Source organism: Choloepus didactylus, chromosome 7, assembly GCF_015220235.1.
Source record: "Choloepus didactylus isolate mChoDid1 chromosome 7, mChoDid1.pri, whole genome shotgun sequence".
NCBI classification, from domain to species: Eukaryota; Metazoa; Chordata; class Mammalia; order Pilosa; family Megalonychidae; genus Choloepus; species Choloepus didactylus.
This window is the reverse complement of record NC_051313.1, coordinates 102,024,981-102,169,159: the sequence shown is the minus strand read 5'-3', so window position 1 is coordinate 102,169,159 and position 144,179 is coordinate 102,024,981. Positions and strand designations below refer to the sequence as shown.

General features: G+C 37.0%; 2 protein-coding genes across 3 annotated transcripts; one reads left to right on the top strand and one right to left on the bottom strand.

Annotated features, from left to right (window-relative positions):
* Positions 1-50,601: 50,601 nt before the first annotated feature.
* MMUT (methylmalonyl-CoA mutase) lies at positions 50,602-95,197 on the bottom strand. 2 transcript variants are annotated; one of them, XM_037843347.1, is made up of 13 exons: positions 95,049-95,197; positions 91,281-91,705; positions 89,917-90,284; positions 87,152-87,309; positions 84,533-84,704; positions 74,993-75,241; positions 72,703-72,850; positions 71,524-71,639; positions 64,525-64,640; positions 58,287-58,418; positions 56,982-57,129; positions 54,184-54,351; positions 50,602-50,874 (listed from the first exon to the last, which is right to left on the bottom strand). In XM_037843347.1, the coding sequence occupies exons 2-13, from the start codon at positions 91,663-91,665 to the stop codon at positions 50,746-50,748; spliced, it is 2,289 nt and encodes a 762-aa protein (XP_037699275.1). In that variant the 5' UTR covers positions 91,666-91,705; positions 95,049-95,197; the 3' UTR covers positions 50,602-50,745. The 2 variants fall into 2 exon arrangements, with proteins under 2 accessions (XP_037699275.1, XP_037699276.1); XM_037843348.1 differs by lacking the exon at positions 95,049-95,197 and having other exon boundaries at positions 72,739-72,850; positions 91,281-91,665.
* Positions 95,198-95,325: 128 nt separating this feature from the next.
* CENPQ (centromere protein Q) lies at positions 95,326-123,589 on the top strand. Its single transcript, XM_037844536.1, has 9 exons — positions 95,326-95,402; positions 99,403-99,545; positions 100,371-100,425; positions 101,511-101,637; positions 105,596-105,664; positions 108,475-108,604; positions 112,622-112,741; positions 120,929-121,006; positions 121,769-123,589. The coding sequence occupies exons 2-9, from the start codon at positions 99,444-99,446 to the stop codon at positions 121,898-121,900; spliced, it is 813 nt and encodes a 270-aa protein (XP_037700464.1). The 5' UTR covers positions 95,326-95,402; positions 99,403-99,443; the 3' UTR covers positions 121,901-123,589.
* Positions 123,590-144,179: the final 20,590 nt, after the last annotated feature.

Sequence of the window (144,179 nt, the reverse complement as noted above, 5' to 3'; positions counted from 1 at the left end):
AAGGGGCAATTCAACAAGAAGAAATAACAATCATAAATGTCTATGCACCCAATCAAGGTGCCACAAAATACATGAGAGAAACACTGGCAAAACTAAAGGAAGCAATTGATGTTTCCACAATAATTGTGGGAGACTTCAACATGTCACTCTCTCCTATAGATACATCAACCAGACAGAAGACCAATAAGGAAATTGAAAATCTAAACAATCTGATAAATGAATTAGATTTAACAGACATATACAGAACATTACATCCCAAATCACCAGGATACACATACTTTTCTAGTGCTCATGGAACTTTCTCCAGAATAGATCATATGCTGGGACATAAAACAAGCCTCAATTAATTTAAAAAGTTTGAAATTATTCAAAGCACATTCTCTGACCACAATGGAATACAATTAGAAGTCAATAACCATCAGAGACTTAGAAAATTCACAAATACCTGGGGGTTAAACAACACACTCCTAAACAATCAGTGGGTTAAAGAAGAAATAGCAAGAGAAATTGCTAAATATATAGAGACGAAAGAAAATGAGAACACAACATACCAAAACCTAAGGGATGCAGCAAAAGCGGTACTGAGGGGGAAATTTGTAGCACTAAACGCATATATTAAAAAGGAAGAAAGAGCCAAAATCAAAGAACTAATGGATGAACTGAAGAAGCTAGAAAACAAACAGCAAACCAATCCTAAACCAAGTAGAAGAAAAGAAATAACAAGGATTAAAGCAGAAATAAATGACATAGAGAACAAAAAAACAATAGAGAGGATAAATAACACCAAAAGTTGGTTCTTGGAGAAGATCAACAAGATTGACAAGCCCCTAGCTAGACTGACAAAGTCAAAAAGAGAGAAGACCCATATAAACAAAATAATGAATGAGAAAGGTGACATTACTGCAGATCCTGAGGAAATTAAAAAAATTATAAGAGGATACTATGAACAACTGTATGGCAACAAACTGGATAATGTAGAGGAAATGGACAATTTCCTGGAAACATATGAACAACCCAGACTGACCAGAGAAGAAACAGAAGACCTCAACCAACCAATCACAATCAAAGAGATCTAATCAGTCATCAAAAAGCTTCCCACAAATAAATGCCCAGGGCCAGATGGCTTCACAGGGGAATTCTACCAAACTTTCCAGAAAGAACTGACACCAATCTTACTCAAACTCTTTCAAAACATTGAAGAAAATGGAACACTACCTAACTCATTTTATGAAGCTAACATCAATCTAATACCAAAACCAGGCAAAGATGCTACAAAAAAGGAAAACTACTGGCCAATCTCCCTAATGAATATAGATGCAAAAATCCTCAACAAAATAGTTGCAAATTGAATCCAAAGACACATTAAAAAAATCATACACCATGACCAAGTGGGGTTCATTCCAGGCATGCAAGGATGGTTCAACATAAGAAAATCAATCAATGTATTACAACACATTAACAAGTCAAAAGGGAAAAATCAATTGATCATCTCAATAGATGCTGAAAAAGCATTTGACAAAATCCAACATCCGTTTTTGACAAAAACACTTCAAAAGGTAGGAATTGAAGGAAACTTCCTCAATATGATAATGAGCATATATGAGAAACCCACAGCCAGCATAGTACTCAATGGTGAGAGACTGAAAGCCTTCCCTCTAAGATCAGGAACAAGACAAGGATGCCCACTGTCACCACTGTTATTCAACATTGTGCTGGAAGTGCTAGCCAGGGCAATCCGGCAAGACAAACAAATAAAAGGCATCCAAATTGGAAAAGAAGAAGTAAAATTGTCATTGTTTGCAGATGATATGATCTTATATCTGGAAAACCCTGAGAAATTGACGATAGAGCTACTAGAGCTAATAAACAAATTTAGCAAAGTAGTGGGATACAAGATTAATGCACACAAGTCAGTAATGTTTCTACATGCTAGAAATGAACAAACTGAAGAGACACTCAAGAAAAAAATACCACTTTCAATAGCAACTAAAAAAATCAAGTACCTAGGAATAAACTTAACCAAAGATGTAAAAGACCTATACAAAGAAAACTACATAACTCTACTAAAAGAAATAGAAGGGGACCTTAAAAGATGGAAAATATTCCATGTTCATGGATAGGAAGGCTAAATGTCATTAAGATGTCAGTTCTACCCAAACTCATCTACAGATTCAATGCAATGCCAATCAAAATTCCAACAACCTACTTTGCAGACTTGGAAAAGCTAGTTATCAAATTTATTTGGAAAGGGAAGATGCCTCGAATTGCTAAAGACACTCTAAAAAAGAAAAACGAGGTGGGAGGACTTACACTACGTGACTTTGAAGCTTATTATAAAGCCACAGTAGTCAAAACAGCATGGTACTGGCACAAATATAGACATATAGATCAATGGAATCGGATTGAGAATTCGGAGATAGACCCCCAGATCTATGGCCGACTGATCTTTGATAAGGCCCCCAAAGTCACTGAACTGAGCCATAATGGTCTTTTCAACAAATGGGGCTGGGAGAGTTGGATATCCATATCCAAAAGAATGAAAGAGGATCCCTACCTCACACCCTACACAAAAATTAACTCAAAATGGATGAAAGATCTCAATATAAAAGAAAGTACCATAAAACTCCTAAAAGATAATGTAGGAACATATCTTCAAGACCTTATATTAGGCGGCCACTTCCTAGGCTTTATACCCAAAGCACAAGCAACAAAAGAAAAAATAGATAAATGGGAACCCCTCAAGCTTAGAAGTTTCTGCACCTCAAAGGAATTTCTCAAAAAGGTAAAGAGGCAGCCAACTCAATGGGAAAAAATTTTTGGAAACCATGTATCTGACAAAAGACTGATATCTTGCATATATAAAGAAATCCTACAACTCAATGATAATAGTACAGACAGGCCAATTATAAAATGGGTGAAAGATATGAAAAAACAGTTCTCTGAAGAGGAAATACAAATGGCCAAGAAACACATGAAAAAATGTTCAGCTTCACTAGCTATTAGAGAGATGCAAATTAAGACCACAATGAGATACCATCTCACACCGATTAGAGTGGCTGCCATTAAACAAACAGGAAACTACAAATGCTGGAGGGGATGTGGAGAAATTGGAACTCTTATTCATTGTTGGTGGGACTCTATAATGGTTCAGCCACTCTGGAAGTCAGTCTGGCAGTTCCTTAGAAAACTAGATATAGACCTACCATTCGATCCAGCGATTGCACGTCTCGGTATATACCCGGAAGATCGGAGAGCAGTGACACGAACAGATATCTGCACGCCAATGTTCATAGCAGCATTATTCACAATTGCCAAAAGATGGAAACAACCCAAATGTCCTTCAACAGATGAGTGGATAAATAAAATGTGGTATGTACACATGATGGAATACTACACGGCAGTAAGAAGGAACGATGTCCTGAAACATATGACAACATGGATGAACCTTGAAAGACATAATGCTGAGCGAAATAAGCCAGGCACAAAAAGAGAAATATTATATGCTACCACTAATGTGAACTTTGAAAAATGTAAAACAAATGGTTTATAATGTAGAATGTAGGGGAACTAGCGATAGAGAGCAATTAAGGAAGGGGGAACAATGATCCAAGAAGAACAGATTAGCTATAGTGGGTAAATTTAACGTTCTGGGGATGCCCAAGAATGACTATGGTGTGTTAATTTCTGATGGGTATAGTAGGAACAAGTTCACAGAAATGTTGCTATATTAGGTTACTTTCCTGGGGTAGAGTAGGAACATGTTGGAATTACAGTAGTTATCTTAGGTTAGTTGTCTTTTTCTTACTCCCTTGTTATGGTCTCTTTGAAATGTTCTTTTATTGTATTTTTTTTTAATTTTTTTTAATTTTTTATTTTTCATACAGTTGATTTAGGGAAAAAAAAAGTTTAAAAAAAAAAAAAAAACAAGGAAAAGGGATACAGGAGCGTCAACTGCAAACTGCTCTCAGAGTACAACATTGGCTATAATGTGTCTCTAACTTTGCTCTACTTTCTGAGTCTATTTTTGCAGCCCTCCCTTAACTTCACAGAGCTTTGTATTGTCCTCTCAATAAATTCTTTTTCATCAGAGTTGGTTTCTATTTTTTTTGTAATCAAGAACTCTGACTGGTACAGCTATTATGTCTGAGTTTTCCTCTTCTTCCTATTGATTTTGCTTATCTTGTTTTGCTAAAAAAGGAAAAGTTCTTATAATTCCCAAAATGCATTTTTAGTATTTTCTAAGTGCCCATTGCTTTCTCAGTGTTTAACTCATTTTCACAATAACCTTATAACCTAATAATAATTACCTTAGAAGGCATATATTACTGATCCTATATTTTTATGTGAGAAAACTAAGGTTAAAAGAGGTTATCTGATTGCCTGAGAAAGATATACTTAGGATGGAAATCCAGATCAGCTGAGGACAGGTCCCTGGCACTCTCTAAGGTACTAATAGCTGCTTCCTCAGTTTTCTGTCCTCAAAATACAGAAAGCCTTTTACCTCGCCTCTCCTTAAGCAAAATGGCATTAATGAGAAATAGACCTCTTACTAGATACCATAAAGGCTCAATAATAGGGGAATAGTTACATGAATTACTATAATCTGTCAATGGAATATGAGGCAGACATTAACAGGTTTTCAAAAAGTATTTAATGTCACAACAAAATAATGTAATATTAGTTGAAAAATTTAGGACAAACACTGTCAGGAACAAATCCAGTTTTGTTGTGTGTTTACATGTATTTGTTTTAGTGGGTATCTGCCTTGTGTGTGTGTATATCAGACAAATATTATGTAAAGTGACAAGCATTAATAACAAAGATAAAGAAAGATAAGTGAAAATACAGAGAAGGAGAAATGGGATAGCCGGGGGAAGGAGGGTGGTGGTAATGTGGATAGAAAATTATAAAGAAAATAAGTAGCTCCAGTCTTAGGCCATGAAGGAAAAGGCTAGGCACACGGCAATGCCTATCATACAATGCTCACCAAAAGCTTATTGCGTTCACATGTCCCTGAGAGAAAACTACACCTTTACTAGATTTCTAACTCAGCGATTCCTATCACTTCTGAATCGCTTGTGTTCTCAACCATCCCAAATAGCGGATTCCCTCCATATCTTCCCAAGGACTGACCTCTGCTGGCCATTTCTGGTATTGCAGCTCTTCCAACCTTGGTACAGTCTTAATATTGAGACTGCTGTCAACCTATGGTTCCCTTCACAGTTACAGATGAATTGACATGACCCTAGAGATGTCTGGGGGCTAATACTTCTGGAAACCCACTGCCAATAATCTTTAATCCCTTTTATAACATCCCAGCCATTTTCCAAATCCAACTTCACTGGGTGTGCCCTCATAAGAGCCTCCTCAACACCCAGTCCATAGCAACTGAAATCTTCTGCTATTGTGGGCACTTTGGGACTCAGACAGTTTTCCAAGACTAGGTTTCCATCACTAAGTATATAACCATGAGTCTCCACACTAGATGATAAAACTAATTAATATCAACTATGAGAGAAGAAAGGCTGGGCTCTTGAACATCTGTCTACTGTTATCTTTCAATGTAAGTAGCTCTCTCTCAATATTGGAAAGAGGGCTCAAGAAGTCTCCTGCTGTAAATGAAAACAGAGCCTTCAGTTTAGTCAGTTGCTTTGGACAATCTCTACACTACTAAACAATTTCATGGGTCATAAAACTGTAGTATCTGCTAATGAGAAGCCAGCTCTCCAGTCAGCAATGCAACCAGCCCAGTACAATCACTTGATAAGGACATTTGTCAGTCATTCAAGCAATATTTGCTGTCTAGGACAGAATTAGAAAGCAAAGCTTTAACAATGAAGATTATTCAACTGGTAAAATTTATTTGCAACAATTTATGTTATGACCACAGCTTGATAAACAATTTCAGACATGTTATTTTTGGTGACATCAGTTTTTTCAAAGTAGGTTTGGGATTTTCTATTGGCAATTCCCCTAGAAAGCATCACACATGATTTTCAGTGTTTCTGAGCATATTTGTGGTCAATCTTTCTGAATTTAAATTATAATATAGGCCATTGAATTACATAAATGTGATATGCTGACCCCAAGAATGAGAAAAAGCAGCAGGAAGAAGTAGAGAATAAACGAACAGCTACCGTACCAAAGGGAGGGCAGGAGCTATTTGAGCAAGAGGCTGTGGAGCTTTGCATTCCCAGTCTGTACAGCCACAGTTGGAAGTGTTGCTCTCCATCATATTTTTTTATTTTTTTACTGAATCTTTTTATCATGCCTACAGCATGTTTGCTTTCAATTTAAGTCTTGTTTATTTCAGGCCTTGGACCTTCAGAATCCCGCTAATGACATGGTCATGTAATCTAACCATCTGTCTTTGTTGTCCATTATGCAATTTCTTTGTCATTGCAAGGAGTCTAAAAATATGACTGCTCATTTCACAAAAGAAAACATGCAATGAATATAAGTATAATTATGATCAAGCAGTGACTATTTAAGAACCTAAAGTTGGTCTTGACATTGTGAGAGACATAGTAGGAGTATGTATCAGAATGCTTTGTGGGTGGAAGGAACAGCATATGTAGCTAAAAGTGGTTTAATGGGTAAGAACAGTTTTTCCCCACATAAAATTTCTGGAGGCAAGGCACTTCCAAAGTTTGTGTAGCAGCTCAAGCATAGAATCAGAAACCCATGCTCATCACCGCCTTCCACGCCTCCACCCTCATATAACTAGCACTTTTTTTGTTGCTGTTGTTTTTTATTTATCTCAATTTCCTTGGCAAGACAGCCATCATGACTCTGATTCTGCAACCACAGAAAACCACAGCAAAGCAGAAAACAGGGGCTTTTATTTTCATGTACTTTTTTTTTTAATCAGGGAATTAATAGTTCCGGAATTCCACAGTATACTTCCGTTCAGGTCTCACTGTCCACATTTGAGTCCACTGCCCAGGTCCTAGCTGACAGGGATGTGAGAAAGGGAGTGTAGGCATTTTCAGTCTCTACAGCAGGACAAGGGTGCTACCAGCAAGGAAGCACAAGGAAACAGATGGGGTGCAGAGAGCTGGCAGATGGGCAACCAACAAAATATGCTATACAGTATAAAGTACTTTTTACTTTCAAAGGGCTTACAATTTACTATTAATAACAACATCATTTTATGGAGATTGACAGTTTACCAAGCACTTTCAAATAAATAACCTTACATAATCCTCATAATTACCATGCAAAGTAGATTTTATTGCCATTTCCATATTTTTCTGAAGAAAGTAAATCTCAGTATGAAAAAAAACCTAGTAATTTAGCACAAATTAAACCTCCTTCAACTTCATAAATCTAGTAGCATACACACTTTGAGATGATTGACATCAGTTAGGACTTTAATGGAAATATTAAGACTAGAGACTGAGTCAGGGAAATCAGGAGCTACATAGCAGAATCACTATCAAAAGAACGATGTAGAGGAAGAGGAAATTGGCAAATTAGAAACAATTAGCACTGAACAAATGGCTGAATTTGCAGACAGACTGTGAAAGAAAGATCAGCTGAGAAATTTAGTTCCAACTTGATGGTGTTTTTGTGACTGATGACTTGGATCTATTTTTCTTCTCTATATGTACTGTTCACAAAGTTCCTACATATTGGTTCTTCTTTGAAAAACCATTCTGATTTTGGCCATTGTGTCCAGCTAGTTCCTATCTGACAGAGTGATTTCTGACCCTCTGTTTTCCCTGAACTGCCTTTTTATAAAAATATTTTTGACTTACCATCTTGCCTTTGCTCTGATCTTCATCTTGGATACTACCCTACTCTGGACTGCTCCAAGGGTCTCTGACTCTCTCGCACCCTTGACCACTACATTCAGGTCAAATCCAAGGCTTAAATCACAAACCCATGATTAAATCCTACCCAACTAGTTTTTAAATATTGGGATCCTGTTGTTGTTGTTACTCTTTCCATTGAGTGTTTCTAAGCATGTTTTGCAATAGAATAGTTTTTCAAACAATTATTAAGTAAAATCCCAAAATATGAAAGATTGAAGCAGTGCTGCTCTAACAATATGTCAATTCAAAAGAACCAAGGGCATTAGTGAGCCAATTTGTAAACTTATTCCCTACCAGAAACTCCCAACCAGTCCCTATATCTCCTAGAATATCCCCAGTCAACTCTGTTACGGACATAGTCAATACTGAATTATTATTCACTGTGCTACAAGTAGTGCAGAAAGGCAAAAGAAGTAGAAGATTTAATCCATTGCATTCAACAAGTCAATAGAGGGAAGTGAAAAGAGAAAGCAGTACATACAAGCCAGTATACTTAAACTAGCCACACACACAAAAAAAGAAAGTTAACAACCATCCTGCCTCTGTGGTATCTGAAGTATTCAGGTCCAAGGACACTCCACTCCACTGTGGTATCTGAACTCACCAGCTGTGTCAAAGGATACTCCACCCTGAGACCACTCCCAGCATCACCCAACCCCCCTTCCAAAGCAGCCCAGGTCCCAGGTAGCCCATATAAGTTGCTCCTTAATCCCAACCCTTGAACAGGTGCTACTTTATAGCTCTGCTACACATACATGTTTTATCTTGCTCAATAAAACTTCATTCTTGCCTTTGCAAAAAAAAAAAAAAGCCAGTATATGAAAACTGAAGTAAACTTTCCTTATTCAATTACAGAAGTATGACCATTTTCCATGTTTGCACTTAATTATGAGAGATAGGATTGATTCTACAAAAATGAGAAAAATAAGCATTTAGTTCTTATTTGAAGAAGTTAAAATAAAGGCATTTTATTGTCATTTATGTCTGCATAAAAAATGACCCAAATTTAGCAGTTTAAAACAACAAACGTTTATTATCACACAGTTTCTAAGGGTCATAAATCTGGTAGTGGCTTAGCTGGGTGGATTTGACTTGGGATCTTGCTTTAGGTTGCTATTAAGCTGTTAGCCAGGGCTACAATAATTTGAGACTGGAAGATCTGCTTCTGAGCTCTTTCATGCAGTTGTTAAATAGCTTTAGTTCCTTGCTGGCTGTTGTCTGGAGGATTCAATTTCTTGCCACATGGGCCTCTCCATGGGGCAGCTCACAACAGGGCACCTAGCTACACCCAGAGCAGGAGAGACAGAGAAAATGCATGTGTGAGCAAAGGAGAGTACCTAAAATGGAAGTTATAGTCTTTTATAACCTAACATAGGAAATGATACATCATCAATATGTCATTTTCTATTCATTAGAAGTGAATCAAAGTCAAGGGAGTAAATTACACAAGGTTGTGAATATCAGGAGGTGGAAATCAATGTGGGCCATCTTGAAGCCTGGTTGCCACAGATGCACACACCTCTGCAATAACTAATTCCTCTACCATTCGATGTCATCAATTCAAAATTGTCAAAGCCTAAATAACTCAATAATACCTTAAATATGTTATTACAGCAAAACATCTTTTAGGTGTTTTCATATATAGCCCCATGATGTATGAAGGACAGCTATAATTTTCTAGTATGACAGGTGTGAAATTAGGCCTTAGGGGTTAACTTATCCAAGTTCTCTTAGCTAATATGTAGCACAGCAGGCACTAGAAAAATAGGCCCCCTGATGCCATGTCCTCTGTTTTTTCTACAGTTCCATGCTACTTTTTCTAAGTCAGAGATAAAAACATTTGCATTTTTAAAAATTTTCTTTTCAAGTGTACTGACATTTCAATTACTTTTATCAATAACTTTGTAACGATAGAATTTGACAAATATAGAATAATGTAGTTTCTATAAATAGGCACACATTCTCATACAGGTTAGATAGCTGTAAAGACACATTACGAAACAAACAGTAACTAGAGGTTAGATATCAACAAATGGCTGCAACATAGAAGAACAATTTGCAAATCTATGGATTATCCTTCAATTTATATTTGAATCAAGAGAGTTAATTTTCTTTAAAACATTGTGTCTTAGTTATGTATCATTATTGCTTAAAACAATGCACAATTTCACAAATATGTTTGAATTTCTAAGTTTGTTTCATTACAAAACATAATAAGTTAACATTTTTATTCAATAGAGTTGCTGGTCAAGGTATGTGAATTTAATAAGCAGCTTTTTTTTAAAAAGAAAAATTTACTAAATAACTAATTATCCTTCCTTTTAGAATATTGGTTGGCTTTGTTTTATATCTAGAAAATTACTCATACAGAGGCTGACTTTTTAATATATCTTTCAAACTCAAAATATGGGCATTTCGTTCACTATAGAGGCTATTATAAAAATACAAGGCTATCTTTGAGGAAGGAACAGGCTGAGATGGCAAGATTAACTCAAGCTTGAAGAAAATTTGGGGCAAAGTTAATGATCTCATGTCAGTCAAGTCTTTAAATGGGCAAATAATAAGAGCAGAAGAAATACGTGACTAATAAATCTAATAAAATATTCTCATAATCACTAGTGAGGTTGAAAACACAAGTTTTAACAATAAAGTACAAAATGCCCCCGCAAAATTTTGACAAGTAAATTAAACATTTGAGAATAATCAGTGTTAGCAAGGAACTGTGTAAATTGCCACTCTTTTAAACTGTTAGTGAGAATGAAAATAATTATAATCATTTTGCACAACAATTTAGCAGCATTTTTCTGTAACAGTACTGTTCAGTAAAAATGTAATGCAAGCCACATATTTACTTCGTGATTTTCTAGTAGCAACATTTTAAAATGTAAAACAAACAAACAAACAAAAAAACTACTGGTATAACTAATTTCAATAATGTATTAAATATGTACAATGTATCCAAAATGTTAATTTTAGCATGTAATCAATTATAAAAATTATTGAGATTCTTTTTTTTTTTATGTCCTAAATCCATGAAATCTGGTGTGGATTTAACCCTTACAACTCATGTTAATTTGGGCTGGACACATTTCAAGTACTCAATAGCCACATGTGACTAGTGGCTACTATATTGGACAGCACAGATGAATGTTTATGCTCAAAAGCACTGAACCAACAATTATAATCCTGGGATCAATTTGAACTAAGCATTCATATAGGTGCACATGTTGAAATAACCCAAATAACACAAATAACCCAAATTCAATAGTGGAATCATTATATAACTATAGTTCTGAAATACCTTGGAGAATTTTTTTTAATAGTGTAAATCTGTACACACCAACTTAATAAGACAAGATGTACTAATCTTTTTTAAAAGCAATTCATAGAACCATACATATAGACTCATCCCATTTACACAAAAACAATATTAAAGCATTAAAAATACATAAATATTTGTATTGGAGGCTGCTCAAGTGAAACTTATGGTTGTTAAGGGGGGGGCTAAACCCACCTATAATTATGCCTAGGAATCACCTCCAGAGAACCTCTTTTGTTGCTCAAATGTGGCCTTTCTCTCTCTAAGCCTAACTCTGCAAATAAACACATCACCTTCCCCGTCCGACATGGGACAGGACCCCCCAGATGAATGAGTCTTCCTGGCGATGTGGAACACGGATTCTGGGAATGAGCCTGACCCTGGCATTGAGGGACTGAGAATGCCTTTTTGACCAAAAGGGGGAAAAGAGAGCCAACAAAATAAGGTTTCAGTGGCTAAGAGAATTCAAATAGAGTCAAGAGGCTGTCCTGGAGGTTACTCCTATGCAAGTTTCACCTAGATATGCCAAATGACCACAGTATGATAAGCCCAAGTCAACAGTAGTCCCCAAAACGTTAAATACCTGCATCGCTATCTGAGACTCTATAAAAATTTCACTTCAGAATCTTAAATCCTTCAGAGAACTCCTATGCCAGTTAAGTCCCAAAACCCAGAGGCAATATAGCCTCTTCAAGAACATCAACCAGATGCATCCCCTTTTCCCATAATGTTGATACCCCTTTTCAACATGAACAAGTTAGGGCGGTCATGCCTAGACATCCCTGAAGATCGGGAAAAATGATTAAACTAGAGCAAGGGGTAGCAACAGACAAGATGGAATTTAACAAAGGATTATGAATGCTGAATCTCTATATAATTTTCTTCTTAGTTGCTAGGGTATTAGAATAGCTAGAAGGAAAGGATTGAAATGGTGGAAACTAACACATAAGCATCCTTTGAAATTTTTTCTATAGCTACTTAACTTGTAATTTGAAATTTATCACCTTTTTGTATATATATTTCACAATAAGGAAATAACTGAAACTATGGTACTGTAACTCATAACAACTTTGGAAATTTCCTATATAACACTTGTTAAATTATACTTTGAAAGATACTACCTTTTTGCATATATGTTATATTTCACAATGGAGAAGTGACTGAAACTGTGGAACTGTGACCTATGATATTCTTTGAAATTTCTAACTGCTTGTTAAATTGCACTTGGAGAGTTATCATTTCTATATATATATGTTATATTCTACAATAAAAAATATGAAAAAAATACATAAATAATACACCTATATCATGTTATAGTGGATACCTCTGAGGACTGGGATGAAGAAGACTTCACATTTTCTCTATACACTTCTATATTGTTGGAAATGTTATAAAGCATGTAATCATGTGTCACATATATAATATGAGAAAAATGTTCTTGTGTTTGCACATAAGTGGTGACAATGCAGAACTGATCCAGAAGGGCCACATCCAGGAAACTGGCTCAACAGAACACAGATAGGAGAACCAGAACTAGAAGATTTAAAAGATATAAGGGAAGAAAGGGAGAATGTAGAGGCTGGATAGAAGACACCAAGGTGAGTTCTAGCTCCAGTGCAGTCTGGTGACTCTTTGCCCTGTTTTGCACTGTTAGCTTATTGGAAGTTGAGGCAATCACTGCTTTTCAACTTTCTGGGATTTACTTCACCCTTCTAAGTGTCAGTTTTCTCATCTGTTAGATGAGTTGGGAAAATGTTACACACCAATTAAAGTTGAATCCAGGAGAGCTGTATTAGCTCCATTTAAACTCCTTGGTTCCGTCTGACCTTGTAGCACCCAATCCATACCTTTTTGAATAAACAGCTAGAACTTCCTATCACCTAAGAATATTCAGAGTATCCTGGGCCTTCTTCACTGTGTTACAGTTGGTTCCTTCTGTCTTCTAGACTATCCTCCATTACCCTAACTCCTAAAGGACAAATCTCCAATTCTCTTTAGGCAATTGAGTCAGTGAACAAATGCTTAATTCTCTTTTTGCCTTTAAAAGGAAAATAATTTTTAGTTTAAGTAAAGAGGTATTTGGTCCAAAGGTCAGCTGGAGCAGGCAGCAAGAATGGCCAAATGGGAGACAAATCTCAATTGAATATAAATAGAAAACATGGCTAATGGGCCTATATATGTCTGGCTCTAGGTGAAATCACCTGGCAGATGTCCTTCATGGTTCTGTGAGCAGGAGAATGGGAGGAGCAAGAAGAATGAAGCAACAATCTAGTGGAAATCAAGCAGGCATTGGAGTTGTCACTGGTTTCTACTCTTGATTGCACCACTTGACAGAAATGCCATTTACACACTCTGGACCTCATTTCCTCATCTGTAATTAGGGATAATAACACATACTACTTAGAGTGATTATGAAAATTAAATGTAAAGTGGCCAGTACAGAGTTAGCAAATGTCACTTGTCCCACCTTTGCTTCAGTTCTTCCTCTCTGTCTCCTTGACAGCCTTTCACTTTGAGGACTTCAGCTTTACAGCCTCCCGCAGTCTTTTTTTCAGCTACCTTCTTTCTCCATGTGAGATTTTCACTGTTAAATGGAATTTATTTTCTTTTTTACATAACTATTTTGGTGCTCTAGACTGGGGTGAGATATTCAAAATATTCAACTATTGATATGAATACCAACCAATCAGAATAGATGTTGGCTAGTATGTCATATTCATAGTATTAATATTCCAAGTACTCTTGTTAAGAATGAGAGGGAGAGCATATCCCATGGTTTCATACAGGCCCCTTGGAAGAATGTAATTAGCTGGCTTCCATTTCAGTAGGTCCCTTGTTGATGATCTTTGAATATTTTTATTCAGGTCAAGGGATTATCACGACACTGCTCCAACATTCCTGCTAAACATGTAAATCAGCAAACTGTCAGGATCTAAGATCTATGTGAAATTTGTCCTAAAATATCTTTATTAAGCCCTGGGTATTCTTTCTCATGCTAGTCTTCTTATAAAGTCTTCAACTTTAGGAAACTCTGAATGAATTTGCTACTGGGCAGATTCTTTAAAAAGTGGTACAATTAGAAAAATAGAAAGGCACTGGCAAATGCTTGTGGAAAGTAAACAAATATTTTCTATAAGCTAACGTAAAACGAGGCTAAGAGTTTCCCCTATCTTCAGTATTAACTTGAACTGCCTTTTACAAAGGAATTTCTAGTCTTGAACAGTTGGGATGCACTCAGTTGAATGAACTTTCAAACAATTTCTTTTTTCCCTCTTAAAAATCTTCTGAGATATATTCCCCTCAGTAGAACTTTCATAAACAAGGTCAAAAGCAAAAAGGTACTCAATGACACTGGCTGACCCTCAAGTAAACAGAGCTTATTGTCTGACCTTCAAGTAAATAGAGCAAATTTGAATTTGTGGTCATGTGAACTATGACACGCCCCCGGGCATTTCCAAAACTATTTCAGGGACCAGTCCTCCAAGTGTTATTTAGCATCTCATGCAACAATGTTATCTTATTGCATAGAAAGGTGAAAATTGTTGCTGTGATATATGCAGTTGATGAAGAATAGAAGCAGCCTCCTCAGTAGGTAATAAAAGGCTATCTGGAGACACCCTTCAACACTAATGTTACATTTCATTTTTTTAATGCACCAGAGATTGCATGGAAAATTAGGTTTTGTGAAAGCTATCAAAGTGGAATGTTTGTTGCCTTTCCTTGGGACTTTGTCATTTATATTTATGATATTCTTTCTAAACTGACAAGGTGACTCAAATCAAATCCATTTGCAGAACTTACTTTGGATGTGTTCCTGTAGATTTCTATATACCACAATTCCATATCTTAGAAACAAATTGAATAAATATCATAAGTAATGCACTACTTCTATTCTCCATCAACTGCATAAGTAATGCACTAGTGTCCTTAGATATCTTTAGTATTCAAGGTAAAAAAAAAATCTGATTTTTTCCCTTCCATTTTTAAATGAATGAATAACTTAATCCATTATGTAGTTGGGAAAGCACCACATTTATTTTCTCTCTCCCTAAGGGAAATAAATCTAAGATTTCTTCAGTATGTATTATGTATGAGACATGTGTTCATTTAAATACATTCAAGGAGTGTATTAAAGTATTAAGAAAGCTGAGGTTCAGCAGGACAAGTAGATAGCTTGCCCATAATCCAACAGCTGGGAAGTGGCTCAGTTAGAACTAGAACCCAAGTCAGTCTAAAGCCCAAATCCATGCTTTTTCCACAATTCAGTACAACTCACTGAGACTGAGCTGAGGTGCTACGTCCTGGGTGGACAACCACGAAAACCCAGAGAAGAAGCTTGATCAGTAGGACAGAAAGCAGGAAAAGGAGAATTAGTTTCAAATTGGGGTTAGAAACTTAGAAACAGAAAGCACTGTACCCATCAATACTCATGACTAGGTTATTTCCACCTCACCAGCACAGCCTGGCTACCACTTAGTTGACCTTCAGCAAAGATATGAAGTAACCAAGGTTACTTTTAGCCCCTGCAAATTTGGAAACGAGTCTCAGATTGGCAGGAAGAGAACATAACACATACCTGCACACATTTACACACACAAAAACTCACATGCACACACATATACAAATACATATTTTATGAGAATAAACATTTGACAGAGGAAACGTGTCTATATAGAGGTGGTATTCATACAGCATGCTATTCCCTGCCCACTCTGGTTCCCTATGGAGCACACAGCTGCTGCTGACAGTCTCTTCAGGAAGTGTCCTATCATATATATATGAGGTTCTCCTGGTTCTTGAGCTAAATTCAGGTTCAGTAAACCATGTTTTCATTGAGGTGGATAATCGGGTGGGAAGGTGTACACAGATGACTCAAAAATAATACTGCTGCCAATTTTCTCTTGTTCAGAAAAACCCATTACAAGAAAGTGTCACAATCCTCCCTTTTTCTCTCAGTCCCTTTCCTCATTTTAATAGTCACAAAAATGCCCCTCTAATCTATTTTTAGAGAAATTGTAAGTTTACAGAAAAATCATGCATAAAATACTGATTTCCCATATACCACCCTATTATTAACACCTTGTTTTAATGTGGTAATTTGTTACAATTCATGAAAGAACATTCTTCTAATTTTACTATTAACTATAGTCCATCATTTACATTAGGGTTCACTTGTGTTGTGCAGTCCAACATTTTTTAAAGTTCTATCATAGTAACATATACACAATTGGACATCATTATACATGACCAATACATTCTAAAACCTTTCAGGAAGATGAAAATCGTGCATAATAGCAAATCATATTTAATAATTGTTAGATCCCAGAAGAAGAAACTAACATGTAGAAGGAGTTTCTAACTCAGGGGCCCCACAGCTTATCTCACAAGAAAACAGGTGCCCTATATACTAAAGAATAAAGGCTGTTCAAAGCTGTTCAAGGCCATTCCAGCCACAGTAGAGTCTCAAAGGCGAGTAAGGCAAGGTCAGATATGCCCATAAAATAAACAATAAACAACCAAAAAGGCCTGCTCTCCCTAGTTAGATAATGCAGCTGCTTTCCTAAAAAGAATATTGTCTCAGAATTCTACCAACCAATCAGCCCAAAACTAGATAGGCACTCACCCAATCGAGGCACAGAACATCACAGCAGACACCCTACCCAACGTGGCTTTCTTTTTTCGTTAAAGAATGCTGCTCTCAGATAGAGAGTGGGAGCCATTATCTTTTTCTTCTTTTCTGCTGGTTCCCACCTGCTTTCTTTCTCTAATAAATCCTAAACTTTATACTTAAACTTTGACTCACTGTGCTGTGTGGATTCTTGAATGGCTCCGAACCTAACATATGGTGCCAAGACCCGGGATGGAGGTTTGACTGGGATTTAAGTTTTCTGACACCCCGGCCCACCTCTGGGTGGTGCCTCGGCTCACTTTAACACGGCGCCTGGCTTCGTAAGCCTAGGAAAACCTGAGCACTCAGTCAAAACTCTCCGATGCTCTGGGAGCATCTTTCCCCATTGCAGCAGTCAAAGTAACCTGGGGGATGCCTTGGGTGAAAGACTGCATGCATTTCCTGACCCTCAATGACAAACTGGGGATGCCTGCTTTGTTGTTGTGGCGGTTGTGTGGATCTGGGCTGTTAGTCTCACTTGAGCAACATTTTGGGTGGCCTCTGTAAGCCTCTAAAGGAGCAGGGGGACTGTGGGGTTTCACAGGGGATCTCTGTAAGCCTCTGACGAGCAAAAGTCCCTACAGGGAAACCGTAAGTCTCTAAAGGAGCAGGGCGGGGGGGCGGGGAGGCTGTGAGTCTCCCACGGGCGATCTCTGTAAGCCTCTGACTGTTGGGGACAATTAAGGTAGCATATATAATATTCACCTTCAGCGATACCGGTGACATGCAACATGGCCACCAGGGCTGATGCAAGAACAGCCTAAGCTATAATTAGCCTTCTTCAAGGAAGTAACAGTAGTTCCCGCCTAAGCAGTAGCTAGTTCGTGCCTAAACAGTAGCCGCCCATTGGCCATCCACCCCAGCAACAGCTACCACCAATCCCAGACCCCCAGCAACAGCAACCGCCAATCTCCCTACATCTGCCTTCCACCCTAGCAACAGCAGCAGCCAATCCTAGATCGCCACCTGTCCTTACTAGCCACTCCCTCCACCCTTAGAGTATATATACCCTGCCTCTTCAATAAAATTTTGCAGCTTGATCAGAAACCTGTCTTGCTGTCGTTCTTCGTGTCTCTTGTCCCATACCATTCTTCCTTCGCAGGACTTGGAGCTTCCGTTGATTGTCCTGCGGGCTGGGACATCTGACGAGCAAAATTCCCTAACAAACCTCAAGCCTTTCAGATTTCTTAAATAATCATGGGTAATATACAGTCACTTTTCAGTGGCTCCAAAACTGAATTTCCTCCTAAATCTACTCCCCTCAGATATTTAATCTGCAATCTTAGTAAACTTCAATTAAAAGGGGAAATAAAAGCAAAAAACTCATCCACTTTTGTAATACAATTTGGCTGCAATATCCTTTAGAATAACAAAAACGTCAGCCAGAAAATGGCATTTTTGATTGGCAAATTCTGACTGAACTTTATAATTTTATTCGGCACAATGACAAGTCGTCTATAGCTTCTAATCTTAAACTGTTCCATCCTGGCTATCTTTATGCCACTCTGTTGCCCCCTACCAAATCCTCCTCCTTCACAAAAAAAGCCTTCTAAGTCTTCCGCTTTCCTTTCTACAAAGGTTAACCCTGAAAAGCCTTTAAACAGCTTCAGTTTCTTTAACCTTGCAAACTATCCCCCTCGTAACTATACTCCCCCTCCCAATTCCTCTCCAACCCCTTCCCCTCCCTTCTCATCCTGTCATGCCCCCCCCACCTCACCCTGCCCACACGCAGTCTGTTCGCCATCCGTGCACCTCTCCCCCCATTTCCCACTCAGCCCTCCTCTCCCAGGCAGGGGGGTACAATGCAAGCCTGGAGTGTGTGCCTGGCACAACCAGAAGATAAATGAATAAGGCAAAAACTCCTCAAGTTACTGTCTCCTGTTGGTTTACTATTAACCCCTTCCTTTCCCAAACCTACCCCCATCCCTAACAATGTTTAACCTCTGATTTACAAACACTAAATTTACATCCCAGTAAGCTGCTTCAATATGTAAATAACCTCCTACTAGGCAGCTCCCCTAAAACCAGACCGCAAAAATAGCCACTCTCCTTAATTACCTCCAACAGAAAGAATATAAAGTTTCCAAAAGTGAAAACAATTTTCTAAGCCACAAGTCACTTACTTAAAATTTCCCTCCCCCCTAACAAAAGGAAAACTTATTTCTCTATTTCATAAAACATCAGGTAAGCCTAACTATTTAAAACCGTGTTTTCAAATGCCCAAATCCACGTCTCGTGGGCTGTAAAGTTCCCCTCAGCTGTCCAGAAATTTTTCCTAGAGTACCGGGACTAGGAAGAACAGGTGCGAGCGCCCACTGCAGACAAACACCAAATGCATCTGAGTTAAGGTAGCGTAGCAATTAGGACTTTCCCTGTGCTGGGTAAGTGTATAATTTTTTGTTTATTGTCTTCACTTTACTTTCTTTTGCTTCAATTAGTCTACTGTGTACTAAGGCTAATTAAGTTAATCCAAAAGTTGTGCATACAAACTCAGTGGATTTAAGCCCCACTAAGTGTAACCCAAATTCGTAGTTCTCCTTTTAAATTTTGTGCAGTTTGCACAATTTGCATTTGTGTAAAAAACCAGTTACATTTAAACAGCTCTTACTCCTATATTTTGTCTTTATAATTTCTTTTGCTATTGCTCAGCTGTCGGAAACTCTTAAAATATGCCAGCTATATCTTTCTTAAAAACTATTCTTAATAATTAGTCTAAATTTACAAAGTGTCATTAAAATTGTTAATGAGCTACAGCAAACTACAAAGAAATCTTTAAGTTAAAAGAAAATTTACAGTTTAAAAAAATATGTGGACTTCCACCTCTGCTTTAATACCAAAACTTCCAAAGCAATTTAAAAAAAATAATAATGTAAATGTGCTAGCATATCAGTTTTTAAAATTAAAAAGTCAAGAGACCTAGTCAAAAGGGTCCTTGCAAAAACCTAAAATTGCCAGAAAGACATCAAAAGTAACTAATACAATTTAAAAAACAGCAAAAATGCAAATTGTCAAACCAGTGCCATAAAATAATATCTCTACTAAGGAATCTGATAATGAAAACTTTAACTTCCTCTCTCTATAAAGAATGTTTTGTTTTAAATATTTAGCATCATTCTAACAAGTTTGATTTTAGTGGTAATAGCATGTTGTATAGAAGGCATAAAGAATGTTTTTCTAATTAAGGGAAAAAGGCAAGTAGCTTTGTCCTAAATGACTGATTGTTTAAGGATAGGAATGTGGGATAAAGCTTAGATGGATACAGAAAATTGTAGTAGATTTGTAGAGTGGAAAATTTATTTCTGTAGTCAAGGTTAAAAGATAAATACAGAAGGCTGTAAAAAGTTTGTGAAAACAATTATTTCTGTGGTCAAAGTTAAAAAATGGTAAAAACTAGTAATTACATTGCTTAAAAATAGAGCCTCACAACTTAAACAAAAAAGTGGTTTTATAAAACAAAATAGCATTGAATATTTTGGCCACCACCCAAAGCAGTAATTAGTATCAATGTTGTATGTACCTAAAAAATTCATAAAATATAAAACATTCCTCCCTGTACTACAAGCTCCTCACGTTAAGGTCTCCTGCTGTTTTATTAAAGAATAAGTTTTCTTAACTTATTGAGGTGTTATTTTTTAATAAAAGGTTGTAGAAGTGTTTTTCTAAGTAATCAATATAGGACACAAAAAGTCTCTTTTATCAAAATAACTTCTTGCACTTCGTGTTAACATTCTTATGTCCTTGATTATTTATTTAACTTCTTGTACTAAGCATCTTTACGTTTAAATTATTGTCTGTCCCTATACTCTTATTTGAATGGGAGATTACTTAATAAAATCCAAACTGGCTAAATTTAATACCTGATAAGGCTCAGGCCTTTTCTAATAGAAACTGTAGGTTTAAAGTGTAACAAACAAACCTGTAACACAAGCACAAAGTCCCTTTAACAGCCTTGTTTAGCCAGTAAATAAAACTATGTTTACTCATTTTATATTAAATAAAACTTTGTAAATGTATAAAAATATTATTTGTTTTCTAAGTTATCCATGCCTCAAATAAATATATCCATCAATTACTTAGTAATCACTGTAATAAACCTGGAATATATAAAGGAAACTTAATATCTTCAACTTGTCATCAAACCTCAAATATTTAACAGTATTAAGTTAACACATTACCTTAAAAATAATAATAATAAGAGAATACTTTGCTAAATAATTAAATTAGAAAAACTTCTCCTTGTAATCACAAAGCAAAAGCTTTAACCCATGTCCTCCTAATATGTCCCAAACCTACCAAGGAAGCTACCTTAAAGCACATAAAAAGGTGGGCATAAAAAGCAGCCATAAAATGGCAAATAGCAAAACCTTCTCAAATACTCTAATTTAATAATTATTATACAAAATTATAAAGCTTATTCATAACTGCACCCTTGTTCAGTAATACAGTAATCAACATATTCATAAAACCAATATGCTATAAAAATTTAACAAAACTAAGAAAAAATACTTTCACAAATTTCAAAATTCATGCAAAGTTAAATCATTGTGTATATTTTTTTAAGAAAAACAATGTAACACTTATACATTCTGTTAATGCTTGCCAAAAATTGTTTATTACTATTTCAAGGAGCATTAACTAAAATGTTTTAATTATTTAGCAATATTCTAACAAGTTTAAACCTATATTATTTTTTTAGTAAAATATTATAAAATGTTGTCCTAAATAATCAATGTAAAAGGCAAAAAGTCTGTTCCATCAAAATAATTTATTACACTCTATGCTAACTCTGTCATGTCCTTGGTTGTTTAAAAATATTGTCTTCTCACTTTTAAAAGAGCTAAGTCTTTTCCTTAACTTTAATTAAAAATAATAAATAAATAAATAAATAAATAAATAAATAAATAAATACTGCTTCAAACCTAACAACTTTTAACATTTTACTTTCTCAAGGTCAACCCTTAAACAATATCTTTTTATTCCCAACAGTTACAAAGAATTTGCTCTTTCACCTTGGGAAAAAATATATATATAAATAAACTACTGAAAAATAATTAAATTCATATAATATGTTGTAAGTTGCACAAGAAATGTTTAGACAGTGTTATAAGAATTAAAAACTTCTAACTTCTTGTGGTTACTGATGTGCATAACATCAAACAATATAGTAATGCTAATTAAATTTCAGTTATTGTAAAGTGTTATCTGTCACAAAAAAAAACCAAATGTCCTTGTAAATTACATTGTTTTACTCTAATCCTTCTCTAAAAGCACTTGCATTAAGCTACAAGTCAAAGCTTCATCTTCAACTATAACAAAGAAAAACTTTTTAAAAAGACACAAGGCAAGTATATAAATTATGTTCTACCCATTACATAACATAACCCTAGGATGTAAAGAAAAACTAGACCTCTATTTTAATTAAAGTGCTTGCATGTTTAAACCAAGCTCCTAGTACTATGCCTGCATGCTCTCTCCCCACCAGAGTTATTGGTAAGACCCATTTCTGTGGTCCCTAAAGCTATAAGGTGTCAACCACATCACATGAATGTGCTCCCAAAGTAAATGAGAACCTGTTGTTACCACAAACACCTTTGCCTCTGCCTGCCAGAAAAGACTCGATCAGTTTGACTTTTCAGTGAACACTGCCTCCAGACCAACTCTGCTGCATAGTGTCAGAGGGCACTATGAAATAGCCCAATGGAACCCTAAAGCCCGCCATCTTGTTTCCCAGAAGACCAATGATGCTGTGCTACAACAACTGTACAAAGAAGATACCTCCTGGAGCTGTAATTGCCAATGTGATCTGGTTAAAACCTAAAAACAATTAATAATTAACACTAAAGCCTGCTCCTATGAGGGGACAGCATGTATGGTACCATAAACTTAACACCCAATGCGGCTCAGGAAAAACTTAAGCATTCATTAGCATTAAGTGCTATACATATATATCAAATAAATATAATAATGTGTCTTCAATATTAAATTATATGCAAAATAATAAAGTTAAAATTATAATAAACTAAATGCATTTTCTAAGTGGTTAATCAATTTACTATAAAAAAGAAAATAGCCCTGATTACCATAGTTTTTATTCTGCTTGTCATTTCCTTATCTTGTTACCTATATTGTATCTGTAAGTTTGTCTAAAACATCTTGAAATTAACATAAAAACCTCTTCACCCTTGCTCAGCAAAAAGCAGTTACAAGAAAAAAACCTCTGCCCACTTTCCCTTTTATAAGAGATGCTCACAAGATACCGTTTCTTAAAAATAAAGAAAATGTCTCATAAAAAAGGAAAATTTTAAAGCTAAATAAATACAAAATATTCAATATAATTCTTTACCTAAAAAATGGCTAATATAGTCCTCAATAGCCAATAGAGAAAAAGAAAAAAAACTGTTTATTAAAATTACTTCACTCAAGCAGCTTTATTATTCTAACCAGTTATTATAACCATAAAAGGCCCTTGTTAACATAACTTGCTGTTGCTCTAATCTCAACAACAAAAACTTATTCTCTACTCCCAAGAACTTTCCCAGCATTGCCAATGGTAAAATATTAGGGATGTAACCATATAGTCTCATAATCAAAACCTTAAAAAGCAAGCCTAAATAAGAAAAAACCTAAAAATAACAAGAAAATGCTAACCAAACAGCTTCTCTCTTCTACCTAGTTAAAAAACTTTCTATCAAATTTTCTTTCATTCTTCTTCACGCCTGTACGAGCTATTCTACTCCCCCTTATTGGGCCATTAATTATCCCTATATTAATTTTTCTTTCTGCTCCTTGCCTCTTACAATGTCTAATTTAATTTATCAATAGGTCAATAGCAGCCATAACTTACCAGCAAAATTCTGAAAACATGCTCCTGCTATAACCAAGAACTGAAGATCTGTTCCTGCCGCAAGAAGGGCCTCGCTACCAGCCGGTTCCAGCAGAAAATATCCAAACATCAATTTAATAATGCTAAAGCTTAGTTCAAGGCAGCTACCCCCAACTACGACCCCACCCAGCCAGAAACAGTCAAAGAGAAAAACGATGCCCCAATCCCCTGCAAAAATTTGCCTTGAGCTAAGTTAAAGCCTTAACCCTAATACAGCCCAGACTTGTGCCAATTTTATTAAAAACAAAAGGCAGCAATGTTAGATCCCAAAAGAAGAAACTAACATGTAGAAGGAGTTTCTAACTCAGGGGCCCCACAGCTTATCTCACAAGAAAACAGGTGCCCTATAAACTAAAGAATAAAGGCTGTTCAAAGCTGTTCAAGGCCATTCCAGCCACAGTAGTGTCTCAAAGGTGAGTAAGGCAAGGTCAGATATGCCCATAAAATAAACAACCAAAAAGGCCTGCTCTCTCTAGTTAGATAATGCAGCTGCTTTCCTAAAAAGAATATTGTCTCAGAATTCTACCAGCCAATCAGCCCAAAACTAGATAGGCACTCACCCAATCGAGGCACAGAACATCACAGCAGACACCCTACCCAATGTGGCTTCCTTTTTTTGTTAAAGAACGCTACTCAGATAGAGAGTGGGAGCCATTATCTTTTTCTTCTTTTCTGCTGGCTCCTACCTGCTCTCTTTCTCTAATAAATCCTAAACTTTAAACTTAAACTTTGACTCGCTGCATTGTGTGGATTCTTGAATGGCTCCAAACCTAACAATAAGTATTTCTGATATGAACATACTTATCATACTTTTTTTATAAATAAGGCAAACAAACATTGTAATAATAATAAGTAAACAAAATTAATCATAGAAATAATTTTTAAATTATCTCTCTGGCATGCTCCAGTGCTCCAGCCCAACTCAACCCCAAGACCAAAGAACACACCAGGCAAAAAGTTTCCCATGAATTTTAGTTAGGGACTTACTCACAGAAGGATTTTTCCCAATAGCAGCAAGTTGGGAAATGGAAGTCAATGATCTGCACAAACAAGATGAAGAGGAGTGCTTTCTATAGCTTACCAGAGCCTCACTAGATTTGGTTACAAAGAAACCTCAGCTGAGTCTCATGAAAGTTGATTACCAACAGCGATTAGGCTCATTGACCTTCAATGTCTGTGCTCTGGTCATGCGGCTGCTGCATGCTCAAGGCTCCACCCTTTTCCCTAAGGGAGGGGGTGGGTGCCGACCCCTGGGCTGCCATAGGTAGCAGCCTGAAATGCCCCAATTTCTCTCCATCCCCTCCCCAAGGGGAAAAAATTAATGGTGGCCAATGGGAAGCCAGGAAGGAGCCTGACATCCAAAGAGCTGGGGGTGGTGTTGCCTGGAGACCCTGGCTGGGTCAGCATTCTGCCCTGTCTCCCTTCCCACTGCCCCAGATCTATATAGGGCACACTGAATAGTGAACCCCATTATTTTAATAAGTATTTCTTATACGAACATAACTATCACAAAGTTTTAAATAAATAAGGCATGTAAACACTCAAATGACAATAAGTAAACAAAACTAATAGAAATAATTTTTTAAAATCTTAATTCTCTCTCTGCCTTTATTTTTTTCAATTGCCAATTGCATACAGCTGAATTCATGTGTGTTGAGTTTGTGTAAACAAGGTCCTTCTGTACAACCTAAAACTTCCCCTTTTAATAACATTCAAATATATAATTCAATGCTGTTAATTACATTCACAATATTGTTCTACTGTCACCACCATCCATCACCAAAACTTTTCCCTCAATCCAAACAGAAACCCTGTAGAATTTAAGCATTAACTCCACATTTCCCACTCCCACTCCTGCCCCCCTTTTCATATTCTCAGCTCCTTTATCATCTCTTTAAGATCAAATGCATAATCACAAAATGATCTAATATGAATTGTCAAGACCTTAGAATTGACTGATTCAATTAAGTCAATGTGAAACTTATCCAAGAGTTATTTACAGTTTACTCTCAGTTCTAACTGGAATTAAAAATGTGGTCTACCATTAAAGGAATTTCCAGCACAACTTAGCATACCAGGAAGTATACTTTTAGGTATCATCTTTGAAATTATAGTAGTTGTTTATTTCTTCTCTTGGTTCACAAATTTATTGTCCAACTGAATAGCAGCTTTGATGATGGTTAGAAATTTTCAATGAGTGAAGTGTAATTTTCTATCAGGATAAATTGTGGTAATCCTGATTAATTACATACCCAGAAGAACAATGAAAAACAGTTGTTTCACTGAAGAGAGATTCATTCATACCCACAGTTTGGCTGACAATTATATGCTTTAAAGGGCCACTTCAGAATCCAACTAAGCAAAGGGAAGTCTAGAATTACCTCAATGTCTGCTATAATAAGTTCTGACATACTGGAGGACAAAAAGGATACTTTAAATCTCAGGTCAAAAATGAAATCCTTTTCTACTCCTGGATCATCACCTCATGATCCAAATAAATCCCCTAGTTAAAAAGCCTAGTTTTGGGGGGAAATGTCTATTCAGGTAAACCAAAATAGAAAACAATTAAATTCCCTGGAAAGAAAAGGAAGTGAATACTGATTGTCTTGATTCTTTGGTCTTTGGCAAATACCATCCTCCTGGACTATTTCACATAATATGATGCTGCCATCCAAAGTATATGTAAGGCACATATATGAATAGTTTGTTTTCTTCCCCCAAAATGGAATGATTTGCTGGTGATGTAGTATCAGATTCCTTTGTGAGAAATAACACACATTTAATACTAATAAGGCTGGTTTTGAATGTGGGGTAACAAATTGGATTGAAACTAAGAAGTCTATAACAAGCTAAACTGCATTTTTAATAAGAATTCAAAGTAGGTGGATCATATGCCACAATCTGATAAATATCTCTCTAAGCAGAGAGGCCTTGGCCAATCCTAGGCAAAAAGGAATCGTAAAATGCCTCCCTCTCCCCTACTTCTTTGGCATCTCAGAAAACTATCATTGATCACAAAGGCCTAGTTAAAGAAAGGATATTAGAGAAAAAGTCAGATACCTTGACAAAAAAATATATATATGTAATTATTTGGCTACCTCAATGATAATACACATATCTTCTACTCAAAATCAGCTAGCTACCTGGAGAAAATCAATTTTTTAAAAAGAATTCACAAAGTTAATAAATGACAAAATACCGTTGTTCAACCTTATCTCCTATCATGTATTCCATGCTTCAGCCATATCTACTCCTCTTTCCCTGAACATGTCCTGCTTCCTAGTTATTCCGTTATACATTCACATGTGGATCCACTTAATTCCTCTCATTCTTTAGGATCCAGATGTTTTGTCTTTGAAGTTTTTATTTCTCCCACAGGAGAAAATTAGCAACTCCTTTTGTGTTTTCATAGCACTGTGGAGATCTTCTTTATGACATGTAGTCACAATCTTTTTATAAGCTCATCTTCTAGCAAATTGGCTACCACCTCCTCAAGGAGAAGATCCACATCATAGGTGTATATAAATATATATATATATATATATATATATATATATATACACGTGTGTGTGTGTATGTATATATTAATTTCCAAGGGTTAGAAGTGAGGCTAGCATAAAGTATAATAATTACTATAGCAAACATTCGTTGTTATCTTATTGTATGTTGCACTGTTTCATTTAATCCTTAAAACAAATATTCGAATTGGACTCTATTACTATCCTTCTTTTAACACAGAAAATTGCAGCACAATGTATGCTGGGCTACAACACTGTGTGACTACTAAGTAAATGGATCTCCCTGGATTTGGACAGTGAACACCTGTGCACAATTAGCAGTTGCCCTCTCAGTCAGTGCTTCTAAAATTAAATTAAAATGTTCAACTTAATATTATGCCTTCTGCAGTTTCGAAGAATATTTTGAGACACTGATGCCTTAAACCAAACAGAACATGTTAGAGGCAGAGAGTCATCTGCCTAATGCCCTTCAAAACTTATTATCTAGATAACCACAATATTCTGCCTGGCAGAAAATTATCACTAACATTGCTCTGTTGACCATATGGCCTGATGAGAATGACAGAAGGGAGAAAACAGGCCAATAGGACAAAAGTTTAAAGTCAAGTAAAGGACGGTTCAGAGATCTGAGAATACCATCACTATTCTTATATTGCTCTATAGAATGTCATTATCTATTATTCTACTCCCTTAAGCTTTCCACTCACAAAAAGAATTGAACAGCAAAAATGTCTCTTTGTTATCAGGATAAGTGGTGCTTATGGGTTATGTGTAGCTCTGTGAAAACACAGTAACATCTTTGTTATTTTTTCCAAAAGTTATAGTATATTAATATTTAACAAATGATACTCAACCAGTGAAAGCATATATTATCATGAATTCATGAAAATTAATATTTGCCAATAATCACAGAATCAAAAGGATATTAGAGTAATCCCAAAGGGAGTTACTAAATTCTGCATTTCCCTTTTTTCAAGGATCTGAGGGGAATTTGTGTGTTGTGTTTTCTGTGTGTAAATCCCCTTACTGTCATATCCAAATCTTATGGTAAAGGGTGAGAGGAGGTCAGTATAACAATAAGAGGTTTGGATGAAGAGGCAGGAAACAGGCCATGAAGAATTAGTAATTTAAAGTGAATCAATACGAATTAGGGATGGATTTACTGAGTAGAATTCAATATTAATATCACACCCAAGGTCATATTTTAGCTTCACTGCTAATGAACATGCAGCACAATTAATGAAAATTATCAACATTTAGTTTTATAAACCATAGATCATAATCACAAATCAAAATGGATGACATTAGGAGAACCTAAGTAGTTTATTAAACAGACATGCCTTTTCTGAAAGTTCATATACACATACAGGTCTCTAGGCAGGGCATCATTTCTAATATTGTTTCAGAGAAATAGAAAAATCCTAAACTTAGGGAGACTGCTACAGGTAGAGTTAAAAAAAAAAAAAAGAAAGGGCAGATCTGAGAACCAGAAAACAATAGCATTATGTTTAGTCAGGAAAACCAATTTTTTTTCCCTTGGAAATAATTTTGAATACTGAGAGCATCTTTCATTACGATAAGTACAAATTAGACAAGAATAGTTTAAGAACAAAAAAAATAGAAATATATATTTCTTTAAAATTTTATCTTTGAACTAAAATCAATTTTTGACTAATGGCCTACAGGATGGTCCATAATTCTTTGGTAATATTTGGATTTACCAATTGGTAGAAATAGCATTAGATGTAGTGTCATCATCTTTTACTGAGTGTCTGCCAAGCAAGAACAAGTGTATTTATATATTCCTCCATTTGATAAGGTTTTCCTTCAGGTAAAAAAAAAAAAAAAATAGCCCTGAGAGAATAAACATATTTCACATTAGCAGATATTTCTACCTTATCATAAATAGTTTTATCAAATCTTTTTTTCAAGGATAGATTTTTCACCAGTATGAAGTAGATGGGAATTTAAGGATACCAGTGAAGGGTGGTGGTGACATTTGGCATGGATCAATGGAGCTAGAGCTATTTAAAAGCCAAACCCTTCATTAGATGAATTCCCACTTCCTGAAACAGAAATCAGAGGAAAGAGTGGTCACCCTGGTTTTTTGTTTTGTTTTCTGATGCTTTAATTTATCTCTCTACCTCCATGAAGCTTTTGCTCAGAAAGGATACCTCTCCAAGCCTCTCCTCCATTTCCTATATTGTAATTATAATATCTATATAATACATTTCCATTAACTTGTAAGGAAGGAAAAGACGATAATGTGTTTAGTATTCCCTAAAGACATAATTCTAGTATATTTCCAAAGCCAGAGAAGCCTACAAAGTCCTAGAATTAACAAAAAGATCACTAGAAAACAAATTGCATAATTTACCTTTTTCTGATTTTAGACATTATGCCAGGATATCCAGCCACAAAATCACTGAGCATCAATAAATGTTCCACAGAAGAACAACCAAAATAGGTGAGGGGATGTAGCCGAGTCCACACAGAAATACGTAAATATTAATAACTTATGTTTTAATATAAATTAATAACCTATGTTTAATAACTTATGTTTTAAGAGTTAGGTTATGTCAATTCAATTTTCCAAAAACGACCAAATCCTCTTCACAGCAATCTCTGAGAAGCACCTAAGCAGATAAGCTTGGGTTCTTAGAATTTCTCTACTGCATTACTCTAACAACCTCTTAACTCTGCTCATCTCCAGTTTCGTCCCTGTAAAAAGGTATCTTCCACACAGCAGCTGGGTTGTTTTCTAAAATACAAATCTTTGAATATGTTCCTGATTAAAACCCTTATATGGCTTTCTGTAACCTTCAAGATAAAATCCAAACCCTTTAACCCTACAACCCTCTACATGATCTGGTCTTGCCTACCTTCCTGGTTTCACACCTTACCATTCATTCTTATTCTCCTTTGTGTGAATGTGCTTTCATATATTTAACCAATCCATGTAAACTGGATAATTATGTTAGTGAGAATCTAAACCTTTCTTCTAAAGTTCCCAAGAGAAAACTTCCACTCAAAAGAGAATTTCGGAGAAATACTTCCAACACATTTTCACCTCTTGCTCATGCCACCCCAAAGGCTAAAATGAAAGGGAATAGGAAAGGTTCCTGCACATATACGGCCTAAATAATTTCCTTCTTTTTCAGAGGAGCCTGTACTAACATATATTTGCCTTCTTCTCCAGTGTTACGCTGTTTTGTTTTAGTTTTCTTGTTGCTAAAGCAAATACTTTACAATGGTTTGGATTAAACAATGAGAATTTATTGGCTCACAATTTTGAGGCCAGGAGAAGTCCAAATCAAGGCATCATCAAGGCAATGGTTTCTTCCCAAAGACTGGCTTTTGGGGCTGGCTAACAGTGAGACCTGGTCCTTGGCTCCTCTGTCACATAACAATGCACATGGCAGCCTCTCCTGGCCTCTTTGTTCTCATCCAGATTCTGTTGACTTCCAGATTCTTGCTTCTCCTGGCTATCTGAATTTCTGAATTCAGAATTTCTTTAAGCTTCTGAATTTCATTAAGCTTATAAAGGACTCCAGTTATATGATTAAGCCCATCCTGATCAAGTTGGGCTACACCCTAATTGAAGTAACCTCATCAAAAGGTCATACTTATAATGTTCACAACACCAGGAATACATTAAATTTAAGAATATGTTTGTCTGGGGAACATAGATCCAAACCCCAAAAGTGCTTTTGACATTTCTGCTTCCACCCATGAAAGGATAACTGCTATAAGAATTGCCTTCCTGCCATAAGCAACTAGTAAACCAGACAAATTACATTAGGTAACAGGAAACGCAGGATTATAATCCCTAAGAAAACAGAACATGGCCACTCCCCACAAAATTACCAAATATACAAATAATATAACCCATAACTAGATGGAAAAAAAATCAATAAATAGATGCATAACCAAAATGACAGAAATAACAAAATTGCAATGTAAGGACCTTAATACAGCTATTATATATATTATAAATATGTTCAAAGATGAAAAAGAAAGCATGTAAGCCAACCCAGGAGGTAAACTCACTGCCCCCCCAACACACGTGGGACCTGACTCCCAGTGGTGTAAATCTCTGGCAACACAAGGTATGTCTCCCAGGGATGAATCTGGACCCGACATTGTGGGACTGAGAACATCTTCTTGATCAAAAAGGGGTTGCAAAATGAAATGAAATAAAGTTTCAGCTGCTGAGAGATTCCAAATGGTGTCAAGAGGTCACTCTCGTGGGCATTCTTATGCATTATATAGATAACCCTTTTTAGGTGTTAATGCATTGGAATAGCTAGAACTAAATACCTGAAACTATCAAACTCCAACCCAGCAGCCTTGACTATTAAAGATGATTGTATAGCAATGTAGCTTACAAGAGGTGACAGGGTGATTGTGAAAGCCTTGTGGATCACACTCCCTTTATCCAGTGTGTGGATGGATGAGCAGAAAAATGGGGACAAAAAACTAAATGAAAAATAGGGTGGGGGGGACAAGTTGGGTGTTTTTACTTTTATTTTTTATTCTTATTTTTACTTTTTCTGGTACAAGGAAAATGTTCAAAAAATAGATTGGGGTGATGAATGCACAACTATATGATGGTAATGTGAACAACTGATTGTACACTTTGGATGACTGTATGGTACGTGAATATATCTCAATAAAATTGAATTAAAAAAAGAAGAAAGCATGACTAAGAGAAATGAAAGAAACAAAAAAAGGATGCAAATGGAACTTTTAGAGATAAGAAAAAAAATAAGGTGAAATCATCAACATTGTGACATAAGACATCCCCTGAAAAAAACCTCCCCAGAGATTCAGCAAATCAAAAGACAAATCTCACTTGGTTAGAACTCTGGAGGACAATAGAGACAGGAGAAAAGACTCTAGAAACACTGAATCAAAGAAAAAGAAAACCATTAGGTAGAAAATTTCCATTTTGGACCAGCTGGTCCTCTTCCTTCCCCTCACTCAGTCCCATGCAACTTGGAAGTTGCTCTGAAGCAGCAGCCTGGTCCCTCTCAGCCAAGCTCTCCACAATCCCCCAGGCATCTGAGAACCCTGGGGTGGTAACTCTGTTCCTTAACAACGTGCAAGGCCTGCCCTCTGCAAGCTCCAGGTCATACTCGCCCTTTCCACATACATGGGTGGGTCTGCTCTCTTGGCCGAGAATATTTCTTTGCTCCAGATTCAGCTTCCATGATTCTGCCTTTGAGTCACTTTTCCTTCAGTCTATTCCTTTTCTGCCCTTTTAGTCCAGGCTGGTAGTCATTTCATTCATACAGATCTCATTAAAAAACTCATCAGTTTCACATGCAGTACACAGGATTGAAACCATCAGACAGTAGGACCTTCGACAAATCCTTTTTGGATAACTGCAGTTCCAATTCTGATTTGTACTGAAATGGCTGACTGGCTCCAAGTTCAGTTAAATCATCACATGGAGCACTATTCTCTAGGGACTCACTTTCTGGAAACTCAGGATTTTCTAAACCATCAATTTCTGATTTCTTTGTGCACAGGAGTTCAGTTCTCAGCTTATCCTTTTCCTCTTTCATTTTACTCTAAGCTGCAAGGAAAAGCCAGGCTGCACTTTCCAAATTCAGTTTGGAAATATGCTCAGAAAAATATCCAAGCTCATCAATTTCAAATTCTGCCTTCCATCTGACATCAGGACTTAATTTTGCCAAATTCTCTGCCACTTTAAAAGGATTGAGGTGAGAGATATCAATTGGAGTCAAGAGGTCATTCTGGAGGTTATTCTTGTGCATTATATAGATACCCTTTTTAGATTTTGGTGTATTAGAAAAGCTAGAAGGAAATACCTGAATCTACTGAACTGCAACCCACTAGCCTTGATTCTTGAAGATGTGTATATTATATAAGGTGACTGTATGACTGTGAAAACCTTGTGGCTCACATTCCCTTTATCCAGTATATGGACAGATGAGTAGAAAAACAGGGAAAAAAAGCAAATGAATAATGGGGGTGGGGTGTGGTGAGGTGGGGGGGATGGGTTGTTTTGGGTGTTCTTTTTTACTTTTATTCTTATTCTTATTTTTATTATTTTTTGGAGTAATGAAAATGTTCAAAAATTGATTGTGGTGATGAATGCACAACTATATGATAATACTGTGAACAGTTGTACACTTTGGATGACTGTATGGTATATGACTATATCTCAATAAAATTGCAAGACAAAAAAAAAACAAGGGTTGTCTCTCTTCCAGTTTGAAATGATACATTCATCATTTCTGTCAAGGGACTACTGGGAAGTACTTTAGCATCTGTATGTCTACCAATAGTCTCTTTGAAGCAATCTATGCCTTTTCTATCAAGCACCTCACAATTCTTCCAGGATCATCCCCTCACCCATTTATAAAACTGTTTCAGCATTTTTGGTATTTGCAAATAGCAGCACCCCACTTCTCAGTACCAAAACCTGTTTTAGTTCACTAAAGCTGCTGAAATGCAATATTCCAGAAAAGGGCTGGCTTTTAACAAGGAATTTATTAGTTTACAAGTGTACAGTTCTGAGGCCAAGAAAATGTCCAAATCAAGGCATCATCAAGATAATATCTGACTCTTCTGTCAAATGGCAATGCACATGGAAGCATCTGCTGATTTCTCCCTTTTCTTCTGGGTTTCGTTGTTTCCAGTTTCTGGTTTTAGTGGCTTCCTCTCCTTTTCTGTGGCTTTCTCTCTCAGCTTCTTTGTCTTTCTCTTTGTCTTGTGTGTCTTCCTCTCTGTGATCTCTGAATTTCATCCAGTAAGAGGATTAAGACCCACCTGGGGCATGCCTCAACTGAAATAACCTAATCAAAACATCCTACCACAAAAGGTTCACACCCACAGGAATGAATTAGCTATAAGAATATGATCTTTTGGGGTCCATAAAGCCTCCAAATCATCGCAGATGTAAACGACTTGTACTCAGAAAACTGCAAAACATTGCTAAAAAACGAAATCGAAGATCTAAGCAAATGGAAGGGCATTCTCTGTTCATGGTTTGGAAGTCTAAATATTTTTATGATGTCAATTTTACACAAAATGGTTTACAGGTTTGGTGCAATCTCAATCAAAATTTCAACAATGTACTTGGCAGAATTGGAAAAGCCAATTGTCAAATTTATTTGGAAGGGTAAGTGTGGCCCAAATACCCAATAACATCTTGAAAAGAATGAAGCTGGAGGACACACTTTTCCTGACTTTAAAGCATACTGGAAAACCACAGTGGTCAAAAAACAACATGGTACTGGCACAAGGATTGATATATTGACCAATGGAATCAACTTGAGAGTTCATAAATAGACCCTCACATCTATGGCCAATCGATTTTTGACAAGACTGCCAAGTCTACTCAATTAGGAAAGAATAGTCTCTTCAACAAATGGTGTTGGGAGAACTGAATATCCATATGCAAAAGAATGAAAGAGGACCCCTGTCTCACACCACATACAAAAATTAACTCAAAATGAATCAAAGACCTAAATATAAGAACGAAAGCTATACAACTCCTAGAAGCAAATGTAGGAAAGTATCTTCACGATCTGTGTTATGAAACGGTTTCTTATATTTTACCCCCAAAGCACTAGCAATGAAAGAAAAAATAGATGAGACCTTCTCAAAATTAAAAACTTTGGTGCAACAAAGGACTTTGTCATGAAAGTGAACTGACAACCCACTCAATGGGAGAATATATTTGGGAATCACATACTTGATAAGGGTTTAATTTCCAGAATATAGAAAGAAATCCTACAACTCAACAGTAAGAAGACCACCAAACCACTTAAAAAATGGGCAACTCCCCCTATATGGGATCTGACTCCCGGGGGTATAAATCTCCCTGGCAATGCAGGATATGACTCCAGGGGTTGAATCTGGAACAAACATCGTGGGATTGAGAACATCTTCTTGACCAAAAGGGGGATGTGAAATGGAACAATATAAAGTTTCAGTGGCTGAGAGATTCCAAATGGAGTTAAGAGGTCACTCTGGTGGGCATTCTCATGCACTATATAGGTAAACCTTTTTAGGTTTTAATGCATTGGAATAGCTAGAACTAAATATCTGAAACTATCAAACTGCAATCCAGTAGCCTTGACTCTTGAAGACAATTATATAGCAATGTAGCTTACAAGAAGTGACAGTGTGATTGTGAAAGCCTTATGGATCACACTCCCTTTATCCAGTGTGTGGATGGATGAGTAGAAAAATGGGACAAAAAACTAAATGAAAAATGGGGGGGGGGGGTGAGTGTTCTTCTTTATTTTTTATTCTTATTTTTTTTCTGGTCCAAGGAAAATGTTCAAAAAATAGGTTGGGGTGATGAATGCACAACTATATGATGGTACAGTGAACAATTGATTGTACACTTTGGATGACTGTATGGTATGTGAATATATCTCAACAAAATTGAATTTAAAAAATGGGCAAAAGACTTGAAGAAATATTTTTCCAAAGAGGAAATACAAATGGCTAAAAAGCACATGAAAAGATGCTCAACATCACTAGCTATTAGACAATGTCCAAATCAAAACCATGAGATAGCATTTCATACCCACTGGAATGGCTACTATTAAAAAAAAACAAAACAAAAAAACAGAAAACTACAAAAGTTGGAGAGGATGTGGAGAAATAGGAACACTCATTGATGGTAGGAATGTTAAATGGTGCAGCCACTGTGAAAGACAGTTTGGCAGAGGAAGCTACGTACAGAATTACCATATGACTCAGCAATCTCACTACTAGGTTTATGCCCAGAATAGAAAGCAGGGATTTGAACAGACATTTGTATAATGATGTTCACAGTGACATTATTCACGATTGCCAGAAGATGGAAGCAACCAAGTGTCCATTCAGCCAATGAAAGGATAAACAAAATGCAGCATACAGATAAGATGGAATATTATTCAGCCATATAAAGGAACAAAGTCCCAATCCATGCAACAACAAGGATGAACCTTTAGGATATTATGCTGAGTGAAATTAGCCAAATAGAAAAGGAGAAATATTGTATGATTCCACTGGTATGAACCAATTATAACAAGCAAACTCAGAATTATAATCTAGAATATAAACTATCAAGGCACAGATTTGGCTTAGATAATGAGGAGTTGATGTTTAATTTGTACAGAATTTCTATTTAGGTTGTAAGGGTTTGGGAATGCATGGTGGTGATGGTAGCATATTATTGTGGGTGTAATTAACAGCACCAAACTATATAGGTGAATGTGGTTAAAAGAGGAAACTTTGGGTCATATATATTACTAGAATAAAAATTATAAGATTAAAACATAAGAGTTTATAACACAGTGGACCCTATTATAGATGAGGGACTATAATTAATAATAAAGTATAAGAATGTTCTTTCATGAATTATAACAAACGTGCAGCACTAATACAAGGTGCTGATAGTAGAGTGGTATATGAGAAAAAATACAACTAATATCAACTATGGATGATAATTAATAGTACTTGTCCCAGTTTGCTAATGCTGCCATTATGCAAAATACCGGAAATGGATTGGCTTTTATAAAGGGGGTTATTTGGTTACAAATTTACAATCTGGAGCAGAAACTAAGATGGTGGCTAGGTGAGACAGGGCAAAGGAACACCTCCGTGAAAAACACTAGATAAGGACCAGAGAGTGACCCAGAATACCGGTTATAGCGATGCGCCAGCTGGATGAGGTCTCCTAGTTCCCGAGGGGCCGTATACTTGGTGAAACCAGGAGTCTGCATTCTGAAACGAGTGAGTAAGCTGGCTGGAAGACCCACAGCCATGCGGCGATCTAGGGAAGCCAGGGTTTGGCGTTTGGAGACCGATGGGCTCTTCTGAAAAAAAAAAAAAAAAAAGGGAAAAACCCAGCAGCAGCTGCAGCTGCGATAGTGGGAACCATGCAGTAAAACACAGCAAGACGGGCATGGGCCGGCCTCTCGGTGTTTGGCCTGGAAGATAGCCCACTGCAAATACCCTTGGGGCTGGGGGAATGGAGGGGAGAGCCGGAAGCAGAAAGAAACCCCGTGGCTAGCAGCTGGCACCCCGGAGGGCTGGATAAACTCCTGCCTGGGGCCATGCCCACAGCCCAGAGCCCCGCCAGTTGTCCCAGAGCTGGGAAGGAGGAACTGTGCGAGGAGGGGGGTGTTGAGACGCCCCGTTTGGCTATTTTTGCATCAGGCTGAAAGCGCCCCGGCATGGCCCAGTGGCCCAGGGCTTCCCTTGAGGGACGGTGTACACTGGTGACGTAGCACGGCATTCCCTCGGCAGAAGTACTGGAGGATCGCGGCTGGGAGGGGGGACCCACTCGGAGAACCCAGGGACACCACGCCAAGTCCAGTGGTTTGTGGGACAGCGAGAGAGAGGGTCTGGGGCTGAAATGAAATGAAGGCTTGGACTCTTGCAGCAGCCTTGAAACTCCGGGAACCTGAGGGATTTGAATATTGAGGCTGTCCTTCCTCCCTGGCCACCCGTACACGCACCCCGCATTCAGGGCGGATGGCTCCCGCAACACACCCAGGCTGAGTTCTCCGGCTAGACCCCACAAGAATCATTTCCCCACACACCGCAGGGACAAGGTGGAGAACTGACTTGAGGGGTATAGGTGACTCACAGATGCCATCTGCTGGTTAGTCAGAGAAAGTGTATGCCACCAAACAGTGTTTCTGAAAAATTAGATAGGCATTTTTTTTACAACTTGAAAGAACCCTGTCGAGCAGAGCAAATGCCAAGAGGCCAAAAACAACAGAAAATCTCAATGCATATGATAAAACCAGACAATATGGAGAATCCAACTCCAAACACACAAATCCAGTTATCAGAAGAGATAAAGTACCTTGCACAATTAATCAAAGAACTACAATCAAGGAACGAAAACATGGCAAAGGATTTAATGGACATCAAGAAGACCATGGCCCAGGATATAAGCGACATAAAGAAGACCCTAGAAGAGCATAAAGAAGACATTGCAAGAGTAAATAAAAAAATAGAAGATCTTATGGAAATAAAAGAAACTGTTGGCCAAATTAAAAAGACTCTGGATATTCACAATACAAGCCTAGAGGAAGCTGAACAACATCTCAGTGTCCTAGAAGTCCACAGAACAGAAAATGAAAGAACAAAAGAAAGAATGGAGAAAAAAATCGAAAAAATCAAAATGGATCTCAGGGATATGATAGATAAAATAAAACGTCCAAACTTAAGACTCATTGGTGTCCCAGAAGGGGAAGAGAAGGGTAAAGGTCTAGAAAGAGTATTCAAAGAAATTGTTGAGGAAAACTTCCCCAACCTTCTACACAATATAAATACACAAAGCATAAATGCCCAGCAAACTCCAAATAGAATAAATCCAAATAAACCCACGCCGCGACACATTCTGATCAGACTCTCAAATACTGAAGAGAAGGAGCAAGCTCTGAAAGCAGCAAGAGAAAAGCAATTCACCACTTACAAAGGAAACAACATAAGATTAAGTTGTGACTACTCAGCAGTCACCATGGAGGCGAGAAGGCAGTGGCATGACATATTTAAAATTCTGAGAGAGAAAAATTTCCAATCAAGAATACTTTATCCAGCAAAACTCTCCTTCAAATTTGAGGGAGAGCTTAAATTTTTCACAAACAAATGCTGAGAGACTTTGCCAATAAAAGATCTGCCCTACTTCAGATTCTAAAGGGAACCCTACCAACAGAGAAACAAAGAAAGGAGAAAGAGATATAGAGAATTTTAACGTATATAGTACCTTACATCCCAAAGCACCAGGACACTCATTTTTCTCTAGTGATCACGGATCTTTCTCGAGAAGGGACCATAAGCTGGGACATAAAACAAGCCTCAAGAAATTTAAAAAAAAAAAAAAAAATTGAACATACTCAAAGCACATTCTCCAACCACAGTGGAATACAAATAGAAGTCAATAATTTTTGAACTGTAACTCCACTATTTACTTCCTACATGATATAAAATACACAAACTCTAGTGACAAATCAGTGGTTTTGAATTCAATGTAAAATATATAATTTTAGACAACTATATAAAGGTGGGGGAATGGAGGAGTATAGGAACATAGTTTATGTGACCTATTGAAGTGAAGGTGGTATCAAAGAAAAACAAGACTGATATGGATTCAAGAGGTTAATTTTAAGCCCCATGGTAAACACAAAGAAATTATTAGAGAATATAACCATAGAGATGAAATGTAGCATTTGGGTTAAGAGAAATGGGGGAAGGGGCAATGGGGAGTTAAGAAATGAGTGTGGAGTTACTGTTTGAGGTGAAGGCAAATTTCTAGTAATGGATGGTGGGAAAGAGCATTACAACATTCTAAATGTGATTAATCCCACTAATGGAAGGCTAGGGAGGGGGTGGAATGGGAAGATTTAGGCTGTACATATGTTTTCACAACTGAAAAAAAAAAAAAAAGACAGTCTAAATAGATGACAAATGAATGCCAAGGATGAACTTGGATGGGATTGGAGGATAGAGGACAGGTGGCTCAAAGGGACACAGTTGAGACATAAGGTAAAGGAAATAAAGAATGGAAGCTTTGTATCATTGTTGAATCTCTTGTACTTCTTAGCTGCGCTTAATGGGATTGCATAAAAGAATGTTCTTGTTCATGGGAAGTGTATAAGTGAGTTATAGTGTATGTTCAAGGATGTGTGCAGCTAGCTCTCATATGTTCAGAAGACAGAGCAATAGATGATGGATGATAGATAGGGAGGGACTGAGGGAGCGAGGGAAAGAAGTAGCGATGTGACAGGATGTTAAATTTGGTGGATTGAGCTATCGGGGGAGGGGGGTCAGGGTATGATGGAATTCTGTGTATGGGGTTAGTACTGTTTTTGCAACTGTTCCTATAACTTTGAATTTATTTCAAAATAAACAAAAAAAAATTTACAGTCTGAAGGCCACGAAAATGTCCAAATGAGTATACCTTCACCAAAGGAAGGCCAATGGCATCCGGAAAACGTTTGTTAGCTGGGAAGGCACGTGGCTGGCATCTGCTGATCCCAGGTTGTGTTCCAGCTCCTCTCGCAGTTCCTGTGCAGTCTTCAAAATGTTGCTCTTGGACTGTTTGTCCTCTGGAGCAAACTCTGGGCTAGCTTCAGTAAAAGTCTGCTTTCAGTGGCCATCTCCAAATTGTCTCTGTAAGCTGCAGCAGCTCTCCAAAATGTCACTCAGCTGCTCTGAGGTCCTTCTGTTTATGAGCCCTTTTACAGGACTCCAGTGATTAAATCAAGACCCACCCCAAATGGGCGGGGTCCATATCTAAATGGGAATAGTCCAATCAGACAGTTGATTGAGTCACATCTCCATGGAAACAATCAAAGGATTCCAACCTAATCAACACTAATACATCTGCACCCACAAGACTGCATTAAAGAACATGGTGTTTTGGGGGACATAATTCATTGAAACTGGCACAGTACTATTTTAATAATCTTTCGTCAACTTTAACAGAGGTATCTAATGGTAAATAAAAATAGTACAATTATAAAAGAGTGCTATCATCATTTTAACAATTGTTCTACACCAGTGCAAGGTGTTGGTGTTGGGGTGGTGTACTGGAATCCTGTATTGTATGCATGGTTGTTCTGTAAAGCTACAACTTCTGATTTAAAAAATTAACTAAAAAAAAAAAAAATCCTCACAACAACTGAATGAAAAATACTACTATTGTGGGGAAATAGCCTCCTCATTTTTAGTTAAGGAACATATGATCCAGAGAATTTGGATAACTTGACTAATACCCTACCATTTGAAAACTGTTAGTTGCAAACAAACCTCCTGGACCCTCTAGTCTTGAGCTCTTCTATATTTTTCCCCACAATTCTTTGGACAGGGAGTGAAACTTTGATAGAGTCTATGATTCAAAAAATGACTTTCCTTTAGAAAGAGTCTAAGGTTCAAAAGACTACAGACAGCTGAGGTAGTTAACTACCCTACTTTTAACATTGCTAGAAATCCTTTGCTGAAAGTAATAACTTTGGCTTTCCCTGTTGTTTTGGAACTCCATCTATTATAGCTACAAGCGTCTTCTAAGTCTATTTACCCCTGACCTATTCAGGAAGAAAAGCTCAATGAAATGCTAAGATCAAAGAAGTCTTTGAATGAAAGGAAAAGGCCTACCTGCTCAAGTCCAATAATGACTATTAGTTTTGACCATCCCAGGAAAACCTTTTGCATTTGCTAATTCCAGATGATGTAGGTTCATAAATGGAATACCAGAAACTCTGAGAATCATGGTATTTTTTAAAAGACTGGTTTTAGAAAGTATATCCCCAGATACCTTTGATGCAAATGCTTGAATAAATACAACAGCAATTCTTCAAATTTTCTGTCACTAACTATATCTGTTCTTGTTTCTAGAGTTCTGGCTGTTCCACTGAATGATGGATAACAGATATGCATATGTATAAATCTGATTAACACACCTTTCTTCACACATGAGTATGAAAATGTGCTGAGCTTTGAGCCAGCAGACCCAAACTCTGGATATGCTATAAATACTAATAAGTTTGACCTTAGTTATATTTTCCTTCTCTGCCTCAGTTCTATATCTATAAAGTAAGGAGTTATGTCGGTTTTGTGATATGTCAACTTAACTAGCCTGAACTATAGTTCACAAAATCCCCTTTTTAGCATATTTCCAGTTAGAGTGGGATACAAGGGATATTCTCTTGTGACAGATAGAGGATGGAAGGTAGACAACAACCATTCTGTAGCACACACATGCCTTCTATTAGTTAATCAATCAAACACTAATCTCTGCTATCAAGAAATTTTTTAGATGTAATTAAATTCCTTAATCAGTTGACTTTAAGTCAGTCAAAAGGGACATTATCCAGAGTGGGCCTGACTTAATCAAATGGAAGCTCTTTAAAAAACATCATAAACCTTCCCTGAGCCCAGAGACTCCAAATTGGAACTGGATCTACAATTGCTCTCCTTTCCTTCTGGATCTTCCCTCCTGACTACCTGCCCTGTGGACTTCGGGTTGCTTAGTGCTTAGCGAGCCTCTACAACTGCGTAAGCTATTTCCTCACAATAAGTCATATAAATATGCATGTATGCATTTATCCTACTGGTTTTGCTTCTCTGAACCCTGATGACTGACTTACACAGTGGGTTAAATTAGGTAATGCCAATCAGTTATGTGCTTACCCAGAGTTCAAATGTGTGTGGTTCTTTGATGAATTAAATAACGATTTGGGAACTAAGCAAAATTTAAACTTTCCTTGAACTTATATGGGGCAGGGGAACTAGAATGCAATGTATTTGAGCAGAGAACTGACATGAGGAAGTCACTGGGATTTTCAGTACCCTCACTTGTCCTTATTTCATCTCCTCCTCAAATGAGGAATCAAAATGAGGTATTGTGGAGAGCCGTCTCCCGGGACGGGCATAGCGCATGCGCTGTAAACCTGCTCCAAAGTCCCCCCGCCCATCGAATGAGCCAAGATGGCGCCCATATCCTGCTTCCGCTTATGACGTGCACACTCACTATTCCTATCTGCCAATTGAGTGCATATGCGCGGCGCTAGATCATTGGTTATGAGTAGAGTACTTAAGAGTTTGCCCAAGCGAACCTCGGAGAGACAGCCCACTAGGAGCCATACCTGACGGCCACATCGAGGCTGCTCTCCCGCGAGGCACTCTGCCCCGCGTGGAAACCTGTAACAGAGAATGCTTATCTAGCTTCAGTAAAAGACTTGCTCTCGCAACCGCCGTGTGGCTCGAGTCGTGACTTCCAGCCAGGTCAGTTTGCGTGGTCTGCATCTCTCTCTCTCTCTCATCCCTTGTTTCTCCCCTCGCCGGCCGGGGAACAGGGGTCGAGCGGGGCGGCGCCGGACAAGTGGTGGCCCGTACGGGGAACGCTCCTCCTCCTGCCTCGCTCTCGACGGTCCCTCTGTGAGGAGAGCAGCGCTGCGCATCGAGCTTACGGCGGACTTCCCGCGCCTGATCAACGCGAGAAGGTGAGTGCGTCTTATTACATGATAGTTAGGGCCCGTGGGTTTTCAGGTGACCCCGGGGGACTCGGAAGAGCTCTCCGAGTGACTGAAGTATAGTGCCGACTGCAATCATGGGGCAGTCCGGAAGTTCACCTCTCTTAGCTCCCTTAAAGAACCTTTTGAAACAACGGGGTATCTCGGTCAGGAAAAGCTCCCTTCAGCGTTTTCTTGATGATGTTGATACTTTTGCCCCTTGGTTTGCCTGCACCGGCAGCCTTAGCCTACCCTCTTGGATGAAGCTCGGTCGCGACATAGACCGAGCGCGCCAGACGGGCGTGTGTATGGACCCGATTCTAGTACCCATATGGGAGACCGTCCGTGCGGTCCTTGAACTAGAATCGGCTGCCGGCCTAAGCCCGTCCTCTGCCTTGCAAGAAGCACGGTGCGCGCTCCAAGAAACCCAGTCAGTTTCGTCAGCGGACGGCTCCTATAAGGGCAAACCGCCGGAGTCCAGTGACTCTGACTCAGAGTCAGATAGCGATACTGGCGAGGAGGCGGAAGCATCCCCGCTACTTGAGTGGGAGGAGCCTCCCGCCACACCCGTGCGGCCTTCCGCCCCGCCAATGTCTACCGCTGCACCCCCAGGGACACCCCAGCTCCCAACTGACGCCTTGGGCGGTCCCACCAAAGGACCTCGCCGAGAGCTCCCTCTAGTGGCCATGCCCAGTAAATGTAATTATCCTTTGCTGCCAGACCCGGAAACCTCGATGGGCCGGTCAGGGGAGGGGCAACCTTTGCCGTACCCCCCGCCCGAGTACACAGGCCCTCAGGACCCTTTGCCATTAGGTAGTGGTGGGAGACATTTCTGGAGATGGAACCCTTTCACACCTTTTGGCATGCTGGGTGGCTACCAGCCACTTGAGCCGCAGCCAGTCTCAGAAATGTACCCGGTTATTATCAATCCCCAAGGTGGCAATCAGCACGAATCATATGATTACAAACTATTGAGGGAATTGAGGCAGGCCGTCCATCAGTATGGCCCCAATGCCCCTTATACCTTGAACATGATCGAGAACCTCTCTGCTCTAAATCATACACCCGCAGATATTTTTCAGCTAGCCCGTGCTTGCTTGCCGTCAGGCCGATTCATAGATTGGAAAGCATGGTTTGAGGAGTTAGCTGAAGAGCAGGCCGCAAGGAATGCGGCGGGGAGACGTGGCGGGTGGAATGCTGACATGCTGTTGGGGAGAGGCGCCCATGCCCAGAACCAAACGGGTTTCCCACAAGAGGTCTACGCCCAGATCTTCCGCTGTTTTGTGGGTGCCTGGAAAAAGCTAACAGGTAAGGGAGAGGCTCAGGCCTCACTCAGCAATATACACCAAGGCCCCACAGAACCATTTGCGGATTTTGTAGCCAGGATGCAAACCGCAGCTGAGAGAATCTTCTCAGATCCAGGAGTAGCAGAGACTGTGGTTAAGCAAATGATTTTTGAGCAGTGCAACAAGGAGTGCAAAGTTATCCTGGCACAAAACAGAGCAAAAAATTTGACAGAGTGGGTCAGGCTCTGTAGAGATACTGGCAGCCCTTTAACTAATGCAGGTCTAGCTGCCATGCTAGCTAGCTCCCTACAGGTGGCTACAAAAGGCCCGAGAACCTTAGGGGCAAAGTCTAACGGGTGCTATGGCTGTGGCCAATCAGGGCACTTTAAGAGAGATTGTCCCAATAGACGTCAGCCCCCTGCCACTCAACGGTTTGGCGAACCAGGTGCAGTAACCAGGCCGTGTGGCCGTTGCCACAAAGGCCCTGACCCGGTGCTCAGCTGGGCCAGAGGCTCTGTTTGTGTTTTTCCCCAGGAACCAGGACGTCAACCAGTGTGGGTTCCGGAAAGACTGGTGAGAACCGTGACATCACCTGAAGAAGCCAAGGAACAGCTGTCAGAAACGCCAACGAATATACAACCTGAACCATTAGACCAAGCCTCCGACCCTGCTGATGATGGCGACGACCGACAAGACGATAATATGGAACTGTGGTAGCGCAGGAGAGTGGTCTTTGGGGCCTGTGGCATCATCCCCCGACCCTGGCCCCATTCTCTGCTGGGTCTCCCGCCTCTCCTGTGTTTTTCACTCGTACCCTGTCTCTAGGTCTCCACCACCTGCCTTCTGACAGAAATATTTCCTCCACAAGCTTCAACGAGTCCTTCCCCCTCACCAATGACACACTGATCCTCTCTTTTGCTAACCTCTCTGTCAAGGTTGTCAACACCACAGTTGCGGCGAATGCTACTTGTGAAACTGGTAATGGCGAGTTAAGTAAGGGAGTCTTGCTTGAATTTCTTAACGTTACAGGGAAGAGCCGCCAGTCTTGTGAAGGGATCTTGAGTAAAAATGAGACTCAAAGGTGCCTTTTCCTTCCGGGGTTTGCTCCTACAGTCTGCAACCGTTCCAAAGACCCGGATGCCTCGCCGCCCCGCTATCCTAGTGTATCGCCCAAGTTATGTCTGGCTCCCCGTCAAGGGAACCGACTGGGTTGGCCCTGTTTCTCAAGTTGTTTCACTTAACAATATCCCCTTCTCTAAGTCTAGGCGTCCAAGAGGCATACCTTACCCGAGACGTGCTACGCCGCCACAATCAGATGCTGAACTTAAATTTCCAGGCCATTCAGAAACTCCTAGCGGAGATAGATGAACTTGGACTAGAAATAGATGGACTCTGGAGAGTTCTCCAGCAGACGTGTGATACCCGATGGTTATTCGGGAGGCTTTGTGTCACCCCGGTTAGGGTGAACTTGACAGAGGAGCAGCAAGATGTCGCCGAGTGGCTCAAGGACACTTATCTCCCCAACTTCACCAATCTCTCCGACCAAGTGAAATCCGACCTTCAGGGACTTGAGAACATTAGGAAATTGAAGCCTGTTAGTTTCGACCTTTCCACACTGGGCGAGACTGTAAAAAATCTGTGGGACCAAGTCACCTCTTGGTTCTCTTGGCCCAATTTGACTAATTGGATTCTCTTGATGGTGGGACTATTGGTGGGATTAGTCATTGTTAAATCTTTGCTAGAACGCCTGTTTCAAGCGCGGCAGTACCGTGTTACCATTATGATGGCTATGTCCTCCACCTTTGATACCCCCAACAGCGACCATTCTGATGGCCATACCCCATCCTGGCCGCCTCGGGCGGGGCACTCGGGAGCGAGGTTTGTAGCTAAGCGCGCAGCTGTGTCCCGGGTATAACGGGCGACGCCAGCAGTCATAATTTTTGTCTCAGGTAGGTCCCTAAGGCAGAGTCATAGTTGTGGCCAGACTTGACTCTAGCCAATGCATAGGGACGCCTAGTGACGCCTCCGACTCTGGTTAATGCTATCCCTGCCCCCGCCTTTGTCCCCCAGTTGCAAGGCAAAGCACTGCAGGGAGAGTCATGTTGTTTCCAGCTCACGGACTCTCCTGTCTCCATATGAGGTGAGCATTCTGGTCGGTGCTAGAGGCTCCGCCGCTAAATGGCTGAGACCTAGTCCAGACTCCCCAAAGCACCGGAACAAATTGTGAGCCATCTGGGTTCACGGGAGCACACTCATCACTGGGGACACTGGGTCGATATAAATAATAAAGGGGGAGATGTGGAGAGCCGTCTCCCGGGACGGGCATAGCGCATGCGCTGTAAACCTGCTCCAAAGTCCCCCCGCCCATCGAATGAGCCAAGATGGCGCCCATATCCTGCTTCCGCTTATGACGTGCACACTCACTATTCCTATCTGCCAATTGAGTGCATATGCGCGGCGCTAGATCATTGGTTATGAGTAGAGTACTTAAGAGTTTGCCCAAGCGAACCTCGGAGAGACAGCCCACTAGGAGCCATACCTGACGGCCACATCGAGGCTGCTCTCCCGCGAGGCACTCTGCCCCGCGTGGAAACCTGTAACAGAGAATGCTTATCTAGCTTCAGTAAAAGACTTGCTCTCGCAACCGCCGTGTGGCTCGAGTCGTGACTTCCAGCCAGGTCAGTTTGCGTGGTCTGCATCTCTCTCTCTCTCTCATCCCTTGTTTCTCCCCTCGCCGGCCGGGGAACAGGGGTCGAGCGGGGCGGCGCCGGACAAGGTATTTAAAAGGTATAACTGCAACCATGAAAAGAATATTAGAAAGTCCATGAATAGACAAGAAATTTCTACCAATTTCAGGAAGATAGAAAGTAGGTGGATTGGTGACAGCTGCGGAAATAAGATGGAGAAACCACAACCTAGCCAATGGAAGAGCTGGTTTCCCTGAAGAATCCCAGAAAGCTTCAGGACTCAGAAAACCCAGAAGGCCAGGAATGAGACATTTAAACTGAAAACATACAGAATTATTTGAAATTTTGTATATCAACACCCTGGGAAGAAAAGGAAGCTACTGTGAGTGTTGTACCCTACAGCAAAGATTTCTGCTTTCTGACATTCCGTGTCCCCCAGCATACACCAGACCTCCAGCCATTCAATATAAAACATGGCCCACTAATTGAAAATACGCCATTCACAGAATTCTTACGTAGCTTTGTATTCTTTTTATTCTAAAATAACATTAGATAATCAAAGATTACTAGATTTTGAAGAAAGCCATCAACATGAAAGAGTAAGACCAAAGAGACAAATAGGGAAAAAAATTACACCGGAAGAATCAGAGACAGATCAAACAAAAGAGAGTTAAGTTTTTAAATTAAAAAAAAAAAATTGTTTTTAAATATTAGCATCCACTTAAAAGAATTATACACCATGATCAAGTGGGATTTATTCCATTTATGCAAGAATGTTTCAACACAAGAAAATCAATTAATGTAATATAACTACATCAGAATGAAGGAAAAAACACATATCATCTCAACTGACTCAGAAAAGACATTTGACAAAATCCAGCACCACTTCTTCATAAAAATACTTAGCAAACTAGGAATAGAAAGGACACTTTGCATCATGATAAAGGGAATATATGAAAAACCCACTGCTAACATCATATTCAATGGTGAAAGCCTGGAAGATTTCCCTCTACAATTAGGATCAAGACAAGGATGCCCACTCTCACTACTGATATTCAAAAATGTATTGGAAATTCTAGCCAAGGCAATTAGCAAGAAAAAGAAATAAAAGACTTCCAAATTGGGAAGGAAGAAGTAAAACTTTCCCTATTGCAGATGGCATGATTCTATAAACAGAAAATCCTGAAACATGCACAACAGAGTTATCAAAGCTAGTAAACAAATTCAGTAAAGTGGCAGGTACAAGATTAATACACAGAAATTGGTGGTGTTTCTAAACACTGGTAATGAACAATCTGAAAAGTGAATCAAGAAAGAAATTCAATTCACAATAACAGCTAAAAGAATAAAATATTAGGAATAAATTTAACCAAGGATGTAACGGATTTGGATTTATAAATAGAAAATTATAAAACCTTGCTAAAGAAATCAAAGAAGACGTAAAGAAGTGGAAGGACTTTCTCTCTTCATGGATTGGAAGACTAAATATTCTTAGGATGTCAATTCTACCCAAAGCAATTTACAGATTCAATGCAATCCCAATCAAAATTCCAACAGTTTTACTTGCAGAAATGGAAAAGTCAGTCAGTAAATTTATATGGAAGCATAAGGGGTCTCAAAGAGTCAAAAACATCTTGAAAAACACAAATAAAGTTGGAGGACAAACACTTCCCGGTTATACAACTTATTACAAAGCCACAGTTGTCAAAACAGCATCATACTGACACCAAGACAGACATAGAGACCAATGGAATCAAACTGAGAGTTCAGAAGTAAACCCTCACATCTATGGCCAGCTGATTTTTGACACATTTCCAGGTCCACTCAACTGGGAAAGAACAGTCTTCACAACAAATGGTGTTGCAAAAACTAGACATCCAAACGTTAAAGAAAGTGGACCCCTATCTCACAGCACATATAAAAATGCACTCAAAATGGATCAAAGACCTAAATATAAGAACCAAAACTAAAAAAGTCCTAGAAGAAAACATGTGGAAGCATCTTCAGGACCTTGTCTTAGGCAATGGTTTCTTAAGACTTTACACCCAAAGCATGAGCAACAAAAGAAAAAAATAGAAAAATGAGATCTCCTCAAAATTAAAAACTTTTGTCCACCAAAGGACTTCATCATGAAAGTAAATAGATAACCTACAGAACGGGAGAAAATATTCGGAAACTACATATCCAATAAGGGTTTAATATCTAGAATATATAAAGAAATCCTACAACTCAACAATAGAAAGACAAACAACCCAATTAAAAATAAGGCAAAAACTTCCTACCCATAATATGAAAGACAAGGAGGCTCACCTCCTAATGTTAACAAAAACAAATAAAAATTTTATCAAAATGGCCTTGTGAAAATTAAAAAAATAAATAATAAGCAAAACACTTGAATAGACATTTCTCCAAAGAAAATATACAGATAGACAAAAAGCACATGAAAAGATGCTCAACATCATTAGCCATAAGGGAAATGCAAATCAAAACCACAATGATATACCATTTCAATCCACTAAAATGGTTACTATTAAAAAAAATAATAACAAGTCTTGGAGAGGATGTGGAGAAACAGGAATACTCAATCACTGTCAGTGGTAATGTAAAGTGGTGTAGCTGCTGTGGAAAACAGTTTAGCAGTTCCTCAGAGAGTATAAAATTATCATGTGACCTAGCAATCCCACTTCTAGGCACATACCCAAAAGAATTGAAAGCAGGGATTCTAACAGATATTTGCACATCAATGTTCATAGTGGTAATATTCACAATAGTCAAAAGACAGAATCTATTCAACTGTCCATAAAATGAATGGATAAACAAAATATAGTATATCTGTACAATGGAATATTACTCAGCCATGAAAAGGCATGCAGTTCTGATCATGCAACAAAATGGATGAACCCTGAAGACACTGCTCTTCTGGATCTTGAATAAAGAAGCCCTGCAACAGCAAGACCTCATATTCACGCCCAGGAAGAAATATTCCGCTTCCCCACCCCGCCCCATTCCAGCATCTTGGGTCTGATTTTATACTCTTTTATCTAGGTAATTTTGGTAGACTTTACCCAAGAATCATAACACAAACCTATTTCCCCACCTAAATATTCTACTACTATTTTTTCCAAGATGGGTACCATAATTTCATTCATATATAGATTTTATATTCTGGTATTCAAGTCAATACAATGCTGAATTGAAGAATGGGACTAGTCATTTTCTTAGGTGAAGTTTAATTCTTAAAACAGAAAGTAAATGGATTCATAAGATATTTCTAATAAACATCACAATGATTTTCTTAAAGAATACCTCTCTCTAGAATTTCTGATAAAGTATTAAGTATATGTTGTAGAGGGTTTTTAAGGAAAATTTTTTTTTTAGTTTTAAAAGTGAAATTGTGCATACATACTTACAGCATGACAACATTCTTATAAGTAAGGTATTTTAATGTAAAACTTCCAAGGAAAGTATGTAATTGGTGTTAAATTAAATTAAAGACATGGCCTTTCCCTCTTCTTTGATCAGAATTGAAAGAATATGTTGAAAGAAAAAAAAAAAAAAAAAATAGGCTGTTATATCGATTGCTGCTTCTTCTCCAAACACTTCTCAATATCATCAATCACTTGAATGGCAGCGTTTGGAATTCGGGTCCCAGGACCAAAAATATTGACAACACCAACTTCAAACAGATATTCATAATCCTGTTGAAAGAATTTGTTTAATTAATAGAAAAGACAATATTTCCAATTTCAAGGAAATAAAACAAAAGAACAATGAACTCTATCCTTTCTTCTCTGTCCTCAGTGCTCAAAACTTTCTCAACTGGATACTATTGGCATTTGTGGCTGAAAAATTCTTCTAAGACTGGGACTGCTACTAACAGTCAGTAGCACCATCTTCCCAGCCCCAAGTAATTAAAAGAGCAAAAAACACTCTGCCCACTTTCTAAACACCCCAGTGTGCTGTTTGTGGTGGGGAATTATATAGCTCCCTGACTGAGAACTTCTGAGCCCTAAATCATAATTTTGTCTCTCACCTGAATTTTTGCTAGTTGTCATTATTTGTGTTAAATTTATTATTACGTTATGGCTTTGGGTTTCCTCCTAGGCATTTCGCCTGCAACTAGGGAATAGTAGTACTTTGAATTTGATCTTATGATGGAATGAGATTTCCTACAAATGAAAATTAGCTCGATTTTCCTTTCTCTTTTGTTGCTGCTGTGTTGTCAGTTTACTTTAAGCATAGCCAAAGTTTGAGTGAAGAGATTCCCAGGGCAAAAATACTGCTGCAGGCTTTAGGTTATTTTAACACCAGAATCTGTTGTAACAATATCAACTTTAGGACATGCTTTAAAGCCCTGATCCTCATAAACCAAGGCGATCATATATGCTAGCATGTCTAGTTTGTGCTTGTTGTCACAATACTCTTTTTAATAACACTCTTTTTTATTCTCAAAAGTGATCACACTTTGATGATAAATTATATGGTCATGCTGATTATCCCCCAACTACTTCTTTCTGTCTCTATATCCTTGTAAAACATTCTTTTAATAAGATAATTCTGCAATTATCTGTGAAAATCTTTAGGGCAGAGAACATGTCCAATTATCTTTGTATCCCCAGTACTTGACACACAAAGGCAATCAAAACACATCATTGTTCTTGGGTAGGTGCTATAGATTTCAACAGCCCTTAAGGAAATTGGATGAAACCTGAAATAATAATCTCCTAATTGGGCATGGTCAGATCAATAGCTTACTGCCTTCTATCTTTCCTGATAATGCTGTGTGCCATATGCCCTGACATTTGAGTTATGGATATGGAATGGGGGAAGGAAAGCACTGGGAAATGTTGCTACTAAAGGAAGAGTTCTTGACTTAACTTAAGCCTTACAAAAGTCTTACAAAATGCATTATATTATAAATGTTAGCAATAAGGTAAAAGGTCAGCAATAAATGAATCTGGGTAAAAGGTATACAGGTGTTCTTTGTACTGTTTTTATCTTCGCAATTTATTTGTAAGTATGAAATTATTTCAAAATAAAAGGTTATCAATTGAAAATGTCCTCCACTGAGCTGGGTTTGGGATATCACATTACGTCCTTCATGACAAAAGTAGGTATCATGAGCTTCTAAACTTTCCTAAAATACTTGGAGGCCACTGCTGCTAGTAGGATTAGAAGATTCTGATTGTACTAACAGGTACTAGTGAGGATAGACCATACTTTATTTAATCAGATTGCATAAATTGAAGCTCTGCAATGGCAGGGTTATATCTGTTTGATTAGACACCATATATTAGTGCCTTCTAATTTAAAAACTAAGTGATTTTCAACTGCATAACAGTATGACTTTACATATTCAGAGAAAATACATGGGTGTAACTACTATAATTATATTACAAAGGATACCCATTAATACAAAAGTGTGTCATTACAGAAAATGGTACTTAAAGTCTTTAAAATCTTGGGGTAAAAAGTCTGGCAAAACACAGATGTTCTAAGTAATTCAAATATTGAGAGGGTTAATAAAACTTGTTTGAAACATATTTCTTAAAAATGTCAGCTCACTTATATAATAAGCCTATTTTTTTTCTCAACTCATTCTATTTGGTACTAGCTAATTACTTTGCTTTTTAAATTTTAAGATCATGCTTAAGAGCTTAGGCATTATAGTCCCTAAAACTGCAATATAAATAGAAGTATTCCACAGATAAAGAATAAGAGCCCTTTATTTTTCCAAATATTTAACTATAAATATATATATATTAAAATAATAGGCAAGTATGTGAACACAGCACTTTTGTGTTGACTATATCATACAAACACTCCATTGGGAGAAAGATAAATATTACATAATTTGTTCTCTAGCCCCACATTATTACCAGTCTCACCACCTCATGCATATGTATTTTCTCATTTCATAAATACTGTATAAATTCACTGTAATGTATTCTGAATTGTAATATGGGAAAAAATTGTAGACCCTAGAAACAAGGTCACATTCCTGCTCTTGTAGCACTGACAAATCATTTTTAGCATCTATAAATTTATATATAAGTGGATATATAAATGTATAGGGCATTCTAGCATCTATAAATCATCTACCTAGAGCAGCCACATACACAGCTCTTCTAACTCAGGAAAACTTGAACTAACTGGATTAGAAATAGACACTATATCTTAGCTAATTATTTTAACTGACTAGGAAGGAAAAATGTGGAAGGAGTCCCTCCATCCCATGAATAAATTGACATCATTGATTGTTTATCCTCTATTTCACCTTTCCTAAAAGGACTCAAATTTTTGTTTAAATACCTGTAACTTCCCCATTCAGTCCATAACTTTCAGGATAAGCCAATTCCACTTATGTCTTAATTAGTTAGGATATGTTTAGTTCCAAGAAAAGTATACCCCAAAGAAGCTTAAATAAGAAATTGGTTTTATAGGCGTAACAGATACAGCTCTGAGGTAGGGTGACATTTAGGGATGGGAACATGGAGAAAATGGACAAGGTGGCTCCCCTAAAACAGCAGAAGCAAGCTGAATGGTTAACTGACAGACGCATTCTACCACCAGGACATGGAGTCCTTGCTATATCCCTGGTTAGGATGTGAATATTCACTGTGTGTTTACCATTCTTCTCTATTTCAATTGTTTTTATTTTATACTGTTCCTTCTCCATCACTGTCAACTGAATATGAAGAAAGTAGATAACTTATTTATCATAGGTTACTGGTTTGCAAAGAGGTAGTTCTCTCACAGAAGGTTTGGAAAGTGTTAAATTAAATTATACACAATAAATTATGATATAATTTGAGTAGAAAACAACAGCAGTACCCACTTTTGGGCTCTGTAGAATTTACTTAGTAAAATCACCAGAAAAAAATTAAGCTCTAAATCAACAACAAATTTATCTTTAATAAAAGTGTACAGTAAATTAAGGAATTACATGTAAGCCATCATTATTTAGGATTCCCTTTATAGTACCAGAAAAATATAGATAAAAATACCTGCGGTGGTATCACCCCTCCACACATGACAAGAATATCTGGGCGTCCAAGGGAGCTAAGTTCTTTGATGAGCTCAGGAACAAGGGTTTTATGACCAGCGGCTAGTGTGCTTACACCCACAGCATGTACATCTGCATCCACAGCCTGCTGGGCCACCTCCCGGGGAGTCTAAGCAACCGAAAGCAAAGAGACAAATCACCATTTATTCCCAGGTAAATAAAAAAATGGTTCAAAAGTGTTATACTATATAAATCAACATCCCAAGATTTCCCTCATTAAAAAATCTTGAAATGTATTATCACTTCAGAGTTCATCATTAAATCATAAACACCATTCATACTATTGATGCAATAAATACACAAAACTGCATTTTCATCTACCACTAGAATTCATTTGTTAGATTAAAGTTGAACCAATAAACAGATCCCCCAAAGAATCTTCAAAATGAAGTAACATAAGCTACATATATTCATTATAATTCTTTTAAAGTACGGGCATCTATTGTCTTTATTATTAACAACCATTTACTGAGTGCTTGTGCATATATACACATATATATATATATACATATATATATATAGGATTCTTAACAAAAACCTACCTTAAATGCAAAAAACTCTAAAAACATTTATATACTTACCTACCAAAACAGCTCAAGGACACATTTTCAGAAGTTAGGCCTAATTCTTTATTATAACAATTTCCACTAGATTCTCTAGAGTAATATTTAAAAATCCAATCAAAAGAGGAAAATCATCCCACAAAGGGTGAGCCTCTTCAATAAAGTTTACTTTTTTCAGGTGAAAATGCAGTGAAAACTCTTTAGTCCTCATTTTAGTTGACCTATCTATAGTATGCAAAAATAGTATTTCCTTCTCCTAGAAACTCTTCTTCCTTACTTTTTATCACTCTGCTCTTCCCATTTCCTTTCACTCCTCTATAGCTTCTTCCTCCTTTATTTCCCTTTCATGTTCCAGTTCTCTTCTCACCTCAATGTATACACTCTTCATGGGAAATAACACCCATTTTCATGGCTTTAAACACCATTTATATACTGATAAGCCTCAAAATTTTGTCTCTGAGGCCCCTCTCTCCTATGCTCCTGCTGTGTGCATCCAATTTATAGCCAGCTTCATCTGAATGTTCCACAAGCACCTACAAAATTCATCACATCCAAAATCAAATTCAGCATCTTTCTACACAAAACCATGTTCACATCTTCAAGTACTATCTTCATGAATGGCACCACCATTCCAAGCAGGAAATATGGACACTAGACTCATCTTCCCTCTCACACATCACATTCAGCCCTCCAAATGCTGTAAGTTATCTCCTAAATATCTTTTTAATTCATTTGCCCAGTAATACCTAAGATTCATCTCTGCTCTGTAAATTATTACACATACTTTATAACAGTAAAATTTATAAATGTGTATGTATGATTGTATGTTCATGGCAGTGCTTAAAAACTGACTTCTGAAATTCCTGAATGCCTCACTGTTCTTTGCCAGTTCTCTTAACTGCCTCCTTATATCTAAACAGTCCCTACATAACATTTTCTGCAAAATTCTACTGAGTTTTGGTTCCTGCAAAGATCCTGACATTGCCTTAGTTAAGGCCTTCATTTTTTCTCACCCAGATTATTGGACATCTTAACTGGATTCCTTGCAGCTAGTCGCAGCTCTCCTCAAGCCACTTTAGAAAATTACATTTTACTAAAAAGTAAGCTTTCTAAAGTATAAATTTCATGGTGTCACTCTACCTAATCACCTTTGGGATGAAGTTCAGACTCCTTAGAATGGCATATAAGGTTATTCATAATCTACATCCTACCCCAAGTACTGTATTCTAAATTTATCGATTGTCTTTCATTTACCTGAAGGCATCATGGCCTCTCATAGCTCTATACCTCTACTTGTGGCTTCTCTTCTTTTTAACAGACCCTTCTCTGCCTTGTTCTCAGGCTCCTGAAAGGTACAGCTCAAATACCAGTTCCTAGGAGACTTGAAACAAATGAACTACCCTCCCTGTCCAGACTTCAATTAGAAATTACCAACCTCTGTTGTGATTACTGGTAGGCAAATTTCTCTCTCTTTTATAGGAGCCTGTAAATCCCTGAGGACAAAATTATATATTACTCAACTCAGAGTGTAGCATCTTGTAGATGATCAATAAAAATATAGTGAATAAAGTTTTTAATATGAAAATTATTGAAATATACTTTTCAGCCAAGGATTTTTTTGTTGTTGTTGTTGAAATGATTAATGTACTATTACTCTATAAAGAATTTCAGCCTCATTTACACCCAACAAATTATTTTCTGGTTTTGGTCTAATACTCTGTGATTATACAAAATACTAATAGAATATAAAAAGAGGAACAACCTTTTTATGAACTGAGCTTACTCTGATGTTTGATTTCCCTTTCAAATTATGTTCCACCAATCCCATGTAGATTATCCTATGTGAAATCTCAGTTAGTAAAATAAGAGCTTTGACAGTAATCGTCACTGTTGCAGAAGGCTAATATAAGTTTTAGCTCTGAATTCACATTCTGAATGTAACAAGTACATTTAACATGAATTATATTTTATTTTTATTTTTGTCACAACTGATTGAATTGTACACATCCAAAACTAAATTAGGAGATTTGTTGAGTATGTTCGTCTTTCATAACTTTAAACATGTCTATCATTGTGGTCTTATCTTTTAGAGTTTTTTTTAAATGTAAATGAGAAATAATCACACAGGGTGATTTATGGCATGTTTTCTGAAGCTCCTCCCAACAACCTTTAGTACCTGAAAAAGAGGACCTATGTCCACATCAAAACCAAGATCAGCAAATCCTGTAGCGATAACTTTTGCTCCTCTGTCATGACCATCTTGTCCCATTTTTGCCACAAGGAAACGAGGTCTGCGACCTTCACGTTCCAAGAATTTATGGACCCTAAAGAACATTTTCAAACACAACAGCTAAATATTAATTGCTCAAAGGTAGGATACAAAGACTGAAATTTATTCACAGCAAATCTTTCAAATTTATTTTAAAATGTATAATCTATCTACCTCTATTTTGTTAATATCTCTATTTTAAACTGAGAACTGCATCAAAGCGTAAACATGTTTATCAGCTCCCCCTTAAAGGAAAGTTTACAAGATGGCAAAGCCTGTAGCCTGTAACACTGAGAATATTACAGTGAAACAAGATGAGAAAATGACAACTTTCCCTTAAGCCAGTCTCCAGAATACAATACACAGAAATATTTAAATACAAATAAAAATTAATTGAAAAGTGCCTTTTCAGAGTCATTCATAGTCATCATATATATGGCTCACTAGCTGTTGTAGACTGTCCATATCTCAACCACACTTCACAAGTGTGAACTCCTATAAGTTGAAAGCAATATGTCATTTTATAATGATGCATAATCACAATACTTGCTTGCTTAAATCAGCAAACTTTCATCCAAAATAAAAAAGCACTAAATGCTTTTAATTGATAAAAGAAAAAAAGAGTAATTCTGACTACTTTAACCTTGACTGATTTGATATTTATTTAGTACATAAATACTGACATAAAAATTTCAGTGGGAAGCTTACTACAAAGGGGGAGAAAAACAATCACCAAGAAGCTACTTTTTATATTTGAGAAACAGGATCACATTAATTTACATTTCCAAATCATGCTGTGGCAGTGTTATTTATTGTCAGTACAAATAAGATTGATTTTAATTTATGCATAAATGGCAATCAAATGATTTGTTTCAAATAGGAATATTAAGATTTTATAGTTATTTGAGCAACTGAACAATGTAAATTAACCTAAGACAATATTATAGCCTATCATAGTAAACAGATGGAAATCTAAGTACCTAGAGGATAGGAAGCAGTATCATTGTCAGTTAGATTAAATAAACATTTACTTGAAATAAGAAATTCCTAAACAAAGTTCAAAATATTACTTTAGTAAAAGTACAGACTATCAGAAAAGTCAATTCAAGTATTTTCTAAGTGGTATGTGAGAAAATCATGTCCCCAGTAGATTCATGGGGATTGAGTTAAAAGAAAAGATGAAATTCTGGTTTAAGAAATGTCACATATTACCTATCGATAGCAGATGATATCTCTTTACTTTCTCCAAATTCTTGGCGATATGCTCCACTCACCATCCGATCATTAGCTCTATGTTCCCCAAATACCTTTTTCATGGCATCTGTGATTTCTTCAACTGTACATCTAAAATTGTAAATGGAAATACTATCACTACTATGAAATAAAAATATTTATCTTAATATTTGATAAAATTATACATTTTATTAAAGTAAAAAATACGCTATCAAAAATCTAAATAAAAATATTTTAATACATTCTTGAAAGCATCTTTCCTCAGAATATGCACTCAAAAAATGATTCCTGATGCCTCTACATATAGTAACTCTTTTCAATGTTTGTCAACAACAAAAAAAATGACTGAGTATCCTAAAGACTATAAATAGATGAGCATTTAGAGGTTATATTAAAAATTTATCACTTAGCAAGTGATAGTTTTTGATAAAAATTAAGTCTTTTAGCATACTTCATCCAGTTGTTCATTAACTCATTCCACATTTATTGAGCATCTAATGAGTGTCAGGCAATGGTCTAGGTACTAGAGATAGAGTAATAGACGTAAGACTGAAAAAAAAAATGCCTGCTCTTATAGCACAGAGGAGGTAGATAATACACAAGCAAACAAATAAATTACTAAGATAATTTCATATGGTAATCAGTAGTGTATAGACAAGGGAGAGAGCTATTTTAAATAGGGTAGTCACTGAAAATATGACTTTTGAACTTAGATCTAAATGATGAAAAGAAGGAGGAATCTAAGGGAACATCGGGGAAAGAGTGTTTGAAAGGAAAAACTAAATGTAAAAGCATGAGAGACAGGAAAATATGCACTGTGTTTTAAGAATAAAAAGGACACTGAGAACACAGTGTAATGGGGAGAGAAGGATAAGATAAAATCAGAGAAGCAGACAAGAGTTACATCAAGCACAGTCTTGCAGGCCATGGTAAGGAGAACACATTTTAATTTGAAAGATATGAGAGACCACTGAAGGATTTTGAGCAGAGAAGTCCTCTAATTAATTGGAAAAAATTAAAACTGGAAAAAAAATCCCCACATACTATTCACCCCTTAAGCAATTAAAACATGCTAAACAATAAACCTGTAAAAAGCAAAAGTAATTTATTTAATGAAATTACCATATATTAGGAGACAATTTTTCCATGGGTCACTTGCATATCTGCATGTCCTGTGAAGCAAAGCACTAAATGTCCTTTATTCTGGACTATCTTTTCAAAGATGTTTACATAGTGAACAGCCTTAGAAGATAAAAGATATTCTTCTTCCAGAGTAAAGGGCAGGTTTATTTTCTGTCCAGTATAATAGAAATAATGTCTCAAAGAGCAGGCATGCTTACTGCCCATTAAAAAGATGCAGGTTCCCTGAACTCAGGTTCCCTAAGCTCCTGGAATGCAACCCAATCCGCTGTGTGTGAGTTCTCATCTGGCACTTTTGCATCACCCTGTAGGAACTAGAGCCCAGAAGGATCTAGTGCAAAAAATGCTGCTATTCTGGCTACTGCTATTGTTATAATAAATTGTCCTCTTGTTTCTGAGCTAAAGGTCTCATTTCTTCTATCAGCATCTATAACACAGTGGCAGACTAACTTAGCTTGCAAGAAGGGTGAAATCTTAGACCCTTTTCATTTTTTGATACTATAATAAATTTATTTATATATATTTAATACTTTTTTGTATTATATATAATGTAATAATATAATTCTAAAATAACATAACAAATATATAATCAATAACAGTTAACATTTATGAAGTGCCTTATTCTGTTTCAGGCGCTATTTTTTTTTTTATTGTGACTGTTCACATACCATACAACATACAATTATCCCCAAAATGTACATTCAATTGCCCCTGGCACCATCATACAGCTGCGCATCCATCACCACAATTAATTTTTGTTCAATTTTTAGAACATTTTCATTACTCCAGAAAAGAAACCAAGACCAAAAAAAAAAGGAAACTCAAATCCTCCCATATCCCTAACCACCCCCCCCATTGTTGACTCCTACTATTAGTATATTGGTATAGTACATTTGTTACTATTTATGAAAAGAAGGTTAAAATACTACTACTGTAAGTACATGGTTTGCAGCAGGTATATATTTTTTCCTATATGTCCCTCTATTATTAATTTCTAGTTGTAGTGTCATACATTTGTTCTGGTTCATGGAAGAGATTTCTAATATTTGTACAGGTAATCTTGGACATTGCCCACCACAAGATTCACTGTTTCATACATTCCCATCTTTTAACCTCCAACTTTCCTTCTGGTGACATACATTACTCTGAGCTTCCCCTTTCCACCACTTTCATGCACCACTCAGCCTGTTAGCTATTCTCACAATGTGCTAACCGTCACCTCTGTTCATTTCCAAACATTTAAGTTCAACCTAGTTGAACATTCTGCTCATACTAAGCAACAGCTCCCTGTTCTTTAGCCTCGTTCTGTATGTTGGTAACTTACATTTCATGTCTATGAGTTTATATATTATAATTAGTTCCTATCCGTGAGACCCTGCAATATTTGCCCTTATGTGTCTGGCTTATTTCACTCAGTATACTGCCCTCAAGGACTCATCACCAATACATTTTTTTTTTTAAGATGGTTTTGTTCACATCCCATACATTCCATCCTAAGTAAGCAATCGATGGTTCCCTGTATAGTCACATATTTATGTGTTCACTTCCCTCACCACTATCTACGTAAGGACATTTATATTTCTTCCACAAAGCAGGAGGAAGAGTCAAAGGTGGTAGAGAGGCAGAAGAAAAGGAAAAATGAAAGAGAAAAAAAAAATATACAACATGACAGCTAGGAAGCAGCAAAAAGAAAGATAACCTTAGATCAAAGTAGAAAAGAGAGACACCACCACCAATGCCAAGAGTCTCAAACCCCTTTCCTATACACCCCTCTTACGTGCATTTACCTTGGTATACTGCCTTTGTTACATTAAAGGAAGCATAATACAATGTTTCTGGTAATTACAGCCTCTAGTTTACGTTGATTGTATTTTCCCCCAATACCTCCCTATTTTTAACAACTTGCAAGGCTGACATTCAATTGTTCTCCCTCATGAAAAAACATATTTGTACATTTTATCACAATTGTTGAACACTCTAGGTTTCACTGAGTTATACAGTCCCAGTCTTTATCTTCTTCCTCTTTTCTTCTGGTATCCCACATGCTCCCACCCTTCTTCTTTCAACCATATTCACAGTTATCTTTGTTCAGTGCACTTACACTGCTGTGCTACCATCACCCAAAATTGTGTTCCAAACCTCTCACTCCTGTCTCTTCCTATCAGTCTGTAGTGCTCTCTTTAGTATTCCCTGTAGAGCAGGTATCTTGTTCAAAAACTCTGTCATTGTCTGTTTGTCAGAGGATATTTTGAACTCTCCCTCATATTTGGAGGACAGTTTTGAAAGATACAGGATTCTTGGTTGGCAGTTTTTCTCTTTCGGTATCTTAATATATATCACCACTTCTTGCCTCCATGGTTTTCTGCTGAGAAATCTGCACATAGTCTTATTAAGCTCCTTTGTATGTGATGGATTGCTTTTCTCTTGCTGCTTTCAGGATTCTTTGTCTTTGACATTGATAATCTGATTATTAAGTGCCTTGGCGTAGGCCTATTCAGATCTATTCTGTTTGGAGTATGCTGTGCTTCTTGGATCTGTAATTTTATGTCTTTCATAAGAGATGGGAAATCTTCATTGATTATTTCCTCTATTATTGCTTCTGCCCCTTTTCCTTTCTCTTCTCCTTCTGGGACACCAATGGTATGCACATTCTTGCATTTTGTTTTGTCCTTGAGTTCCTGGAAATGTTGCTTCATATTTTTATATTCTTTTCTCTATCTGTTCTTTCTTGTGTAGGCTTTCAGGTGTCTTGTTCTCCAGCTCCTAAGTGTTTTCTTCTGCCTCTTGAGATCTGCTGTTGTATGTTTCCATTGTGTCTTTTGTCTCTTGTGTTGTGCCTTTCATTTCCATAGATTCTGCCAGTTGGTTTTTTGAACTTTCGATTTCTGCCTTATGTATGCCCAGTGTTTTCTTTATAGCCTTTATATCTTTTGCCATATCTTCTCTAAACTTTTTGAATTGATTAAGCATTGTTTAAATTCCTGTATCTCAGCTGAAGTGTAAGTTTGTTCCTCTGACTGGGGCATAACTTTGTTTTTCTTAGTGTAGGTCGTAGTTTTCTGTTGTCTAGACATCTGACCTCCTTGACCACCCCTAACAGTTTTCCCAGATGAGAACAGGCTCAGGTCCCAGAAGGAAGAAATATTCAGTATCCAGTTTCCCTGAAGGTGTGTCTCAGAGGATTGACACACCCTGTGCTTTTCTGCCCAGCAGGTGGGGCCTGTCAGCCTGTCACTCCAGACTGGTGTAATGGGGTGTGGCTCATGGCTGTTTTCCCCCAGGCTCTGGGGTCTGGTTCTGAATGGAAGGCAGGTAGTAGAGCTGGGCCTCTCCTCTTTCCTCTTGGGAAGATATGCTCCCTAGAGAGAGGTCATTTGCATATAAACAGATTCTTTGTTTCTCTGACTGCTACCTCCACCGTTGTCTGGGTCAGAGTGCTGCAAGTTTAAAATGGCTGATGCTTTCTCTACTGCAGAGCACTGCATGCTGAAAATGGCTGATGCTTTCTCCACTGAGCTGCCCAGGTTGAGAGAGAGAGAAAGGAACAGAAAACCCCCGTCCACAGCCCCCAGATTCAGCCATCGGCCAGAGATAGCACCCGATCCCTTGGGCTCCCCCTCCTGAGACAGATACATCCCCTGGCTCTCCAAGGTCAGTCGTCACCAAAAGCCTCCATCTGCTTGTTGGGGACTCGTAGCCTGCATTAAGCGGTTAACATTAAAACCCCAGTTGGAGCTGGGCTGAGGTATATTCGCTTGTTCAGAGAGTGGTGCTGTGTAGCACCATGGGGTTTTGCAGTTCAGGCTGCCGTGAGGGTGGGAGCTCTTGGCATGGGTCCATGTGGAACGACACAAACAATTAAGAGAATAGTATACAACCAAGGCCTGATACTCCTTTGATTCATTCATTCATTCACTCACTCAATAAACCCATAGATTTTATGCTATGATCTCAGCATTTCTCCCAGTTCAGATTGTTGCATGATGCATGGACCGTAGCCCACCATCTCCCAGCAGTTATTCCAGATCTTCTACTAGTTGTACCTGTTTTTTTTTTTTTCTTTTAGTTGCTGTGGGGGGACTAACTAACTTCCACTCCTTTCTATGCCACCATCTTCTCTCTTTCAGGCACTATTTTTAATGCTTTAAGGTATCCTCACAACAATCCTATTATAAAGTCCTACCTCACTACATTGTGCCTTGTGAAAACACAAAAGGAGATAAAAACATGCAATTAGCTTCTGTCTTCTATACAGCTTCCTCTTCAGTGCAAGATAGGGGAGGTTAGGGGACAAGGGCAGGATGGGAAGGGTTATGTAAAGGCAAAAAAAGAATTTCAAGAAGGAAAAAGTGATCAATAATGTTAAATATTGTAGAGAATTCAAGATGTGGAATAAAAAATTTCTATGATATCTGGCAAAGAAGAGGTCAATAGTGAACTGAGTAGGAGCAATTATAATGAGGTAGAAAACAAAATGCAGTGGGCCAACATATGAAATGGAGGTAAAAGACAGAGCAACAAAAAAAGTATTCTACTCTTACAAGAGTTGATAGCTCTAACAGTTAAGGAAGGAGGACTGGAAAAGTGGTGAGGATATTGCTCTTCTGCTTACTTCATAAGAAGCAGAGTGGACATGACACAAAATTGACATGACATGGAATGACACAAAACTGACGTAACAATGGAATGACACAAAATTTTTCCTATCAACTGTCAGATAAATGCCCCCCCCGCCAAGGGCCATTTTAAATGGAGAAATATCAAGGAGGATAGGCAGAAGCTCAATAATATACTTGCGAGTACATCTATCTAACTTCAACTGCAAACCAATGAAATAGATTTATTTCAGTAGCTTCAAATATTCTAAAGGACAGTATTAATATAATCAATTCCAAATGTCTGCATATTTTCATTACAGAGATGCTTAAGGAAAACAAGAATAAAATTTATTTGGTTTCCCTTATTTTCTTTAGGCTCACATGGTTCATAGGATCAACCTTTTTATAAGTGTACTTGGAAACACTAAATCAGTCAACCTTAGAATCTGGAAATTCCCAAACTTACAACAGAACCTTACCTTGCACGGGCTGCATCCACTGCAAGAGCTAGAATATTCCCATCTCCACTGGCAGCACATTCGGTTAGTGCAACAAGACACCGTTCAGCCAGAGCTTGATCCCTACTGGATTTAACCTTATGGAAAAAATCAAGTAAACAGAAAATTTAGATGAACACAGAATAAAAGAGAAATCAGTAGGTTACATCCTGTACACATCATCTTGTTGATACATATCAATTGTTCCATAATCCTAATCTCAAAAACAACAGGAAAAAAACTAAGAGAATAGTATATAACCAAGGCCTGACATTCCTTTGATTCATTCATTTATTCACTCACTCAATAAACATCTAAGAACTTCCTAATAATACTAAATTACTGTGTAACCCTGATAAATCAAAAACTAGGGGGGCAATAATAAGTAATAGTGCTCACCCTCCTAGGTACTACTTAGGTTTTTCTCAAGTAGCAAGATATTAAAAACAAGTGGCAGGATCTAAGATGGTGGCATAGAGAGGAGTGGAAGCTAAGTAGTCCCCCTGCAACAACTAAAAAAACCAGAAACAACTAGTAAATAATTCGGAGTAACTGCAGGGGGACAAACGTAACCGTCCACTCATCATACACTAACTTGAATTGGGAGGAATGCCCGAGATCACAGCATAAAATCTGTAAGTAAAAACTGTGGATCCAAATCAGGAGACTCCTCCCCCACAGCCCAAGCTACAGAGCCTCGTGGTGCCAGAGAGAAGCTTTCTCCCAGCAGGTGAATATGGCTCAGCTGAGCTCCAACTGGGGTTTTAATTAGCAAGTATGAACTGCTCACTAGGAGGTGCAAGTCCCCAGCAGGCAGACGGAGGCTTTGGGTGGCAGCTGACCTTGGAGAGCCAGAGGGTCGCCTCAGACTGGCTCTGTTCCTTTTTCGACTCAGTGGGGAAAGCCTCAGCCATTTTCAGTTCCCAGTTCTGTGACCCAGACAAGGGAGTAGCGCAGGCGGAGAGACACCACTGAAATGTTAATGACCTCCAACTAAGGTTTCTATCTTCTCTGAGAGGGAAGAGGTGGGGCCCAGCTCTGCTACCTGCCTTTCATTCAGAACTTGTACTAGTCAAGAATTATAGGCTAATCTTTGCATCAGGCAGAGAGCGCCCCTACACGGCCCAGCGGCCCGGGGCATCCCTTGAGGGACGATGCGCACTAGTGACGTAGCACAGCCTTCCCTTGGCAGAGGTCCTGGAAGATCACAGCTGAGAAGGTGGGTCCGCTCGGAAAACCCAGGGACGCTATGTCAATGCCGGCGACTTTTGGGTCAGCAGCAGAGAGAGTCTGGGGCAGAACTGAAATGAAGGCTTAGACTCTTGCAGCAGCCTTGAACCTCCAGGAACACCTAGGGGGTTTGAATATTAAAGCTGCCCTGCCTCCCTGACCACCCAGACACACGCCCCACGTTCAGGGCAGACAGTTCCAACAACAAACCCAAACTGAGTTCACCAACTGAACCCCACAAAAATCATTTTCCCATACATCACAGAGACAGAGTTGGGGAGAACTGACTTGAGGAGTATAGGTGACTCATAGGCACCATCTGCTGGTTAGTTGGAGAAAGTGTACGCCACCAACTTGTATTTCCGAGAAATTAGATTGGTAATTTTTTTACAACTTGAAAGAACCCTATCAAGCAAAGCAAATGCCAAGAGACCAAAAACAACAGAAATTCTTAATGCATATGATAAAACCCGATGATATGGAGAACCCAATTCCAAACACCCAAATCAAAATATCAGAAGAGACACAGAACTTGGCACAATTTATCAAACAATTACAATCAAGGAACAAAAATATGGCACAGGATATAAAAGACATGAAGAAGACCATGGAACAGAATAAAAGGGACATAAAGAAGACCGTAGAAGGACATAAAGAAGAAATTGCACGATTAAATAAAAAAACAGAAGATCTTATGGAAATAAAAGAAATTGCTGGCCAAATTAAAAAGCCTCTGGATACTCATAATACAAGATTAGAGGAAGTTAAACAACAACTTAGTGTCCCAGAGGTCCACAAAACAGAAAATGAAGGAACAAAAGAAAGAATGGAGAAAAAAATCGAAAAAATCAAAATGGATCTCAGGGATATGATAGATAAAATAAAACGTCCAAATGTAAGACTCATTGGTGTCCCAGAAGGGGAAGAGAAGGGTAAAGGTCTAGAAAGTGTATTCAAAGAAATTGTTGGGGAAAACTTCCCAAACCTTCTACACAATATAAATACACAAAGCATAAATGCTCAGTGAACTCCAAATAGAATAAATCCAAATAAACCCACTCCAAGACATATTCTGATCAGACTCAAATACTGCAGAGAAGAAGCAAGTTCTGAAAGCAGCAAGAGAAAAGCAATTCACCACATACAAAGGAAACAACATAAGACTAAGTTGTGACTACTCAGCAGCCACCATGGAGGTGAGAAGGCAGTGGCACGACATATTTAAAACTCCGAGAAAGAAAAATTTCCAACCAAGAATACTTTATCCAGCAAAACTCTCCTTCAAATTTGAAGGAGAGCTTAAATTTTTCACAGACAAACAAATGCTGAGAGAGTTTGCCAATAAAAGACCTGCCCTACTTCAGATATTAAAAGGAGCCCTACTGACAGAGAAACAAAGAAAGGAGAAAGAGATACAGAGAATTTTAACAGATATATATAAAACCTTACATCCCAAATCACCAGGACACTCATTTTTCTCCAGTGATCATGGATCTTTCTCCAGAATGGACCATATGCTGGGACATAAAACAAGCCTCAATAAACTAAAAAAACAAACAAACAAACAAACAAAAAACAATTGAACATATTCAAAGGACAATCTTTGATCACAATGGAATACAAATAGAAGTCAATAATTTTTGAATTGTAACTCCACTATTTACTTCCTACATGATATAAAATACACAAAATCTAATGACAAATCAGTGGTTTTGAACTCAATGTAAAATAAGTAATTTTTGACAAGAACTATAAAAAGGTGGGGGAATGGAGGAGTATAGGTACATAGTTTATGTGTCCTATTGAAATTAAGTTGGTATCAAAGAAAAACAAGATTGTTATGGATTTAAAAGTTTAATTTTAAGCCCCACAGTAAACACAAAGAAATTATCAGAGATGAAAAGTAGAGTATGGGTTAAGAGAAGTGGGGGAAGGGGCAATGGGGAGTTAAGAAATGAGTGTAGGGTTGCTGTCTGAGGTGAAGGGAAATTTCTAGTAATGGGAGGTGGGAAGATGATAGCACTACAACATTCTAAATGTGATTAATCCCACTAATGGAAAGCTGCGGGGGGGGGGTGGAATGGGAAGATTTAGGCTGTATATATATTTCCACAATTGGGGAAAAAAAAAAAAAGACAGTCTAAATAGATGACAATTGAATGCCAAGGATGACCCTGGATGGGATCTGTGGATGGAGGACAGAAGGCTCAAAGGGACAGAGCTGAGACATAAGGAAAAGGAAATATAGAATGTAAGCTTTGTATCATTGTTGAATCTCTTGTACTTCTTAGCTGCGCTTAATGGGATTGCATAAAAGAATGTTCTTGTTCATGGGAATTGTATATGTGAATTATAGTGTTTGTTCAAAGGATGTGTGCAGCTAGCTCTCATCTGTTCAGAAGACAGAGCAATTGATGATGGGTAATAGATAGGGAGAGAGGGAGGGAAGGAGGGAGGGAAGGAAAGAAGTAGCGGTGTGACAACATGTTAAAGTTAGTGGATCGGGGTATTGGGGGAGGGGGGAATGCTGGAGTTCTGTGTATGGGGTTTGTATTGTTTTTGCAACTGTTCCTATAACTTTGAATTTATTTCAAAATAAAATTTAAAAAAAATAAAAATAAAAATAAAAACAAGTGGTCTTTTATAGGAAGAATTTTGAAGGCACACTAAAAATTAATAGTTACAAGGAAGAAAAACAAAGACAATTAGAATTTGGGGAATATTTCAGTTGAAAATGCACAAAATATATGGCATTTATAAGCCAAGGTAGGACATAAATTTTATATTAAGGGCAAGGAAAACCCACCTCCAAATTCCCCATGGAAGGTCCTATTTTTCTTTATTTTATACAGGTGCCTATGTTTTTTTGTGATCTAAATTTCTAATCTAAGGGAAGGCAATATAGGATAGCTTGGTGTTTTTGAATTATAAATCATAGTTCATTAATGGATGGTGACATTGATTTAGTGGATTAAACACCAGCATTTTTAAAGAATTGAAATAGAACAGAAAATATCCAAGTACCCTGTATATAATGTGGGTAAGCACTCTTGTGTGAACCTTTTATTTTAGTTCTGTGTATAAATATGTATGTCCATTACCATGGGCAGGTATGCAAAACACATTTCTTATTTCAGTCATGGTCAAGAAAGTTGGAACACCACTAGTATGGGCCCAGGAGTCAAGTTGGGGTTCAATTTCCAGCTCAACATTTGCTAGCTGTCTAGGTAAATTATTTAACATCTCTCCATTAACATCTGCCTTATTTGTCAAATGGGGAAGGTGAAAAGAATAATTAGATTATTATAAGGAAAAAATGCAAAAATGTGTGCCTTAAGCAATATCTGGCCTAAAAGAGACACTCAATAAATCTTAATTTATAAATTAACAGTAATAACAAGAATGTAGAAAATCATGGTTTTAAGTAACAAGAACTTTTGCAAATTCTATCTATATTTACAACCAGAATAACATTTATACACCTTAGTAATTCAATCCTTCACATGTATTTTTAGCTATACTTGTAAGACATAGGATTATTCCTTAATACACAGAATTCAAGGCTATGTAACTCAAACGATAGCTACCATTCACAAATTGCTATCTAATTAAAATAACATAGACGATAAATATTAATTAAGCACCTATAATGCCAGCATTGTTCTAGTTGTGGAAATATAGCAATAAGCAAAACAAAGCCCCTGTCCTCATGCTCCTTACATTTTATCAGGGTAAGAAAGATACACACACAATATACACATAAATATATTAAGTCTGTAAGAAAAATAAAGCAAAGTAAATAAGTAAGTGATCGGGGCAGTGGGGTTGAATGCTAGTATAGAGATTACTGTAGGATTCTTAGATAAGGTGACATTTGAGAAGAGACCTAGAAAGTACACCTTTTCAGATTTACTGAAATGTATTCATTTTTATATTATTTAGATTTATTATAATTCTCTGGACAGTAAACTATTAAAATTCATGGAGAAGAAAGAAATACATGCTAAAATTAACTGGGTCTGCAAGTTGGAGAAAAAAAATTTAATGTAAAAATATTGAGATGTTGCTGTTAGGAAAAACAAAAACAAGTTGTATAAACACTATAAGTAAAATATTGTTATAATCAGTTGTAAAAGGGAAGTATTGAGAAAATATAAACTTTAGTCCAATACTGAAAAGCACCCAGAATACCACAGCATAAATATTTTAATACTATAAAAACATGTCTGGCTTTATTTATAGTGAAAGTTAACTTTTATACTGGAAGAACTCTGATTTGTTCACAGTCCTAAGAAGTGATTCTAAGTTCAAATTTAGGGAAAAGTTACACTGGACCCTCAATTTTTGCTAAACTGACACTAGAGTCAAGGAAATCTGCATTTAAATCATAGCTCTCCCACTAATGGTATAACTTTGAACAACTAATTGAACCTCTCCAATCATCATTTCCCTCACCTATTAATGGGAATAAAAATAGTAATTTACCTTAAATAAAATAATGCACAAAAATGATTCAACAAAAGCACTTAGAACAGTGCATGCTCAATAAATATTAACTATTATTACTGTTTCTACATTACTATTATTGAATTTCTCTCTCTTTCTCAAATTATGGTTTACATCATTTATGGTAAATAGAATCCCTCAAGCTTATGAGGGCATAGAGTTAATGAGAACCTAAAGTAAGAACTTAAAAGTATAAAGGGGGTTTTCCAAATATAATAAAGACTAATACTTCTGTAATCACTGAAAATAAAATGCTACATCCTAAATAAGACCATAAAAAATGACAAACTAATACAGGGGTCATTATCTCCCGATTGGATTGAGGATAAAAGAAGAAATTATGTCAGTAAACATCTAGACATTAACTCTAATGAAAAAAATTTGAAGATCCTAGTTATATATTCCAACTAACTGGACAAAGTCAATCAGATTCTTAAAGAACATTTGATCTGAGGCAATAAAAAGTGTCATATCTTGAACAATCACAAAGAAACTGAAGAGAGAAAAGTCATTAAGGGATTCAAGTTTCCTGCCTTGGAAACAGCAGTAATTACAAAAGCCAGACATTAGGAGAACAAGGTAGTCTAATGCAACAGAAATATATAGGTTACAATAGGGAGAATTTATATGTCTTATCTAATATTTTAGTATTTTATATACTTTGTATCCTCTCAATGAGAAAGTGGAAATAAAAAGGAAACAGCACTCTAGTTTAAATAAAAATAAAGTTCATTACAAACTGTAGTCACTAAAGCACTACCAAATATATTTTTAATTTAAAAAAATAAGAAAGCAAAAGATTCTTTTATAATAGTATCAGAAACTGTGGTCTAATGGAAATAAATTACAATAAGATGCCCAGGATTCAAGTCCTAAATCTGAACTTTTTTGTCTTTTTAAAACTTTGAGTTATGTAATCATCTAAGTCTTAGCTCTAATTTGTAAATTATGAAGGGTATTATTATTATAGTGTGGATTTTAATGATAGCATATAAGTTGCATGGAAGCAGATATCAAGGTTAAAAATATGAGGTTTTGGTGTCAAAAGACCTACATTTGGGTCCTAGCTGTCCATTTACCTTGGGCAAATTTCTTAATAGCTTTTACCTTTAGTTTTCTTATCTTTAACATGATAGGAAATAATAGCCACATCATGTGGTTGCTGAGGGATTAAATAGAACCATGCAAGGGCTTGGCCAGGGCCCAAGACTCAGAGAATACAGAAAAAACTAAAGCTCTTAATACCTTCTTAAGTTTTTCAATCTGCCTGTTACGCACTGAAGTATTATCAATCGCCAGAACATCCACAGATTCTTCTTTTTCCAGCTGGTACTTATTTACTCCAACAATTACTTCAGATCCTGTTAATTTCCCAGGTGAAAATGAAAGATTATATTCACAAATAATTGTCTAACAGGAATATAATGATTATTATGTACTTCTCTTACAAGTTTAATATTTATATTAAATATTAGTTTTCATAATGAAAATTCAATATAGATCAGCAAATCTCAATCTGGGAGGGGGTGTGAAGGAAAAGGAAAAATATGTATCAGAATCTCTTTAAGAGGGTTCTTTTATCAATCTCCCAAACTACCCTCTTTCCTAGCTTCTGATAAACTCTCTCCTAACAGTTCAAAATAAAAGCAGTAATAGAAGCTACAACTTAGGTTCTATAAGGCATAGAATTAATTCTCAATCACTTTCCTAATTTATGTTCTTGATTTCTCTTCCAGTCAATTTCTTTTTAAACAAAAAACTCAAATACTTTAAAAAATTTGTGATAAAACATAATTATAAAGATAATTCCTAAACATTATAAGGAATTCATTTTGCCCCAAAGTAATAGTTTATTCCTCTAGCTAAAGAAATTCCGCTGCTCCTTCCCCAGGTTATACCCTTTCTTAATTCCTTCACAGCACTTATCACAATTTGTAATTATTTTGTTACTTAATTGTTTACTTGTTCATTTTCTGTCTCCCTCACAAGAATGTAACATCTGTGGGCATAGCTAAATATCCAAACTTATCATAGTGCTTCAAACATTGTAGGCTAAAAGAAATGTATTGACTGAATGAACGAACAAACAAATGAATAATAACTCTAATGTAGAGCACAATGACCATCAATATTGCCATCTTCAAAATGTTGGAGATACTGACCCACACACATGAACATATACATAATGTGTATACAGGCACATACACTTTGTATATATGTTTGCCCATGTACATGCATACATGCATGGAAAAATACAAACCTACACATTAATACACCAATGAAAAAAATTTTACCCAGGTCTCATTTTTCCATTATTTTTGTTTCTTTAACTATATATGTTATCTTCAAATAGAAGTGAATAATTCTGCTAAGTATCACTTTCACATAATATATATAAAATATAATAGATATATAAATACATACCTAAGTATATATATAAACTTTTCCACTTTCTCTTACCAGAATCTATTCTAGCTTGCCTTCGGGCAGCACATTCTTCAATTCGAAGTTTAGGTATTCCTTCAGCTACAGCTTTGGCCATTCCACCCATTTCTTCAATTTCTTTAATAAGCTAATAAAAAATATAGATTATAAAACTAGAAGAGAGTATTAAAATTTTGTATAAGCTATACGAAATTGCTGTGAGTTTTCTATAACTACTAATAACATTAATAAAATTATGAACTATTTTAGTGGTAAAATTAAAGCTCCCTAAGAAAATAATTAAGTTAAAATCAAGGACATTAATTAGAAAAACATGTAGATGTGAAATTCAAAAGACATTCAGGAAAAGAAACAAGTATATTCTGGAAAGCAAAATCCATCCCTTAAATCCTGGGAGAAACATCATTATTCTAGTCTTTATTTTTTAATAGATAAAGTTTTTATAAGTTACATAAAGTTTCTTAAAGAAAATATATTTCAAAATAAAATTTACCACCTTTAATGAAACCAGGAAATTTCTAAGCTTTTAATTTTATCTCATTTATAAAGACAGAAAATGAATGGTGGAATGGAATATGACTTAGCAGAAAGGAACAAAGTCAAGTTCTGCATGCAGAGAAGAATGAGAGATGTTACAGAGAGAGAAGCAGAATGCTCTCCCATGAAGAATTCAAGAAAGAAGAATTTGTATCAGGTTTTACAGAAGCTAACAAGTAAAATAGAAAGCTAAAAAAAAGATGGGGGTGGCTATTGATGTTTGCAACTGCCCTACTCTGGCAGGAGAATGAAAGTGTAATGTTTACAGAAAATGAACCAGAGATGCATTGGATTTCCAACATCAAGTACAGAGAAAGGCAAGGGTAAGATGAATTACTAAAATAAAATATTACTAAAAGTCTGCATTCTGAATGACAAAACTAAAGACAAAAGGCACACAGAGGAAACAGAGACAATGCAGAATGCAGACAGAAAATTCAAAAAATATAATTAATATCCTTGGAAAATAAGAAAAGATTGTGCACTAATAAAGCAAAAATAGTATGATACACAATACAAGGGGAACAATTAGAAAACAAGAAAGAGGTCTTGGAAATTAAAAAATATGACATATGAATTTCTAAACATTTAAGTAGAAAGATAAAGTCAAGGAATCTCCAAGAAAACAGAACAAAATCAAAGAGATGCATTACAGAAAAAGAACATCAGATCATTCAATGAGGTCCAACATCTGATGAGTTCTAGCAAGAAAAAACATAGAAAAGTGGAAGGAAGGAAATCATCAAAGAAACAATACAAGACAATTTTCTAGAGCTATAGGAACATGAATCTCCAAAGGAAAAAGGCCCACGAAAGGTCCAGAACAATGTAGAAAAAATACACACACCAATGTATTGAACATGAAAAATAAATAAGAAATCCTGAAGCTTTCAGAGAGAAAGGTCTTGACTGAGAATGGCATCAGATTTCTGAACAGCAATATTGGAAGCTTGAATAAAATGGATCATTGTTTACAAACTCCTGAATGAAAACAATTTTAAATGTAGTCAGAATATCAATGAAATACGAAAGCAGAATTTTCAAAAATGCAAAGTTTCAAATAATGTATCGCCAATGCACCATTTTCAGGAAGTTCTTATGAGATGTGCTTCAAAATAAGGGATAAATCTACAAAAGAAAGAAGGACACGGAATTCAGGAAAAGAATTCCTAGGACATCACAAAGTGAAGTCAAAAGACAGTAATGGTCAACAGACCTAGAAAGAAACCATTATAAATCAAATGAGAATATTAGAGGGCTTCAGGAAGGATCATATTGATATATTTATACTGATTGTATGGGAACAGGAAAAAGAATGTGAATTAGCTAAAATACTACACTACCATACTAAAATATTACATATCATACACTACCGTACTAAGATAATGTCTAAAAATTGACACAGTGAGTGAAAAGGAATAGCATACATGCATGATTTTAAAATATGGAGATAATAAAAACAAGAAAATACAATAAAAAGAACATGTAGCTGACTACAGGAAGCAGAATAAAAGCAAGTGGAATACAAAGGACTAGTGTTTTTGTTAAGTCTTTTAATACTAGTTGGCTTTATAAACTCTGAAAAAAAAAGCCTTAAAACAAATACAAATATAGTTTTAAATTAAGTTTCAGTTTAGAATACTATAAAATCAAATCTGAAATTCCCCTTTTCTCTCAACCATTTTCTATTCTGCATGTCTTAAAAGCAAAGTTTCAAGGAGAAAAAACTGACCTTCAAGGCAGCCTCATACACATCATTTGTGAGCGATTCCATCATATATGAACCTCCCCATGGATCAGCCACTTTGGGAATCCCAGATTCTTCCTGAATGATGATTTGGGTGTTCCTGGCAATTCGTGCACTTTTCACAGTTGGCAAACCCAACGCTTCATCAAAAGAATTTGTGTGCAAAGACTGAGTCCCTCCAAATACTGCTGCCATTGCTTCTATTGCAGTACGAACAATATTATTGTAAGGATCCTAAAATATTTGGTAAAAAAAAAAAAACAAAAATGAGGAAACACATATATGTTACAACTATAAAAGACAGTATGATTAAGCAGTGATTGCTGTATACTTCTTCAATCAATGTCCATATGAGGCCTCAGAATATCAAATACACTTTAGACAAATTAGTGAATGAGTCAGACTTAGAATTAAGAGCCAAAGAGTCTAGTCTGTATTAGCACTAAAATATTTTCTCTTATAATTCACTAAAATTTCAAATTATTTGTTGTGCTTAAGTTTGTATTATCTAAATAATGTTTTATAAGTACATAATGAATGTATACCTTGTCTACTCAGATTATAAGTCCTTTATCTCAAAATTTATTATCTCCTAAATATTCTGTATACCTCAAGGCATCTACCACAACAATGTGCACAATACTAGGTACTCAATAAATGATTAATAAAACAGCTAAACAAAATAAAATAAAATAAAATAAAATAAAATAAAATAAAACAGCTGAACAATGTACTGTAAAATAAGAAATCTGGGTTTCACTTCATTTGTTCCTAATTGTGATTTGGGCAAGTCATTGGGCCTCTCTGACTTCAGTTTTTAGCTGTAAAATTAAGGAGATAAGACAAAAAGTGATTATTAAAGTTCATTCTAACCATGAAGACCTATGTTTCTCAACTGATAAGGTCCCAAAGTTATATTTCATACTGATTATTTATTATGTATAATATTTTTAAAAAATTTTAAATGTGTAAAATCAACATTACTTTAATGTTATAAATTACTTTTAATGTGTCAAAATAATTTAACATGTAAAGAAAACATGCCAAAAGATCACCATACAATTTTTTAATGGAATGAAAGTAAATTAGCATAAATTACCAAAATTATAATAGTTTTTAAAAACTCTGTTTGCATGCTTATTTAAATATATAAATATACTTTATACATATCAACCATGTATATACTTTTATCAGATTTTAATTGGGAAGTTTTACATTAAAAACTCTAATACTTCAAATTACTTAGGATGGCATTAATTAAATTATGATTTTGTTACTTCTTCCCATAATCACATATTTTTTACCTTTTAAAACACACAAGATAACATGTAAGCTAAGATCTAAATTATTTTATATTGTTAACCACTCGAGTGAGCCAATTTCATTTGTGAAAATGAGTGAATAATAGTAAAAAAGCAGGTTTAAATAAATAAAGAGAAGAATTATTCTTAAACTTTATTTTGTAACTTAAAACCAACTTATTCCAGTACTTTCATTTATAACTAAAAGAAAAACTCACCCTGAATTTACAAAATATGGTATTCTTTGACTAAAATGACATTCCAGTGTTTTACTGATATACTTGAATCAATTTCTGCAAAAATTATAGGTATGATAAATTTTCAAAACACTTATATTTTAAATACTCAATTTATCAATCATTTATAAAAGCATACACAACACAAAGCGGGACACTAAATTAGATATCAAAGCAATGTCTTAGGCCCCAATCAAGCTGGCAGAAGAGAGAAGTTTCAGGGTACCATGCCCCCAAAGGAGCTTTGAACCACCAGCAAGAAATGGCAGAAACATCTTTCTGAAAGCTAAACCAAGAAAAAGACATCTTAAAAGCAATAGGATGTCATGGCACCTTGGCTGACCCCCTCCCACATCCACTCACTGGCTCAGTGAAAAGCCAGCCCACATTTCCAGGACAGGTCCCTGGTTCTGGTTCTGGAGGTCAAATCTCTCAGCCCTAAGGGACTGAACCAAGCCACTTGTCACAAGCTCACTTGCCCTGCATGTAGAAGGTAGCTTACAGAGCTCTCCTATACAACAGTGTGGAAGAGCAGTCAAGCTGTGGCTGCCTGGGGTAAAAGATTGCTGGCTGTAGGACATACAGGAAAATATCGGGGATCATGAGGCAACTCTTTTCCATGGAAGAGGGGACATTCATAATGGTGTAAATGGAACAATTCCTGGGGCTACATGTGCATGCCCAAGACGAGATGCAACTACACAAAGGAACAGGAACACCCCACACTTTGATATTGAGCTTTTCTCCAAACTCACTATATGGAGAAGGACTGAAGGAGAGATTGGGAGAAATGCTTGTTTTTAATTTCTTTCTTTTTCTTCTCTTCTGTTTTTGTTGTTGCTGTTTGTTTGTTTATTTGTTTGTTTCTGTTACCTTCTGGCATTCAAAGAAAGCTCTGTCATAATGCTCCAAGTCTAAATTCCAGCGTAACTCAAAACAGTGGGATATACATTCTTCTCAACTGCACATGGATAATTCTCCAGGACAGATCACATTTTGGGTCTCAAAATAAGTCTCAATAAATTTAAAAAGACTGAAATTATACAAAGCATCTTCTCCAACCACAATGGAAAGAAGCTGGAAATGAATAACAGGTGGAGAAATGGAAAATCCACAACTATATGGAAGTTAAATAACATACTCTTAAACAGTCAGTGCATCAATGAAGTAATTGCAAGGGAAATCAGTAAATGTCTTGAGACAAATGAAACCAAGAACAAAATATATCAACACTAATGGAAAGAGGGAGGCTAAGGGCATGTAAGACACCAGAAAGAAAGAGGATAAAAATTGGGACTGTATAACTTAACGAAAGCTAAAGTGGACAATTACGGTGGTTAGTTGTACAAATATAAGAAAGTTTTTACATGAATGAAAACAAATGTATGTCACTATTATGGTGTTAAAAATGGGATGGCATATAGGAAAAATACAATTAACGCAAACTAGAGTCTATAGTTAACAGTAACAGTGTAACAGTCTTTCATTAACTGTAACAAAGGCAATATACCAAAGCTAAATGTCCATTAAAGAGGGCATAAGGGAAGGGTATGGGATTTTTTTTCTTGTCTTCTTTCTCTTCAGAAGAAATGGAAACGTTCCCATGTGGATTGTGATGGTGAATGCATGCATGACTATGTGTGATTGTATTAGGAGACACCACTGATTGCACACTTAGGAAGAATTCTATGGTGTGTGAATAAAACTTTTAAAAAAATAAACAGAAAACTGCATGTGCTAAGAAGATGTGGAGAAAGAGGTATACCTATTCACTGTTGGTAGGGAAGTAGAATTCTGGAGCCCCTCTTGAGAACAGTGTGGCGGTTCCAAAGGAAGTTAAGTATAGAATTGCCATATGATCCCTCAATCCTGTTACTCAGAAGAACTGAAAGCAGGGGCATGAGTAAACAGTTGCACACTGATGTCCATGGAGGTATTATTCATGATTGCCAATGGTGGAGGTGGCCCAAGGGTTCATCAACTGATGGGCAGAAGGGCGAACTGTGATGTATACATATGATGGAATATTGTGCAGTTACAGAAAGGAATGAAGTCATGAGGTATGCAACAAGGTGAATGAACCCTGAAGACATTATGTTGAGTGAAGTAAGCCAGAAATAAAAGGGGAAATATTGTATGGTCTCACTAATATGAACTAATTATAATGAGCAACTTCTGAGAATTAAATTCAAGAGCAGAAGTTACCAGGAGATAGAAAGTGGACAGAGATTGGGCAATTGATGATTAAGGAGTACAGAATGTTCAATAAGGTTAATTGTAATGGTTTGGAAATAAATAGCACAGTACTGTGTAATGGTAGCACAATACTGTACATGTAATTAACAAAGCAGAGTGTGAGTACTTTGAAAGAGGAAGTCTAGAGTTGTATATGTCACCAGAAGGAAAGCTAGAGGATAAAAACTGGGACTGTGTAACTTAGCAAAACCCAAAATGGACAATGATGGTGGCTAATTATATAAATATAAGCGAGTTCTTACATGAATTAGAACAAATGTATGTCACTATTATAAAGTGTTAATAATGGGTGTTATATAGGAAAAAATAAAATTAATGTAAACTAATATCTATAGTTAACAGTAATATTGTAATATTCCTTAACTACTTGTAACAAAGACACTATACCAAAGCTAAATGCCAGAATAGGGGGATATAAGGGAGGGGTACAGGATTTTTTTCCTCAGAAGAAATGAGAATGTTCTCATGTTGACAGCAGTGATGGATGCATAGCTATGTGATTATATCAAGAGCCACTGATTGTACACTTAGGATGGATTGTATGGTGTGAATAAAACTGTTAAAAAAAAAAACAGACAACTTAGGGGATGGAGCAAAGGCAATGCTGAGAGGGAAATTCACAGCCTTAAATACTTACGTTAAAAAAAAGAAGAAAGCTCTAAAACCAAAGACTTAATTGCACACCTGAAGGAACTAGAAAAAGAACAGCAAACCAATCACAACGCAAGTAGAAGAAATAACAAAGATTACAGCAGAAATAAATGAAATTGAGAATTTAAAAAAATGGAGAGAATTAACAAAACCAAAAGTTGGTTCTTTGAAAAGATCAATAAAACTGACAAACCCTTGGCTAGATTGACAAAGGAAAAACAAGAGAAAACACAAATAAATAAAATCAGAAATGGGAAGAAAGACATTACTGCTGACCCTGAAGAAATCAAAGGGATCAAAAGAGGATAGGTACTATGAACAACTGTATGCCAACAAATTAGACAACGTAGATGAAATGGACAAATTCCTAAAAACACACAAACAACCTACACTGACTTTAGAAGAAATAGGAAACCTCAACAGACTAATTTCAAGTAAAGACATTGAGTTAGTCATCAAAAACCTCCCAACGCAAGGCTGCATTGTTTGTACCATTTTTACTGAATCTAAAGTGCATCATTCACTAAGAGAAAACACTATCAAATAAAATATTACACCATCAAAAAAAACAAAACAAAACAAAAAAAAAACCTCCCAATGGCTCAAGATCAACATGGCGACACACAACAACATCTACTGAAAACCTCTCCCCAGAGATTCAGCAAAAAAAAAGAACAAATCTTACTTGCTCAGAACTCTGGAGAAAGGTAAAGACAAGAAAGATGACCCAAATGCTGAATTCAAAAAAGAGAAAAATATCGGGTAGGAAACTTCCATCCCAGACCAACGAGTCCTCTTCTCTCCCCTCACTCAGTCCCACACAGCTTGGGAAGTACCCAGAAGCAATGGCCAGTATCCCTCCCACCTCCCACTGGGGATAAAGACTATAAAATCTCTCACAGTAGTGAGAGAGATCCCCACCTATATCCAGACATAGAGACCCAAGTCCACAGGGAACCACAGCTGGACTCAAGCCGCTAGGAGTGTGGAATACAAAAGAGCACCAAGGAGGAGCATCCAATATGGAGGATCAGGGAGGAAATGGCAAAATCCACTACTTTCCCAGAAGGAGCAAGGAGCCAGGCAGAAACTGTCTGAATCAACTGTTTGGGGACCTGGGAGACAGGGAAGGACATTTCAAGGCCCAGGTCAGTGTGGGAGGAAGGGATTGAGAAAATGGGGGCAGAGACTTAATTCCAGCTGTGGCTCCTGGTGCCCATCCCCCACCCTTAATGGAAACAAAAGCAGGAGGCTGCAGACAGGGGCAGCTTTGGGAGTCTTCCACCCCAAGTACAGAGTGGGACAAAGCCCAACACTAGGCTAGATACTGGCCAACAAAGAAAGATCCCCACAGTTTCAGATGCTGACCTGTCAGATGCTCACAAGTGCCACAAGTTAGCGTCTGAGGAAAAATAAGTAACCAAGGAGCTCCATCTGCTGGGCAGGCCCGAAAGTGCAGGGAAAAAAGCAGGGCTTTACAGAGCCTCTCCAGACCCTAATGCTGGTCTATACGCCATGCACAGGTACCCGGCCCTGTTCTGCTGGGAAATACTGATGATCCAACTGTCAAAGCAGTGCCCTAATACAAATGCAGGTAACACCTAAATCCTAGACAAGAGAGAGAAACTGACCTTCAGAATAGAGTGATCAAGATAATCAGAGGACCAGCTAGCAGCAAAAAATCACAAGGCATAGTAAAACACAGGGAGAAATGGCCCAGTCAAAGGTACAAATTAAAAAGTCACAGAAGACCCAGAATCTGGAACTAATCAAGGATGTGCAAACGAATCTCCTAAATCAATTCAAACAAATGAAAGAAAATATGCAAACAGACAGGATATTAAGAAGACACTAAGAGGTATAAAGAAGAATTTGAAAGAATACATAGAAAGAATACCCAATTCATTCTATGAGGCCAACTTTACCCTAATATCAAAGCCAGATAAAGATACTGCAAGAAAAGAAAATTACAGATCAATTTGTCGTATTCATATAGATGCAAAAATCCTCAACAAAATACTAGAAAATCAAACCCAACAGCACATTAAAAGAATTCTACGCCATGATCAACTGCCTTTTATCCAAGATATGCAAGGGTGGTTTAACAAAAGAAAATCAATTAATGCAATCCATCATATTAACAAAATGAAGGGGAAAAAAATCACATGATCCTCTCAAAATGACACAAGAAGGCATTTGAGAAAATCAGCACCCTTTCTTGATAAAAACACTTAGAAAAACAGGGAGAAGGAAATCTCAATATGATAAAGGGTATATACGGAATAAGAAAAGGATGCCTACTGTCACCACTGTTATTCAGCATTGTATGGGAAGTTCTAGCCAGAACAATTAGGCAAGAAAAAGAAATAAAAGGCATTCAAATTGGACAGGAAGAAGTAAAACTTTCACTATTTGCAGATGGCATGATCCTATATAAAGGAAGTCCAGAACAATCTACAACAAGGCTACTAGAGCTATTAAATGAATTCAGTGAAGTGGTGGGGTACACAAACAACACGCAAAAATCAAAAGTGTTTCTATATATAATAATAATGAGCAATCTGTGGAGGAAATCAAGAAGAAAATTCTATTTATGAAAGCAACTAAAAGAATCAAATACCTAGGAATAAATTTAATCAAGGATGAAAAGGACATTCCCAGATAAACAAAAACTGAACAAGTTTGTCATCACTAGACCAGCCCTACAAGAGACACTAAAGAGCCCTGAAGGTTGAAAGGAAAGGACAGTAGACAATAGATCAAAGCTCCATGAAGAAATAAAGATCTCCTATAAGGGTAACAACAGGGGTAAATATAAATACCAGAACTATTTATTTTTGGTTTATAACTCCACTTTTTACTTCCTACAGGATCTAAAAGGCAAATGCATAAAATGCAATGATATATCAGTGGTATTAGACTTATAATGTATAAACATGTAATTTGCGACAAGAACTAAGTAAGAGTGGGGGAACAGAGGGGAATAGGAACATAGTTTGTGTATACTATTGAGGTGAAGTTGTTACCAAAGCAAATGAGATTTTTATAGATTTAGGATGTTAAATTTAAGTCCCATGATAACTACAAAGAAAATATTAGAGAATATACAAGTTCACAGAGACAGAAATTAGAGTAGAAGCTGCCATGGGTAGTCAGTAGGGCAAGGGGAGTGGGGAGCATTGCATAAAGAGTATAGGGTTTCCGTTTGGGGAGATGGTAAAGTTTTAATAATGGAAGGTGGTGAGGGTATGCAACATTGTGAATGTGATGAATCCCACTGAAAGATATGCCTGAAGTGTTGAGATGGGAAAGTTTATGTTGTATATCTGTTACCCCAATTTTAAAAAAGAGCAAATAAAGAGACAATGACAATTAAATGCAATGCATGGCCCTGGATGGGATCTAACAAGGGAGGAGAAGAGGCTGAAAAGGACATTATTGGGATATATGGAAAAAAAAAAAAAAAAAAAAGAAATAGACTGTAAGCTTTATATCAAAATTAAACTTTTTGAACTTGATAACTGCACTTAAGGTGGTTATATAAGTGAATATCTTTGTTCTTAGGAAATGTACATGGCAGTATTAAGAGTCCAAGAAGCATGATCTATACAACCTCCACTCAAGCGTTCAGAAAATGGACTGATAAATAGAGACACAGATGGATGGATAGATAGAATGATATAGCAAATGTGGCAAAATGTTAAACTGATGGATTAGGGTATCTGTGCAGTAGGGCTATGCCAGAATTCTCTGTAAGTGGCTTATATAATCTTTATAACTATCCTGTAAGTTTGAAAGTATTTCAAAACAAAAAGTTAAGAAAAAACAAGAAATAAAAAACAAACAATGTGTTATAATCTAGAACACATCCACGTGACTTTAGGTAAGCAAATTACTCTGACCTGTTCTTTTCATTTAGACAATGAGGACACTAATACACACACAGATTAACTTTAAGTTAGTCATGAGGATTACATATGATGCTAGTGAAAACGCTTGCAAACTACCCAAATGTTGGTGATTATTAATATAATTACATTAAGACAAACTCCATCTCAAGAATTACTTTCAATTTTAATTAATTTGTTCTACAATTAAAAATAAATATCTCTAAGTTATAATAACATATGTTGTAATATCTAAAGCATTAAATTTCTGGATACATGTATATTAAATTTATTTGCAAAAAAGATACTACCCAATATTCATTTCTCCCATTTCCTTCCTAATGCTGATTGTGTTTGGAGTGGCAATGTGCCTAGCCCCCACTGAAGTACTCACTTTCCCAGTCTCCCTGGTAAGCTAAGGTGGCCATGAAATGAAATGGAAGCTCTCAGAAACCTTCATTTTCTCTGGTAAAAAGGAAAGGTGCAGCTGGTGCCACATCTTCCCCCATCTTCCCGCTTTGAACCTGATGGCTGTTGCTCTGCATCCATGTTGCAACCAATAGGAAAAGTAGAGCAGTGATTTCAGCTGTGACATCATTAGGTCATTGAAACAATGCCAGAATCAACCTATCTTCAAATTTATATTAAGTGATTAAAAAAAACAACAACAACATAATAACTAGCTCTTATTTGTTAAATCTACTTAGGATTTCTCTTACTTAAGGCCAAACATTCAGATACAACCTAAATGAAATTCCATATTTTAAAGTACCTAGCATATTAAATGCTTAATAAAAGTCTGCCAAAGGAAAATAATTATATTCTTATATTAACTTGATGTAATATCCTACAGAAAAATTGGAAATGATGAAAGCTATGTAGCAAAATAAAAAAAATGATCAAGTGAAAAAACAAAATACAAAATTCTCCCTTGATATTTGCAACTACGAAAAATTATGCACATATTGAGAAAAGTGATAGCTAGTAATAAGATTGTGGAAAAACTTTTTTCTTTTTAAATTCCAACGTTATTATAGTATATATAAATAGAACATATAAATATTCATTATACTTATGAATACATATGATTTTCAAATAGTAGCTGACATTCTTAAATTCTTAAATCCACCTTCTGACTGCCATGTTGCTTAAAAAAAATTTATTAAAATTCTTTACTTAAAATTATATACCCACTTGTTCTGTAAGTGACCATCCTGATGTCTGACAATGTGCTCTTAGAAGAAGAGATTTAGAGTTTTTAGGCTGAAACATCTGCTCTATTAAGTGAGCCCACAGTCTTCTCCCAGCTCTCATCTTCGCTATTTCCATATAAAAGTTCATTCCAATTCCCCAGAAGAAAGACAACCTAAAATATTAATGTAAGCCCAGAATTTGATATAAAATGGAAAATAAAACTAATGGTTACCATGCACTAGAAAATCAATACCTAGATTTTAATTTCAAACAACTTAATCTGAATTAAAATCAATACACATCTACTCAAGTAACTTTAAACTTAACATAAGAAAGTTAGATTTTATGCATGCAGAAGAAATAGTTGTAATTATTTGCTTCTGGTAAGAATTCTTCATTTACAATTGGTTTTTCTTAGAAAGAAACTCTTCTTGTTTCTGTAATTAAAGAATGATTTACTTTCCAAAAATAATATTTTAGAAGGACCCAATATGTAAGGCAAAGTCACCTATGAAAGGAATAAAACCCACAAACTTGCTTTGTTTGGAAAGCAAGAAGTTTCTTAAAGAATGACAGAGCATTTAGTCTAGGCATATATTTATCCACTTTGTCTTGGATCCCACTACTCCCTTTTATCTTATATCCTGTAGTTGATTAACATGTTTAGGTCACTTGCCTGCTTCTACAGGCATTAAGGTTATGATTCCTTACATAAAACAAGGTGAGCCCTCAAGTATAGAAAATAAAACAATAAAAATCCTTGACATAGACTTGGGAGAGATTCTTAAAACAGAAGTTCTCAAACATTTAGGACTCAGGACCTCTTTTTAAAAATTACTGAAGATCCCAAACAACTTTCATGGTGTGCCGGTTTGAATGTATTATGTCCCCCAGAAAAAGCCATATTCTTTGATGCAGTCTTGTGGGGCAGACGTTTTGGTGCTGATTAGATTTCCAAGGAGATGTGACCCACCCAACTGTAGGTGATAACTCTGATGAGGGATTTCCATGGAGGCGTGGCCCCACCCATTCAGGATGGGCCTTGATCAGTGGAGCCATATAAATGACCTGAAGGGCAGAGGGAACTCAGTGCAGCTGAGAGTGACATTTTGTAGAGGAGCTACAGCCAAGAGGGACACTGAAGAATGCACAGGAACTGAGAGAGGAGCGGCAAGTGATGGGACAGTTTGAAGACAGCCGTTGAAAGCAGACTTTTGCTCTGGAGAAGCTGTGAGAGGAAAAACACCCAATAGCAACTAAGAGTGACATTTTTAAGGAACTGAAGCCTAGAGAGGAACGTCCTGGGAGAAAGCCATTTTGAAACCATAACTTTGGAGCAGACGCCAGCCACATGCCTTCCCAGCTAACAGAGGTTTTCCAGACGCCATTGGCCATCCTCCAGTGAAGGTACCCAATTGTTGATGTGTTACCTTGGACACTTTATGGCCTTAAGACTGTAACTGTGTAACCAAATAAACCCCCTTTATAAAAGCCAGTCCATTTCTGGTGTTTTGCATTCTGGCAGCATTAGCAAACTAGAACACAAGGGTTATATCTATCAACACGCTATTTATTAGTTCATTTAAAAATAAAAAAAAACCCACTACATGTTAGCATAAGAAACATGTTCTATGAGAAACAATTAAATTTTCTAAAAATCAAACAAAAAAAAAATCAAAGAAAAGAGGCATTGTTTTACATTTTTGCAACTCTCTTTGATGTCTGTCTTAAGACAGCTGGACTCATACCTACTTCTGCATTCATTATATTGCAATATCACACATCATGCAGTCTGTATGTATATACCCTTGACAGAATGAGAGCAGAAAAGGCAAATAATGTCTTAATATAATTGTGAAAATAGTTTTGACCTCACGGACCCCACCAAGAGTCTTAGGGACCCCCAGGAGTCCTTGGACCATAGTTTGAGAACCACTGTCTTAATAAATATACAACAATCCCTGGTATAAAGGAGCATTCACTGGTCTACAAACTCTCTTGAGGGCAGAGGACATGCTTTTCATGCTGTATTCCCAGTATGGCTTGTGCTTGGCCCAGAGTAGAAGCATAAGTGATTGCCAAACTGACTTAACTATTGATTGATTGGTTTTTGACCCCAAATCTAAATGCTTCATAAATTTCATTTAACTTTTTCCATATTTTCATGCAATTTATTAACAAGCTGTTTTGAAACAAAATGTTTTTAATCGCATTGTTTCCAAAACACCGACATTAAACAGATACAACTAAAAAAAAATAAAACATAATGGACAAGTTCCATATCTTAAAATGGAAAAGAATTAAAGAATAAAATTAAATCTGTCCTAAACATTATATTTGCATTTTAATATAATTTGCCAAAATGTGCAAGTTATGTTCTCTAAATAGCTGGAGACAAGATTCCTCTAATTCACCAAGGAGTATGGCCAAATGTAATTCTAACTTTTAATTTAAAATAGTAATGGCTTGATCTCTCATTCCCACGCAGATAAAATGAAGAGAATCTAGTATGTCATTTATATTTACAAATGTATTTTATCAATGTATTTTGATGTACATTCATAAACATCCCTATTCATTTTCTTAATGCTGAGACAATATCTGATTTAATATACCTACCTTGGTGCAAATTCATCGATAGTCAGGCCAGCTTGGAGTCCAGTTCTACAGTACTCCAATCCATCTGCTATAGTATAGGCCAGTTCCAGAATGGCATCAGCCCCTGCTTCCTGCATATGGTACCCACTAATTGAAATGGAATTAAACTTTGGCATGTGCTATATATATATAAAAAAAAAGGTGAATAAAAATATTAAAAGGTTTATTAAAACCATTTTCTAAAATCAAATATTTTTAAATGTCTGTTCAACTCAGAAATGCTAAGTAGTTTACAATGCTAACTGGAAATATTTAAAGTAGACTTTGCTGCATTTAATCCACACCCCAATTTAAATGGCTATTCAGTGACCCACCATCAGGACTGTACCTGTTTTTGTTTTTCTAGTGGAAAAGAATTTGCTTAACCACCCTTTAGGGCCAAAAATGTAAACTCTGAAATTAGCTGACTGATGTTAGGAATGCAACCTTTGACCTGAGAACTGAATGAAGACATCTTTAATTCCAAACCAGTGACTTTGACCTCATAATCATGACTTCCTATCTTTGGGTTTGTTGCTAAAGATAGAGAAATTTAATTATTATTTACTGGGTATTAATTTTCTGCTTTGATGAAGACATAGAACATGAAGTGAAAAGTGAAATGCATGGCTTAAAAATGAAAGATTTCACTTGTATTTATTCTGACATTTAATGCTAAGCAAATCTCATAGATCAATTCTTTCTACAACAATGACTAAGAAAAACTGCTATATCCAATATTCCCGCACAATTTCATGTTAGGAAGGGTACATTATCATGCATATCCTGGAAAGTCATAAAACTATTATCCTTTCCAAGAGTTAACCAAAAATGAAATATTAAAAACTAAATTATTGGAGATCAATGCAGTGGTTAAGAAGCTGGACACTGGAATCTGAGTGTCTGTGCTCAAATTCTAGCTGTCACGTAACTACCTATGTGCCTACAGTTACGTTACTTAACTGCTATTGCTTGATTTCCTAAACCATAAAGTGGAGATAATAGTATCTTCTTCATGAGGTAGTTATAGAATTATATGAAATGATTAATCTAATTTGTACATATAGTAAGTACTCAAAAAATATTAGCTATTTTTTAATGTATGTATAGATTATCTAACCAAAAGCTCTTGGAAAATGTTCTATGATAAAAGCTTGAATCACATGGAATTTGAGACTACTGAGCATGTTTGGAGTTCACAAATAGGAAACAAGGAAACCAAAAACACTTTTTACAGAGTTCAGTTGGAGAAACTGTTTGCACTTTATAGTTAGCAAAGTACTTCTATATAACATTTGATTAGTATGTGAAACTGACATTTTTATCCTTTATAAGGAGTATATAAACCGATTTTGAATCTCTGGATGACATTAGGATCTTTCACAAGGTGAAATGTACAAGTACCTAACAGCACAGACTGTTACTGTCTACCCCAACAACCATTCTCCACCCACTTCCTATAATACTTGAACCACACATTCAGAGTGTCAGGGTACATTAGACTACATTTCCAACGTTCTCTTACTACTTACGTGTTGCCACTGAGATACAAACAGAAGTTCTAAGTTTTCCTTCTGGAAGTACACCTTAATTAAACCAGAGGAGCTGGACATCTCCTCCTCCTTCCCCTCATACACACCACCTCCCTTCTTAACCTGATATGGCACACTAACAATGAAGGAGCCGTGCCCCCAGATTACTGTGGAGCTGCCATACAAGCAAGCCCTTGAGAGTGTACTTCCCAACTTCTTTCAGATGAAAGAGAAATGACTCCTATCTAGTTTAAGGTACTACTACTATTTTTGATTTGGGTTTTTTTGTTTGTTTGTTTATTGTTCTTTTTTTTTTTTTAGTCATATGCTTCTAAGTGCAACCCTCCTGTGTATATGCTCTTGAAATTAAAAAAAAAAGGTGATACAAATATGCACTACCGACTAGAGATTATAATTCATTTGAGGAGATGGAATACATCTATGAAAAGAAATAAAATTTCAAAGCGCAAAGGCTAAATATCAAATAAGCAGTGTAGACAATACTTGCAAGAGTCTGAGATAATCAAGACAAGAGGTGAAAGAAATTAAAAAAAAGTGTGACGGAGGACAGATTTAAACTGTGTCATGAAATAATGGTCTAACTTTAAGGTAGGGGAGGAGTAGAAGAGCAACTGCCAGCAAGAAGCAGAATATGAATGATGGGAGGAAACAAATATGAATTGCTCAAAGGAAAATGAGGAAGTTTTGTGTTTCCCTGTAGAGGGAGAGCTATGACTATAGAACACTTACCTTCTTTTCTCACTGCTCTGATCCAGGAAGCTAAATCTAGTTCAGGGGTGAAATATTAGGGACTCCACTGCAGTTACAAATAGTATTAATCTCCAATACAGCCTTTAGAAGAAATAAAGCTGATAATATGACCTCCATCTGTCTGACACTAGTGTCTACTACACAACTAGGTCTGAATTCTGAAGATAAATAAATAAGTACAAATTATGTGCCTTCTGTCATTCCAACAATTATCAGAGAATATAAACTTAACAATAAAGAGAAATATGTTAAATGTCTATTGTCTAGATTCCTATAGGTAATGGCAGACCATAAAATTAGTACATTAAAAATAAAAAAACAAAGACAAACCAAAGATACTACAACTATTACACAGACTCAGTTACTATATTCAATTAGGTTATTTTGTAAAGATTACTACATTCAAAACAGTACAGCAGAACCTCTAATAACCACAGAGGATACCTTTGCTGTGTATTGGAAGATGTCGGCAATAATTCTCATAGATGGTTCTGGTGGAAAAATGTAAGTATTTCTGACCATGAACTCCTTTAGTATATCATTTTGGATTGTACCAGTAAGTTTCTCTTTGGGTACACCTTGCTCTTCTCCAGTTACTATAAAAGTTGCAAGAACTGGAATAACTGCTCCATTCATGGTCATGGAAACTGACATTTTTTCTAAAGGAATGCCATCAAAAAGAATTTTGGTATCTTCCACAGTGTCAATAGCAACTCCAGCCATTCCAACATCACCACGAACTCGGGGGTTGTCTGAATCATAGCCACGATGGGTTGCCAGATCAAAAGCAACTGATAATCCTTGCTGCCCAGCTAAATATATAAAGAAAAATAATGTAGGATTAAAGAGTCTGTCATCAAAGTAAACTTATTAGCTTTACACTGCTAAAATTAGTGATTCATCTCATCCTAGTATACTTTTATACCAATATTATTTTTATGATCATGTAGGTCAAAACAAATTTAATTAATGTGCTAAAATGCACAAATTGAGTTCCAAACCACATTAGAAAGAATGGAAGGAACAAAACAAAAGATGTCCATCTTCCTTTTTTTATCTTAACAGTATTTAATAGAAGTATTTCTAAAACTCATGAAAATAGTTGGCTGTTTATAGAAAGTAACGTATTTATAGTTACATTCTCATAATCACTTATTTATTTCGGTTCTTTTATCTAATTTGGTCATAACGGGATGTCTTGGCTACCCAAATATTCCAAGAACCAATTATGAAACCCACACAGAATTTTTAAATAACTAAAATATTCTACACTAAATATAAGTTCAGCCTTCCATGGACAGTGCAAACTTACAGATCCTCAAGTATAGCCTTCAGGCATTATTTTATTATAAATAATAAAGAAGAAATAGTAATTAATATAATTTTCAAAGACCAAATGCCAGAATGCACTGCATATATTGTAACCACATTATCATGTTTATTACTTTCTTTGTGGCATCATTTAAACCACTTTCCCCTCTAATCACTATCTTGACAATTTTAATTAAAAGCTTTTTAAAGGTAAAGTCAACGTCTCTTTTTATTCATCTGATTTCACCTTACTTCATTTTTTTTTAATACAATGGGCATGTAACAGCTATTTACTTTCAAGAATTTAGTAATTTATTCTGGGTCACCTATCTTTTTGACCATGGAAGTTGAAAAATATACATTTTTTTTTCAGTCAAGTCTTAACTACAGAAAATTACAAAGTGGATATCATCTTCACAAAGATTAACCACCCTCCTTTAAAAAAGATTAAGAGATGTACACTTGATAATAAATACTGTCTCACATTCAAATCTCACCCTTAATATTGTCCTTATAGAACTTATTGCTCTCTTCCACAGTACTAAAACCAGCATACTGGCGGATGGTCCAGGGCCTAAAGGTATACATGGTGGGATGTGGTCCACGTGTGAACGGCTTCAATCCTGGAAGTTCTTCAGGGAAGTCTTTCGTATCCCTAGTGGAATATAAGGGCTTCACAGAGATCCCTTCTGGGGTGTGCCATATTAGGTCTTCTGGGTTTTTGCCTTTCAGCTGCTTTTTAGCCAGAGCAGCCCATTCTGGATGAAGGGGTTGTTGCTGGTGTAGAAGTCGCTGCCATACTAGCCTGGGGCCTGGCAATTCTTTTAGCTGCTTCAGGTGATAGGGTGAAAGCAAAAAAAGCCAAGTCTTAGCCCTCAACATGATGGAACATGGAAAACACACAACAGGAGCAAGAAGTGACCTAGAAAAACAAATAGTGGATACACATTTAGAAGAGGGAGGAAAAATGGGGTTATATGAAAAGGGAAAAGAAAAGATTTCATTTTCTTCCTTTTCTGCTTCCCACATCTGATATTTTATAACTTTGGCCCCTCCTCTCCATATCTACCATCACTATTCTAATTCCAATCCTCTTCATCAGTAGCCTCTTAGCTGTCTTATGACAGCTGTTAGGCCCCTTAAATTCACTCTATACACGGTCACCAATGCCAACCTGAACATGTCATATAGTCCCCCTCCTTAAAATTCTTCAAATTAGTATAGCCTCCTAATTTTTTCATTCAAAAGGCTTTTATTGAATATCTACTTCATGACAGGCACTATGCTGTGCTGGAGAAAAAGTAGTGAACAAAATACAAAGGAATTCAAAGCCTCCATGACCCAGTCTCTGCTTACCTCTCAGACTCATTTCTGCCTTTGTCCACTACACATTTTGTGTTCTAGAAATACTGGATAACTTACAGTTCCTTGCAAATGCCAAACTTCTGTGGGTTTGCTCTTGCTGTTTCATCCACCTAGAACTTTCTTTAGCTAATTCAGCACAGGTATCATCTCCAATACACAGGAGATGCCAGCAATTGAACCTAGGCAGCCTGGTTTCAAACTCCTTGCAATTAACTAATATCTTCCCAGCTAAACCCACAAACTGGGATAAATGGCCTCTTCAATAATCCACAGAACTGTTTCCATGTGTGCTGGTTTGAATGTATTATGTCCCCCAGAAAAAGCCATATTCTTTGATGCAGTCTTGTGGGGCAGACATTTTGGTGCTGATTAGATTTGCATGGAAATGTGCCCCACCCAACTGTAGGTGATAACTCTGATATTTCCATGGAGGCGTGGCCTCACCCATTCAGGGTGGGCCTTGATCAGTGGAGCCATATAAATGAGCTGACAGACAGAGGGAACTCAGTGCAGCTGAGAGTGACATTTTGTAGAGGAGCTATAGCCAAGAGGGACACTTTGAAGAATGCACTGAAACTGAGAGAGGTGCTTCAGCTTACAGAGACATTTTGGGGACGGCCTTTGAAAACAGACTTTTGCTCCGGAGAAGCTAAGAGAGGACAAACACCCCAAGAGCAACTAAGAGTGACATTTTTGAGGAGCTGAAGCCTACAGAGGAACATCCTGGGAGAAAGCCATTCTGAACCCAGAACTTTGGAGGAGACGCCAGCCACGTGCCTTTCCAGCTAACAGAGGTTTCCAGGACACTGTTGGCTATCCTCCCGTGAAGGTACCTGATTGCTGATGTGTTACCTTGGACACTTTATGGCCTTAAGACTGTAACTGTGTAACCAAATAAACCCCCTTTTATAAAAGCCAATCCATCTCTGGTGTTTTGCATTCTGGCAACATTAGCAAACTAGAACACCATGTTTATATAACTATCATTCCTCATATTACAATGTTAGAGCAACACATTTTTATATTTACATTACAATACATAAATTTACGTTATAAAATATGCATATAGTCATGTATACGATACATATGCCTTCTCTACTAGTCTATAATCTGCTCCAACATTAGAGCCATACATCCCTGATAACTAGTACACAGTTGTACACTAGGTGACCAAGATCAATTTCACCATTCCACAGATGCAGAAACTGAGGTCCATAGAAATGAAGTGGCTTGATCAAAATCTCACACAGCAAAGCAGCAACCTGTTCACCTGAATTACCAAATACTTGTCGGAAGCAAAAGCCACAAAATATAGAGCCTTGTGTTTTAAAGGAATATTAGATGTAAATTTATTAATAAAGTTATCATGCCATTTGTTTTATATTGGATAGGGCAACAAGTAAAGGGTATTGAAACTATTTTCCACACCATTCTCTTCTATCAATTTGATGAAGCATAAAAGAAAATAATACTCAATATTTGTTAAGGTGTTGTGAAACAAAAGATACAAACTGCTGGTGGAATTATAAACTATTTTAACTACTTTGGAAAGCAAACTGCAATATGTATGAAGAGTTTCAGAAATTTTTATGCTATTTCAACTCAGTAACATCACTCCCCAGGGAGTTGTAGTAACACATAAAATAAAATGCTCACTATAGACTTATTTATAATAGAGAAGATTTAGAAACATCATAAATGTCTAATGACATAAATGAATAAGCAAATTACAGCATACAATAGTTGGCTATTAAAATATGTTTAAGAAATAGGCAAAACTAATCTTCAATATTTTAGAAGTTGGAAGAGTGGCTATTTAAGATGGCTAGTGCTGGAAGGGAACATGAAGGGGGCTTCTGAGGTGATGGTTTTGATCTGAAAACTGATTACACAAGATGCAAGCAATTTGTGAAAATTCATCAAATTGTACACTTATGTGTACTTACGTGTAAGTGTATTACACATAAATAAAAATTTAAATATGTTATGGATACTATTTAAAAAGAGAGAAGGCTCAAAAAGTGTTAACTGAAAGAATCAGGACCCAAAACACCAAGAATTCTGAACCAAATACCTGCCAAGTTGGGGCTGTTTACATATGGATCCACAGAAATATTTCAAGAAAAGCTAGACACCTCCGATGTTTAGCCAATTTGGGTTAGGGATGGCAAAATAGGACATGCAAATTGAATTTAATAGCAGCATAAATAAAGCGTTATACATAGGAATATATTGGGAGAAAATCATCAAGTAGTTAAAACTTCACATATACCCACATGCACGGTTGTTATCCAAGGTTTAGAACTTTCAAAAGACTGCTCGCCTTTTGTATAAAACTGAGAACAAGTCAGTAACTTACACGTTTATGTCAATTTAGACCTATCTTTCCTATTCCACATTTATCTTTACCCCCACCTAAATGCATAAAGTCAAGTTCGGTCCAGCCATTTCTTACAAACACCGTAATAGAAAACACGCGCCGCGTCCTAGAAGGGAAGCAGCATGGAGCCAGAGCACCCCTCTGTAGTTGTACAAGATTTCTTGCAATCAGACAAGACACTTCCACGAAAGTGGCCCCCGTCGAGGACACTTTGAGGTGTTTGGGTAGCCAGGGAAGATGGCAACATGGCTCCTGAGGAGGAAAAGGCACCTTCTTTCAAAGAACACCTCCGAACTCCCGAGGGGCTCGACCAATATCAGAGTGGGTCTGGGCGAGAACCTAAATCTAAGTTTAAGGCAGAGGAGAGCAGGATCGGGTCACAGAAGGAAGGTAAGAGAAGAAAGCTAGGGGTAAGGAAAAGGGCAGAAGCTGAGATGACAGACATGAGAGGGAGAGGGGAGCCGGAAGAACGGAGGGATCCGAAAGCGTGACATGCCCCAAGGTACAGAGTTCTACTCACTGGACTGCCTGTCTCGGACCTTCGCTAAAAGGAAGGGCAGACGGACTTCGGAGCCCACCGCCCCACTGGCCAACGCATTACGCAATTGCAATCTCACTGCTTAAGTCCAAACGCCAGCCCAGGAGCGAATCAGAGGGCGTAGGCCAACACCTCCCTCCTCCTAGCCAATCTAATCGCGCGCTCTCCGGCGCGCTCCTGATGACGGCACGCTCCTGATGACGGTAAGAAGTATGGCCACATGCCCCGCCTCCGGAGGCGGGCATTTCCGTTTTCTCCACAACCACTTCCGGGTCCCTTGGCTTTCGACTGTTTGGGCGCCAGTTACTCTAAGCGGTGTTCCAAGTGGAGTTAATGGTGAGTCGTAGAAATGGTTAAACTGCCAACTGCAGGTTAGGGGATGGGTTTTGTGGCCACATCGTTGGGATCAAACCTTGCGATATATACTTGAGGAGTATGAGGTGATTTTCCAAGGGGAGGGGAGGGAAATCCGACCAGGTGTGCCTTCGGGGTCGCGAGGAGGGCGTAAAGCCATACATACTTAACATTCTTCCTTCACTCCTTTCCACTTCCCCCAATCATCCTCATCCTCCGTCTTTAAACTCTCCTGCAGCTAATAGTGGAGCGAAGTGCTGCTTAGAGATTTGCCTAAATTGAGATATTTGATTTACACGAGTTTCAGCAAGCGTTAGGGAAAACAAGACAGCCACGGGTGCGTCCCTGTTTCCTACAAGGTAAATGATAAATTATTTATCGTAGTGTAGAGTCTGGGTGCACACTACCTTTCTGGCCTTATTTCTGTCCACTTCTTTCGTACACATTAGGAGCCTTGTTGAACTTTTCCTGTCTCTCAAAACACCAGTTTCTTTCAAGCTGTCCTGCTACTGGGTTTGCCGTTTTCTTTTGAATACGTCATTCCTCTTTTGGCTAAATATTTTAAAACCTAATTCAAATTTAACTTTTTCTTTGAATACTGTTTATCCACCCACCCCCAACACAAGCCAGTTTGAGATAGTCATTCATCTGTCTCTTTTATTGCATTTATCACATTGTGTATAATTGTGTATAGTAACTGTTTTCATGTCTGGCTCACTGTCTGTCCATTTAGGACCAGGACAAAATTTCTGTCGTTTTTATATACATTTTAGCTAGCCCAATAAGCAATGGAAATGATAGCTGTTATTGACTGATTTCTTGCTATGTCCCAAGCACTGTTCTAAGTACTTTGTATATTATGTACTAAATCATTTTAGCTTCACAAAAGCCTTTGATGTTGGTATTCTTATTAGCCCATTTTACAGATGGGGAAACTGGGTTAGTTTTCTTGCCCAAGGCTATACAACCAATAAGTGACAGAGACAGGATCTGAAGCTGGGAATTTATCCTCAACCCTGGCTCACTCTAAATCAAGATAGCAGTGGTTCTCAATTGAAAGTGATTTTACTCGTAGGCAACAATTGACAGTGTCAGGAGACTTATTTTATTTGTCAGACAGGGGGTGGGGGATATTGATATCTAGTGGGTACAAACTAGAGATACTACTAAACATACCACTGTTAAAAAAACTGAAAAAGAGTTCAGACTTCAATTAGATATATGAATATGATAGGTATTGGGGATGGATGGGTTTTTTTAACAAGTAGGGGAAGTAAAAGGGCATGGATGGCAAGTTGAGAAAGTAAGGGATTTCAAGAATGGGGCACAGAATTGAGACCAAGGTAGAGTAAGGAGCTTTACTGCCACATTGCTCAAAAGCAGGGTAAAGTGATGTTTTAGCTTCCATTGCTTTTTGTGACTGACCTAGCACATTTAGTTCCTAAATGTGGTTGGTGTTCTCTCAACTAATTCTTTCCCATTTTCTCAGTCTTACTGAAACAAATAAAAACCTGAAACTTTTCCTTTTAAAGTTTGAGGGAATAGTTTATCTAAAGCATCTCCTTTAGATGCTTTATAAACTATTGGCTATCTCTAAATCTGCATATATATTTAAACTGTATTAATAGAATTAGTTTTGAATGTTAGAAAAGGAATGGTGAGTGATTTCAGTATAGAGCTAGATATATATGCCTAGAAATACGTATACATCTTTAGCTATATATGCCGAGAAGTACACACAGACACATATGTACATATGTGTATATATACTAGATACTGTATAACTATATATAGATAGATATAGATAGATAGATATCCTTGCATTATTTTACCCAACCTGCAAACTGTGTACTCATTGTGATTTAAAGCAAGTGTATTTCTCTGCTCTGGAAAGAACTATTAGAAGGGAGAGAGGAGTTACTCTAAATTTAGTCATTGACATCCCTACTCCCATGCCTCGTAGTTTATGGTAGGATCTAATAATCAGAACACATCTGTACTCTTACAAAAAGTGCCCATTAAAGTACGTAGCCCGGATGGGGTTACAGTTTAAATCCTTAGGAGCAACAAATTATTACATGAATCTCCACAACATAGATTGATAGTATAATCATAAAAATTATCTCCAGCTACCTTTGGTGTAAATTGAATAATGATAAACCCATTGGGTTTCAAATAAGACCTGGGTACTACTCTTAACCTTGATATTATCTTTTCCAACTCAAAACTTTACAGTTCTATTTTCTTGGATTTATAACTAGAGATAATATAATTGTAATGGGGAGTAAGATACAAAAACATTTTAAATGATTTTTTAAAGCTATATCAAATAGAAGAATTCCATAGATATGAAATTGAACTAGATATCCATACTCAAATGAGAGCCAAAGTTATATATCTAAATATTTTTAAAACACAGTATTATCCTAGAACATTTATTATAATTATTTAAAAAGTGAGTTTGAATGGTACGTCAACTAATGAAAAGAATGGTGTACTGTGGTGTATGCATACAATGGAACATTGAGCAACTGCAAGAAAGAATGAAGTTCTGAGGCATACAACTAGGTGAATGGATCTTGTGGACAGCATTTTGAATGAAATAAGTCAGAATGAAAAGATAAACATTATAATGGCTCACTAATACAGAATAACTAATGTGCAAACTCTGAGAATTGAATCTTAGAGCACAGGTTATCAGGGGAAGGCTTATTGTAAAGGTCCCTACTGTAAGCTCTTAGAGCAGTCACATCTATTCCTGAGTTGTAATAGTTATCTCTAAACTCTGTGATGCTGAGCTCTTTGTGTATAACCTGGTCGGTCCCTGGAACTTCAAGTATCTTTGTGACAACTGAGACTCAGAGCTAGGTTTCGGCAGCTATGATATTAAATATTACCCCATTCGGCAACTGTTAAAAAAAACTGAAAAAGAGTTCAGACTTCAGTTAGAGATACGAATGAAGCAGATGTGGTTAGGGCTAAGGCAAATCAGACTAAAGGGTAAAGGATGATATTGACTGTGTTTTAAAACTTTAACTTCTGTATGAGACCAAAGGAAGAGGTGTTTATTTGATGCAAAAATCTATATTTTCTGTAGCACACTAAATAATTTAGTACGGTCAGTTTATTCAAACACCATAATAACATGGAACTTTGAATAGGGCATGAGATCTGGTAGATTTCTACAGGTCACTGTGAAACCCTGATATATCCCAAAATAATTTCGGCAGAGAATAAAAGTATATTTGCAAAGTCCCCCTGAGGGACTGGGAAAAAATGTAGAAATATTAAACTTCCCCACCTGGGGAATTACTGATATTCTCACAGGCATTAGGGACTACCAATTTAGAAGGCCAAGCCCTTGATATTAGAGCTTGTCCTTGCTGAGAGATTTCAAATGGAGTCAAGAGTTCCATTCTGGAGGTTATTCTTATGCATTAAATAATATCCCTTTTTAGTTTTTATTGTTGGAATAGCTAAAAGGAAATACCTGGAACTATTGAACTGCAACCCAGTCACCTTGATTCTTGAAGCTAACTACGTAGCTTACACGGTGTGACTGTGTGATTGTGAAAACCTTGTGGCTCACGTTCCCTTTATCCAGTGTGTGGATAGATAAGTAGAAAAAAGGGAACAAAAATTAAATGAATAATGGGAGGGTAGGGGAATGGGATATTTTGATTTTGGGTGTTCTTTACTTGTATTTATTTTTATTCTTGTTTTAATTTTTTTTTTTTTTTTTTTTTTTTTTTTTTTGGAGTAACGAAAATGTTCAGAAATTGATTTTGGTGATGAATGCACAACTATACGATGGTACTGTGAACTAGTGATTGTACACTGGATGATTGTAGGGTATATGACTATATCTCAATAAAACTGAATTGAAAGAAATAAAGTGAATTTGGTGCATTTATAGGTAGTCTTTTTAACAAAATATTGTGCAAGTCTTTAGCATGTTTCCATGTCCTTTTCATCTCTACAGATTTTTGAAGCCATGTTATAATTGTTCCCACTAATATCAGGATGCCTGACAAAGCAAATGCCTCCAAGAAAAAATCTCAAAAGTTAAAAAGAAATCCAAAAAGAAAAATTGATGATGAAGAAAAGGAGTTGGCAGAGAAAGAGGTAATGAAAATACAAAATTTATCATTTAGCTCTCTTTGGTTAGAAAGACCTGACTATTCTACCTAAAGAAAAGTGTATAAAGACTAAGGATCAGAAGGGTCAGTTGCTAGAAACCTTGAAAAGTAAAAGCTATGTTTCTTTTTAGTAAAAATTAGAGTATTTCATACCATTATATAGGAGTTTTTGCAACATGATTTGTAAAGCTCTCTGGTAAAAATTGTCATTTACTTAAATTTTTAAAAATAAACCTTGACCATAGCATTTTTTGGGGGGGAGGCGGGGGGAGTCATAGCACATTGCTAAGTTATTTAAATGGGATGACTAGGAATAAAGTATACAAATTCTCTCAGCATTCAAATAGTAAAAGACAGAAAAATCCATCAGTTAGTTGAGTAGGTTTTTATTAATATAGAAAAAATGTAGTTTGGGAGGAATTAGCTTCTTTCTACTATCATTTTGCCCTTATAAAAGAAGAATAAAGAAGTCACAACGTACTCTGTTTCACCCTGCTCATTAGGCAAAGCTATACTTATTTTGCATGCAAAGTATGCAAAATACAGGCAAAGTGAGTGATGATTGATTTAAAGAATTCTTTGACACTGTGTAAAATTCTGTTGTACTTTATCACTATTGTCCAGGAATTCCTTTAGTATATTCTCTGCTGTGATAAATACATACCTTCTTCTGTAGAAGTGGCAATGTACTTTTTTTCTCTCTAACCAGAAGGTGCATGAATATCCTTCAACAGACTTAACAAATCTATTGGAAAAGCAATATATTTTTATCTGATGTTAATTCTCTGAGTGTGTATGTTTTTCCCTCTAGGTTAGAAACACAATGAAAAAAATTAAAAAACATCCAAAGCATCTGTCTTCTGAAGGTATTTCTTTTCTATATCTTCAACCTGCAATTTTTCTCAAGATATGTATATTCATGAACAAATTCTTAATTTTGTTTATGAGTTCCACTATAGCAGAAGATGGTAATAAACATCTGCACCCAAATTTTTGCAGGAAAAGGTAGTACTGTTGAGTCAGGTATTTTGGTCAAGTGAAATTTTACTTACTACTCTAGCAAAATACTGTGGAAGAATCTATGCCACTATGCCTCTAAGTTGAGAGGAACTAGAGTAAATAAAAGTGTCTCAGTCTGAATTATGATAAAAAGATATACCTTCTGATTTCTAGTCCAAGACAAATAGTTTTTCTGTTCTGCCACCACTACATGGATTAGTTTGGAGTTACTATCTAATTTTGTTTGAATAAATTAGTTTGAAATAGTTCTTTGCTTAAACATCACTTCTTTATGGAAGGATTCCCTATCCCTTCTCACCCAAGACTAGGTTAGGTTTTCTGGTTATATACTTGGAAAGTACACAGTACTTTTTCTTTTGTAATGATTTAAGAATCTTTAATTATAGCTAATTTATATAATCTCTCTTCTCACTAAAACTAACCTTCACATTAGGTGATAGTATATCTGTTTTGTTTTACACTATATTCCTGATAATAAAACATTAGCAACAAAACAGTAGACTGAAAATCTATTTGTGCTTTGGTTGGTCTGTTTTATACCAGTTGCCATCCCTTATTTGGTAGAACTAGTTTTTTAGTCTTCTCAGTGAAACTTTTTCAAGAATTCACATCATTTCCTAGAACAAAATTTTATGAAGATTCCTAATAATTGTAGCTTGATTCTTCACTTAGCTTTACTTGTTTTGGGTTTGTGTTTGCATTATCAGTTATAGTATTTCAGTTAACAAAGGACAGCATAGTCATATTCAATACCTGGCATGTTATGGTTGTATAATAAAAAGGAAATTAAACAGTTTGTACAGCTGTATAATATTTTGAGTCCCATAATTCCTTAAGCTTCTTTAGATAAATTTATATTTGAATCACTTTTTATGTAAAAATATACAGCTTCCACATTTTTATGTGTTTTTCCTGTCACTTTTATCACCAGTGACAGGAAAAACAAAGCATGCTAATCTGAAACAGCTAAAGATAGCATCCAACAAGAGAAAAACCTGGCAACCTCTTTCAAAGAGTAGCAGAGAGTATTTGCAATCTATGATGGAATCAGTAATAATGTGAGTATAAATTTTTTCCATTTTACCCTTTTGGTTTCTACTGATGTGTTTCCTATGAACATTATCATTCTATCTATTTTTTTTTAATTTAATTTTACTAAGATTGTTCACATACCAATTATCCAAAGATCCAAAGTGCACAATCAATTGCCCACAGTACCATCTATCACCACAGTTAATTTTTTTTTCCAATCTTTAGAACATTTTCATTACTCCAAAAAAGATATAAAGACAACAAAGAAAACTCAATTCCTCCCCTACCCCTAACCACCGCCCCCCCCCATTACTGACTCATAGTATTGATATAGTCCATTTGTTACTGTTAATGAAAGGATGTTAAAATACTGCTAACTGTAGTACATATTTCCAATAGGCATTATTTTTTTCTCTATGTACCTCTCTATTATTTACTTCTAGTTATAGTGTCATACATTTGTTCTACTTCATGAAAGAGATTTCTAATATTTGTACAATTAATCATGGACATTGTCCACCACAAGATTCACTGTTTTATACATTCCCATCTTTGAATCTCCAACTTTCCTTTTGGTTACATATGTGACTCTAAGCTTCCCATTTCCACCTCATTCACACACCATTCAGCATTGCTAGTAATTCTTAAAATAATGTGCTACCGTCACCTCTGTCCACTTCCAAACACTTAGGTTCAACCACGTTGAACATTCTGCTCATAATAAGCAACTGCCCCCCATTCTTGAGCCTCATTCTATATCCTGTTAACTTATATTTCATGTCTATGAGTTTACATATTATAATTGGTTCATATCAGGGAGACCATGCAATATTTGTCCTTACGTGTCTGACTTATTTCACTCAGTGTGGTGCCCTCAAGTTTTCTTCATCAACCCGTTTTGTGTTTTTTATTTTAGACGGTTTTGTTCCCCCCACCATACTTTATGTCCTAAGTAAACAATTAGTGGTTCCCTGTACAGTTACGTTTTCATGAATTCGCCATCATCACCACTATCTATATAAGGACTTCTCCATTTCTTCCACAAAGAAGGAGGAAGAGTCAAAGAAGGGGAGAGAAAAAAGAAGAAGAAAAAGGAAAAAAAAAAAAAACATGACAGCTAAAAAGCAACAAAAGGAAAGATAGAATTAAACTGAAGTGGAATAAAAGAATCAGGCAACGTCACCAATGCCAAGAGTCCCATACCCCTCCCTTATGTCCCCCTCTTATAGGCATATAGCTTTGGTATATTGCCTTTGTTACATTAAAGGAAGCATAATACAAAGTTTCTGTTAACTATAGTCTCTAGTTTGTGTTGATTGTATTTTTTCCCCAATACCACCCTATTTGTAACACCTGGCAAGGTTGACAATTCATTTGTTCTCCCTCATGTAAAAACATATTTGTACATTTTATCACAATTGTTGAGCACTCTAGGTTTCACTAAGTTATACAGTCCCAGTCTTTATCTTTCCTCTTTCCTTCTGGTGTCCCACATGCTCCTAACCTTCCTCTTTCAAACATAGTCAGAGTCATCTTTGTTCAGTGTACTTACATTGCTGTGCTACCATCACCCAAGTTTGTGTTCCAAACCTCTCACTCCTGTCTTTTCCTATCTGTCTGTAGTGCTCCCTTTAGTATTTCCCGTAGCACAGGTTTCTTGTACACAAACTCTCTCATTGTCAGAGAATATTTTAAACTCTCCCTCATATTTGAAGGATAGTTTTGCCGGATATAGGGTTCTTGGATGGGGGTTTTTCTCTTTCAGTATCTTAAATATATCACCCCACTTCCTTCTTGCCTCCATGGTTTCTAGCGAGAAATCCACACACAGTCTTATTAAGCTTCCTTTGTTTGTGATGGATTGCTTTTTTCTTGCTGTTTTCAGATTTCTCTGTCTTTGACGTTTGATAATCTGATTAAGTATCTTGGTGTGGGTCTATTCAGATCTATTCTGTTTGGGGTATGCTGGCTTCTTGGGTCTGTAATTTTATGTCTTTCATAAGAGATGGGAACTTGTCATTGATTATTTCCTCTATTATTGCTTTTGCATCTTTTCCCTTTTCTTCTCCTTCTGGGACACCTATGACATGTACATTCATGCACCTCATGTTGTCATTTAATTCTCTGAGACGTTGCTCATATTTTTCCCTTCTTTTCCCTATCTGTTCTTTTGTCTTGTTCTCCAGTTCATGAGTGTTTTCTTCTGCCTCTTGAGATCTGCTGTTGCATGTCTCCATTGTGTTTTTCATCTCTTGTATTGTGCCTTTCATTTCCATAATTCTTCCAGGTGTTTTTTCAAACGTTTGATTTCTACCTTATGTTCACCCAGTGTTTTCTTTATAGCCTTCATCTCTTTTGTTATATCTTCCCTAAACTCGTTGATTTGGTTTTTGATTTGATTTAGCATATTTCTTTGAAAATCTTTAATAGATTGTTTCATTAAAGTGAAACAATATCTCAACTGTATCTTGATTGAGGTGTAAATCTGTTCCTTTAATTGGGCTGTATCTTCATTTTTCTTAGTATAGATTGTAGTTTTCTGTTGTCTAGGCATCTGGTATCCTTGGTTACCCTGGTCACATTTTCCCAGACCAGTACCGGTTCAGGTCTCAGAATGGGGTTCTATTCAGGGTGTATCTTAGAGGAATGACAGACTTTCCTGTGAAGTTTCCAGTCACTTTGCTTTTCCTAACCTATCCAGCCTTTTGCTACTGACTGGTGTAAGGAGGTGTGGCCTCTTTAGTTTCTGTTTTGGCTGTTTTTCCCCAGTCTCTGGGGTCTGGTTCTGAAGAGAAAGCTGGGTCCCACCTCCTTACTCTTACGGAAGATATACCACCTAGGGAATTATCGTCTTCATTTGAATAGTCTCTCTGACTCTGTTATCTCTACCCCTGTCTGGGTCAGAGTGCTGCGAGCTGAAAATGGCCACAGCTTTCTCTTCTGAGCCTCTCAGGTTGAGAGAGAGAAAAAGGGACAGAAAGCCCCCTTTTGGAGCCAGTACGCAGCCCCCCAGTTTCACTCATTGGCCAGAGGTAACACCCAGTCTCTGGGCTCCCCCTCCCAGGACCGATAGTTCTTTAAGATCAGTCATCACTAAAAGTCTCTGTCTGCTTTTGGGGGTTTGTAGCTTGTATTCAGCAGTCCACATTTGTTAATTAAAACCCCAGTTGGAGCTCAGCTGATGTATATTCACTTGCTCAGAGAGTGCTGCTAGTTTCTACCATAGCGAGGTTTTGCTGTTCAGCCTACCATGGGGGAATGGGACTCTTGGTGCAATTCCACAGCTTTTACTTACAGATTCTAGGCTGTGATCTCAGGCATTCCTCCCAATCCAGGTTGATGTATGATGTGTGAACAGTCATGGTTGTCCCCCAGCAGTTACTCCAAATTATTTATTAGTTGTTCCAGGGAACTGACTAAATTCCACTCCTCTCTATGCTGCCATCTTGCCCCTCCCTCCAGTATTATTTATTTAAGATAATAGTTGTTTTTCTGTTTCAGAAAGATATATTAAGTGTCTTGTGATGGCATTAGCCTTCAGCAAAGAAAAAACTTCATTAACTTGAGAAACTTGAGTTCTATCAGTAAAACAAAAATCAAGTCTATCTGGTCCAATCTTCTGTTATCTGTAAAATTTCAACTTCCTTTAAGAAGAAGCTGAGTGAGGGTGCTTTAGGAAGATGCTGAGCTCAAACTGACACTTTTATGAAAGCTCCCTTGCTAGAGGTAGTACAAAGAAAATGAGAAATGATTCTGCCATGAAGGAGCTGAAATCTACTAAAAAAGTCAGACACATAATAGCTATAACACAATGTTTTAAAAGATTTATTATACCTCTTTTGGAAATGTATTTAACATAAAAGGAAAAGTGATTTTGCCTATTAGTGAGGAGATGCATGTAATGGGAATCAGAGAAAAGTACATAGATTATACTATTTATGTTTCAAACTAATGTGTATCCAATCCCTTTTTTCCCTTTTCTAGAGCAATTTTAAGTAAAAGTATTAAAGAAAATGAACAAATTCAATATCATCTCAACTGCCTGAACAAAAGGTAATATAATTTGCAATTGAAAATGGCTGAAACATAATTTAAAAAAATCTAACCTGTTCCTGTGTTGCCAAAACACATTTGTGGAATATGAAAGTTTTTTTTAAAGAGGATGAACAATTTGAATATATGTATTCTACTCCAAACTGTCCTGCATGCATTTCTGAAGTAAGTTAATAAGTTTCAGAAAATTTGAAAAGAAGAATTTGAAAATCACAAAATACCTACTTCCACAGTTCACTCTTCTGTATCAGGATTTGAAAAATACTTTGTCAACTTTAATTCTCTTCAACTTTATTTTGAACAATTTGAAGTTAACAGTTCACCACTATTACCTATGTGGCATGTATTCTGTTTTGTTTTTCTTTCACTTCAATATTGTGTTACATTATATGCACAAGCAGTAAGTATAATTTTTCAACGTATTATTCCTCTTCATCTTATGGCAGATATCAAATGGAACTTTCTTTTCATGTGTTTTTAAAAGTCACACCTCTGCCAATGATTTTCAGTGATAAAGTCTCCCTAATAATTATACAGTTTTTTCTTTTCATAAAAGAATGTTCTACATCTCAGTTTGAGGTTTGACTATAACTGTGTATGACTTCCCTTCTTGGGAAGTCCTTTGAGCTTTCAGAAATAATCTGTTTATTGTTTCCTTAAGCATAATTTTCAACCCATGGAAGCAAAATAGAAAGGGTGGAATGAGGTGAGTGGTTGTTGAGAGAGACTGAAGAAAGTCTGTCAGAAGAAGGCTTGTAGATTGTTAAAAGAAATGGCAACCTAATACTAAAGAAGAGTGATTAAACATCTAATAAATACACTAATACAAACATACAAAGATAACTATTCAAAGTCTTTTTAATATAGGAAAAATAGTCATGTTTAGTGTATGAGTGAGAGTATTACAGTACATAGTAGATGCTGTTCACAATGATCACCGTGGGTCATCAAGAAAGGAGTTAAATTTTGTCAATATATAGGCAGTCTCTTCACTGTGTAGCAGCATGGGGATATATATTTCAAGGACTGCCAGTTGAATACTCCTTTTTACTTTCAAAACTAGTTTTCTTTAGTTTTTAAAGGAACAATATCCGAGATAATTTCCCTTCTGAGATAGCAGAGTATAGCATTAGCAAATTGAATCTAATTGTAATTCGGAATGTATTTTCTTACAGCAACATTTCTAGAAGTAAATTTGGACCACTTGTTCTTAAAGATACACCATGAATAAAAATGGCCCATAATGAGTTATATTTGGGTGCAATAGCATATTACAAGCCCTGCTTTTAATAACCTTATTTTATTTTGTTTAACCTAGCATCTGTCAAATTGATTTTTACCACAAAATCTCTTTCATACAGTGATTTCATCTCTACTTCTACCTGCATGTTGGCTTCATTCTTTTAAATCAGTTGTCCTCACTAGGTTAGAGCTGTAATCATAGGCAGTTCCACATTTATATCTTTTCAGCCTTGTGAAAAAGAAAAAAAAACGTTCTTTCCCTCAGCTTCATTTAGAAAATTCTAAGATATGAACTCTGATCAGCCCAACTCAGATGATGCACTTATCCTTAGATTGATTTTGTGGCAAAAGCTACCATGATTGATATAAACTGAATCATATCGCTATCCCCATGACTAGATAGACAGGATGATAGAAAATTGTTTGCCACTGTAGTTTCTGGAGGAATTTGCCTTGGGAAAGTCTCCCTTATAGAAACATTGTTATAAATGGTGATTAAGTTTTGCTTATACAGTAGGATTATTCAGGGTACATTTTGAGTTTAGTAAGGTTTTATAAGGCTCCTAGAAATCTAGCCACTATTTAGAAATTGGGAAAAGGAAATAACCCTTCAACAGAGCTGACTTACATTACAAGAAACTGTTCATCAATAGAATCTTTACTTATTTTAGTTAAGTCAAAAGTTGCCCCTAGTAGGAAGACTTAGTTTACTCAGGCTTAAATGTGATAACCTAATGATGAGTTTCTGTATAAATGAAGTTTATCTTAATGGTTTAATGAGAATTGTGATTTGTAAGGTTTGTTCTGCCCACTTTTTCCCTTTATAAAAATTAAAATACTGAATAAGATTCCGGAAAGAAATCTTTAGTTCTGCTATTGTTCATATTATCTGTAAATCTTAAGTAGTAGAACTTTTTAGAATCCAAAGCTGCTGCTATTAGGTATAAGCAACCAAATTTAGTTTTTCCTCCTTGATTTCTTCCTTGCAGAATCTTTGAAAGCTATTTCTAAAAGGTTACTTTCTACTAGTGATGTAATCAACCCAAATTTGAAGGAGAATTTTTTTAAATTTAGTACTGAATATCATATATGTTGATATTACTTTAGAGGCATGCACTTTAATTTAATCTTAGTGTTTTACCTGCCTTAAACTCTATAGCTTTCTTGGAAAGAATTAAGTTAGAATAACTGATGTCAAAGTTCCCTTATATTGGTTGCATTTCCTAAAGCAACTGAGATTTATGATCCAGGGTCACAGTTAAATGTCAAAACTGAGACTTCTAGACTAGTGCTCCATCTCATCCATCAATTCACAATAAATGATAGACTTGTATACTGTAATATTCTAGGAAATTTTGATTTTAAAATGTGTATAAATAAACGAATTTGTTGTCAAATGTGTAAAATAGAAAATTTTCTTTTAATGATGCATTATAAGTGCTCCATGAGTTAGTCCTTGTTAATAGAAGAGTGTTGTAGCACTTAGGTTTGTGAAGGCAGAAAAAAGATGAGAATACTGTTTCAAAACAAAACTAATACTATAATCATGTGTTTACTTTATCCTTAAGATTGCTGCAGCTGTGTGAAACGCTAAACGTCCCTCCCAAAAAGCAGAAAGATTTAACTAATGTGTCAAGTCTACTGAAAATGGAAAGGACACAGCACAGAGCTAATGAAGAAGGTCTGGCATTATTGCAGGTATGAAATCTTGGGCCAGATTGTTCATAAAATTCTTTTTTTCTTTTCTTTTTTTGGTCAAAACACAAACTTTGGCTGAACTGAGCCTCTAAAGTTTGAAGATATTATTTCTAATATATTAGTGCTCAAGTAAATCCTTTTCTATATCAGACTGACTACTTTAACTGAACTTCTAGTATTTTTGATGATCAAATTATGGGAAGCCACCAATAAGAGCTACAGAATTTCAAAATTTAATAGTTTTTCTGTCCTATATGCTACTCTATTGGCAAGAATAACATAATCATAATTGTTATTGTTGCTATTATCATTGTAGCTAACCTGCATTGAGGTTCTATGTTCCAGGCACTGTTCTAAGAACTTTACAGTTATATCCCTTAATTCTCACAACAAAGAGGTCTGTACTAAATTATCTTCATTTTACAAATGTGAAAAAGAGATATACTGATATTTCTAGCTATGTAGCCTTTGACAAACTACTTAAAGTTGTTATGCAAACACAGCCTGACTTCAGAGACTGATTCTAAATCATTATGCTGAATTACATCCTGTAGAAGATAATGGGGAATAACATGATTTTACCTCAAGCTTTTAATTAGTGAATACCTCAACAATTGGAAAAAAAGCAACCTTCAGGGGCTTATTAAATAATTATAAAAACTTAAACAGATTGAACTATAACCTTTAGACATTTTGAAATAGTTTGTAGATGTGGTGCTTAGGCCTTTGTTAGCAATTCGGTAAGTACAGCATAGTAGTATTTTATGCAAGGAATGCATCCCCAAGGATTTATAATAATTCAGAATTCACAAATAATTCATTCCAGTTGTCCCAAAGGATAGAGAATAAAGTTGGAGGGATAGGTGTTCTAAGCAACAAATCTACATGTATTGTAAATTAATGCTGTGGTATTTTGGATGGTTGTCTTCCTTTCTTAAAGCATTATATATATATATTATTTCTATCCCAATATTATTACTTTTCACGGGCATATTTTCAGTACTGGCACTAGCGTCACTACTTAATGAACACTTTGATGACTTCCATACAGGTTATTTTTAAAAGATTTAAAGTATAAAAATGGTAAATGTTATCTTAACATTTAATATTTCGATAAATCACTTAAAGGTATTTTGAAGTATTGAACAGTAGTAGTGTGATTCTTGTAATTCTGGGGGACTTTTCTGTTTTACAGGTAAAATTGGACCTCCAAGTGACCAAAGCATAAAAACAGTCTGTGGTTTGCTTGGCAGTCAGTTTCTTGATGTAAACCCTTGGCATCAGAGGATCATTGAAGTAGTGGTTTGTAAACTATGTCATATATGAGTTAGTTTTCTCCTATGTGCCTTACCCAAAACTGCTGCTTTTTCAAACCATTACAGCCTGGAGTTGTAACTGGCAGTGACTTTCCAAGACCTCTATCAGCTATCAGCAACAATTTCTTTGCTTCAACAACAAGTTCATTGAGTTCTTATTCAAGGTGGTGCTAGGAAAAGGGCAACGAGTTTAAAAACAAAGTCTCTGAGAGATACTAGGAAGATGGCATTGGGACTGATAAACTGTAGTTTTTAACTTCCCTGAATCTCATCATAAAAACAAAGCCATAGGATTTCAAAATTAGAGTTATCATAAGAACAAAAGAGAATATGGACCAAAATAACATTCCTACAGATGACAAAAACTTGCCAAAACATATGTTCACAAAACAGATGAATACTAACCTAATTTCTCAAGTGAGCAGAAAGAAATTCAGAAAATGATAGAAGATATTTTATCCTTATTATGTTTGACTCTTTTTCTTTTCATTGTGTTATTCATTCCCTTCTGTAGCAGGTTAACTGAGTTGCCCCCCAAAAGATAAGTCCAAGTCCTAATCCACAGAACTTGTGAATATGACCTTATTTGGAAAAACAGTCTTTGCAAATATAACTGAGTTAAGGATCTTGAGGTAAGAGCATCCTGTATTATTCAGGTGGACCATGAGTCCAATGAGAAGTGTCCTAATAAGTTAGAAAAGAAGAAAAGACGAAGAGAAAAAGGCCATTGAAGACAAAAGCAGCAGTTAGTGTGATGTAGCCACAAGGAATGCCAACAGCCATTATGAGAGGCAAGGAAAGATTCTTCCCCAGAGCTTTCAGATGGAAACATGGTCCTGCCCACACTTTGATTTCTGAATTCTGCCCTCCAAAATTGTGAGGGAATAAATGTTTTGCTTTTGAGTCACCAAGTTTGTGTTAATATGTTGCAGCAGCCATAGGAAACTAATAGCTGTGATTTACATTATATTTCTATTGAACAACGCTCTCTAGATCCAATAACCAATACATAGGAAATGCAGGACTGAAGAACAGGATAAACTTCACCAGGGGATACAGTCTGCAGAATTCAGGCTGGGGAATTTTACAGAACAAATTAATTTGTTTCTTCTTCAAATAAATTGCAAGAAGCAAAAACAGAGTGGAAAACTATAGATGAAAAGAGACTTAAAAGACGTCAGCTAGGCACAACCAGTTAGGAACCTGATTGAAACAAACTGTTGCAAAAATTTTCCAATTTATCTCTAAATTGGAAATGTAAACACTAAGTAGATTGTATACTAAGGAATTTAAACTGTGATAATAATATTGTGGTCATTTTTTTTTAAAGTCCTTTAGAGTTATATTCAGAAATATTTATGGAAAAAAATGATAGGTTGTCTAAGATGTGCTTCAAAATAATATAGGGGATACAGAAGTAGGTGGAGATAAAAATGATACAAGATGGCCTTAAGTTGATAATTGAAGCTGGATGATAAGTATGTGAGGGTTTATTATACCATTTCTCTAGTTGTACATGGGTTTGAAATTTTCCATAATAAAAACTTAAAAAGTCTCTATCTTCATGGAATTGATATTCTAGTGAGTGGAATTCACAGTCACAAAGTCTTTGGTGCACAAAAATCAGCAAACTTTTCCTATAAAAGGCCAGACAATATTTTAGGCTTTGTGAACCACATGTGGTCTTTGTTGGATTTCTTTGTTTTGTTCTTTAGCAATCCTTTAAAAATGTAAAGACCATTGATAGCTCTTGGACCTGTTCAAAAACCAACCAGGGGCAGTTTGACAACCTCTGCATGTACCTTTTTCTTTTTTTTCTTTTCGTTTTTTTTCTTTTTTTATTTAAAGGATCTCTGGAAGCCATATTTCTTGAAGAAAGTTACTGTAATTGCCAGCAGCAATTTTGCTTCCAGTATTTGGAGAATTAATGCAGCATCAACAGTGTTGCTGATTGTATTTAAGAGTTATTTCTTCTGTATGACTTATTCACTTGTTTCCTTATCCACAGAGACATTTGTAACATTGACCTGTGGCTAGGACTACATTTGAAAGCATTGTAATACTTAACACCTTTCTGGAACCTGGAAACTGGTTAATTCTGTGATTGGCTTAGAATCAGCACATCCTTGATTGCCCCATGCACATTTCATGCATTTATTTTCTCTTTGTCTTTCCCTATCAATTATATATTCCTTTAGTGGGAAAACTATCATTCTTTTCTTACTAATACATCCTGCCCTAATGTCCAGCATTGCTGTTGGTAAATGAAAATAGCAGGTACTCAAATGTTCCTAAATAAATGGGAAAAAAAATTAAAGTTAGGAGTTTCTTTGCTATACACTGTTACATATTGTTTAAGGAAGGCTGCTCTATTTTCTGTAATGAATCCTTGGACCCTGATAGATTCACAATAGGGTCATCCAGAATCTCTGACACTACCAGCTTTGTAAATTTTTGACAAAACATTCATGTACATGGGGTTTATCTTCTTGTTCTAGAGAAATTACGTTTTTTAAAATAAATTATTACATCAGGAAACTGGCTTCCTGGGAAATCTGTTTTTTAAGAGAACAAAAAAGTTCAGTAGTATCTTCTAGAAGTGTTTTAATATATGAAACATTTTTAAGTGTGTATATTTTAATATATTCCTTAGGGTTAGAACTATTTAATTTAAAACATTTATTTTCTTTTTCTGACTCAGGAAGAAATAGATAAAATAGTGGAGACCACAGAGTCAATGACTGGGAATATTCAAAGCCTCAAAAGCAAACTTCAGGTTCTGACAAGTGAAGTGGATGAAGAGGAAGAGAAGGTGAAAAAGGTAATTGTTTAAAAATGTATTGCTAGACATCCCATGCCATTAACAAAAGTAGTCCCCAAATACCTAGGTCCCTACCTGATGCTTTATAAAAGATGCACTCACTAAGTTTTATCTTTCAGAAACTTAAATCCACCAGAGTGCCAGACAAGTCCTAAAACCCAGAGGTAACCACCTCTTTAAGATCAACTATCAGATGCTGCCCCCCTTCCCCTTATTGTCGACACTCCCTGTTAATATGAACAAGTTAGGGTGCTCATTGCCTAGATAACCCTAGAGATGGAGAAAGGAGTGAGAGGAAGGAATAGCAACAAACAAGATAAGATTTGTTCTAGTTTGCTAATGCTGCTGGAATGCAAAACACCAGGGATGGATTGGCTTTTATAAAAGGGGGGTTTATTTGGTTACACAGTTACAGTCTTAAGGCCATAAAGTGTCCAAGGTAACACATCAGCAGTCAGGTACCTTCACTGGAGAATGGCCAATGGTGTCTGGAAAACCTCTGTTAGCTGGGAAGGCACATGGCTGGTGTCTGCTCGAAAGTTGTGGTTTCAAAATGGCTTTCTCCCAGGACGTTCCTCTCTAGGCTGCAGTTCCTCAAAAATGTCAGTCTTAGTTGCACTTGGGATATTTGTCCTCTCTCAGCTTCTCCGGAGCAAGAGTCTGCTTTCAACAACTGTGTTCAAACTGTCTCTCATCTGCAGCTCCTGTGCTTTCTTCCAAGTGTCCCTCTTGGCTGTAGCTCTTCGTCAAAATGCACTCACAGCTGCACTGAGTTCCTTCTGTTTGTCAGCTCATTTATATGGCTCCAGTGATTGAATTTAGACCCACGCTGAATGGGTGGGGTTATACCTCCATGGAAATTATCCAATCAGAGTCATCACCCACAGTTGGGTGGGGCACATCTGCATGGGAATACTCAAAGAATTCCAATCTGATTAGCACTGAAATGTTTGCCCCACAAGATTGCATCAAAGAATATGGCTTTTTCTGGGGGACATAATACATTCAAACTGGCACATTCTACCCCCTGGACCCTGGAAAAACATATTTGTTCCAAATACAAAATACATTCATCCCATCACAATATCACAGAAACTTAACTCATTTCAGTAACAATAGTTAAGTACAAGATCCCATCAAAATCAGTTATAGACGTGGTCAGTCCTAAGGCATAATTCTCCTTTAGCTGTGGATCTGTGAACTTAAAACAAGTTATGTGCTTCCAATATACAAACGAGGGACATTCATAGGATAAACATTCCCATTGCCATAAGGAGAAACAGTAAGGAAAACAGGGTTAACAGGACCAAAACAGTTCCTAAAATCTGCAGGACAAACTCCATTAGATTTCAAAGTCTGAGAGTCATTTACAGAAAGACGTTGCATCCTTGGGGTTTGAGAGAGCAGGAGTCTAACCCGTCCTAAGGGCCTTTTCAGCAGCCCTTTCCTCTCCAAACGCTGGGGTGAGTTCTCCAACATATCCACACACTGGGGAGACCACTTTCTTGGCCCCACCCTCAAACATTGGGGCAGCACCCAAATTCCCTTCCATCTCCAGGGCACACGCTCAACCCCTTCAGAACAGTGGGGTGGCAGCCAGGCTCTCCCCAATTCCCTGGGAATGTGTTCCACCCTCTTTGGGGCCTGGGGTGGGAAAACTCTTCTGGAGCATCGAGGTGGAATGCCCACCATCGACCTCCAGGGCAAACTCACCCTTTCCTTGTGTGTGGGCCACTCCGCTCTCCCAACCCAAGGCCTCTTGACTCCAGACCTCAACCTCCATGGCTCTGTCTTGAAAGAAATTTTTCCTTCAATTTGTTCCTTGTCTGTCTCCTCCAGTCCACACCAGCAGCATCTCTGTCTATAAAGTTCTCACAAATATTCTGTTGGCTTCGCATGAGGCACACGGGTTAACGCTGTCAGACAATAGAACTCTCCACAAATCCTTTCTGGATAACTCCATTTCCAATATTGGCTTGTACTGAAATGGTGGTCGGGTTCCATGTTTGGTTAAATCTTAATGTGGGGCTGTAATTTCTGGGATTCCAACCCCTGGAAGCCTGTAATTTTCCAAACCATCAGCTTCTGGTTTCTTTGAACCCAAGAGTTGAGTTCTAAATTTATCTCTCTCCGCTCGCATTTTACCATAAGCTGCAAGGAGAAGCCAGGTTACATCCTCCACACGTAGTCTGGAGATCTCCTCAGCTATGTATTCCAGGTTGTCACTTTCAAATTCTTCCTTCCATCTGACAACAGGACTCAATTTTGCCAAATTCTCTGCCACTTTAAAACAAGGATTACCTCTCTTCCAGTTTGCAACAACACATTCATCATTTCTGTTCAAGTCCTCATCAGAAGTATCTTTAGAGTCCATATTTCCACAAACAGTCTCTTCAAAGCAGTTTAGGCTTTTGCTATCAAACTCCTCACAGTTCTTCCAGAATCTTCCCCTTATCCATTTAAAAAGCCTTTCCAGCATGTTTGGTATTTGCAAACTCAGCAGCAAAATCACCCCACTTCTCTGGTACCAAAATCCATGGAAATTATCTTATCAGAGTCATCACCCACAGTTGAGTGGGGCACATCTCCATGGGAACACTCAAAGAATTCCAATGTAATCAGCACTAAAATGTCTGCCCCACAAGATTGCATCAAAGAATATGGCTTTTTCTGGGGGACATCATACATTCAAACTGGCACAAGATTGAACAAAGATCTATGAATACTGAAACTTTCTATAATTTTATATATATTTTTGGATGCTAGGGTGTTGGAATCGCTGGAAGGAGGTAAATGACATGGTGGAAGTGTAGCCTATAGCATCCCTTGGGATTTGCTCCATAGCTGCTTGTTGAATTGTGCCTTGAAGGTCTTCACCTTTCTGTATATATGTTATTGCATATTAAGGAAAGAACTGAAATTGTGGAACTGTAACCCATGACAGTTTTTGAAATTGCCTATAAGAGTGCTTGTTGAGCTGTACATTGACAGACGACACCTTTCTGTATGTAAGTTACATATTTGACAATAATGAAAATGGCTGAAGTTGTGGAACTGTGACCCATGACATTCTTTGCAATTTGCTCTCTATTTGTGAAATTGTACATCAAAAGTTATCACTGTTACTTATATATGTTAAAGTTCACAATAAAAAAAAAAGGAAAGAGATGTATTGCTAGAATGCTAAAGGTAGTACAATATGAAAGAAAAGGACACTAGACAGTGGTTCAAATTAGCATAAAGAAATAAGTATCTCTGGTAAGGTAATCTTTTAGGTAATTATAAATGTGAATACTATTGTATATTTTGGTATATAATTCCACTTCTTACGGATGCTACCAAAAAAAAGGTGGCAGGATGGAAGGTTATAGAAACAGTGTATGTGTATGCTATGAAAGTCAAGTTAGTATCTAATTATATATGATTGTTATATATATATAGGATGTTGAATTTTAAGAAGAAAGTCCTGTTTTACCAGTAGGGACTTTAAATGTGTGAGGATTAAACTCTAGTGAAAAGACAGAGATTGGTAGAATGAATAAAACAGTATGATCCAACTCTACACTGCTTACAAGAGACTCACCTGAAATTCAAAACCGTAAGTAGGTTGAGAGTGAAAGGATGGGGTCATTTCATCAAGAAGATGAATTATAAATATATATGCACCTAACAATTATAAATATATATGCACCTAACAGCAGAGCCCCAAAATATATGAAGCAAATATTGAAAGACATAAAGGGAGAAATGAATGACTCTACATTAATAATAGAAACTTTAACACACCACTTCAATAATGAGTACAACATCTAGACAGAAGATTAATAAGGAAATAATAGATTTGAATGACACTGTAAACCAATAAGACCTAACACATATATAGAACACTTCACACAAGAGCAACAGAATATACACATTCTTCTCAAATGCACATGGATCATTTTCCAGGACAGACCATATGTTAGTTAACAAAACAAGTATCAGTAAATTCAAAAATTTTGAAATCATGCAATGAATGTTCTCCAACTACAACAGAAGGAAGCTAGAAATCAATAATAGAGGGAGAAAAGGAAAATTCAAAAATATGTAGAAATTAAACAATGTACTCTTAAACAACCCATGGGTTAAAGGAGATACCACAAGGGAAATTAATGAAAACAAAACATATAGAAACTTTGAGATCCAGCAGAGCCAGTGCTGGGAGGGAAATTTATAGCTCTAAATGCTTACATTAAAAAAGAAGAAAGGTTTCAAATCAGAAACCTAACCTCAAAACTGGAAGAACTGAAAAAAAAAGAACGAACTAAACCCAAGCAAGCAGAAGAAAGGAAATAAAGATTTTTTTCCAGACATAAATGAAATAGAGAATAAAAAAAAAAAAATGGAGAGAATTAACAAAACCAAAAGTTTCTGCTTTGAAAATATCACTAAAATTGACAAACCTTTAGGTAGACTGATGAAGAAAAATGAGGATGCAAATAAAATCAGAAATGAGAGGGAGCCATTGAAAATATCACTAAAATTGACAAACCTTTAGGTAGACTGATGAAGAAAAATGAGGATGCAAATAAAATCAGAAATGAGAGGGAGCCATTGCTATCAACCTCGCTGAAGCAAAAGACTATAGGAAGAGACTACGAACAGTTGTATGCCAACAAGTTAGATAACTAGATGAAATGGACAAATTCCTAGAAACGCACAGACAACCTACACTGACTCAAGAAGAAATAGATCTCAGCAAACCAGTAACAACTAAAGAGATTGAAACAGTAATAACCTCCCCACAGAGAAAAGCCCAGGACCAGATGGCTTCACAGGGGAATTTTACCAAACATTCCAAGAAGAATTAACACCAATCCTCCTCAGTCTCTTCCAAAAAAGTTGAAGAGGAGGGAACACTTCCAGATTCATTCTACGAGGCCACCATCACCCTCATACCAAAGATAGGTGATACCACAAGAAAAGAAAAATACAGAATTATGAGTTTAGATGTAAAAATCCTCAAAAAAATGCAAACCAAATCCAATATCACATTAAAAGAATTATACACCACAATCAAGTGGGATTTACTGCAGTTTTGCAGGGGTGGTTCAATATAAGAAAATTGATTAATGTAATGAATCATATTAAGAGAATAAGGGAATATAACCACATGATCATCTCAGTTGATGCAGAAGAGGCATTTGACAAAATCCAGCCCCCCTTGATAAAAAAAAAAATACTTTGAAAACTAGGAACAAAAGGAAACAAACTTTGCCAACATAATAAAGGACATATATGAGAAATCCAGACCTAACATCATACTTTTGGTAAAAGACTGAAAGCCTTCCCTATAAGATCACAAACTAGACAAGAATGTCCGCAGTCACCACTGTTGTTCAGCATTGCACCGGAAGTTCTAGACAGAGAAGTTAGGCAAGAAAAAGCAATGAAAACCTTCCAAATTGGAAAGGAAGAAGTAAAATTCCCTATTTGGAGATGACATGATCCTGTCTGTATACTGAAAATCCTGAAAAATCCACACCAAACTCCTAGAGTTATCAAATGAATTCAGCAAAGTAGCAGAGTACAAGATCAACACTCAAAAATCTGTACACAAGCATTGAACAATCCGAAGAAGAAATCAAGAATAAAATTCCATTTACAACAACAGCTAAATGAACCAATTATCTAAGAGTAACTCTAACCCAGAATGTAAAGGTCTTGTACACATAAAATTATAAAACATTGCTAAAAGATATCAAAGAAGACCTAAATCAATGGTAGGAATCAGTAGGACATTCTGTGTTTATGGATTGGAAGACTGAATTTTGTTAAGATGTCCATTCTACCTAAAGTGATTTATAGATTCAACACTATCCCAATCAAATTTCCAATAGCCTTCTTTGCAGAAATGGAAAAGTCTATCATCAAATTTAAATGGAAAGGGAAGGAGCCCCGAATAACCAAAATCATCTTGAAAAAGAAGAACGAAGTTATAGGGTTCACATTTCCCAATCTTAAAACTTATTACAAAGCCTCAGTAATCAAGGCAGCATGTTACTAGCACAAGGACAGACATATAGACCAATGGAATAAAATTGAGATCTCAGAAATCAACCCTCAAATTACAGCCAACTAATATTTGACAAGGGGGCAAGGACCACTCAATTGGTAAAGAATAGTCTCTTCAACAAACGGTACAAGGAAAACTGGATCTCCATATGCAAAAAAAAGGAAGACCCCCTACCTCACACCATATACAAAAATCATCAAGGCCTTAATATAAGAGCCAGAAGTGTAAAACTCCTAGAAGAAAATGTAGGGAAGCATCTAGGACATTTTCTTAAGCAATGCTTTTTTAGACTACGCCCCAAGCACAAGCAACAAAAGAAAAAATAGTGAAATGGGACTTTATGAAAATTTAAAACTTTTGGGCCTCAAAGCCCTTTTTCATAAAAATAGAGAACTTACACAGTGGGAGAAAATATTTGGAAACCACATATCTGATAAAGTAATATCCAGAATATATAAAGAAATCCTTCAAGCTAATGACAAAAAGTAAAACAACCCAGTTAAAAACTGGGCAAAAGAGTAGACATCTCTCCAAAGAAGTTATACAAATGGCCAGAAATTACATGAAAAGATGCTCATTATTAGCCATTAGGGAAATGCAAATCTAAACCATGAGATACCATTTCACACCCACTAGAATGGCTACTATTAAAAAAAAAAAAAAAAAAATTACAAGTGTTGGAAAGTGGTGGTTTGGAGCTCTGTGTGCCCCTAGAAAAACATGTTCTCAAACTTAATCCATTACTGTGGGTGTGAACCTATTGTAAGTAGGACCTTTTGATGAAGTTACTTCAGTTAAGGTGTGGTGTAGCCCAATCAGGAGAGGTCTTAGTCCTTTCACTGCAGTCCTTTATAAGTGGAATGAAATTCTTACAGGGAAAGAGAGAGCCACAGAGGGAACAACCAAAGGCTGAACATCAACAGAACCCAGAAAGAAAGGAGAGACCAAGAGATACTGCTATATGCCTTGCCATATGACAAGCTAAGGAGCAAGGATTGTCAGCAGTCAGCCCCAGAAGCCACAATCTTTGGGGAAAAAGCATCACGTCCTTGATTTGGACTTTATTCTTAACCTCAAAACTGTGAGCCATTAAATGATGTATTTCTTGGTATTTGCTTGAGCAGCCAAGGAAACTAAAACAGAGAAGATAATAGGAACACTCATTCATTGCAGGTGGGAATGTAAAATGGTGCAGCCACTATGAAAGACAGTCTGGCAGTTCCTCAGAAAGTTAAGTATATCCTACTTCTTGGTATATACGCTCAAGAATTGAAAGCAGGGACTCAAACAGATATTTACACACCAATGTTCATAGCGGCATTATTCACAATTGCCAAAAGATGGAAACAACCCAAGGGTTATCAGCTGTTGGATGGATAAACAATATGTTGTATATACACATGATAGAATATTATTCAGCCTTAAAAAGGAATGAAGTTTTGACAAATGTGAAAATATGGATGAACTTGAAGACATGTTGAGTGACATAAGCCACACACAATAGGACAAATATGTAATCTCACTAATATGAAATAATTAAGAGTAAGCAAATTCAGAGTCAGAATCTTGAATGTAGGTCAGGGGATGAGGTGGAGTAGGAAATAGGAAGTTAATGCTTAAAGCGTATGGAGTTTCTATTTTAATCGTGGAAAAGTTTTGGTAATGGATAATGGTGATGGTAGCACAACAGTATGAATGTAATCAACAGCGCTAAATTATAAATTTGAATGTGGTTAAAAGGGGAAATTTTAAGTTGTCTATGTTACTAGAATAAAAATTTGAAGAAAAAAAAAAAAATCCATGGGATGGTACAACACAAAACAGTGAACCCAAAGGTAAAGCATGGGCTATAGTTAATCATACAATTATAAAAATGTGCTTTCATCAATTGTAACAAATGTACCACACAAATGAAAGATGTTAGTAGTAGGGTGGTATAGGGGACCCTGTATTTTATGCTTGGTTTTCTGTAAACCCACTACTTCTCTAATAAACAAATAAATAAATAAAATGTATTGATGGAATCTGGATATTATATTTAATGCATAAATCCTACCAAGACTACTATTGAGTATAATAAATTAATAAAATCAGCTTTTTAAATAATCTGTACCTTTCTTTTCCTGCTTTAGATATTTCAGATGGATGGTAGTGAGGTACTCTCTCTTCCAGAACTTTCTCAGAACAGTCTCAAAGCACCAATACTTCAGGTAAGTACTCATTTACTATATTAACTATATCAACAGTTATACATTGTCTATGTATAAACATGTTGTATCATATTCTTATTCCTTTCTTTAAACAAATGGAATCTATTCCTTTTCTCATTTAACAGTATAGTTTGAACATCTTTCCTTCCTTGTCAGTTTATGGAGATCTGTCACATCCTTGTTAGTAGCTATATAACATTCCATTGTATGGCTATATTGTAATATAATTTATGAATTACTAGTGGAAATAAATAATTTTTGCTATTACAGATAATACTGATGAGTATACTCATGTTGATATATGTTTATATGTTTGTGTAGCAGTAACTGTAGGATACATTTCTGGAAGTAAATTTTGATAGTTGCTTTTGTTTATTCTAACAATGGCCTATAAATCTTCATAATTTTATAAAATGGCACTATGTCTTATTATACGAGACTCTACACTGATAACTATCTGTCTTCTAAGGACCACAGTAGAAATTATAGTATAAATGTTTATCTTGGTGGAAAGTTTTTATGGTTTCTCAAAGAATAATTTAAAATTTTCTGATCTGTAATCCACCAGGGGTGAGAAGAGTGGGAATGGGTGGAGGGAAAGTATGGTGAAATAGATTTGAAAGGAGACTGGCCATGAGTTTACGATTATTGAAGTTGGGTGAGGGGTACATGAGATTTTTTATACCATTTTCTCTGAATTATATACATTTGACCGTTTCCATTATAAAAGGTTAAAAACAAATTATACTATTTTACCCACAGAAAGAAATTTTGATGCTAATCCCAAACCAGAACGCTCTTCTAAAGGACTTGGATGTTCTTCATAATTCATCCCAGATGAAGGATATGTTCACTTTCATTGAAGAAGCCTACAAGAGACTTGATGCCTCTTAAGTTTTTATAGGAGATTGTTTTATATTAATTTAAAGCTTGTGAATTTATATAGCTGTTAGCCTACCATGATACTTCAGAGGCTGAGGCTTCTGTGGGAATTATTATCCCTTAATAATTACATGTACTCTAAAATTAGCCTGTGCAGATCTGCTATAAGCATCTAGTATAGTCCTGGAGACTCTGTTTTAGCAACTGGCAAGCCTGGAAAAATCACATTTATTATTTGCTACATCTCTGGTTGTTTGCCTGGAACCATTAAATAAGAACCACCACAGTCCATTAGTTAATAGTGGCTGAATGGAGGTCATTTATTGCTTAGTGCAGATAAAATATGCTACAAGTTAATATATGTAGTCTTTGTGTGGTACCTAGTACCTAGTTTGCTATCGTTAATAGCATTTACCTGGTCTCTTGCAGTTTGTATCTGGTCAACTAGATCCTGAGAAACCCCCAAATGCCTTTACTCTTTTACAGAACTCCCTAGTCTTTTTGTGAAGTAGTTAAGATTTGCCAGGTGCCTTTAACTGTGAAGGTAGCATCAACATTTTATTTCTTTGGCTGAATTAGTGAATAGATATTGAATATTTATTTTCCACTGTGATCAAAGCATGTTTTTTTTTTTTTCAGAAAACTATTAAAAAGAAATTCCTAAGCAAGTTTATTCTCTTTAGTGACCCCTTTAAACAAAGACCAAACAAAAGAACCTTTCTTTCTAAAACATTTTTTTCCTCACTGTGGTAAACGTATGTATATATGTGACTAAATTATCACTACTATATGGAGAAATCATTTCTAACCAACTACAGTCTGTAGCATGAGTTACTTTTATCTATTTGTGAAATAAAATCACTAAAATTTCATTATTTTTCTGTCTAACCTAGATTATTTTGTCAGTTAATTTAGAAGATTACATAATTCTCTCAATACCCTCCAGGCAAAGTTCACTAGAAACACACCTGTAGCTAAAAAGGTGTGTTTGTGTTTTTGTTTAATGCTCATTGCAACAAAAGATACCGCATGCCATGAGTTGGCCCAGTAAAGAGTCAAAAGCAATATCCTTTTAGGAAATAATGGCAAAGGGTTTGGGAGAAAAAGAAAGTCTTCAGGAAAGCAAATCTGCAATGTAGCAGTAAAAAAAAAAAAAAATTGTGATGTGAATGGTTTGGACTGCCTACTACATGCCAGACAAAGCAACTAAAAGAACTTTACAAAATGTCTTAAAACTGTAAAACCTTTTACTTAGAAACTTAAAGCTTCATGTTTTTGGAGTGACTAGTAGAGCTTCAACTCATTGATTTTTTTCTATATATATATATCATGATGTTTATAACAGCTTTGGGGAGGTATTTCCCCAAACCTTTATTTGAATAAAGGTTACTTGAAATAACCTTTATTTCAAGGTTACAGTGAACACGTACTGTTTCTCTCAGAATATCTGTTTAACATACTTTTAAAAGTCAACTGGAAATTTGATTTATCATTGTTGAATGATTAGTTCCTCACTATGCATGAACTGGTGTAACTTATAGCTTTGAAAAGTATATGATCTGGTCTGGGAGGGAGGGGTACGGGATTCTTGGTAGTGGTGTTGACTGACCTTATTGCTGTATTTTATTTTATTTTTACTTTTACTTTTATCCTTTAATGAACATGTGTAAGTGCTAACTGTGGAGACGAATACAAAACCATATGATGATACTGTAAAACAGTTTATGGTACACTGTGGATGACTGTATGGTATTTGAATATATCCCTATAAAATTGCAGGGGGAAAAAATAAACAAAGCGACACAAGTGCTGGAGAGAACTTGCAGAGAGATGTATGTATTCACTATTGGTGGGGATGTGGAATGGTGTAGCCTACCTGGAGGACAGTATAGTGGTCCCACAAGAAGCTAGGCATGTGGAGGTTTCAAAGTGTTGCAGCCTCGGTATGGGGTATATACTTGGAAGATCAGAGCAGGGACATGAATGGACATTTACGCACCAGTATATATGGTGGCAGTATTCACTATTTGCAATAGGCGGAGGTGGCCTAAGAGTACACTGACTTATGAACAGAATGAGCTGTAGTGTATGCATACAGTAGAAAATTGAGCAGCTATAAGAAGAAATGAAGCTGTGAGACATGCAACTAGGTGAATGGATCTTGAGTACAGCATTTTGAATGAAGCACACCAGAAACAAGAGGACAAACATAATGCTTCACTAATATGGACTAACTATAATGTGTAAACTCTGAGAACTGAATCTTAGAGCATAGCTGATCAGGGAAATGCTTATTGTAAAGGTCTCTAGATTGTAAGCTCTTACAGCAGTCACATCTGTTCCTGAGTGGTAATGGTTATCTGTAAATCCTGAGATGCTGAGCTCCTTGTGTTTAACCTGGTTGGTCTCTGGAACTTTGGGTATCTGTGTGACACATGAGACTTGGAGCTAGAACTTGGCAGCTATGAATGTCAATATTTCCCTTATGGCAACTGTTGAAAGAGCTGAAAAGAATTCAGACTTTAATTAGAGATATGAATGAACAGGATCTGGCAAATCAGGTCCAAGAGTAAAGGACGATACTGACTGGGTTTTAAAACTGCAACTTAACGTGTGAGACCAAGGGAGGAGATGTTTATCTGATGCAAGATCTATATTTTCTGTAGCTCACTAGATAATCTAGTTTGTACGATCAGTTTGAACACCATAGATGCAGGGAGCGGTGAATGGGAAGTGGGATTTGGTGAGTTTGTACAGGCTGGGTGAAATCCCAACACATCCCAGAGTGATAATGGGCAGAAAGTGTAAGTGTATTTGTGGAGCCTCCCGAGGAGCTGGGGAGAAATGCGGGAGTGTTGGACATCCCCACCTGTGGACTTTGCCACCTGGATTATTGCTGATTTTCCCACAAACATTGAGGACTGCCAATTTAGTGGGCCGAGCCCTCTATTGGGGAGCCTTCCCCTGTGAGGCTAGTTGCTACAAGGGAGAGGCTAAGCCCACTTATAATTGTGCCTAAGAGTACCCCCCAAAGAGCGTCTTTGTTGCTCAGATGTGGCCTCATCTCTCACTAAGCCCACTGAGCAGGTGAACTCACTACCCTCTCCTCTACGTGGGATATGACTCCCAGGGGTGTGAATCCCGCTGGCAACGTGGGAAATGACTCCTGGAAATGAGCCTGGACCCAGCACTGAGGGATTGAGAGGATCTTGACCAAAAAGGGGAAGAGAGATGAAACAAAGTAGGGTTCCAGTGACTGAGTCAAATGGAGTCAAGAGGTCACTCTGGAGGGTATTCCTATGCACTATATAGATATCACCTTTTAGTCTTTAGTGTGTTGGAATGGCTAGAGAGAAATACCTGAAGCTGTCAAACTGCAACCCAGTGACCTTGATTCTTGAAGACAATTGTATAACTCTGTAGATTGAATAGTGTGACTGTGTTGACTGAAAACCTTGTGGCTCGTACTCCTTTTATCCAGTGTATGGGCAGATGAGTGGAAAAATGGGGACAAAAATTTGATGAAGGTTAGGGTGGGATGGAGGGTATGGAAAGATTTAGATGTTCTTTTTTGCTTTTATTTTTATTTCGGAGTAAGATTTAAAACTTGATTCTGGAAATGAACGCACAACTGTATGATGATGCTGAGAATGATTGTACACTGTGGAAGACTGTAGGGTGTGTGAATATATCTCAATTAAACTTAAAAAAAAGTAAATGAACAATGAGGGGAGGAGGGAATGGAGGGTTTAGGATATTCTTTTCTATTTCAATTTTCATTTTATATTTTGGAGTAATGAAAATGTTCAAAGTTTGTGGTGATGAAAGCACAACTATATGACAATACAGTTATAACTGATTGTACACTTTGATTGTATGTTATGTGTTATATCAATAAAATTGCTATGAAGTATATGATCTGATTTTGAGAGATCTTCTGACAGGTAGCATGCAATCTAAACATACATGTGTTCTTTAAATGCTGCATTTTGATAAACCCTTTCTGAAGAATTTAAAAATTAGTGACATCCAAATTAAGTTAAAATTCAACTGTACATGGTGCAAATAATTCAGTTGACAGTTCTGAGTGTCCTCATGCAGCCAAGTTCTCACATACCCCAGCCATACCAACTATGATACTACTGCTCTTCTCCGGGATTGATAAGTGCCAATGCCAGAGACTGAAATAAAATGCGTATCTTGGAATGGAGGATATATAATGTAAAAATGAAGCATATGATAAATATAGCATTTCAAATAAAGTACAGAAAAAATACATTATTTAATAAATGGTCTTCAAAAACCATCTAACCACAAAGTGAGGGGAGATGTTTATATTAATTGTGCCAAAATATATTCCAGATAAATAAATGTAGAACTAGAAACTAAAAAGAAAATATGAATGACTAACTGATGTCAGTGTACCAAAGCCCCTATTATATGTAATATGCAAACTAAAACTATGAGGGAAAAAAAATTGAAGTCATTACATAAAACTTTGAACTTATTAAAATAAGTTATTAAAAAAAAAAAAAAAACCAAGCCAAGGAGGGGCAAGATGGTGGCATAGAGAAGAGTGGAAGCTAAGTAGTCCCCCTGGAACAACTACAAAAAAACAGAAACAACTAGTAAATAATCCAGAATAACTGCAGGGGGACAAACGAGACCATCCACTCATACACCAACCTGAATTGGAAGGAATGCCCGAGAACACAGCATAAAATCTGTAAGTAAAACCTGCGGATCCAAGTCATGGGACCCCCTCCCCCATAGCCCGAGCTGCAAAGCCTCATGGTGCCAGAGAGAAGCTCTCTCCCAGCAAGCGAATATAGCTCAGCTGAGCTCCAACTGGGGTTTTAAGTAGCGAGTGTGAACTGCTCACTACAGGTACACATCCCCAAAAAACAGACAGAGGCTTTGGGTGACGACTGACCTGGGAGAGCCGGAGGGTCACCTTGGACTGGGTCTGAAGGGCACTATCTGTTTCTTTTTTGGCTCAGTGGAGAAAGCCCCAGTCATTTTCAGTTTCCAGGGCTGTGAAGCGGACAAGGGTGGAGATAGCACAAGCAGAGAGAGAGACCATTGAAATGCTAATGACCTCCACCTGGGAGCTCTCTTCTCTAGGAGGAAAGGGGTGGGGCCCTTTCCATTCAGAACCAGACCCCAGAGCCTGGGGGAACACGGCCATACCTCCTCACACCAGTCAAGAATGATAGGCTAACAGGTGTCACCTGCTGGGCAGAAAAGCACAGTGACCCGAGACATCAAAGAGTGGAGCAATTTTCTAAGACACACCTGCAGGGAAACCAGATACTGAATATTTCTTCCCTCTGGGACCTGAGCCTGTTCTGGTCTGGGAAAACCTGATTTGGATAACCAAGGAAACCATGCCTAGACAACAGAAAATTACAACCTACACTAAGAAAAACAAAGTTATGGCCCAGTCAAAGGAACAAACGTACACTTCTACTAAGATACAGGAATTTAAACAACTAATGCTAAATCAAATCAAAAAGTTTAGAGAAGATATTGCAAAAGAGATAGAGGCTGTAAAGGAAGCACTGGGCATGTATATGGCAGAAATCAAAAGTTCAAAAAAACAACTAGTAGAATCTATGGAAATGAAAGGCACAACACAAGAGATGAAAGACACAATGGAAACATACAACAGCAGATCTCAAGAGGCAGAAGAAAACACTCAGGAACTGGAGAACAAAACACCTGAAAGCCTACATGCAAAGGAGCAGATGGAGAAAAGAATGAAAAAATATGAGCAACATCTCCAGAAACTCAAGAATGAAACAAAGTACAATAATGTACGTATCATTGGTGTCCCAGAAGGAGAAGAGAAGGGAAAGGGGGCAGAAGCAATAATAGAGGAAATAATTAATGAAAATTTCCCATCCCTTATGAAAGACATAAAATTACAGATCCAAGAAGCGCAGCATACTCCAAACAGAAGAGATATGAATAGACCTACGCCAAGACACTTAATAATCAGATTATCAAATGTCAAAGACAGAGAGAGAATCCTGAAAGCAGCAAGAGAAAAGCGATCCATTACATACAAAGGAAGCTTCATAAGACTATGTGCGGATCTCTCAGCAGAAACCATGGAGGCAAGAAGGAAGTGGTGTGATATATTTAAGATACTGAAAGAGAAAAACCGCCAACCAAGAATCCTGTATCCAGCAAAGCTGTCCTTCGAATATGAGGGAGAGCTCAAAATATTTTCTGACAAACAGACAATGAGAGACTTTGTGAATAAGACACCTGTCCTACAGAAAATACTAAAGGGAGCACTACACGGTGATAGAAGACAGGAGTGTGTGGTTTGGAACACAATTTGGGGAGATGGTAGCACAACAATGTAAGTACACTGAACAAAGGTAACTATGAATACGGTTGAAAGAGGAAAGTGGGGAGCATGTGAGACACCACAAGAAAGGAGGAAAGATAAAGACTGGGACTGTGTAGCTTAGTGAAATCTAGAGTATTCAACAACTGTGATAAAATGTACAAATATGTTCTTTTACGAGGGAGAACAAGCAAATGTCAACCTTGCAAGGTGTTAAAAATGGGGAGGCATTGGGGGAGGGATGCAATCAGCATAAACTAGAAACTGTAACTAATAGAATCATTGTATTATGCTTCCTTTAATGTAACAAAGGTGATATACCAAGGTGAATGCAGATAAGAGGGGGGTAGGGGAGGCATGTTAGACACTTGACATTGGTGGTATTGTCTGATTCTTTATTCTACTTTGATTTAAGGTTATTTTTCCTTTTGCTGCTTCCTAGCTGTCTTTTTTTTTCCTCTTTCTTTTGCCTCTCTACCTACTTTGACTCTCCCTCCTGCCTTGTGGAAGAAATGTAGATGCTCTTATATAGATAATGGTGAAGGTGGTGAACACATAAATGTATGACCATGCAGAAAACCATCGATTATTTACTTGGGATGGAATGTATGGTGAGGGAACAAAACCATATTAAAAAAAAATGGGTTGATGACAAAACCTCAAGGGCAATATACTGAGTGAAATAAGCCAGACACATTAGGACAATTATTGCAGGGTCTCACTGATAGGAACTAATTATAATATGTAAACTCATAGACATGAAATATAAGGTACCAAGATATAGGACGAGGCTTAAGAATGGGGAGTGGTTGCTTAGTATGAGCAGAATGTTCAATTAGGATGAACTTAAATGTTTGGAAATGAACAGGGGTGTTGGTAGCAAGATGTGAGAATAACTAACAGCACCGAATGCTGTGTGAATGAGGTGGAAAGGGGAAGCTCAGAGCCATATATGTTACCACAAGCAAAGCTGGAGGTCAAAAGATGGGAATGTATAAAACTGAATCCTATGGTGGGCAATGTCCAGGATCAACTGTACAAATACTAGAAATCACTTCCATGAACCAGAACAAATGTATGACAATACAATTAGAAGTTAATAATAGAGGGGCATATAGGGAAGAACTATATACCTATTACAAACTATATACTACAATTAGTAGTATTTCAACAATTTTTCATAAACAGTAACAAATGTACTATATCAATACTATGAGTCAACAATTGAGGGGGGGTTGGTTAGGGATAGGGGAGGATTAGAGTTTCCTTTTCTTTCCTTTTTTTTTCATCTTTCACTTTGTTTCTTGTCTGGAGTAATGAAAAGTTTCTAAAAATTGAACAAAAATTAAGTGTGATGGATGCACAGCTGTATGAGGGTACCCAGGGGCAAGTGATTGTACACTTTGGATCTTTGGATAATTGTATGGTATCTGAACAATCTCAATAAAAATTAAAAAAAAAATTAAAAAAAAAAAACCAAGCCAAAAGACTGAAAAATATCTGCAACATATATAACAAAATGGATGATATTCTTATTCATCAAGTGCTCTAAAATATCAGTAATAAAAAGATAAATACTGATAGGATTGTGAGAAGATAGCAGAGTAGGCAGCTTCAAGACTCAGTACTTCCACCAAAACAACAAACAGGCAGGAACTATCTGAAACAACTATTTTGGAACTCTGGAGACCAAAGAACACCATACAGTATCCAGGGACGAGTAGGAAAAAGAGGCTGATAAATTATGGTAAAGAACACTAAATTACTCTCTCTACATGATGGTTACCAGTGCCCATCCCCCCACTCTTGCAGCAGGCAGCTGTGGAGTCTAGTCCCTGGCTAGCTGCTAGTGACAAGGATGTAAAAGTCCTCTTACACAAGAATAAGGGTGAACACAGCTGATCACTGTTCATGGCTTTTGATTGGCAAATTTGAATTACTGGGGGCCTGGCACTGAGGAAAGCTATTTTAACCTGCCCCAGTCAAGGGCAGCAGCAGCCATTGTTTCAACCTGCCCGAGGTGGGGAGAGTAGTGGTGGAGGCTGCATTTCCTTAGAGAAGCAGGGGACAGTTAGCTGAAAGGCTGCATTTGCTGGGCAGGCCAGGAAAAATCTGCTTTGAGGAGGCATCAGAGAAGTTCTTGGCACCGTTCCTGATCCCCTTCCCATGGCACTTTGGAGCTGGTTTGTGCCCCCTTCATACATCTCTGTCTCTGGCTTGACTGGGAAAGATTGACTTGGGAAAGTCCTGTCCTTTGTGCCCTCCTCCCAGAATTCGCCCACCAAAGAAAAGCAGCTTGAGACAATGAAAAGAGTGTAAAATCTTTAGAGGCAGACAGTTTGAGACAAAGGCCTGCAGGCTTCAGTCCCCTGAGAGAGGGAGGTCTGTCTCTTGGGAAACAGAGGAACTTCAAAACAACTAACCAGCAAAAGCCCAGGACAAGAAAGAGGCCCAGAAAGAGGGAAAACCCTGCACAGTGAATTTGCCTTGGGTAGACCTTCCTGATAGGAGGGCTGAAACTCAAGAAATCTCTGTCTTATCACCAGCTGGTCACAAAATCAAGAAACAGGCACCTTGGAGAATAAATCCAATAATTAATATTTTAAAATATTAAAATGCACAGTGAGCAACAAAAGCTTACCAGATAAACAAAGAAACGAGAAATAATGGCATCCAAAAGAAGAGGACAAGAATCCAGAAAACACGAGTGAAGACATGAGAATGTGGATATACTGAACAAAACCTTTAAAAAAATGATTTTAAAAATGCTCAAGGACACAACTTTAGGATGATACTGTGAACAATTGATTGCACATTTTGGATGACTATATAGTATGTGACTATATCAAAATTGCAAGGAAAATATGCTCAAGGAGATGAAAGGAAATACAGAGAAAGAACTAAAGAATATCAGGAAAATAATGAATGAGCAATATGAGAGTCTTAGTAAAGAAATAGAAATTTTTTTTTTTAAATTCAGTTTTATTGAAATACATTCACACACCATACAATCATCCATGATATACAATCCACTGTCCACAGTATGATAACATAGTTATGCGTTCATCAGCACAATCTATCTCTGAACATTTTCCTTACATCAGAAAGAACCACAACAAGAATAAAAAATAAAAGTGAAAAAAAAACACCCAAATCATCCCCCCATCCCACCCCATTTGTCCTTTAGTTTTTGTCCCCATTCCTCCACTCATCCATACACTAGATAAAGGGGGTGTGATCCACAAGGTCTTCACAATCACACTGTCACCCCTTGTACTCTACATTATTATATAATTGTCTTCAGGAGTCCAGACTGCTGGGTTGGAGTTTGGTAGTTTCAGGTATTTACTTCTAGCTATTCCAATACATTAAAGCCTAAGAGGTGTTATCTATATAGTGCATAAGAATGTCCACCAGAGTGACCTCTCAACTCCATTTGGAATCTCTCAGCCACTGAAACTATTTCGTCTCATTTTGCATCCCCCTTTTGGTCAAGAAGATACTCTCAGTCCCATGATGCCGGGTCCACATTCATCCCCGGGAGTCATAATCTGCGTTGCCAGGGAGATTTACACCCCTGGGAGTCAGGTCCCACGTAGGGGGGAGAGCAGCGAGTTCACCTGCCGAGATGGCTCAGTTAGAGAGAGAGAAGGCCACATCTGAACAACAAAAAGGTACTCAGGGGGAGACTCTTAGGCACCATTACATACAACTTTAGACTCTCCTTTGTGGTAATGAGCTTCATAAGGGCAAGTCCCATACTCAAGGGCTCAGCACATCAAACCACCAGTCCCAATGTTTGTAACAACATATGCTAGGGGATCAGCATCTCAAAGTTTAGAGATAGGCCTTACAATTCAGGGATAGAGTTAACTGCTGTAAGAACTTACAATCTAGGGACTATTACAATTATTGTGTCCACGTTAGGCTGTGTTCTAAGATTCAATTCTGAGTTTACACATTGTAGTTTGTCCATATTGGTGAGGCATCATCCTTCTCACCATGCTTTCTCCAACACTTTTACTCCTATATATATTTTTTCCTACAATTTTATAGAGTTATATTCACATACCATATATTTATCCACAGTGTACAATCAGTTGTTCACGGTATCATCATAAAGTTGTACATTTATCACCACAATCAGCATCCGAACATACTGATTACTACAAGAAAAATTGTTTTCTTTCTTTTCAGCAATAAGAAAAAATGTTAAAAAGAAAAACAACATGTCATACAATACAATACACTATCAAGGACAGCAAACAACACCACTACCAAGAATCCCGCATTACTCCCCTATATCCCCCTCTCATATACATTTAGCATTGGCGTATTGCCTTTGTTACATTTAATGGAGGTATATTACAATGTTACTGTTGACCATAGACTCCAGTTTGCTTTGATTATGTTTTTTCCTGAATACCATCCCTTATTCAAATTTCTACATGGTTGACATTCATTTGCTTTCCCACATGCAAAAACATTTTTATATTTGTATATTTAGTAACAGTCATTGGCCACTCCAGTTTTTGCCACGTTATACAGTCCCGGTCTTTATCATCTATCTTTACCTCTGGTGTCATACATTCTCCTATCCCACCTCTTTCAGCTTTACTCACAGACATCTTTGTTCAGTGTACTTACAATACCGTGCTACCATCACACAGTATTATGCTATCTATTTCTGGATCTATGCAATCAATCCTAAACATTCTGTAGTCCTTCAGCATCAAATGGCTGATCTCTGCCCTCTTTCTATCTCCTGGTCGCCTGTTTGTCAGCTTTTAACTCCCAAAGTTTGTTCATTAATGTCTGTTCATATTAGTGAGACCATACAGAATCTGTCCTTTTGTTTCTGGCTAACTTCACTCAACATAATGTCCTCAAGGTTCATCCACATTATTACATGATCCATGTCTTTGTTCTGTCTTACAGCTGCATAATATTCCATCACGTGTATATACCACAGTTTGTTTATCCACTCGTCCTTTGATGGACATTTGGGCTGTTTCCATCTCTTGGCAATTGTGAATAATGCTGCAATAAACATTGGTTTACAAATGTCTGTTTGTGTCTTGAGTTTCAGTTCCTCTGAGTATATACCCAGCAATGGAATAGCTGGGTCATATGGCAAATCTATATTTAGCTTCCTGAGGAACCTCCACACTGTCTTCCAGAGTGGTTGCACCAGTCTACATTCCTACCAACAATGAATAAGTGTGCCTCTTTCTCCACATCCTCTCCAGCACTTGTCATTTTCTGTTTTTTGGATAATGGCCATTCTGGTAGGTGTGAGATGATATCTCATTGTGGTTTTGATTTGCATTTCCTTAATAGCCAGTGAAGTTGAGCATTTTTTCATATGCTTTTGAGCCATTTGTATTTCCTCTTCAGAAAAATGTCTGTTCATGTCTTTTGCCCATTTTTAAATTGGATTGTTTGTCTTTCTGTTATTGAGATGCAGGATTGCTTTATATATTTGGGATATTAAACCCTTATCTGATATGTGGTTTCCAAATATCATCTCCCATTGTGTAGGTTGCCTTTTGACTTTTCTGACAAAGTCCTTTGATGTACAAAAGTGTTTAATTTTGAGGAGATCCCATTTGTCTGTTTGTTCTTTGGTTTCTCGTGCCTTGAGTGTGAAGTCTAAGAAACCACCTCCTTTCACAAGATCTCTAAGATACTGCCCTACATTTTCTTCTAAGAGTTTTATGGTCTTGGTGCTAATGTTTAGATCTTTGATCCACTTTGAGTTAATTTTGGAATAAGGTGTGAGATGGATATCCTCTTTCATTCTTTGGGAAATGGATATCCAGTTCTCCAAACACCATTTATTGAACAGGCTGCTCTTTCCCAGTTGCTTCGGCTTCACTGCCTTATCAAAGATCAGTTGTCCATAGATGTGAGGGTCTACTTCTGAACACTCAATTAGATTCCATTGATCAGTATATCTGTCCTTATGCCAGTACCATGCTGTTTTGAGCACTGTAGCTTTGTAATATGCTTCAAAGTCAGGTAGTGTGAGACCTCCCACTTCACTCCTCTTTCTCAAGACATTTTTGGCTATTGGGGGCAACTTACCCTTCCAAATAAATTTAGTTATTGGTTTTTCTATTTCTGTAAAGTAAGTTGTTGGGATTTGAATTGGTATTGCATTGAATCTGTAAATCAGTTTAGGTAAAATTGCCATCTTAACTATATTTAGTCTTCCAATCCATGAACATGGTATGTTCTTCCATTTTTTCAGGTCTTGTTCAATTTCTTTTAGCAGTTTCTTATAGTTTTCTATGTAAAGGTCTTTTGTGTCCTTGGTTAAGTTTATTCCTAAATACTTGATTCTTTTGGTTGCTATTGTAAATGGGATTTTTTTCTTGATTTCCTCCTCTTGTTGCACATTACTTGTGTATAGGAACACTACAGATTTTTGTGTGTTGATCTTGTAGCCTGCTACTTTGCTGTATTCACTGACTAGTTCTAGTAGCTTTGCTGTAGATTTTTCTGGATTTCCTACATATAGAATCATGTCATCTGCAAATAGTGAAAGTTTTACTTCTTCCTCTCCAATTTGGATGCCTTTTATTTCTTTTTCTTGCCTAATTGCTCTAGCTAGAACTTCCAGCACAATGTTGAATAGCAATGGTGATAGTGGGCATCCCTGTCTTGTTCCTGATCTTAGAGGAAAAGCTTTCAGTCTCTCCCCATTGAGTGATCTTAGCTGTGGGTTTTTCATATATTGCCTTTATCATATTGAAAAAGTTCCCTTCTATTCCTATCCTTTGAACTGTTTTCATCAGGAAAGGATGTTGAATTTTGTCAAATGCCTTTTCTGCATCAATCGAGATGATCATGTGGTTCTTCTGCTTTGATTTATTGATGTGGTGTATTACATTAATTGATTTTCTTGTGTTGAACCAGCCTTGCATACCTGGAATAAATCCTACCTGGTCATGGTGTATAATTCTTTTCATGTGCTGCTGGATTCGATTTGCGAGTATTTTGTTGAGGATTTTTGCATCTATATTCATTAAAGAAATTGGTCTATACTTTTCTTTTTTTGTAGTATCTTTGCCTGGTTTTGGTATTAGGGTGATGTTGGCTTCATAGAAAGAGTTAGGTAGCTTTCCCTCTTCTTCAATTTTTTTTGAAGAGATTGAGCAAGATTGGTGCTAATTTGCTCTTGAATGCTTGGTAGAATTCACATGTGAAACCATCTGGTCCTGGGCTTTTCCTTTTTGGGAGCTTTTTGATGACTAACTCAATCTCTTTACTTGTGATTGGTTTGTTGAGATCATCTATTTCTTCTTGAGTTAATGTTGGTTGTTTATGCTTTTCTATGAAGTTGTCCATTTCATCTAAGTTGTCTAGTTTATTAGCATATAGTTGCTCATAGTATCTTCTCATTATCTCCTTAATTTCTGCAGGGTCGGTAGTTATATTTCCTTTCCCATTTCTGATTGCATTTATTTGCATCTGCTCTCTCTTTTTTTTTTGTTAGCCTAGCCAGTGGTCCATCGATTTTATTGATTTTCTCAAAGAACCAACTTCTGGTTTTGTTGATTCTGTCTATTGTTTTCCTGTTCTCAATTGCATTTATTTCTTCTCTAATCTTTGTTATTTCTTCCCTTCTGCTTGCTTTGGGGTTAGTTTGCTGTTCTTTCTCTAATTCCTCCAGGTGAGCAGTTAACTCTTCAATTTTTGCTCTCTCTTCTCTTTTAATATAGGCATTTAGGGCAATAAATTTCCCTCTCAGCACCACCTTTGCTGCATCCCATAAGTTTTGATAAGTTGTGTTTTCATTGTCATTTGCCTCGAGGTATTTACTAATTTCTCTTGTAATTTCTTCCTTTACCCACTGGTTTTCTAAGAGGGTGTTGTTTAGCCTCCATATGTTTGTGAATTTTATGACCTTCTGCCTTTTATTTATTTCCAACTTCATTCCATTGTGGTCTGAGAAAGTGTTTTGTATAATATCAATATTTTTAAATTTGTTGAGACTTGCTTTGTGACACAACATGTGGTCTATCCTAGAGAATGTTCCATGAGCACTTGAGAAAAAAGTGTATCCTGCTGTTGTTGGATGTAGTGTTCTATAAATGTCTGTCAAGTCTATTTCATTTATCATACAATTCAACATCTCTGTTTCTTTAGTGATCCTCTGTCTAGATGTTCTATCCATTGATGAGAGTGGTGTATTGAAGTCCCCAACTATTATTGTAGAGGTATCTATTTCTCCTTTCAGTGATCGCAGTGTTTGCCTCATGAATTTTGGGGCATTCTGGTTTGGTGCATAAATATTTATGACTGTTATGTTTTCTTGAAGAATTGACCCTTTTATTAATATATAGTGTCCTTCTTTGTCTCTTTTAATTGTTTCCCTTTTGAAGTCTAACTTGTCTGATATTAATATAGCTACTCCCGCTTTTTCTGGTTGTTGTTTGCATGAAATATCTTTTTCCAACCTTTCACTTTCAGTCTATGTTTGTCCTTGTGTCTAAAGTGAGTTTCTTGTAGACAGCATATAGATGGATCCTGTTTTTTAATCCATTCTGCCAGTCTGTGTCTTTTTATTGGGGAGTTTAATCCATTTACATTTCGTGTTATTACTGTAAGGGCAGTACTTTCTACTACCATTTTGTTTTTTGGAATTTATATGTCATATCTTATTTTTTCCCTCTCCTTTTACCTTTCCTGATAATCTTCATTTCTGCACTCTTCTCCAACTCTCTCTCTCCTGTCTTTTCCTATCAGCCTGTAGCACTCCCTTTAGTATTTCTTGTAGTGCCGGTCTCTTATTCACAAACTCTCTCAGTGTCTGTTTGTCTGAAAATGTTTTAATCTCTCCCTCATTTTTGAAGGAAAGTTTTGCTGGATATAGAATTCTTGGTTGGCAGTTTTTCTCTTTCAGTATCTTAAATATATCATGCCACTGTCTTCTTGCCTCCATGGTTTCTGCAGAGAAATCTGTACATAGTCTTATTGACTTTCCCTTGTATGTGATGGATTGCTTTTCTCTTGCTGCTTTCAGAATCCTCTCTTTGTCTTTGACATTGGACAATCTGACCAGTAAGTGTCTTGGAGTAGGTCTATTGGGATCTATTCTATTTGGGGTACGTTGTACTTCTTGAATCTCTAATTTTCTGTCTTTTACAAGAGTTGGGAAATTTTCAGTGAATATATCTTCTATTACTCTTTCTGCCCCTTTTCCCTTCTCTTCTCCTTCTGGGATACTCATAACACGTATATTTGTGTGTTTCATGTTGTCACTCAGCTCCCTAAGACCCTGCTCATATTTTTCCATTTTTTTCACCATCTGTTCTTTTGTGTGTATGAATTCGAATGACCTGTCTTCCAGTTCACTGATCCTTTCTTCTGCCTGTTCAAATATACTGTTGTGTCCCTCCATTGTGTTTTTCATCTCCTCCATTGTGGCCTTCATTCCCATGAGTTCTGCCATTTGTTTTTTTAAGTTTATGAATTCTTCTTTATGGTCAGCCAGTGTCTTCTTTATATCCTTCAGCTGTTTTGCTATATCTTCCTTCATTTCATCAAATTTATTTAGCATTAGTTGCCTCCACTCCTGTGTCTCAGCTGAGCAATTAGTTTGTTCCTTTGGCTGGTCCATGTTTTCGTGTTTCCTGGTATGGCTTGTTATCTTAAGTTGTCTAGGCATCTGATTGTCTTGATTAGTTTATTTTGGAGCTTGTTTTCTGTCTTTTACCTAGTGGTTTTCTTGTTGGTTGGCTTTGTTTTCTGGCCTCTGTTATTCAGTTCAACTTATTCTAGACCTCTAACTTAGGTTCTATTTAGTTGATCAGAATTTTTCCCCTCTTGTTTTTTCTGTTTCTTGCTCTGCCTCTATGTAACCTTTTTGTGAGTGGGTCTCCTCAGATATGGTCGACCCTGGTCAGATTTTCCCAGTCTAGTGAAGCCCAGGTCTCATTGGGAGGGTATGGAGTTTTCCTGAGAATGAGAGCCTCCTATGAGGCCTTTAGAATTGGTGCTTTTCCTCTCCTGTCCAGCAGGTGGCGCTGGCCAGCCCGCAGCTCCCCCACCAGTGTAAGGAGGTGTGGAGACTTTAGTTCTCCTGGTGACTCTGATCCTGTCGGGGGCATGGCTGACTGAAGCTGGAATCTGAATTCCAGCCCCTGGGGTCTGAATTCCCAGAAGGAGGACTGCCAGTTGAGCTGGGCCTCCCTCCACTCTCCCAATCCTCAGACCTCCAGTTTTCTCTCAGGGGCACTATTCCCTTCTCCTCTCTCCTCTTTGGGGTCTCTCCAGGTAGATTCCTTGGTCAACCTGAGTTGCCAATTAAAGACGGGGCTGGAGGCCTTCAGTAGTGAATACAGAATTCAAAGACTCTGTGGGTACTCTGTCTCCCCCAAGCCCAGCCTAGTCCCTCAACCTGGGCTTTCTGATAGAAAATAACCACATATATTACTTTTAGATTAAAAAAAAAAAAAAAATAGAAAAGAAATCAAGAAAAAGAAAAAAGAAAAAAGAAAAAAAAAAGTCTCTTTTAAATGTCTTTCCCCAGCCTGGAAGTTTTGTCAGTGTCAGAATAGAGCATTTAAAGATATGCTTTGGGCTATTGTCTGATAATTACTCTCCAACCGCTTCAGTTCCACCCTTGCCGGGGGTTATTGAAATGCAAAAAGATAAGGGATCAGTGAGAAGCCAGAAGGGACAAAATGTAAGGGAAAAAAAAATGGCTTTTTTGGAGTCTGGGAATGGGTGCCGGCTTTTATGTGCCCCCACTTCTCGGAGCCCAGCCCTTCTTTAGCACCCCAGCTCCCAAAGTTAGTTAATTAATTTGTTAATTAGTTTTGCAGTTGAGGCTGGGTTGAGCCTCCCTTCTTGCCCTCAGCAGATTGCTGTTTTTTGTTTTTTTTTCCCCCCCTTTCAGGGAGCCGGCAGCAAGACAGTCTGTGAGGTCTGGGTGGGGAGGGGTGCCAGAACCCTGGTCCGGGGAACTTACAATGTTCGCTGCGATCTCAGCTTTTCCTCCAATTCCAAACTTGAGTCCAATGTGCGACTGGTCACCGGAGACCCCGAAAACACTGTTTAATATAGTTCTTGGGTAACTGCCAGCTGCTCTAGGGGAGAGACGAAATTCTGCTCCTCACCACTCCGCCATCTTGCCCCGCCCCAGAAATAGAAATTTTAAAAAGAACCAAACAACTACTAGAATTGAAGACCACAATATCTGAAATTGAAAATGCCCAGAAGGGTTTCAAGAACAGATTGGAGCTGACAGAAGAATCAGAGACCTTGAAGACAAGATACTTGAAATGAGTCAGGCTGGGGAACAGAAAGATAAAAGAAATATTAAAAGTGAAAATAGCTTAAGATACCTCTGGGACACCATCACACACACGAATATATGCATTACGGGAGTTCCAGAGGTGAAGAAAGAGAGGGGCAGAAGGAATATTCAAAGAAATAATGACAGAGAACTTCCCAAACATAGCAAAAATGTGAATTTGCACATCCAAGGAAACCAAAGAATACTAAACAAGATAAACATGAAGAAAAATATACCCTGTCATATATTGATCACACTATCAAAGGCAAAAGTAATTTGTTACATGCAAGGGAGTCCCAATTAGCTTAAATGCTGATTTCTCATCAAAAACCATGGGGAAAAAGGTGGAAATGTTGGACTTCCCCACCTGGGTTATTACTGATATTTTCACAAGCATTGGGGACCACCATTGTAGTAGGCCAAGTCCCAATCTTGGGGCTTGCTCTTATGAAGCTTGTTACCACAAAGGAGAGGCTAAGCTTACTTATAATGGTGCCTAAGAATCACCCCCAGAGAACCTCTTTTGTTGTCAGATGTGGCCCCCTCTCTCTCTAAGCCCACTTGGCAGGTAAACTCATTGCCCTTCTCCATACATGGGACATGTGTAAATCTCCCTGGCAGTGTGGGATACAACTCCTGGGGATTAGCCTGGACCCAGCATCATGGGATTGAGAACATCTTCTTGACCAAAAGGGGGAAGTGAAATGAAACAGTAAAGTTTCAGTGGCTGAGAGATTTCAAATGGAGTTGAGAGGTCACTCTGGAGGGCATTCTTATGCACTATATAGACACCCCTTTTTAGTTTTTAGTGTATTGGAATACCTAGAAGGAAATACCTGAAAATGTTGAACTGCAACCCAGTAGCCTTGATTCTTGAAGATGATTGTATAACTATGTAGCTTACATAGTGTGACTGTGTGATTGTAAAAACCTCACACTCCTCTTATCCAATGTATGGACAGATGAGTAGAAATGGGGACAAAAATTAAATGAAAAATAGGGTGGGATGGGGGGATGGAATGCTTTACATGTTCTTTTTTATTTTTATTTTTATTCTTACATTTATTTATTTATTTATTTATTTATTTATTTATTTATTTTTGGAGTAATGGAAATGTCCAAAAATTGATTGTGGTGATGAATGCACAACCATATGATGGTACTGTGAACAACTGATTGTGCACTGTGGATGATTGTATGATATGTGAATATATCTCAATAAAACTGAATTTTAAAAAAAAACATTGAGGCAAGAAGGCAGTGGGTTGAAACACTTAAAGTGCTAAAAAAAGAAGAAAAAAAAATTCCCAGTCAAGAATTTTATATCTGGCATGACTTTCTTTCAAAAATGAGGAAGAGATTAAAACATACTCAGATAAATGAAAGCTGAGCGAGTACATCACAATTAGACCTGCCCTACAAGCAATGCTAAAGGGAGTTCTTCAGATTGAAAGGAAAGGACAGTAGACAGTGGTTCAAAGCAACATAAAGAAATAAAGACCTACAATAAAGGTAACCATTTGGGTAATTATAAATGTATTACAGTAGTGTATTGTTTGGTATGTAACTCCACGTCTTCCTATAGGTGCTAAAATGGAAATGCATAAAAAGTAATGTTAAATCTATGTTTTTGTACATACAATGCACAAAGATATCAGTGGGAACATGTCCAAAAAAAATTTGGTGGGGGGATGGAGGGATATAGGAAAAGTATATGTGCATGCTATTGAAGTTAAGTTCATATCAAACCAAAAATGATTGTTATATATTTAGGGTGTTAAATTTTAACCCCATGGTAACCACAAAAAGAAGGAAAATATATCCAGATAGAAATGTCCTACAACACAAAAAAAATCAAACAAATATAAAAGTAGGCATTACCCAAAGTGAGGGACAAAAAAATATGAGACTTACAAAGGCTAATTAGTAAAATGGCAGAAGAAAGTCATGTATTGTCAGTAGTGACTTTAAATGTAAATGGATGAACCTCTTCAGTCAAAAGGAAGAGATTGGCAGAATGGATGAAAAAGCATGAACCAACTATGTGCTGTCTGCAAGAGACTTGCCTTAAATTCAAAGATACAAGTAGCTTGAGGGTGAAACGATAGGCAAGGAGTAACTGAAAGAGAGCTGGGGTGGCTATACTAATATCAAATAAAATAGATTTTAAGTCAAAAACAGTTATGGGAACAAAGATGGTCATTGTATACTGATAAAGGGGGCAATTCAACAGGAAGATATAACAGCTGAGCTCCAAAATATATGAAGCAAATACTGACAGATTTGAAGGAAGAAATTGACAGTTCTACATTAATAATAGGAGACTTTGATACCCCACTCTCAATAATGGGTAGAACATCTAGTCAGAAGATTGATAAGGAAATCTAAGACCTGAATGATACCAAAACCAACTAGGTCTAAGAGACATACATAGAACACTCCACACAACAGAATACACATTCTTCTCAAGTGCACATGGGTCATTCTCCATGATAGACCATACATTAGGTCACAAAACAAGTCTCAATAAATTAAAAAAATATTGAAGTCACACAATGTATATTCTCCAACCACAACAGAATGAAGCTAGAAATCAATAACAGAGTACAAAGTTGGATGACTCACTCTTCCTGATTTCAAAACTTACCACAGAGCTACAGTAATCAAAACACTGTGGTGAGGGGGCAGGACAAGATGGTGGAGTGGTGAGGTGTAGGTTTTAGTTACTCCTCCAGGGCAGTAGGTAGAAAGCCAGGAACTGCATGGACCAGACACTGCAGAGCAATTTGACTTTGGGCATACTCCATGCAATACTCATGAACATGTGGAACAGCTGAGATCAGTGAAATCTGTAAGTTCTTGTGGCCAGGGGACCCAAGCCTCTCCCTGCCAGGCTCAGTCCAGTGGGAGGAGGGGCTGTCAGCACTGGGAACAAGGAGGGAGAACTGCAGTTGTGGCCCTTATCGGAAACTCATTCTGCTGATCCAAACTCCAAGCATAGATGGACTGAAACCATACACCAGAGAATCCAGGAGCAGCCAGTCCAGTGGAGAGGAGATAAGGATAGCAAAAACAGCAAGAAAAACCCAAAAATAAAAGCGGAGGCTTTTTGGAGTTCTGGTGAACATAGAATGGGGAAGGGCAGAGCTCAGGCAGAGTCAAGCTCATATGCAAATGCAGAAGGTGAGTTTCTTTGTTGAAAAACCGGTTTCTCTGCTCCCTGGAGTGTTCCTTAACGGCCCTAAATGCCTTGTCTCTTAGCATTTCAATAACCCATTAGATACGCAAGGTTGACTTCTCCCTTTTTTTTCTTTTTTTATCTTTCTTTAAAACAATTACTCTAAGAAGCCCAATACAGAAAGCCTCAAATACTTGCAATTTGGGCAAGTCAAGAAAAGAGCAGAACTAAGAGAGCTCTGACACACAAGGCAATAAGTCCAGTGGCTGAGAAAATTCACTTAACACAACTTTCCAAGAAAAGGGGGGCATCCCCTCACAGCCATCTTCCCAGTGGGCTGGGAACACTCCTGCCAGTTCCTGACCACACAGCTCAGAGCTGCCCCAGACAACCAAGTATGACAGGAAGTGTCTCCAGCACACACCACAAAATTGGGTGTGGACATAAGCCTTCCCTGCACCCTCAGCTGGTAGTCCCAGAGTTGGGAAGATGGAGCAGCGTGAATTAACATGCCCCGTTCAGCCATCCTTTCAGTAGACTGGGAGCATCCCTACACAGCACTGCAGCCCAGAAACCACCCGGGGGGGATGGCGCTAACCTGTGACATAATACAGTCATCACTCAACAGAGGACCTGGGGGTGCAAGGCCTGGAAGAGGGACCCACTCACAAGTCTCAGGGGCCATACACCAATACCAAGGACTTGTGGGTCAGTGGCAGAGACAAACTGTGGTAGGACTGAACTGAAGGATTAAACTATTGCAGCAGCTTTAAATCTCCAGGAACACCAGGGATATTTGATTGTTAGAGCCACCCCCCATCCCTGACTGCCCAGATGCATGCCCATATACAGGGTGGGCAACACCAACTACACACGCAAGCTTGGCAAACCAATTGGACCCCACAAGACTCACACCCACTCACCACAAAGACAAAGCAGGGGAGAACTGGCCTGAGGGGAATAGTTGGCTCACGGACACCACCTGCTGGGTAGTTAAAGTGTACTCCATGAAGCTGTATATCTGACAAATTAAAAATAAGGGTTTTAATTGGTCTACAAATCCTAAAAGAAACCTATCAAGTTAAGCAAATGCCAAGAGGCCAAAAACAACAGAAAATTTTAAAGCATATGAAAAAAACAGATGATATGGATAACCCAAGCCCAAACACACAAATCAAAAGATCAGAGGGGACACAGTACTTGGAGCAACTAATCAAAGAACTAAAGATGAATGATGGGACCATGGCACAGGATATAAAGGAAATGAAGAAGAGCATGGTACAGGATATAAAAGACATCAAGAAGATCCTAGAAGAGCATAAAGAAGAAATTCCAAGAGTAAATTAAAAAAATAGATGACCTTATGGAAATTAAAGAAACTACTGACCAAATTAAAAAGATTCTGGATACTCATAGTATAAGACTAGAGGAAGTTTAACAATGAATC

What these genes read in the sequence shown, in the direction of transcription:
- MMUT (XM_037843347.1), bottom strand. Translation starts at nt 91,665, where the DNA reads ATGTTGAGGGCTAAGACTTGGCTTTTTTTGCTTTCACCCTATCACCTG. An exon ending in ATCGATGAATTTGCACCAAG is followed by an intron (nt 84,705 to 87,151) that starts GTAGGTATATTA and finishes TTAATATTTTAG; the next exon opens with GTTGTCTTTCTTCTGGGGAA. An exon ending in AGATTGAAAAACTTAAGAAG is followed by an intron (nt 64,641 to 71,523) that starts GTATTAAGAGCT and finishes TTTTTCCATAAG; the next exon opens with GTTAAATCCAGTAGGGATCA.
- CENPQ (XM_037844536.1), top strand. Translation starts at nt 99,444, where the DNA reads ATGCCTGACAAAGCAAATGCCTCCAAGAAAAAATCTCAAAAGTTAAAA. An exon ending in ATGATGGAATCAGTAATAAT is followed by an intron (nt 101,638 to 105,595) that starts GTGAGTATAAAT and finishes TCCCTTTTCTAG; the next exon opens with AGCAATTTTAAGTAAAAGTA. An exon ending in AGGAAGAGAAGGTGAAAAAG is followed by an intron (nt 112,742 to 120,928) that starts GTAATTGTTTAA and finishes TTCCTGCTTTAG; the next exon opens with ATATTTCAGATGGATGGTAG.